The 115,679-nt window shown below is 47.3% G+C and overlaps 5 protein-coding genes across 22 annotated transcripts; 4 read left to right on the top strand and 1 right to left on the bottom strand.

Annotated features, from left to right (window-relative positions):
- The first annotated feature begins 11,408 nt into the window (after positions 1-11,408).
- On the top strand, positions 11,409-36,967 carry ASIC1 (acid sensing ion channel subunit 1). 3 transcript variants are annotated; one of them, XM_070789130.1, is made up of 12 exons: positions 11,409-12,069; positions 12,932-13,308; positions 13,911-14,106; positions 31,381-31,531; positions 32,152-32,279; positions 32,576-32,726; positions 33,080-33,136; positions 33,595-33,748; positions 34,147-34,238; positions 34,436-34,515; positions 34,600-34,704; positions 34,862-36,967. In XM_070789130.1, the coding sequence occupies exons 2-12, from the start codon at positions 12,947-12,949 to the stop codon at positions 34,964-34,966; spliced, it is 1,581 nt and encodes a 526-aa protein (XP_070645231.1). In that variant the 5' UTR covers positions 11,409-12,069; positions 12,932-12,946; the 3' UTR covers positions 34,967-36,967. The 3 variants fall into 3 exon arrangements, with proteins under 3 accessions (XP_070645231.1, XP_070645230.1, XP_019816157.2); XM_070789129.1 differs by lacking the exons at positions 11,409-12,069; positions 12,932-13,308; positions 13,911-14,106 and adding an exon at positions 27,732-28,824 and having other exon boundaries at positions 32,573-32,726; XM_019960598.2 differs by lacking the exons at positions 11,409-12,069; positions 12,932-13,308; positions 13,911-14,106 and adding an exon at positions 27,739-28,824.
- A 661-nt stretch (positions 36,968-37,628) lies between these two features.
- On the top strand, positions 37,629-50,138 carry SMARCD1 (SWI/SNF related BAF chromatin remodeling complex subunit D1). Its single transcript, XM_019960600.2, has 13 exons — positions 37,629-38,062; positions 38,737-38,924; positions 39,195-39,237; positions 39,333-39,455; positions 39,932-40,054; positions 41,112-41,228; positions 42,739-42,840; positions 43,137-43,298; positions 43,378-43,475; positions 44,861-44,996; positions 46,976-47,098; positions 48,204-48,305; positions 48,434-50,138. The coding sequence occupies exons 1-13, from the start codon at positions 37,886-37,888 to the stop codon at positions 48,485-48,487; spliced, it is 1,548 nt and encodes a 515-aa protein (XP_019816159.1). The 5' UTR covers positions 37,629-37,885; the 3' UTR covers positions 48,488-50,138.
- Positions 50,139-52,504: 2,366 nt separating this feature from the next.
- GPD1 (glycerol-3-phosphate dehydrogenase 1) lies at positions 52,505-58,850 on the top strand. The gene is made up of 8 exons (XM_019960601.2): positions 52,505-53,349; positions 53,857-54,034; positions 54,843-54,983; positions 55,548-55,686; positions 55,927-56,039; positions 56,712-56,945; positions 57,167-57,273; positions 58,212-58,850. The coding sequence occupies exons 1-8, from the start codon at positions 52,991-52,993 to the stop codon at positions 58,306-58,308; spliced, it is 1,368 nt and encodes a 455-aa protein (XP_019816160.2). The 5' UTR covers positions 52,505-52,990; the 3' UTR covers positions 58,309-58,850.
- Positions 58,851-58,999: 149 nt separating this feature from the next.
- COX14 (cytochrome c oxidase assembly factor COX14) lies at positions 59,000-83,535 on the top strand. Of its 13 annotated transcripts, none has more exons than XR_011566565.1 (5): positions 60,847-61,021; positions 64,442-64,601; positions 64,814-70,728; positions 79,980-80,143; positions 83,347-83,535. XR_011566565.1 is itself a non-coding variant. In XM_019960607.2 (4 exons), the coding sequence occupies exon 4, from the start codon at positions 64,822-64,824 to the stop codon at positions 64,993-64,995; it is 174 nt and encodes a 57-aa protein (XP_019816166.1). In that variant the 5' UTR covers positions 60,864-61,021; positions 61,530-61,624; positions 64,673-64,710; positions 64,814-64,821; the 3' UTR covers positions 64,996-65,222. The 13 variants fall into 13 exon arrangements, 10 of the variants coding, with proteins under 10 accessions (XP_019816168.1, XP_019816166.1, XP_070645236.1 ...); XR_011566564.1 differs by lacking the exon at positions 64,442-64,601 and adding an exon at positions 61,501-61,624; XR_011566563.1 differs by lacking the exon at positions 64,442-64,601.
- CERS5 (ceramide synthase 5) lies at positions 81,934-111,768 on the bottom strand. 4 transcript variants are annotated; one of them, XM_019960594.2, is made up of 11 exons: positions 111,440-111,768; positions 92,717-92,822; positions 91,831-91,961; positions 91,090-91,147; positions 89,291-89,341; positions 88,017-88,109; positions 86,267-86,395; positions 86,057-86,163; positions 85,087-85,243; positions 84,133-84,241; positions 82,705-82,846 (listed from the first exon to the last, which is right to left on the bottom strand). In XM_019960594.2, exons 1-11 carry the CDS (start codon positions 111,634-111,636, stop codon positions 82,839-82,841), a joined length of 1,146 nt encoding a protein of 381 aa, XP_019816153.1. In that variant the 5' UTR covers positions 111,637-111,768; the 3' UTR covers positions 82,705-82,838. The 4 variants fall into 4 exon arrangements, with proteins under 4 accessions (XP_019816152.1, XP_019816155.1, XP_070645232.1 ...); XM_019960593.2 differs by lacking the exon at positions 84,133-84,241 and having other exon boundaries at positions 81,934-82,846; positions 111,440-111,755; XM_019960596.2 differs by lacking the exons at positions 84,133-84,241; positions 111,440-111,768 and adding an exon at positions 111,254-111,433 and having other exon boundaries at positions 81,934-82,846.
- Positions 111,769-115,679: the final 3,911 nt, after the last annotated feature.

The raw sequence follows: 115,679 nt of genomic DNA, 5'->3' as shown, positions 1-115,679 counted from the left end.
GGTAGTAATGGTGGTTAATGATGGTGACAGAGGCTGTACTAATTATCAGTGCATAACAGATTACTCACAAAACTTAACAACTCAAACAACACACATTTATTATCTCATAGTTTCTGTGGGTCAGGAATCTGAGCATGGTTTTAGCTCAGTGCCTCTGGCTCCAAGTCTCTCACAAGAACACAGTCAAGGTGTTAGCATGGGTTGTGGTCTCATCTATGGTCTCCACCGGAGGAGAATCTGCTTCCAAGCTCAGTTCCTCTTGGGCTCCTGGATCTCACTGGGTATCGGCCTGGCTGGGCCTGGGAGGGGGGCAGGGTGGTTCCTTGCCACGTGGGCCTCTCCAGAGGGTTGATGGCTTTCCTCAGTGCAAGAAAGAAGCCACATCTTTTTTGTAGCCTCATGTTGAAATAACATTCCATCACCCCTGCTGAGTCCTGTCCACTAGAAGTGAGTCATTAAATACAGCCCACACTTGAGGGGTTAGGATTACACAGAGGCATGACCGCCAGGATGGAGGGGTCACTGAGAGTCACCTTAGGGACTGCCTACTATGATGGCCATGATGCTGATAACAGTGGAGGACACTGGCTGTTCTGATGATGGAGAATGTGAACGACTGGGGATGGTAGGGTATCTGAGAGCGAAAGTATCAATGTCCAGTCCATATTAGAGTGGAAAAGAGGTTCCTCCAAATGAGACCTGGGGCTTCCCAGGTGGCGCTAGTGTTTAGAGCCCACCTGCCAATGCAGGAGACATGAGAGACTCAGGTTCAATCCCTGGTTGGGAAGATCCCCTGGAGGAGGGCATGGCAACCCACTCCAGTATTCTTGCCTGGAGAATCCCATGGACAGAGGGGCCTGGTGGGCTACCGTCCATAGGGTCACGCAGAGTTGGACAGGACTGAAGTGACTTAGGATGCATGCAAACTAGAGCTGAGCAGAGGAGTCCACTTGACTAGAGCCAGTAATACAAGACTGTTCTCCTCCACCACACAGCAGTCCATTCTCTGTCCAAGTCCAGGTCCATTCCCCTAGAGTCCTCCTTCCCCATTACTTTCTTTGCCAATTTCCCCACCCTAGGCTGATGCCCTTCTTTAGGCAATTAATGAACTAAGTAATCGCCAAATGGAGAGCAATTACCACCAGCAATCGAAGGGAGGAGGGAAAAGAGAGTGGTCAGAGGCCCAAAGGAGACAGAGATTCTGCCGGTTTGGGGGCTGGGCTGTGGTTCTTTCAAGCTGGGTAAAGTGTCCACCCCATCCTGTACAGAGTCCTCATGTCCTTGGTCTCCAGCTCCACTTCCCACTAGGACACAGCCCACCACCACCACCACTACTGACCTCCCTTCTTGCGATCCTTCACATGGCTGAAGCTTTAGGCCACAGCTTCACTGAGCCCAGGAGAACCCAGCCCCATGCCTCTATCACTTGCCTCTAATCTTCTCTCCCTACTGCTGACTACCTGTTTCTTTCTTTTCTTTCTTTCTTTTAACCACGCTGTGCAGCATGCAGGATTTTAGTTCCATGACTAGGGATCAAACCCGAGCCCTCTGCAGTGGAAGTACAGAGTCTCAACCACTGGATTATCAGGGAATTCCTTTACCTGCTATTTCTTAAAATCCCCCCAACATCACTCCTGCTTCAGAAGGAGCTTACCTTTTCTGATGCTTCATACCTTCAACGACCACCACCAAGCCTCCTAATCCAATGCCATGGTTTTCAGGTCTAGCAAACCCAATAAAGCCTACTTCTCTGCAAAAGTCTCCTTAGGCAGCCAGATGATATTGGGTGTCAAGGGGCCAAGTTCTCTTGCAGTACATTTGCCAAGTTGAATGACAGGGATAAAATATATTAGCTTAAGAGGCAGGACGCTAGGGCTCTAATCTCAGCTTTGTCACTCATTAATCATGCCACTTATATTCTCTGGCCTCAGTGTCCTCATCTGTTAAATGGTGGGAGTTGAAGGTGGGGGCTAGATTAGGTGATCTCTAAAGACCCTGCTGAGGACTTCACTGGTGGCCCAATGGCTAAGACTTCCAACTCCCAAGGCAGGGGGCCTGGGTTCAATCTCTTGTCAGGAAATCCCACATCCCAGGGTTTGATCCCTTGTCAGGGAACTAGATCTACATGCCACAGCTGAAAATCCGGTGTGCTACAACCGAAAGATCCCACATGCCACAACTAAGACCTGGTACAGCCAAATAAACAATCAAATATTTAAAAAGAAATGTATCATTTTTTAAACTGTCTTCAAAAATTTTTTTTAATAAAATAAAGACCTTCCTGGAGGACTTCCCTGGTGGTCCAGCAGTTAAGACTCCATACTTCCACTGCAGGGGGCATAGGTTCAATCTGTGGTTGGGGACCTAAGATCCCACATACTGCACAGTGCAGCCAAAAAATAAAAGAAAAAGATCTTGCTGGTTCTAAACTTTGATTCTGAGTCCCATGAGGAGGGCGGAGGGTGGATGGAGGCTGCCAGCAATGCTGGAAAGCCGGGGGCCACATGGCTAAGGGAACAGTTTCTGTTTGCAAAGGCTCATCAAACTTGGTCACTGTGGGGAGCCTTCAACCTGCGCATTGTAAAAAACCCAGGGCCACTCCAGCCTTCCTTTTCTGCATCTTCCCAGGCCCCCCAGCCCCAGGTGCATGCCCTCAGCATCGCCAGCTTCCCCTGTGGACCCTCTGCAGCACGTCCAGGCAGTCACCATCTCCCAGCCCTGTCTCCAACACTCACTTCTTTCCCTTCCTTTCCTCCTTCCAGACACACCCATCCTGTCCCCACCTCACTCAGACCAGACTTTGCCTATTTCTTCTGTGCATGCTAAGTCACGTCAGTTGTGTCCAGCTCTTTGCCACCCTATGGACTGTAGCCCGCCAGGCTCCTCTGTCCATGGGATTCTGCAGGCAAGAATACTGGAGTGGGTTGCCATTCTCTTCTCCAGGGGATCTTCCCGCCCCAAGGATCGAACCCACATCTCCTGCAGCTCCTGCATTACAGGTGGATTCTTTACCATTGAACCACCGGGCTTCCCCAAAACACCCCTGCCTGTTCTGGGGCCTCCCACCCCCTTAGTCTATGTGACCTCTCTCCCTCCTGGTTCTTCTCTTTGACAGTGTCAGTTCCCTTTGCCTTTCAGCCCCCTTTCCTGCCTCCGCTCCTCCCATTTACCACTTAAACCTATGTGAATTCCCTAAGGCTTTGTCCTTGGCCATCTTAAAATGACAACACAATAACAAAAGCAAAAACAACCACGATTTAATGGTGCTTATACTGTACAAAAGAGCCTTCACATGTATTTTCATTTGATTCTTTGAGGTAAGCCATTCTCTCCTGTTTAATAGAAGTCAGTTCTGCCTTCATAGAGTCTCTGAAAACTGTCTTTTCTTTTTTATTTTCTTTGCCACTGCCCTAATTCAAGCCCTTAATGCCTCTTCTTAGACCCTTGCTTCAGCACCTAGCTGACAATAGCCTGGGTCTTAGCAGCTGCTGAGAAGGAAAAGGAGGTAGTTCCAGTTAACCAATTGACCAGGGGCTTTAGACTTAACTGAACCAGACCGGGCCCCACTCAGAACACAGCGGGCTGTACGGTAAAGATAAGGCCGTCAGAACCAGAATCATTCTAGGGAAGAGATTAGGGTCACACACGAAAATTCAGAATCTATGATTGGTCCAAGCGTCAAGAGGAGAGTTCCCGATGAAACAGGCCAAGGGCTGCATAATGAAGTCTAGGAGAATCTCCCTGGAAGCCCCACCTCACCAGGATCTTTGTGCCAGTCCCAAATCATCTCCAGTCAACCCAGTCTGCAGCCTTAGCCTGATGAAAGCAGGTCAACCTTGACTCTCTAGTTTAAGTCAGGAAAATCCTACCCCCGGCAGGGAAAAGAGTAAGAATAAAGAAAATAATCTTAGAAATACTAAACAAAGAAATTCAAATGCAGGATTTTTTTTTGTACTGGACTTTTGGGGGGCAATCATTGTAATACCATTTGTTTTGTCTGCTTTTAAAGATGTTTACGGAGAAGGCAATGGCACCCCACTCCAGTACTCTTGCCTGGAAAATCCCATGGGTGGAGGAGCCTGGTAGGCTGCAGTCCATGGGGTCGCTAAGAGTCGGACATGACTGAGCGACTTCACTTTCTCTTTTCACTTTCATGCATTGGAAAAGGAAATGGCAACCCACTCCAGTGTTCTTGCCTGGAGAATCCCAGGGATGGGGGAGCCTGGTGGGCTGCCGTCTATGGGGTTACACAGAGTTGGACACGACTGAAGTGACTTAGCATAGCAAAGATGTTTAAAGCTTTTAGGAAAACCTGATTTATGAAGAGTTTAATTGATTTCATTTGCAATCAAAGTTTAAATATTTGGGGGAATGTAATTTGCTAAATTCATAGGTTTTGGACATAGTGGTTGTATAAGTAGTATGAGAATATTGGGAGGGATGTTAATAATTGAATAAAGATTAATAAATTGGACATCAAAGTAGAAAAAATAATCAGTATTCCTTTCCATGCTCCAAAGTGCCCGAGACATTAAAGAACTTATCAGCCTAAACTTTCCATCAGTGATTTCTGCTGTCTTCAATTAATTTCCATCTATAACTAACACCTCTGTGACCCCATTTCCTCATCTATAAAATGGGATGATATCATTACCTACTAAAAGGATAGTTATGAGGATTTAATGAGAGAATTCCTTCCATTGCACTTAGAACAACACCCAGTATACAAACACTCAATAATGTTGGCTGTCTTTATCTTCCCCCAGTACCACTTTGATCATGTCAACGCCTGCTCAAAGGCATTTTTAAAAAATAATTTTATTTGTTTACTTTTGGCTGTGCTGGGTCTTCATTGCTGCGTGGGCTCTTCTCTAGTTGCGGTGAGCAGTGGCCACTCTTTGTTGCAGTGCTCGGACTTCTCATTGAAGTGGCTTCTCTTGTTGCAAAGCACAGGCTCTAAGGTGCACGGGCTTCAGTAGTTGTAGTGCTTGGGCTCAGTAGTTGTGGTTGCCAGGCTCTAAAGCACAGACTCAATAGTTGTGGCACATGGGCTTAGTTGCTCCGCAGCGCAGGGAATCTTCCTGGACCAGGGATCAAACCTGTATCTCCTGCATTGGCAGGCTGGTATCTTTACCACTGAGCCCCAGAGAAGCCCTCAAAACCCCTTAATTGCTCCCCAATCACCCCAGACAAATGCAAGCTCCTCCACATGATGTCAGGACCCTCTCTGTCCTTACTTCTCTCTGCTTCCCAGCCTTGGCTCTCACTATTGCCCCTCACCCACCAGACAAAGTTATTATCTCTTTGCTTCACCCTGGTCTCTGTATCATCACTTCTTCCATATTCTTCCTCTTCCCAAAACGCCATGCCTCCCTCCCTGCCATTAGGGCCAATCCCAACTCCTGCCCATCCTTCAAAACCTGTCTCAAATGCTACCTCCCACAAGACATGTTCCTGGTTACCATCAACTCTCTCCCTCCGTGGAGCACTTCATTAGTAGCTCTTTGCTGGCAAACAGCACATTCGGTCTCCGGCACCATAGCCAAGACTCACATCTGATTGATCTCGGGAACACACATCTACCCTGCCCTGGGCCTGGTATACAATAGGTGCTCAACTAACAGGCGGTGGCTTCCTCTAGCTCTGGGTAGTTGTGTCAGCTAAGCAGAAGCAGCAGGGGCCAGCAGGCTCCCCAGGCCAGTGTCCCTCTGCTCGCTGGCCTCCCTGGACCACGAGGGCACAGGAAACAGTGGCCAGGCCTGCGGGGGCACGTGGAAAGGTGTCAGGCACACGGGGAGCTGCATCTGCTTAGCTCATCAGTGATTCCCCAGAGTTCAGCCCCTCAACATTTTTTGAGACGCCTCTGTGCCAGGCTCTGTGGGGCAGACAGCAAGACCACTGCCACTTCCTGAAGAGGTATGCCCTTGTGCCCCAAGCTCCCGTGTGTGTGCACATACACGTGCCCCCGTGTGCACCCCACTCGGGCTGAGTACCTTTCTCAACAAAGCCAGCGTCGTCGGCAAGCCCAAGCTGAGGGCCGGCTTTCCCCCAGTTTCCAAACAACTCCCCTGTCCGTTCCAGCGCCCACCGTCTGCTTGCCCTGCGCCTCCTCCTCCCTCTGTTGGGGCTGCCGCTGATGATGAAATTTGGCTTGCAACACCCTTTCCTTCAGGCCTGGGAGAGGATTAAGCCGCTGGAGTCTGAAATCAGAAAGATCCCAGCTTCTGCTCCCCAGCACCTCCCCATGCCCCCTCCCCTCCCCGCCCATGCAAAACCAGAAAATTAATCTCCCCTTCTGCCTGTGATATGGCGGGCTGCATTACAAGCTGGGCGTCGAGATAAAGCGAGGAGCCGCGGGACGGCGGCCCAGCACTGGGGCCCCGGGTGGGGCCGGCCTGGGAGATAAGGGCTTCCCAGACCCATGAATTATTCACCCGCACTGCCTCCTCCGGCTCAGAGGCCGCCCAGGGCGCTGAGATTGCACCTGCCAGAAAGGCCTGGTGAAGGTGGGAGGAGGGTCCATGGGGAAGGTGTGGGCTGTAGAGGGGTCCCCAGTGGGAGCAAGAAGGGAGGACTGTCTTCAGCTGGGGAATAGCTCAGAGACACAAGCTCCTTGCAGAGCCAACTGATGTAGAGGAAGGAAAGTGTCCCCAGCCTAGGGGACCCCAGATCCAGCCATGACCCCCAGGCTGCACTATTGAGCAGCTGCAAGGGCCAGGCATGGCCCAGGTGCTGGTATTCTAGAGCTGAAGATGCAGACCACCCCACCCCCAAGGTGCCCAGGACCCCATACACCTACTGATGCGGGCAGAGCACAGGCCACCTTCCCCTCCTCCGGAGGTCCAAGTAGCCACTGCCCACTCTGGGGGAACACCCTGCTTTGGGAAGGGGTTGTCAGGGGAGGAGAGAGGACAGACCTACTCCCAGAGCAATCAGAGCCCACAAAACAGAGACGAGGGCCGCTGGAGCAGGAGTAAACTGGAGGTCAGGCTGCCAGCATGCTAAGTTGCTCAGTCGTGTCCGACTCTTAGCAACCCTGTGGACTGTAGCCCGTCAGGCTCCTCTGTCCACAGGATTATCCAGGCCATTTCCTCCTCCAGGGGATCTTTCCTGCGGGATTGATGCAGGATTGAACCTGCATTTCTTAGATCTCCTGCATTCGCAGGCCGATTCTTTACCACTAGCCTACCTGGGAAGCCAAGGAGGCCAGGGTTGGGTAAGGGATTAACCAGGGAAGTTTTCTGGAGAAAGAAAAGCTCCAGGTCCTCTACGGATCTTTTGTTTCTCCTTTGTTCACTCCTCTCAAAGACCCAGAATTTTAAAGCAATGAGGGACCTTAGTGGGCTCTTCCCTATTTCCAAGTCTCCATTGCTCCATCTCTAGTTACCCTCTCTCTCTCTGTCTCAGTCTCTCTCCTCCACCTCCCTCCCCACATCTGCCCTTTCAATCTGCCTTGGCCCCAGTTTCTCCTCCTGTCTCTTGCTCTCTGCCTTTCTCTGTCTCCCAATTTATGTTTTCTCTTTAATCATCCCTTCCTTCTGAAGCTGTGACCCGCCCCCGCCAAATGACAGGATGACACACAATTTGGGACTTGTGACGGGAGAAAGGTGGCCATCTGCCAGGCCCCCAGGGAGGAAAAGAGGAAAAAGAGGGCTCCAACGTGATCCTGGAAGTGCAGATGAACTGCCAAGACCCCGGGGAGGCAGCAGGGGCAGTATGGGGAGCCTCCCAAAGGTGTTCTGGTACAGGAAAGAGACTGAGTTACCTAGAGCGCCAGGAGAGAGAGGAGCTGGGAGCAGGTGAGGGTCAGAGGAGACTCCTTCCAGGCTGCAGTGCTGGGGACCCCACCCGGGAGGCAACCTTGAACCCACTGATTCCTGTAGCAGATACGGTGCCCAGTGAACAAGGCTCTGTTCTGAGACCCACATTCATGCTGGAGGGGGAGGGGTGATGTGCGGAGAAGGGGAGGAGCAGAGAGTGAAGAGGGACCAGAATGAGAGGTGAACATGGAAAGGAGAAAAGGGTGGGCCCTGCAAAGATGGAGAAAGCAGTGATTTGGCTGGGAGACAGAGGAACAGCCAAGTGGGGCAGGGGAGAGATTAGAGAGAGGAATGAGGAAGAGAGAAGACAGGACAGGCTTGGGGGAGGGGTGTAATCGGGGAGGAGTGAAGGGCAAGGGTAGAGGGAAATGAGGGAAGAGGCAAGAGGAGCATTTGGACCAGAAAAGAGAATGAAGCGGGAGAAGATGAAGGTCAAGAGACAGAGTGGAGTCTGGAGGGGTGGAGGAGAGGTGTGTTGATGGGGCTCGTCTGCCTCAGGTCCACAGCCCCTTCCCACTGTCTGCTAATTAACTCCTTAATTGTCTCCACATTTGCTGAGCTGGCAGATGAAGCGGTTGCAGACAGATTGGGGCGCCTGTGATTTCACGCACTGGGGAGCGGAGAAGAGCTGCCGGGAGTCCCAGGGGGCCTTGCCCTCCCCTGTCTCCCCCTTCTCTCCACTGTCTCTGAGAGCTGGAGGGCGCTTCTGCACCTAGAGCAGATGGGGCCATCTGCAAGGGAAGTGTCCGTGGGGAATTTGCCCCATCAACCTCTCAGGGATGAAAATAATACTTGCTACTGTTGATGGAACACCTACTGTTTACCAGGAAGACATTTTTTTTTATCCCTGTGGGCATTAGCCAGATTTTATGGTTTGTGGAGAAAAGGAGTCTCAGATGAGTTAAGGAACTTGTCTAGGATCACACAGCACTGGTGTGACCGAGGTGGGATTTGAATTCAGGTCAGTATGATGCCAAAGCCCTGGGTGGGTCCTAGCCAGATGCCTTGTGCAGGGGACAGAGGGATCCCTACAGGCCTATTTCTCTCTCAGCCCCAGAAGAGAAAGGCTATCGAGGTCGAGGGACTGCAGGCGCCAGAGAGGAGGAAAGTGTGGACAAGAACCTGGGAGAAAGCTAAAGGAGCTAGGATCTGTTAAGGCCTGAATAAGAGGGAGGTGGGCCCAGAGAAAGAAGAAATGTGACACTAATCACAGTCCTTAGATCCCTCATATGTCATCTTACTAAAGCCAGCTTCCCTTTTCTCTCATCCCTGCACCTGTCAGTAGGACTTGCCCTTCTGCCACTTGATGCTGGTCCATCCTTCAATTTCACTCTTGGTTTTTGCTAGACTGGAGTCAGTTGTCAGCGTGTTCATCTCTCCTTTGACACTGAGAGAATTTGGCCCATGACTCCAGGGCCAGTCCTGGGGCTGAACACAAGAAAAGCCACAGTGGAAGTTTGCTAAAATGTACAAGGATCCATCTCACCTCAAATGAGGAGGAAACAATAGCCGGGGTCTGATATACAGGAGTAAATAACCAAAGCTTTGATCCAGACCTGTGGATTCTGAAGATCTAGATTTCTCAAGACTGACTGGTATATATCACAGATCTCGAGAAGCTGGGAAATCTGGACCCCACCTCTGGAGATTCTGATTTAATTGGTCTAAAGTGGGGCCACAGCAGCAGCATTTGAAAAAGCTACCCAGGTGACTCAGATGTGTAGCCTGGGCTGAGAACCGCTGTCAGATTCTACCCTGATGTGGCTGCACTGGTGGTTTTATTACTCAATTCAAACAGTAATGCTAATAATAAGTTACTACTTATTGAGGATTTACTGAGTACAAGCTAATGTGCTGAGCTCTTTCTATGCATTAGTTCATGTAATTCTCAGAATCTCCTGTGAAATAAATATTATCCCCATCTTACAGATGAGGAAACTGAGCTCAGAGAGGTCAAGGACCTACTCATGCTAATGAATGGCAGAGCCAGGTCTGGGATGTGAGATTGCCCGATTCACACTCTTACTTTCCCCCAAACTCCTCCTGAGGCTGCTCCTTGGCCTCAATCAGTCCTTGCCTGCCTCCACCTCACCTCATCACCTTCCTTCCACCCCCGCTGCTCCCTCAGTAACATCCCAGGTGACTGAAGCAATTTGCAGCCATTTGAAGAAGCTTCCATGTGTCACTCAGCCTGCGAGGGTGGGGAGCTAGGGAAATTACAGATGCTTCAAAATGGCCCACCCCTCCTCCTGAAGTCATCTGGAATTCAGGAATCAGACTCTGCCCAAGATTTCCTCAGATTTCTGCTTGGGGCCCTCCCAGGCTGAAATCCCACTCCCAAATGCCCCTCTTCGTTGATTCTAAGTATCTGGGAGGGTGCTGCCACCCAGTGGCTGCCCGGGCACATGGCAGCTCTCTGGAACAGCCTGGTGCTGCTGGACAGCTCCCCAGTTCAAGAGGAGAATCTAAGATCCTCCCTTCCTCTTGGTAGCACCTTGACCAAGAATCTAGTAACTGGATCCCAGTCTCCCTTCTCCTCAGCCCTAAGCCTACACTCCCTCTTGGGATCTCCAGCGCCCTTCCCTGTAGTTCCATGTGCCCCCTGCCCCCAACCCCTCACAACTTCTCATCCAACTTCTTTTCTCCGTGCCAGCCCCTTCTCATTATACGTTCTCATTCTGACTTAAAGCCCTGGGAACACACCTCTCACCTCCCTCTCCCAGAGCTCCACCAGCCCACAAATGGAATGAAGGAGGGGCTAGAGATAGAATTCTTGTCCCCCACACTCCCCTCCTCATCATCTGACACCATCAGACCTCAACAGCCTTCGTGCTAAGAGCCCCTAATGAGCATCAGCAAATTAACAACTTCCTTTTGATTGCTCCTACTCTGTTAATTGGATAGGGAGGGCCCCCCAAGGCCTCTTAGAGAGGAGAAAGGAGGAAGAGGAGAGAGGTGAGCACTACAGGAAAATACCCCCCCCCCCCAGGCCTGGTGTCAGTGGCTCAGAATTTAGCTCCAAACCTGAGTACAGCTTCCCCCTCCATCCCTTCCTCTCCTGTCCACCTCCCCCAACCTCCCAACCTCCCACCTCTCCCCATCCCCTTCTCTTTCCCTGTTTCTTGATGTCTGTCTAAATTTCCTTGACCTCTGGCTATTTCTCCTTCCTTCTCTGCTCCTTCTTTAGCGGTTTGGCAATGAGAAGCTGCAAACCTGCCGCCGCCTTCCACCCCAAAGGCAAGGCCAGTGTTACCAGGATGGGGTTTCTGTGGCCAAGGCTCTGTTTGTTTATATATGTACATGTGTGTACGTGTCACTTGTAGGTGGGGAGCCAGGATAAGAGCAGGTGAATACTTGTAAGTTCATGAGTTCCTGCTCTGTGGGCCAGGCCTCCGGGGTGTGTGGGTGTCTGTGGGGGGTGCATGTAGCTGTGAGTGGCGTAATGTGACTCTGGTCTGTATATGTGTCTATGTCTCCGCACGGGCAAGTGCTTGAATCAGTCAAGTGTGACTCGGAGCTTGTGTGTGTGTGTGTGTGTGTGGGTACGCGCGCGCGCACACGCGCTTGTGTGCCACCAGAGGAAGCAGCAGCAAGAGGCAGGAGCATCGATCCGAAGGAGACAGCGCGGGGAGGGGGACGCTGGGGGCAGACACCTTCCCTCCCGTGCGCGCGCGCGCGCGCGCGCGCGCACTCAAACACACACACACACACACATACCACAGTCAGACACAAGCCACAGGGCCTCGCAAGCAGGGAGACGGCTCCGGGACCCGAGGGAGGCAGCGCCGCCGAGCGCGGCCAGGAGGAGGGGGCGAGGCAGCGGGGGGAACCCTCGATCCCGCTCCCCGGTCCGGGGTCCCCGCGCGCACACCGGCCCAGAGACACCCTCGCAGACACTCGTAGGCGCGCACGCGCACCCTCTCCCCTCCCCCGCCGCCTCCCCTCCCGCCGCCTCCCGGCCGGACGATGGATCCCTGCAGATCCCGGGGCTGAGAGCACCGCGCACCGCGCCGAGCCCGGGCGGACTGAGCCGAGGCGAGCGAGGGAGCGCGCTCGGCGGGCGGGCAGACGGAGCCGAGCCGAGCCGGGCCGGGCGGGCCGCTCCCTGCAGGGCTCTGCGCGGCGTGCCGCGGCGGCCGCCGGCTCCCGCTCCGGGCCATGAGCCCCTCCGCGGCTCGGCGCTGAGCCCACGTCCGGCCCCGCGCCCCAGGACCCGCCGCCGGTTGCCGGGTTCCCGAAGCCCCCTCAGGTGGGTCTCCGATTCCCCCGCCTTTGGCTGCGGGACTCCCCAGCGCCCGGAAGCCGGGACTTTCCTCCCCTGTAGCTTTCCCCAGCTTCTGGGGCGCCTCAGTGGCTGGGGAGGGGGGCGGGGGCCGAGCAGGGCATCTGGCTGCGTCGAGAAGCTAGACTGGGGTGGGGGGGTTGCGTCCGGGGCGGGGACAGCTCGCTGTCATAGGGAACCGCGCCCCCCCCCCCATTTCTGTGCAGCCACCTCGGGCTGCCCTCTACCCCCCACCCCCCACCCCAAACATGCACACCTACAGCCTGCGCCGTTCTGAGAACTGGAGACGCCTGCAGGTGTGGACACAGGCTGGGCCCCTCTCTGCCTCCCTGGGGGTTTCTGACTCAGGTTTAGCTCGTGGGGTCGGGGGCAGGGATGAAAACCCAGTCCTAGGGACACCCTTGACCAGAAACTCCTGAGGCCGGGTTCAGCCCATTTGGGGGAGTTTCCGTCTCCAGGATGGGGTGGACATTCCTGTCCCAGAATGACCCCACATCTGGAGGGAACTCCTGTGCCTGCCTGTGGGGATATGGGGACTTCCCTCTCGTCCTCGGATGACCACATCTGGGGTCACCCCTGGCCCAGGAGGCTTCCCTGGGAGGGCATTCTTTTGGCCTAAACTGACCTCCAAGTCCCTGCATTGGCAGGAACCCTCTTCTGGGAGGGTGTCCACGGGGCAGCCACCTTTGGGCTTGCCCACCAGAGAAGTCTTCTGCCCCCAGAGGCAGTGACCTCTGGAGGGGGGGACTCCGGATGGACCCAATTGGAGGGACACCATGTGCACTCTTAACCCAGGGCAGTGACTGACTCCCCACCCCTCTCCCCCTAGATCCCCTCGGCCAGGATGGAACTGAAGGCTGAGGAGGAGGAGGTGGGTGGCCTCCAGCCGGTGAGCATCCAGGCCTTCGCCAGCAGCTCCACCCTGCACGGCCTGGCCCACATCTTCTCCTACGAGCGGCTGTCTCTGAAGCGGGCGCTCTGGGCCCTCTGCTTCCTGGGCTCCCTGGCTGTGCTGCTGTGTGTGTGCACCGAGCGTGTGCAGTACTACTTCCACTACCACCACGTCACCAAGCTCGATGAGGTGGCTGCCTCCCAGCTCACCTTCCCTGCCGTCACGCTGTGCAACCTCAACGAGTTCCGCTTTAGCCAAGTCTCCAAGAATGACCTGTACCATGCCGGGGAGCTGCTGGCCCTGCTGAACAACAGGTGGGGGGCTCCCACCCATCCCCACTCCCAGACACCCCATCTGGGTGCTTCTTCTCTAGCCCACCATACAGCCTAGACAACCCTGCCCTCCAGCCCCCGAAACCTGCCACTCAGAGCAAAGGAATTGGGGTACTGCCAAGCACCCAGTTAAGGGCACCCAATCTCTGATCCTAGCGTGGTTCAAAACAGCTCCGCCCTTATCCAGCCTGAGCTGTGTGACATGGTCACACTCTCTGGAGTGACCTCTGCCCACCCTCTTGCTACTACGTCTCAATTTTCTCCTCTCTTGGGAGATCCGGGCATGCTGTCTTTAAAGGGTAGAAACCATGGTATGAAAGCCATAGTTCCTGCCTTGAGCTCTCTGCCCACCCACCCTTACCCCTGTGCTCAGATGCCCGACCCCTGGGCAGCCAGTGCAGATCCTCTGTCTTCTCAGACCCCAGGGGGCAGATCCTCTAGACACGCCCAGATCTTCTTTTGGGCCTCTGCCCAGGGCTGGATGCTGCCCTTCCCCCAGAGTTGGGCATGGGACACTGGAGGCAGAATGGAGGCAGGAACTGAAGATCCTGCCAATCCATGCACTGCTCACCCCTGGGCTCCAGGTATGAGATACCAGACACGCAGATGGCAGATGAAAAGCAGCTGGAGATACTGCAGGACAAGGCCAACTTTCGCAGCTTCAAGCCCAAGCCCTTCAACATGCGCGAGTTTTATGACCGCGCAGGGCACGACATCCGAGACATGCTGCTTTCCTGCCACTTCCGGGGGGAGGTCTGCAGCGCCGAGGACTTCAAGGTGGTGAGTGAGTCCCCCTGGCTGGCGGGTCGTGAGTCAGCCGGACCCCTGAGGAGGAGGAGACTAGGAGCCGCAGGGCCTCTGGGAGGATGTTGTATGTTCCTAGGGTTCACTCCTGGCAGAAGCGGGACTTTGTTTACTTCAGGGGGGCATTTGCTGTTAGTGAGGGCCTCAGCCTTGTGTCTGTGATGGCAGGAAAGAGAGCCTACAGTGCATAGATGGATGTGTGTGTGCGCGCGCACACACACACACACAGCCTAGCAGAGCCCCCCACCCCATCAAGCTTACCTTCTGGACCGCAGGTGTCAGAGCTGGGGGTGGCGGTGGGTAAGCTGCAGCCTTGTTACTCAAAATGAGATCCAAGGACCACCACCTGGGAGCTTGAACAAAAGGTAGAACTTTGCCACCCCATTTCTCAGACCTACTGAGTCAGAATCTGCAGTTTAACAAAATCCTCAGGTGGTTTGAGTTAAAGTCTGAGCTGCAGCATGAAACATGGGAAGTAAGGGAAGGAGCTTTCTCTTAAAAAATTGGACAGGTAATTCCCTCTGTGCCACCCCTGCCCCTGGCCACTACACACACACACACACACACACACAGTGTCTGGTTGGGTTCCCCCCTTGCCAGCCCATAGTCAGGGTCTGAGGAAGAAGAGATGATTTGGGGCTCATAGTATGGCTGAACTGGAGACTCCCTTTGCTTCTTGAAGTAGAGATGCCCCACAAATATTCATGCCCCCCGCCCGCCACCACAGATGGAGCTGACTGGCATCTCATGTGACAGGTGATTATGAGTAAGTCATACAGGTTGCTGGAGGGTTAAAGTCAGGCAGAGTGTGGAAAGGGGCCAGAGGAACTGGAGCCATGTGTGAAGAAGAGTACCAAATGTGAGGATGATGCCTGGAACTCTTCTGAACACTCTCTAGGCTCTCCTTCAATCCCCTGGATGAATAGTCATATTTATCTCTATTGAACGAGTGCATAAGCTGAGACAGAGAGGTAGAGTGTGTTACCCAGATCACAGAGCTGGTTAGTGAGAGACTCAGGATTAGAACTCATGTCTCATTCAGTCCTAACGCAGTGTGCTCTTTGCATTAATATTGCTGACCCTGGAGTCACCATGTTCACTTCCAATTCTGGCCGTTGCTCTTGAAAGCCCAGTCTCCTTAGGATTCTTTTTCTCTCTATGTGTGCGTGTGTTAGCCGCTCAGTCATGTCCGACTCTTTGCAACCCCACGAACTGTAGCCCCACCAGGCTCCTCTGTCCCTGGGATTTCCCAGGCAAGAATACTGAAGTGGGTTGCCAGTCCCTTCTCCAGTTTTCTCTCCATGTCTGCTCCTAGTTCTCCACTCTCAGATCCTCCTCCTTTGCTCCCTGCCCATTTTCTCCCACGCTTGCTCCTCTCTAGCATTAGGGGAGCATGAACTGCATTTGTGTAGAAAGGTTAGAACTATGGTCATGCTTGTTTTTTCCTCTGAAGTTATACAAGACTTCCCAATCTCTTTAAGCCTTGCTCTCAGACCAGTTTCATGGGCCTTTGTCAATCCTGCTGGACAAAGTTTACATGACCACAGTCCTTGCTGAGCCAAGCTCATAGGGAGCTTGCTGCTGCTGCTGCTGCTAAGTCGCTTCAGTCGTGTCCGACTCTGTGCGACCCCAGAGACGGCAGCCCACCAGGCTCCCCCGTCCCTGGGATTCTCCAGGCAAGAATACTGGAGTGGGGTGCCATTGCCTTCTCCAATAGGGAGCTTAGTGTGATGCAAGAACCATTTCCTTCCCACTTTTTCTTCCTCAAAGCAGGTGAGTGCTAGATTCCCCAAAGCCCAAGACCAAAGGGCTCCCAGACTCACCAACTATATTTCCAAGGGTAGTAGAACTGTAGATGAAGGTGGAAATGAAAGCCAGAGCCCTCCTCCTCTGCAGCATATTTCACACAAGCAAAAGGGACCATCAAGACAGACAGAGGGATGGCCCTGGGGGATGGGATGGGGAGGGAGGCGGGAGGGGGGTTCTGAATGGAGGGAACACAGGTGCGCCGTGGCTGATTCATGTCGATGTATGGCAAAACCCACTACAATATTGTAAAGTAATTAGCTTCCAATTAAATAAATTAATTTTTTTAAAAAGAGGAGACCTCTCTAGTGGTCCAGTGGTTAGGACTCCACACTTCCACTGGGTGGGGGGGTGGCGGCGGTGCAGGTTCAATCCCTGGTTGGGGAACTAAGATACCACATGCCACGCAGCCAAAACAATTAAAAAAAAAAAAAAAAAGAAAACCTATTAGATCGAATGGTTTGTAGTGTTTGGATAAGGACAGGAATTTGTTGGCTCGACCTGGGAAGGTGCTAAGGCAAAAAGTGGGGTTACCATTAGGTCATAGAAAGTGTATAGTTGAGGCTTCATTTGTCCTTTATATCCAGGAAGATTCCAAGTGGTGATGCTAACATATATTTTGTTTCATGGAAATTGAGATACTGAAATGTGATTGGTCCATGTTGTCTGAGGGGACAGCCCCACACAATTAGATGGAGATATGATTGGTCCACAGAGTTCCAGAGCAATGAGATTTCTTCCTCTTGCTGGGGAGAGATGCCTGGCTAGAATCCCACTGCTCCAACACTGGCACTTCTTGGTCCTGCGTTGTCAGGGAAGATTAGGTTTTTGCTGTTTCTAAGCCCATGTGAAAGACCTGACCTGAATCTCGCTGGATCCAAACTTCTCAGACCTTCCTTCTACCCTCTCAGGTTGCCCTCACCGCATCCCTTTCTACTCTGCCCAAAGGGATGTCCCTATATGGAGAAGGGTGCTGGCATTCTCCAGCTCTCTGGCCCTAAGGGGCAAAAACACTCATGCCTGATATTCTACCTTCTTCCTTCTTAATTAACATCTGCCTCTCCATCCTTGCTGGTCTCTGCTAAGCCAAGAGGCGTGTATCCAGCCCCTGGACAGATGAAGCACTGTCAGAAAACATCAGTCTGTCAGATCAGAGCTTAGGGAGACCATCCTGGCATCTTTTGCTCCCTTGAGAGTAGAGGTTCTTAACAGGGCATCCAATGCCAGCTCAACGTGTTCACAAAATAGAGCGTGTGTGGACACGTGTGAACTCTTCCGCAGGTTCCAAGGGCAACCTTCATCCAAAAACAGGACCCCTGAATCTGGAGGACAGTGCAGGGGGCATAGGAACGGCATCCTGTGGTCCACCAGCTCCCCCGGTGGGGTCTGCAGTCACAAGCGTTTTCCCCAGATCTGCTTCTGAATCCTGCTCAACCTCAGGGGATGACATGGTGATCGAAGAAGTGGTTTGGCCAGGTCCATCCCCCAGTGGTGGCAGAGTCAGCTCAGGAGAGTGAGGGGAACCTGGGCTAAATCTGGGAGAAGCTGGTTTGGAAACCTTTGGGGACTGAAAAGGCAGAGGGCCATGGGGAAGAGCTCTCCACAGCAGCCCAGTTGGGTTGACCTCAATAGCTTTCTCCTGAGCTACCAAAGACCCACCCACAGGCCCCCTCTTCCCTGGCCTCCTCTTCTCCTTCTTGATGGGGTGTTTGGTTGCCAGGGCAACACGGTCTGAGACTCCACTCACCCCCCCCCACTTTGAGGCCAGCCAGGCCAAGGCAGGGCAGGGGTTCCAAGAGGGGGCCGGGGGTGCAGCTGTCTGCTGGTGTCTGGGTGGGGGCCAGGGGGGAGCGAGCACAGTCGCAGCTGGTGCCAGCCTCCAGCTGCACCTTATCTGTCCCTGGCAGTGGGAGCGCCGATGTGGCTGGAATGCTGAACAGTTCCAAGGGGAGGGGGCTGGCAGATGGTGGCCTAGTGTGCCCTGTGCCACCCCCCTTCTCCAGCTGAGACCCAGATCCTTCGCCTGGGGGACAGAGAAGTGGGAATTCATCTCTGAACCCTGCAAGAGATGGAAGGGAGGGGAAGAGAATGGAAATCTCGGGGTGGGTGTGCAGGGGGGATAGTCTTCTTTCAGGAGGGGGTGGACCTGGGGACAAGGGATAGGGGACAAGAATCCCTGGGGGACCCTGGAGTGGCAGCAGAAGCCTCTCAGAGGAGAGGTGGAGTGAGGAGGTGGACAAATAAATCCCCTCAAGGCTCTGGACCTGGACAGGGAGCTTCTGGAGCACCTAGGGGAGGTGAGATGCTGATATGAGAGGGGTGATCCTGGGACCCAGAGCGTGGTGGCAGAGGTCATCTTAAAGCGAGCAGAGCCAGGCATGGTGGGTCCCAGGGAGAGCCAGGACTAGCAATGAGAGCTTCCTTATCTCCAGGGCTGGCCCTTCCGGTTCACTGACACCCCTCACTCCATACGACCCCACAGCAGCTCAGAACTTGGGTCCCTGGGGAGGGCCTGACCTCACTCCTGAGGTCTGTTCCCTCCAGCTGGGCAGGGAGTGGAGGGGCTGCGGTGGGGGGCTGCTCAGACTGCTACTCTCAAAGAGAGGAAGGAGGGTCATTGGGCTACCGTGTCCAGAAGCCTGGTGGTCTTTGTCTATCGGGGGAAGTGGGGGCAGATGGGGGAGCATGCAGGGATTGCAGAGGGACAGGAGGAGCTGGCGGGCAGAAGCTAGCTCTGGGGAAGGGGCACCCCACCCTCAGGCATTCTTGGGTGCCTCCTTCAGCCTTACCCTTCCCGTCTCTCGCTCCCGCTCTCAGAAGTGTCTGAGGTTGGAGGGGAGGCAACTGAATAGAGCCATTGCAAGAATCCAGGGGACCCTGCATTGGGGTCTCTCTCATAACACACACACACACACACACACACACACACACACACATTAACACTTGGGTGACTCAGTTTCCTCTCTCACCGCCTCCGTCTCCTCCCCGCCCCCCATCCCTTGCTGTTTCTGACTCCGCCCCTCTCCCAGACTGCTGTCAGCTAAGAGGTTACTCTAAGTTAATTGATCTCCGGCTGTTGGCTAAAGTAATAGGGAGTTGATGTAAGTAAGTGCCTCTGGGGGCAGAGCCGGAAATGGAGGGGTGCAGAGGAGCAGCTTCCAAGCCTTGGGCTTTCTTCTGCCCCAGCCAGCGGAGAACTACCTCTAAGGTAGGGCCACCTTGGCACCTGGTGTGCATCCAGAAAGCAAAGGGGAGGCCTGCTGAGAGGTCTGAATGTCTCTGCTGGCAGACTCTGGAGGTGGCTCGGAGCATGCTTTAACTTTGTGGAAGGCAATCTGAATTCCTGGGGATGGTGAGGGAGACTGGATGTTAGGCACGAGGGCTGGAGTTGGGAGAGTCAAGCTTCGCTGATATTCTTCCTGTGACCCTCGGAGCCCCTTAGAAATGCCAAGCCCTGCGCTGGGCACTAGGGGGCAGTGGTGAGCAGGCAGATGGTGTCCCTGCCCTCAGGGAGCTTAGAGCCACGTGCTGTAACCCCAGGAGGCACAGAGGGCAGGGGCAGGAAGGGAAGCCTAAGGGTTTCAGAGCAGAGAATCACATGCCAAGCATGAGAGGACCCTCATCATCTGGGTAGAGTCCTTCCAATCTCCCCAGCCCAGCTCAGCTATTCTGAAACTCCAGTTCTACAGAAAATATGGTGTCTCCCAACCCCAGACTCCTCCCACTGATGACCAGTCTAGTTCTCTCCCTCAAGGGTCCTTGTCTTTGGTCAGGCTCTGGAGGCAGGAGCTGTCCCTCACTGTCCATCTGAAGTGGCTCCAGGGGTCTGTACCCTCCAGCTGAGAAACTTGGGATCAGAACTCTGGCAAGGGGTTCTGGGAGGCAAAGCAGGGAAGGAGACAGCTCGAAGGAGAAGGGTGTCTGGTTTGGGTGGAGAGTGTGGCTGGGCACTGGCACTCCTGGGATCTCTTTTGGGCATAGTTTCATCTGGCTCCATTTCTCAATTTCCTGTGAGCCAAGGGGGCTCTGAATGGATTTTTAAATTTGCCAGGGGGCAGCTTCTCCTTCAGCTTCTGGGACTCTCTGGCTAGCCCCTGCTGGCCCATGGGTGGAATGGGTGTGCAGTACGTTTCCCAGATATATGCATCAGGCATCTTCTTTGTGGAGAATTTTGAAATGAACATGAAACTGCAGTGTACTTTCATTCACCTTGAGGGGAAGTTTCCTTAAGGAACTCTAAGGACAGAGACGCTCACCCCAGGCTCTCCAATGCCATTCCTGAGGGAGAAGGAGGGCAAGTTGTGTCTTTTCTGAGCTCCTATGAATTCTTGGAAAGATAACCCTTTCCCTAACCCCTCCATGTGGCCGACAGTCCTCGAAGCCTGGGAGGTTGGGCTTTATGGCTGAGTATCGAGTGTCTCTGGTATGTCGGCTCTTTCGTGCCTGGCTGGGAACATCCCTGGGGAGAGAAAATGCTGCAGTGGCCTTGACCCTGGACAGCAGCCAGCTCAGGCTTCCTCACCACACGCCACACATGTGCCCTAGGTGTACGAGAACCCGTGTGCACCTCTCTATGTATGTCTGAAAGTGGGAGTGTGTGGATGTGGATTAGGTTGTGATGTGGACAGGGATGGATGTGCGTGGGGGCACATGCAGCTCACTTCATGTGGCCGCGGGAGAGAGCATGTGTGCCCATGAACCTCGGCCCCATGCAGAGCACATACCAGCAAAATCAATCCTCTCTTTCAGTCATGCTTTGCAGCTTACAAATTCCCTTTAAATCCTGTGATCCTTATAATTCTGGGAGGCAGGAAGATGTTAATATCTTCACTTGAAAGATGAGGAAACTGAGGTCCAGAAGTGTTACATGACCTGCCTGAGGCCACAGAGCCAGTAAATGCCAGAGCGTAAGCTTGACTTCAGATCTTCTATGCCTGATTCTTTGTGGGTGACCACAGAAGTGGGGATGTGTGTAGTGGAAGAGGGTGCCCAGCTCCCCATCTGTAAAGAGACAGTGGGGGTGAGACAGGAAGGAGAAGCAAAAGGATGTAAAAGAGAAGATCCCCAGCCTCAGGATGACTGCACCATCTTGTGACTCCTGCTTCTTCGCTGCACCATTTGGCCAAGTCCCAACCTTAGAGGGGGCTTCCCAGGGCCCTAGTGGTAAAGAATCTGCATTCCAATGCAGGACACATGGGTTTGATCCCTGGGTCAGGAAGATCCCCTGGAAAGGGGCATGGCAACACTCCAGTATGTTGCCTGGAGAATCCCATGGACGGAGGAGTCTGACAGGCTACAGTCCATGGAGTTGCAAAGAGTCGGACACGACTGAAGCAACTTAGCACAGCATACAGAGCACAGCCTTAGATGGACCCACTACTGGCTTCCTCAGCCACGCTCTACCAGAGGAAGTCACATGACAGGCAGGCTCAGAATCACATTGTGCTCATGATCAACATCCTTATAAGGGCCTGCAGCGCTGCCCTGGCAACCCCAGTGTTTTCCTGGTCAACCTGCTCTCCTGTGATTACTGTAAATTGCTCCATGCTTCTCGAAGTGCCACCCTTCCTAGCCCTGCTGTCACCCTCAGCAGATGACCTCGCCTCCTGCTTCGCAGGGAAGATAGAAGCCTCAGACAAGATCTCTCTGCCTCTCTGGGTTCCTGCCCCCGGAGGGGAACATCCATCTTATCTAAGCTGAAATCTCAACCTATTCTTACCGTCTGATCTCCTTTGACTTTTGTGGGAATTTTACCTTAAAGATCCTGCCTCTCCCTTCTTTATAGTCAGTCTCTCTCCAGTGGAACCTCCCCATTGATAGTGAAACATGCTTGAGATTCTCCATCTTAAATGTATACCTATAATGACAGCTAATATTTATTGAGCACTTACTATGTACCAGGCTTTAGGTTAAAATAAAAACAAAACAAAAAATCTCTCAATTCCACTAAACCCCCCGCCCCTCCCAGCTCCCACAGTCTCTCTCTGCTTTCTTTCACAGACAATATCCTTAACATTGATGAATAGATTCCACTATCTCCATTTTCTCATCTCGATCTCACTCTCTGATCCACTCAGGCTGCCTTCTTCCCCTGTCCTCAGCACTCCTCCAAAACGGTTCTCGCGGAGGCCACTAGTGACTGCCATGTGTCCAAAATCCACAACCATTTTTTTATCCTTGATGTCTCGAAAATCATTCAAAATGGTTTACCACCACCTTTATTTTTTTTTAAGCAGGTTTGCTTTATTTATTTATTGTTATTATTTTTGGCTGTCTCGGGTCTTCACTGCGGCATATAGGCTCTTCATGGAGGTCTCCTGGCTTCCTCTGGTTGCAGCGCAGGGGGGTTTCTCTCCAGTTGGTGCGTGCAGGCTTAGTATTTCCCCCAAAGTGAAAGTGAAAGTCGCTCAGTCGGGTCCGACTCTTTGTGACACCATGGACTGTACAGTCCATGGAATTCTCCAGGCCAGAATACTGGAGTGGGTAGCCTTTCCCTTCTCCAGGGGATCTTCCCAACCCAGGAATTGAACCAGGGTCTCCTGTATTGCAGGTGGATTCTTTACCAATTAAGCTATCAGGGAAGCCCAGTATTTCCCTGACCAGGGATCAAACCCTCATCCCCTGCATTGGAAGGCAGATTCCTAACACTGAGCCATCAGGGGAGTCCCCCACAACCTCTTTTTCGCATGACTGTATTGCTTGATAACGGTATTCGCTTGATTCCCCTGCTTTGTCTCAGTGCTCCTGCGTCCTTGCCAGTTCATTCTCTTCCACTTGGCCATTAAATGTTGGCACTACCCAAATCTAAATCTCAAGCTTTCCTCTTCTTCTAAATTGTGATTTAATGGTACAGCTTGATGCATTTTTCATTCGTATATTTTTACACTGGTGTATTTATGTAATATTTTATATATTACATCAGTGTGTACTTACATTGATTTAAAATTGTAAAACATGTCTAGAGTCCCAGAAAGTTCCTTCAGACCCTTTCCTAGTCAATCCTACCCACAAGAGTTAACCACTGTTCTGGCTCCTGTCAGTGGAGGTAAGGTTCACCAGCTTTTTTTTTTTTTTCATTAGAGGATAATTACTTTACCATACTGTGATGGTTTCCCCAGTTCTTGAACTTCCTAGACTATGTAACCTTAATGCAATATATACATGATTGTGTTGGTCTTCTTTTGCTCATGACTACGTCTGGAAGATTCAGTCTCTGAGTTAATATATAGTTCTTTTTCAATGCTGTGTAGTACCTCATTATGTAAATAGCATAAAATTTATCCATTCTACTCTTGCTACACATGTGGGTTGTTACTAGTTTTTGGCTATTATACATAAATTTACTGTAAACATGCTGTTACTTGTCTTTAGGTTGCTATATGCACTCATTTCTCTTGGGTATATGACTAGGAGGGCTTCCCTGAAGGCTCAGTCAGTAAAGAATATGCTTGCAGGACAGGAGACTCGGGCTCGATCCCTGGGTTGAGAAGTTCCCCTGGAAAGGGACATGGCAACCCACTCCAGTCTTCTTGCCTGGAGAATCCCATGGACTGAGAAGCCTGGCGGGCTACACAGTCTATAGGGTCACAAAGAGCTGGACACGACTGAGGGACTGAGCATGCATGCGCAAGGACTAGGAGCTGTGGTTAAATCATAAGTTAAGATTCTGTTTAGCTTGAATGGATCCTACCAAATCAGGCCACTTTTCTGTCTTTTCTAAAAAACTTTATATTCTATTCCTGAGCGGTCTCGTCTTCACTCGTGACTTCAATCACCATGTACACACAGACAACTGCCAAATGTATATCTCAGCCCAGCTCTCTTCTCTTAGCATCAGCTCCAGTGGCCAATTTTTCACTTAACATCTCCACTTGGATCTCCCCAAGGCTCCAAGAACCCAGCATATGCAAAGCCAAATTCATCATCTTAGCTCCCAAACTTGTCCTGTACTTGTGTTGCTGATCTAGTGAGCCATTCACCCACTTATGCAAACTAGAAACCATCCCGGGCACTCCATCTCCCTCTCCTCCCTACCCAGGTCTCCCAGTGTTGCCTCCTGAATATCTCCACTCCATCTCCATGTTTGAGGCCACCCCATGGCTCCATGTCCCACCTAGACTGCTCCAATGGTTTCCTAACAGAACTTGTAGAACCCCTCAGTCTCTTCCAGAGTGGTCTCTTTAAAACACTGCTCTGATTGCTTGAAATCCTTCCATGGGGAAATGGACCAGAATCCTAACCCTGAGGGGTCTGGTCCTGCCTGCTCTCTGGCTACATCCTCCTCCTCTGAGCTGTCTCCTCTTGGGACTTTCCAGTGACTCTGTGCTCTGGAATTTCACCCCTACCCCCACCAACACTTACATAAGCAGACCTTTACCTAATTATTCCTCCTTATTCTGTAAGTATTTACCTGGCTGTGTTGGGTCTTAGTTGTGGCATTTGGGACCTTTCATGTGGCGCATGGACCCTCTAGTTGTGGCATACAGACTCAGTAGCTGAGGCACTTAGGCATAGTTGCTTTGTGGCATGTGAGATCTTAGTTCCCCAACCAGGGATCGAACCCCTGTCTCCTGCATTACAAGGTGGATTCTGAACCACTGGACCACCAGGGAAGTTGTCCTCCTTATTCTTTAGATTTCAGTCCAAACATCACTGTCTCAGAGAAGCCTTCCTCAGTTTCTAGTCTGGGTCAGATTCCCCTGGCACTCACTTCCACGGAATCATATTATTTTTTTCATAGCACCTATCATACTTTGCAATTAAGTATTTATTTTTGCAATTAAAAAAAACAAACAAACACTGTCTCCCCCACTAGATAATAAGCTCCATAAGGGCCCAGTCCTTTATCTTTTTCCCACAGTGCTCAGCACAAGCACACTCAGGAAAGATTTGATGAGTAAATGCAAAAATGGAGACGGAAGGGATTTAGTGAGGAATGACCTACTTATAGTGTCAAGCCCACTGCTTGCTCTCCATGAGACTTGAATGGGTCATTGTGCCTCAGTTTCCCCATTTATCAAATGGGGAGAGATTACTCAAACTTGCTTATTTTGCTGGGTTTTATATATGAATCCCCTGAAGCATCAACTGAAAAGCAGGAAATACTTCCATAGAGGTGAGGGGTGGGTGGAGTTAGAGGGAGATGTGGAGAAAGTCAGAGAGAGCTGGGTATCCAGGCTCGGCTTGAGAGAGGTCCTGGGAAGGCAGTGATGAGGGGAGGAGCTGTGTCTTTGGACGGAGAGTGCAGAATTGAGTGGTGTTCCCAGGGTGTTCCCAGGGTGTGTGCTGCCTGGGCACTTCTCCTGGGGTCCCCTGTGTGTGCTGGCGGGGGAGTCTGTGTGTTCGGCTTAACCCGTTCCTCATCTCCCTATTACTGTGACAAATGTGGATTATCTACCTACCGGAACAAGATAAGGAGGAGAGAATGTTAGAGGATGGAGGAGGGAGGAAGAGCAGTTGAGGGGTGTGTGTGTGTGTGTGTTTGTTCCCTGCCCACAAGAGGGCTGTGTAGGTGTGGGTGTGGGTCTTTGTGTTCAAGTGGGGGAAGAAGTGTACCGCCACAGCAGATTTGCTGCCCTCAGGAGCTGCTCCATGTGTGCTTGCCCTGCTCTCTGCGGAGGCCCAGCACAGGGAACTTCCCTGCCTTAGTTTCTTCCCTCTGGAAGTCCAATCTACTCCCTCTTCCAGGGAGGCTGCAGGAGGGGAACGATGCCCTCTAGTGGGCCTGGGGCGCAAGGGCAGCTGCAGCTTCCCCAGCCCAAGCCTCAGTTTAGGCTGGCCCACCCCCAACCGAGTCTGGAACTCACCTCTGAAACAACAGCATCCTGGGCATGTACAAAGCACTCCAAGAGCTGAGGTCTGGTAAGCGGGAAGAATTGCACAGGGGACGGGAACCAGAAAAAGAACCCGTAAATTCATACAGGAGAAGCCTGAGGACAGCAGCTAAATGCTGGAGGTCTCGCCTCATCTCTACAGTGACTTAGCTCTGGTTGGCCTGGATGTTCCTGGTCTTTTCCCTCCTGTTTCTCCACGTGGTCCCTGGGTCCTGCTCTTTCATCCTCATGGCCCCTTTCCTTAAGGAGCTACTAATGACTGTGCATGCCCAAAGGGACTTGAGCATCCCTGGATCCTTCAGTCTGTTCTGAGTAGGCACTCACTATGCCCTGGAATCAGGGGAGGCTTCTTGGAGGAGACAGCATGTGAGTAGGGTCTTGAAAAATTAGTAGAAAGTTTCCAGAGAGTCCAGGGAAGGCATGATACTGTGGATGAGCCTAGTGTGTCTGTGGAATGAAAGAGGGCCTGGTGGCTGGGCGCTGGTTGCTGGACTGGGGAGGGTGGGGAGGTGAGGCTGGAGGATAAACTGCCAAGGCCTTGTAGGTTTCGGGGTGTGGGGTAGGGGTTCAGGGGTGGGGAACTGAATTTTACCAAGAGGCCCTGGGGAGTGAGAGGTCTTGAAGCAGAAGAATGGTCAGAATTACATAGCATGGACTAAAGGTGGGGAGAAACTGCAGGGAGGCAGGGAGTGAGGGACACCAGCTGGGAGGCGTTTGTTTAGGGGAAAGAGGAGGTGGCCAGTCTGAGGGCAGTGGCTTAAGGGTGGAGAGGGACCAGATCTCGAAGGCTGCTCTTCTTCTGGGGCCTCTGTGTCCCTGGCAGCAAAGCTGAGGCCACAGGTCCCACATCAGTCAGTTCTGCTGGAGCCTGGCACCCTGCCTCCCATCCTTGACACACTCTAGGGTCTCTACATACAAATGGAGGAGGAGAGATGTGTGGGAACAAGGAGGGGCAAGGAGGAAAAGGAGGGGAGGGAGCCTGGGGCTGTGGGTTGGTTAAGGACTAGAAAGGCCCAAGGAGACTTGCCTGACCCCCTCTGTCCCTCCTCTGGCCCTGCCGAGGAAGGGTTAATTCGTTTCCCCTCCCCCGCCCCTCCTCAGGTCACTTTCTAGGCCCTGGAGACTTGGCTGATGGCTCAAGTTCCTCAACCAGTGGCCCTGAGTAATCAGAGCACAGAGGGGCCAGGGGCCTAGGGGTGGGGACTGATGAGAGCAAGAAGAGCATCAGAGACGCAGGGGCTGGCGGTACTTGCGAGGCTTAGGATTTGGGGGTACCCCAGGTTGATTCCCAGCACTCTCTCTACCTGACCCAGGACCCTGTGTCAGTGTCTCAGAAGGGGAGGCCTGCAACTGCTCTCCTGGACTGTTGGGGGTGGACAAGCTGGGAGGGGGAGTGGTGATCTGCCAGGAAGCTTTTGAGCTGCGAGAGACAGGGTCCCTCCCCCCATTGCCGGGAAATGGCTATAAATGAGTCTGTGGTCAGTGAGAGACCTCTGCTAATGGAACCTGGGCTGCCCCCCAAGCCACAGAAGGGAGTGCAGCTCAATGTGTGTGGCGGGGTGCTGACTGAAGCAGAGCAGGGGTCAGGGGAGGGCGGGGAGGATCCATGGTGTCAAGGATGGCTAGAAGGAACTGGAGGCTGAGGGAGCGATTAGGGGTTCAGGGAGTAACCAATGGTAAACTGTGGTCAGCTCAGTGATGAGAAGCGAGTTTAGAGTCAGGGGAAAAATTAGAGGGGACCTGGGGTGTAAGAGTGTATGGGGAGAAGTGGGGGATAAATTAGTTAATTGGGGAGATTATAAATCAGGGGGAGTTAGAGAAGAAGTAGAGCTTAATTAGAGGTACTGAGTGAGTATGGGGGCTCAGATAACTCAGAGGAAAGGCCAGATCAGGTGAGAATGAGGGTGAGAAGGCTGAGGGATGACTGGAGGGTGAGAGGGAGACTGAGGGGGTGTGTGTGTCTTGGGGGAGGGGCAGAGACTGTTGCTGGCTGAGCGAGAGCAGAGGACTCGGCTAGGTCTCATTTCACCTGGAGAGGTGGGTACCAGGAGCCCCAGGGCCTCTCCAGGGTTTCCAGTCTGTCCTTGACCCTGTCAGTCCTGCTGGAGCTGGCGACAGGAAAGGGGCTCCAGCCCCCCTTCCCTCCATCAGCCTCCCTTTTTCGCTGCCATCAATTATTCATGGGCTCAGACACCCGCCCTCCCTGGCAGGGCAGGCTGGCCCTCCTCTCCACGCCCCGCCCCACCTCAGCCACGCTGCCACAGAGGCCCTGGCGAGAGGGGGGACGGCCAGCCGGGCGGCAGAGACCTGATCAGAGGACCGGAGGACCCTGCCTAGGGTCACAGCCCCGTCCCCACTCTCCCGCCAACCTCCCGGGGCCAGGAAGCCCCCAGAGAAGATGCCCATCCAGATCTTCTGCTCCGTGTCATTCTCCTCTGGAGAGGAGGCCCCCGGGCCCTTGGGAGATGTATGGGGTTCCCGTCAGCAGCAACAACGGGACAGCTCAGACTCAGAAGAGGAGGAAGAAGAGAAGGAAAAGGAGGCAGAGAGGAAGGAGGCCAGAGAGGCGGACTCACCGATGGACCTGGTGGCCTTCGCCAACAGCTGTACCCTCCACGGCACCAACCACATCTTCGTGGAGGGGGGTCCTGGGCCGCGGCAGGCCCTGTGGGCAGTGGCCTTCGTCCTGGCACTGGGAGCCTTCCTGTGCCAGGTAGGGGATCGAGTTGCCTATTACCTCAGCTACCCACATGTGACTCTGCTAGACGAAGTGGCCACCACGGAGCTGGCCTTCCCAGCGGTCACCCTCTGCAACACCAATGCAGTGAGGCTGTCCCAACTCAGCTACCCCGACCTGCTGTACCTGGCCCCCATGCTGGGGCTGGACGAAAGCGACGACCCAGGGGTGCCGCTCGCCCCCCCAGGGCCCGAGGCCTTCTCGGGGGAGCCCTTTAACCTGCACCGCTTCTACAATCGCTCCTGTCATCGGCTGGAAGACATGTTGCTCTACTGCTCCTACTGCGGGGGGCCCTGTGGCCCTCACAACTTCTCGGTGGTGAGTGGAGCCCGCGGTGTCTGCCGTGTTCATGCTGACTGTGAGCGTGGCAACCGCACTGATGACCGTCCCGCCCCTCCTCCCCAGGCCACCCCGCTCCTGTGACATGCCTCAGAGAGCCCTCACCTGGGAGCCCCAGGGTCTGCAGCTGGGCTCCATTTCCAGGGCTGTGCCAGGACTGCCCTCCCTGTTAGAATCCTGGACACACAGCTGGTAACTAGTTGCTGCCGCAAAGCCTCCAGTGTCTTCCCGAATATCCTCCAGCGTGTCCAGCCCTTTCCCAAACCTCCCTGTGATCCAGCAGGGTCCAGACCTGACTCTGTCACTGAGGTCAGCCTTCGATCTGGTGGCCAGTGCCTATGTGTGGCCTTAACAATTTTGACTGTCACCCCCGGACTGGAGCTGGGACCAGTGCCACCTGGTCTCTGGAGGTGCAGGAGAAGGGTGTGGAAGGGAGGCAGGGGTAGGGGTACCCCCTGCACCCCAGCACCCCCGTCAGCAGCATCCTCACGTGGCCTTCCTGTGCTTCTCCTACCACCTGTGTGCATGTGTGTGTGTGCACATGCGTGTGTGTGTGCGTGTGTGTGCGGACGTGTGTCTGAGGGAGAATAACAGGTCTCCTCCAAATCCTCCCCTTCCGCTTCCAGTTCAAAGTGGCCAGGGACCCGATTCCTAGGGGAAGCCTAGGAACGGCTAGGGCCTTCCCTGGTGAAGGACCAAATGACACCCCATCCTCTTCCCCAGCTCAGCTTCCAGTTTCATCTGGCCTGACAGGTGCCCTCCTGTCCCCTACAAGTGCCAGATGCCAGGCCTCTCCTCCCCATACAGCCATCTCTCAGCCCCCAACCTCTTCCCTAGTACAGGGGCCGGTGGGTGTCATCATGTCGGTGCATCGTGGACTGACTACAGACAGACAGGGACCTGGAGGTTTCGGGCTCTGGACCTCAGACAGGCAGGGAGTTAGAGGAACACGGGACAAGGAAGGGGTCAATCTGGTTTCTGGGATCTAAGGGTAGAGGAGGCACTTCTCAAGCAGAACCACCAGGTGGCAGCAGAGTCCACTGGTCCTCAGCACAGCCCTCAAAGCCGGCGCTCGGGCTGCAGGTCCCAGCCCATCTCAGCCACCAGGAGTTCCTCACTCCCTGGGTGAGGGGGAGGCAGGGGTGCGTGTTCAGCCTGGACTCTGTGGCTAAATGCCACAAAGCCTGGTGGTGGGGCTGGGGGATCAGGAGTTCTCTACCTCATCTCTGGACCTCACCCACAAAATGGGGGAGTGCTTTTGTTATTTTTTTCCAGAGGGGAGAGGAGGAGGCTGTTCTAGGAAGGGAGCAAAGACTCTACTGCCTAGCAACCCACACGCCGTCCCCACCCCAGTCCAGCCTGACACTGTCTCTCCTTCTCTGGGCTGTGTCTGCACTCACCTTGTGACTTGCTTTGTGGACTCTGTCACAATGTCACAGGAGTGAAAACACACTCGCCTCACATAGGGGAACTTGGAGGCATTCTGGGATGCTGTGGGGAAAGGACCATGAAGAACTGGTTCACTTTTCTCTCTGTGGCTGTGTAATCAGAGCTGCAGTAAGGGCTGCTCTGTGACATGGAGTTGGGGGGGGGGTCCTGCCCCCAGGGCTGAGATCTCTTCTGTAGCCCTCACCATTCTGCACCAACATTAGCGAATATGCCAGGTCCTGGATAATTCTGGTGATAATGGGACAATGATGGCCATGAGGGGCTAATGGCAGAGGAAAGGAGCATGCTTAGCGTGGTCTCGGGCAGAGCAGGGTTTCAAATGCCTGGTTGGGGGGGGGGGGATTTAGGAGAAGAGAAGATATGTCTCAGAAGGCCCTGGGCCTGAGGAGAGGGTCCCAGGAGGGACCAGAGGTGTGGCAGGGATGGGGTCAAATGATGGAGCTATATATGCAGGGGTCCTGCAGGAAAAGGGTTACCCCTCGGATGGTTTAGTTGGAAAGACTAACAAAGGGACTGTTTACAGAGCTGCAGGAGAGTAAAGAAAAACAATGAGGGGGGCTGGGGCACCAGAAATAGTGGGAAATTATCAGAGTCAAGCTAAAGGAACACAAAGAGGCAACAGTGGTAGGCAGGGAGCCCCCCTGGCAGGATTTGTAGTCAGGAAGGGTCTAAGCCACCTTCAGAACCCTCGCAGATAAATGGCCCGGTCTTTCCCTCCTGTCCTGGTAGACTACAGTCCATGGGGTGGCAGAGAGTCAGACACGACTGAGCAAACGTCATGCAGCAGCTCCCTCGTCCCATCCTCTGATCCCTCACTGATACCTCTAATAGGTGGAACCCAACCTGAAGCCAGTCGGATAGCAAAGGCGCACAGGCAGTGCATCCTGCAGGGATCAGGCTTCCAGGGCACACAGCCGGCCAAAGGACTACGGAGTGGGTGGGAAGGAGGACAGATGGGGAATGGGCTGCTCAGGAGGGATCATTCCTAAAGAGATGAGACTCCACCAGCTGGAGGGTCCGGAGACAGTCCCCGGAGGGCAGAGCATATTGGCAGGACTCTCAGGCTCTCCACTCTGCCCTGGCCAGGTCTTCACACGGTATGGAAAGTGCTACACGTTCAACTCTGGCCGAGATGGGCGCCCACGGCTGAAGACCATGAAGGGTGGGACGGGCAACGGGCTGGAGATCATGCTGGACATTCAGCAGGACGAGTACCTGCCCGTGTGGGGGGAAACCGGTATGTCACTTCTCTCCGGGGGAGCCCCCTCCCTGTGGCTCCAGGCCTCAGCCTCTGGCAGGGGCTCTGAGGCAGGGCGTGGACTCTCTTCCCTTCCTCCCAGTATCTCCAGCTCCCACTCTACCTGACGGCCACACTCACATTTCCCTGGCTCCCCTTTCCTGGCTCAGTTACTCTCCAAGGTAACCAGCCATCATTTTCCACCCGTGGCCGCCACTCACTCTATAAATAACTCTGTCTCTTCTTGGGCTGCCTGCCGTCTGTCTGGTCTCAGGGGCCTTGGGACAGAGAGAGATGGGGGAGAAGGGAAAAAACAAGGGGGAGCAATGGAGAGCCTCTGAGACAGTGAGAAATAATCTGAAACAATGAGATACGTATGGAAGCCAAGTAAGAGAAGAAGTGTGTAGAATGCAGGGGTCACCAGGGCAGCATGAGGCTGGTGAATCCAGGAGCAAACGTCATGCAGCAGCTCCCTGGGGAAGGGCCAGGACTCCTTGGACTAACTATCCTCCCCTAGTCTCATCGTTGTCGTCTCAAGAGAGGGAGGAGGCCCCTAGCTCTGAAGAAGGTTAGGGAGGAAGAAGAAGCCCTCCCAACACACACCCCTCTCATTCCCATAGATGAGACGTCCTTCGAAGCAGGCATCAAAGTGCAGATCCACAGTCAGGATGAACCTCCCTTCATCGACCAGCTGGGCTTTGGCGTAGCCCCAGGGTTCCAGACCTTTGTGGCCTGCCAAGAGCAGCGGGTGAGAGGGCCACAGGAAGCTAGTCCCAAGGGTGGGGCCTGGGGGCTCAAGATGGAGGTGGAGTGGTGGGCAATCAATAATGGGAAGGACAGGTGAGTTAGAGCCTGGGTAGCCATCTGACTAGTCAGGAGCATGACTGGTCTAATGAATGGGATGCTCCGTAAACTCTGAGACCTTCAGAGGCTGCAGAGGGAGAGGGGGCAGGACTCCTGAGTTCTGCATCGTGTCAGAGGAGTCCATCAAGGTGACTCGGGGAGAAGTCCCCACACCCCCCAGCTCCCCGGCTCTCCCAGCAGCTCATCTACCTGCCCCCGCCCTGGGGCACCTGCAAAGCTGTTACCATGGACTTGGATTTCTTCGACTCCTACAGCATTACCGCCTGCCGCATCGACTGTGAGACGCGCTACCTGGTGGAGAACTGTAACTGCCGCATGGTGCATATGCCAGGTGAGGCCCCGGGCCCCTCAGCCTGCCGTGCCCCCCACCAGCTCCCCGTGCAGGCCAGCCTCCCGCCAACAGGCGAGTGAGACCAGCTGGCCTCTCCTCACCCCGGGTCCAGCACAGTCTATCCCATATGGCTCTTGCCTCTCTGACCTCAACTCCTGGCTGGACCCATAGGGATTGGTGAGAAGGGTCCAGGAGAGATGGACTGTAGCATGGGTCACCTCCAGTACAGACTAGGCACCGACTATTCCTGCCCTCCCACCCTCTCCCAGCTCCCAGCATTTAGGCCTCTGCTACCACCAGTCATAAGACCCCTTTCATCTCCATCCTGTACTGCTGTCTTTTCTCCTTTCCAGGGGACGCCCCATACTGCACTCCAGAGCAGTACAAGGAGTGTGCAGATCCTGCTCTGGGTGAGTGCCCCTGGCCCAAGGAAGTCAGGGGAGGGAAGGAGGTGCTGCCAGCTGTCTGCATAGGGATCTCAGAGCAAGCTCTCAGGAGCTTCTAATAACTCCTGGATCAGGCTTCGTGTGCACCCTCCTGTCTGACTCTGGCAAGGCTGGGCATAGCATCTCTAGAGGCCCTGTGAAAAATGGACAGGGGTCACCTGGTGGCCCTCACCAGCTCTCATCAGCACCTCAGCTGACTGACCCCGGAGTGCCCTGAGAGAAGGAGATATGAGGATTAAGAAATATCCATGGGGAGGCTGGGTGAGGGATCGGCACTGCTGGGCACATGGCTGTAATGAAGGACAAGTCAGAAAAAAAGAAGGGGGCTCAGGCTTCCTTTGGGCAGAGCAAGGTTGTGGGTGTTGGGAAGGTGCTGGCAGAAGGGCACCACTCAACTGGCACCTCTCACCTGGCTGGCACAGACTTCCTGGTGGAGAAGGACCAGGAATACTGTGTGTGTGAAATGCCCTGCAACCTGACCCGCTATGGCAAGGAGCTGTCCATGGTCAAGATCCCCAGCAAAGCGTCAGCCAAATACTTGGCCAAGAAGTTCAACAAGTCTGAGCAGTACATAGGGTAAGGGCTCTGGCTGTGAAGGGTAAGGGATGGGCCCTGTTGGGGTTGGCAGACAGGACCAAACTGACAACACAGGGAAGGCCACCAAAGAGTCTCAGATGGGCATGGAGGGAAGATCAAGTCAGAACACGTTAAGGAGGCACCCCTTTCTCATTCCTCCTCTCTTCATCCTTATGGCTATAACTGGGATCGCCTCACAATTGCCTGTGTGTGGAGCGGCTTTTCAATTACCCCATCATATTTAATCCTCACAACACCTCTAAAAGGCAGGCAGGTAGCCACATCAGCAAGTTTTATAGATACTGAGATTCGGTGAGGATAGCTTGCTGAGGTCACCCAGCTAGTAGGGGACAAAAATGCAATTTGAACCGAGGTCTCCTCTCCCACCCCCTCTGCAGGGAAAACATCCTGGTGCTGGACATTTTCTTTGAAGTCCTCAACTATGAGACCATTGAGCAGAAGAAGGCCTATGAGATTGCAGGGCTCCTGGGTGAGCTGCTGGTAGCACCTGTCCCCTTCCCACGACACGGGCATTGTGTGACACCCTACCACCCAAAGCGGGCTGCTCACCTCTGTCCCACAAGGCTTCCTCCCCTGCCTGCCCCAGGGGCCTTCTCCTGTCCCAGTGAGCTCCGCCGCTCCCACTGTGTCCTGACTCCCCTGACCTTCCTGTGGGCCCCCCTGCAGGTGACATTGGAGGCCAAATGGGGCTGTTCATCGGGGCCAGCATCCTCACGGTGCTGGAACTCTTTGACTACGCCTACGAGGTGAGTGGGGTGGGGTGTGGGCGGGGCACGGGAGGGGCGGGGTTCCAGACTGCCCACCCACCCGCCACCCTACTTCCGTCCCAGGTCATAAAACACAAGCTGTGCAGAAGAGGGAAGTGCCAGAAGGAGGCCAAACGGAGCAGCGCGGACAAGGGCGTGGCCCTCAGCCTGGATGACGTCAAAAGACACGTGAGGGAGCGAGAGAGGCGCGCCCTCCAGCCCCATCCCTTACCTGACCACCCCAGGACCACCCCCCTTGCCACCTCTTCTCCTTTGCCTCCCCCACGCCCCGGGGGCACCTGCGGCCCTTCCGATAACCAGTCCCTGTCCTGTGCCCTTCCCCCAGAACCCGTGCGAGAGCCTCCGGGGCCATCCTGCCGGGATGACGTATGCGGCCAACATCCTACCTCACCATCCGGCCCGAGGCACTTTTGAGGACTTTACCTGCTGAGCCCCGAAGGCCACTGTACCAAAGGCCTAGATGGGGAGGGCTAGGAGAGCAAGGGGGCCCCCAGTTGCCCCCCACATCTGCCCTGGGGACTCACTCCCCTCTCCCAAGGCAGCCCCCCACTCCTGGGCGGTCCTTTCCTCTTGAATGTGGTGAGGAAGGAGTCTGGAACCACAGAGTCCTCTCCCCGCCTCAATCCCTTTCTTTTTTTTTTTTTTTTTAACAAAACTAATCTAAAACAGAAACTTAAAAAGAGAGTATGGGGCAAGTGACCTCAGGCTGCCCCTCTCTGCTCCATGCTGCCTCCCACAGCTCCCAGCCTGAATTCTGTCTGTCCGGCTGTCTGTCATCTGAGTGTCCACCTACATTTTGCTGCCACCAGTCACCAAAGCCCCCTTCCAATGGGGGGTGGAGGGGATCCCTTGGGGTCTGGAGTTTGGCCCTAAACCAGAGAATGTACCTTGAAGGGGAGGGCTAGTAGGGGGGGCTTCCCCAGCCTTAAGAGACCCTCTGAGCCCAGTGGCCCCCCCCCAACCCCAAGTCTCCAGGCAGGAACCCTAGTCCTGTCTGTTCTCCCCCCACCACCTGGTAACCTGTGAAGTCTCTAGGGAGGTGGGGGTGGGGGATCCCCTGAAGAAGTGGAGCTGGGACACGATGTGGCCCTGGTGCTGTAGGCCACATTCTGATAACTGCAAGTTCACCCCCCACCCCAGAGCTGCTGGAGAGAAATCGCAAGAGGCAGCCCTCCTCTGCTGTCCCATAAGAGATCCAGCTGGTTGGCTTCCAGCTCAGGGAGCCGGGCACTGGTGCCTAACCTCACTGGTCCCTCTCCCCCAGGCCCCTGCAGAGGGCCACATCCATAAATTTTCTTATGGAATTCTCCTAAGTCCTCTTCTGAAACATTTGCTTCTCTCAACAACTTCATCTGCATTTTCTATTTCTATACGATACAGACTCTATATTGCTATATCTCTGTATATACTTTCCCCGACTCTGTCTCTATTTCATCCCCTTGTGTCTCTAAGAACAACCCTCTCCACCCCTCCTACAAGTTCCCCTTCTGTGTTTCCACCCCTTCCCTGGTCTCTGAATGCCTTCTCCTGTATAAAGAGTTGGACTCTCCCCTGGTGTCTGTACTGTGTACACACATCCCTCTAAGAAGCACAAGGAGACGACACGCGCATTGTAACCTTTGCACTGTCTCGGTGGCGACATAAAGGAAGCTGTGAATTACAAGCTCTGCCTCTTTCTGGCCTCACCCTGTCCCCCCAGCCTGGGTTTCCTTTGCCTTCCCTGCAGCCTTAACATTCCCTCCCCTGCTCCACCCACCCCACTGTCCTTTGCCTGGCTGACTGCAGCCTCCCCAGGGAAGGGGTTGCTACAGCGAGAGCCCCCACCCATGGGATGGAGATCTGCTCTGCACACTAAGGCAAGAGGGAGCTGTGAGCTGATGACTGCAGCAGAAGCAGCAGGGTGTGGACCGGCAGAGGCCTTCAGTCAGCGGCCTTTGTCTCCTTCTGGATGCCCAGGCCTCTTTGCTCACCTAATACCCAAGCCCACCCCTTATACTTTTCTGGTGAGGTACCGTTTGATAGTGGAATGAAAGAGACAGACCTAGAGGGGACATTGAAAGCTCTGCTATTCTGTTCCTCCTTTCCTCCCTTAATGAGAAACCAGCGAGATAGAGGACCTGCCATGCCCCCTCCATCAGGGCCCTCCTCCCAGGCCAGAGCCCTGCCCCTTCCCAGGCCTTCTCTGTCCAGCTGCCTCATAGCCTCCAACCCCAGAACAAGACCTGTGGCAGGTCATCTGTGCATTCGCCTGGAGCTGGAGAGTGAGGCCATAGGATCTTTGGCAACTCTTGGTTCCCAGGAGTTCCTTAGAGATCAAACCTCTCCAGAGGGAAGCAGGAGCAAGGCCAAAGGGTGTGCAGTGGATGGGGAACAGCAGGCAGGGCTATAGGTGACGCATGCCTCTGGTCTAATAAACTGGGTTTTAACCATCTCTTCTTCAATGTCGTTCTTCTCTTATTTGAATAGTATTTAGGCCTTCCCACTAAGTGTCTAGAGCTGATTTTGGCTTGGGGCCACACAATCAGGGGAGGAGTAAGGAGGCGGGAGCAGGGGTGCTCTGGTCCTCCTGGGATGGGACAGGCTGACCATCACACTAGGAATGGTTTGAACCACTGGGCAGGGAAAGAGGAAGAGGTCAAAGGCAACAAAGATCCCCAAAAGAAGTTCTAGCAGAAAGGATTCTTTGGCGAGGAGGAAGGGTCACACTTCGAAATAAGCTTAAAATCTGGTAGCAGTTTAGGTTAAAGGTCAGGGGCAAAGCTGGGTTGAAGTTCCTGTAGTTATTGAGGAACTTTATGGAATGAGCCCCGGACTATGAACCGGAAGATCTGGATCCTAGGTTTCGACTTTACTGCTAACTTGGTTGACTTCACCAAGTTATTTATTGAGTTCACCTCGCCTGTTTGTAAAATGGAATAAACAGTGCGTTCTCTTCAGCGTGCTGGGCTTAGAACCGGAAGAGAAAGGAAAAACGCACTGCGTTTGGAAAGTTAAACGCACTGCGCCAAGATAAAGCATTTACTCCATCACCCTCGCGTAGGGATGGTGCAGTGGTCCCCCTTTCCAGGTCCTTGTCTCCCTCCGTCGGCCTGGGGGCGCCCTTTCGCACGGCTTCTCTATCCCAGAGCTCTTCTCGATGGTTTTCCCTCCCGGATCGTGAAGGCTGGAGGGAGTGGTCACACGCCTTTTCCCCTAGTCGCCCCCCTCTAGCCCACAGTCTCGCTGCCCTGAGCCTCCCGGGCCGGCGGGCCGGCCGGGCGGACAGGAGGGCGCGCGAGGGGCGCGCGGGGGGGCGGGGGGAGTTCCGGTTCCGGTTCTTTGTGCAGCTGCAGCAGCGGCTCCGGGAAAGATGGCGGCCCGGGCGGGTTTCCAGTCTGTGGCTCCGAGCGGCGGCGCCGGAGCCTCAGGAGGGGCGGGTGCGGCGGCTGCCCTGGGCCCGGGCGGGACACCGGGGCCTCCGGTGCGAATGGGGCCGGCGCCGGGTCAAGGGCTATACCGCTCCCCGATGCCTGGAGCGGCCTATCCGGTGAGTGGGGCAGGAGGAGGGGCGCGCGGGCCGGGGGCGGGGCCGAGCGGGGGCCTGGGAGTGACAGGGGTGGGGGGAGGAGGAGGAGGAGGGACGCGCCCGGGAGGGATTCGGGCGCCGAGTTGGGGTCGGGGGAGACGCTGCGGGGAAGGGAAGGGAGGCTGTTAGCATCCCCACCTGCTCCTAGAGGCATTGTTTTCTTGGGGAGTCAGGATGTAAAACCAGGGTGGACGAAGTGAGGCCAAACGTGGGCCTGTGAGACCTTGAGTGCAAATGGCCTAGGCAGCTCCAGTGCCCAGGAGCACAGAAGGTGTAGCTGGCAAATTGAGGTCAGCTTCTGAGGAGATAGTGCCTGACAGTACTCTCTGAGTAAATATGGCACTAGAAGAGATGTCCAGTGTGCCAGACACAAAATAGACGGGGGAGAATTTGAGTATAGTCTCTCTGTCTTTGCTTTGGGGCTATATTCTCCTGTGGAGTCAGGGCTGGAGAGTGGAAGTTCCAACTACTTAGATGTCAGAGAGGTAGAGGGCTCTCCTCCCACCTCACCATTGTGCTCCACCCCACCCCACTGCCTTGTTTCATTCAAAGAACTCAGGCCTCCCCCACTTTCCCTTTCTTGGTGGGATTTGCAGGGGAAGCCATGACATCTCTAGGTCCTCTCCCCTCTGTAGAGACCAGGTATGCTACCAGGCAGCCGAATGACACCTCAGGGACCTTCCATGGGACCCCCTGGCTATGGGGGGAACCCTTCAGTCCGACCTGGCCTGGCCCAGTCAGGGATGGACCAGTCCCGCAAGAGACCTGCGCCTCAGCAGATCCAGCAGGTCCAGCAGCAGGCGGTCCAAAATCGGAACCACAAGTAAGATGATCCCAGGGTGGAGGGAGGGAGGGAGGAGGCCTGTGCAGATGCAGGTGCTGGGGTACCTGAGCAGAGAAGTGGCAGTGCTGTGTCAGCAGACGGTGCTCATTCTTGAAATAATTGCTTCGTGTTTGTTAGGGGCGGGGGTGTCTTTGATTTGAGACAAGCTTTGCAGTTCCTTCACTTTACTATAAATGGAGGTGCTGACAGCCTGTCTTCATGTTCTGGCTAGTTCCATCCCAACCTGATAACAGTATTTATTCCAAACAGTGCAAAAAAAAAGAAGATGGCTGACAAAATTCTACCTCAAAGGGTGAGTCCAGGCTATAGACCTTCTTGAGGGTGTGGTGAGTTGGAGAGTAGAGATGGTCAGCCTTAGATCCCAATGATATCTTTCTGTTCCCTAAGATTCGTGAACTGGTACCAGAATCCCAGGCCTATATGGATCTCTTGGCTTTTGAAAGGAAACTGGACCAGACTATCATGAGGAAACGGCTAGATATCCAGGAGGCCTTGAAACGTCCCATCAAGGTAACACAGGAGAGTACTAGGCAGAGAGCCAAAGGAGAGGACTCGGGAACCTTCAGCAGGCTTAGGATGAGAAATCAAAGGCATAGCACAGCTTTCCTTGGCATTTAAATTACATCTCTTCCGCCTACGAACTGAGAATTACATTAGAAGCATAAGAACGGAACAGCAAAGGGGGAGGGGCTTTTGATATTTCTTGCACCAGAAATATACCCTGTTGGTGTTTTTGCCGTAACTCCTCTGCCACCTTGGGAACCTGGCATCTTGCATGACTGTCTACCTGGCATCCCGGTGAATGCATTTGCACTCAGGCCAGTGGCCTGTGCTCCTCTTCTCATTGGAATCTCCATCCAACCACCCCAGGGACTGGGTAGACAGTAAGCCAGTCTGTTAGGAGTCATTGTCGGGTTTGGGGAGACCCTTGTCTTCAACATCAAACCACTGAAGCCTCCTGTCAATCCTGTTTCTGCCTTCCTCAGCAAAAACGGAAGCTGCGAATTTTCATTTCTAACACTTTCAATCCGGCTAAGTCAGATGCCGAGGATGGGGAAGGGACGGTGGCTTCCTGGGAACTTCGGGTAGAAGGACGGCTCCTGGAGGATGTGAGTTCAAGGTCCACTGTGGTCGGCGTCTAGGGTGGGAGCTTCTGGGAACAATCAGTATTGTCTGGTTGGCAGGAAGCCTGACTGGTGCTTACAGCTCCTGTTGGGAACAGCAGGGAGAGGGTCACTGTGTTCTCTGCACTAACAGACAATGGTTCTTTGTGTCTGGCTCCCACATATTGGCCCTCTCTGTGGTATCACATCGAGAACCTTATTGTCCTGGGATTTGATTTGTTGTTTACCTCTCTCCTGATGCTGCTAGCCATTGGATTTGGCAGTATCTGCAGATTTTTCAGTTATTTTTTTTCTTTTAAACCAAATGAATTTGCACTTAACATTTGGGCCATGCTTTCTTCCCTGAGTCCTTGAGGTCCTTGATTTCTGCTGTGCCCTCTCTGTCTTCCCAGCTCCTATTGGAAACAGCTTGCAGTTTATGTGGGATTGATTTCTCTGACAAGCTCTTTGTTGTTTCATGGGGAACATCAGCTGTCAGGTGATAGCCCCCAAACTTCCCACCCCAGAAGCTCCTTGGAGAAGCTCACCTGCCATTCCCTTATACTCTCTGGCTCTCTATTTTTAGCTGTTCACAGGCAAGCCAGTATGAAAGCATTTTTCAGAAGAACCAGGGGTCAATGTCAGCCTCCGTTTTCTTTGTATAGGTCCAGTCCATCTGCCAGTGGTGTCGTGTCATCCAAATAAAGCTGTTTTTGTTCTGGCTGCTTATTACCTGTGACTCATTTCTCCTCTAGAGTCAGAATTTTCTCTGTTCAGACTCGCTTTATTATGTGTAAATGTTTGGCTTAACTTGCATTGTTTCCCTTGGGAAAAAGAGGTGGGCAAGGCAATGACCCTATACACGTTATAGGCTGCTGCTTCAGGGTTCTGTTGCTACCGCAACTTGTTTAATAGACACCTACCTTGCCATCTCCTAAGATACACTCAGAAGACATTTTTGAGTTTTATTCCCATTGCTTTGTGGGTTCCTTGTTTACGGGACTATGTCTTAGGGAATTTCTTCTGGCTTTTTCTAACACGACGTCTCATCTCTCTTCTCCAGTCTGCCTTGTCCAAATATGATGCCACCAAACAAAAGAGGAAGTTTTCTTCTTTTTTTAAATCCTTGGTGATCGAACTGGACAAAGACCTGTATGGACCAGACAACCATCTGGTAGAAGTGAGTAGTTCTGTTCTCTAGACTTTGACTTTATCAGTAGAGGATGATGGACTTGGGAGCTAAACTTTAATGTCTAGGGAGGGAGTGGGGGTGGGTACCTCCAGTGCAGTTTGCACATTGGCCTCCAGGTGGCACTAGCTGTTTGGTTTTGGTACTGTTTGGACCCAAGAGTTCTTATAGTCTGACTTGTCCCGCCTTTTTAATTTAATTATCTTGATCGCTGCCCCCACTCTCAAGAGAAAGTTTAATGGAGGCTTTTTATACATGCCAGGAATGGTGAGATGTAGCTATCCACACGCCATTCATCTTTTTTCCTGGTAACAAGTGCTTTGTTTAAGGGGGTTAGGATTTAGTCCTTACCAAGGCTACTTTTCGGAGAAGGCAATGGCACCCCACTCCAGTACTCTTGCCTGGAAAGTCCCGTGGACGGAGGAGCCTGGTAGGCTGCAGTCCATGGGGTCGCTAAGCGTCGGACACGACTGAGCGATTTCACTTTCACTTTTCACTTTCATGCATTAGAGAACGAAATGGGAACCCACTCCAGTGTTCTTGCCTGGAGAATCCCAGGGACAGGGGAGCTTGGTGGGCTGCCGTCTATGGGGTCGCACGGAATCGGACACGACTGAAGCGACTTAGCAGCAGCAGCAGCAAGGCTACTTTTACAGCCTCTGCTGCTTGCTTTTGGTTCCTGCTTTGTTTAGATTCACATTCCAAATCATCAGAAATTCTTTATTATAATGCCTGATTACATAGTGTTCTAAAGACCATGCTAGCAACAGTGTTCTTTGTGATACAGTCAAAACCAGAATGAGATAGTCTAGCACTCCAAGTGAACTTAACCTGCTCCTTTCTTTGCCAGTGTAGCCGCAGCCCCTTAACCTCAACCACTAAGAAACATGGGAAGGTCTTTACCATCTAATAAGGGAAGTAAGTCATAGAATCAATAGAAATTTGTAAATATATTTAACTTTATAGCAGTAGAGCATAGTGCCTGAGAATGTGGACTGTGGACTCCAACACACCAGAGCTCAGATAACAGCTCCACCACTTATTGGCTGTTGACCTTGGGCAGCTTGCTTCATTCTTGTAAGCATTAGTTTTCTCATCTGTAAAATAGGTTTAATTGTGCCTCTCTCATGTGGATGTTGTGGGATTCAATGTGATAATCCAAGTACATGTCCTAGAATACTCTGGCACATAATAAGTACTCAGTAGATGATAGCTACGTTATTTTACTGTACATGTGTATATTATCCATGTTGTGGATAAAATTATCACTGAAAATACAGGCTAATTTAAATGTGACCCTGAGCAATCAGAATTAAAATGTCCGTCTACTTATAGACAGGAATCCCAAAGTCATATGCAGTGTTTTAAAATGTCTCATGCTGTTGCTCTTCTCCAGTAGCCTCATTAATCAAAGTTGAAAATTCAGTCATTACAGAAGCTCTTCCCTCCCACCCCAGCTCTTCCTCTGGGAGAGCACCCCCTGACATCTTCCTCTCTGTAGTGGCACAGGACCGCCACTACCCAGGAGACGGACGGCTTCCAGGTGAAACGGCCAGGAGACGTGAATGTGCGGTGCACTGTCCTGCTGATGCTGGACTACCAGGTATCTGTGCTGCCCTGAGGAGGCCCAGCTTTCAACCCCATCCCATCAGCAGTCTGACATTTCAAGGCAGTTTAAGTCTAGTTGCAGGTAATTTGCCATCAGACTGTTAGCTCCCTAAATATCTTTAAGGGATAGGGTCTTAGTCATTTCTGAGTTCCTCTTCTGTTTTTCTGCTCCAGAGAGAGCACAACATGAATGCCTGTTGAACGGCATGAATGTATGGCCACACCAGGTGCCCCATAATAGCACATAGACTCAGCTCACTAGCTTCACCTCTATACCCTCGTTCTCTCCAGCCTCCTCAGTTTAAATTAGACCCTCGTCTGGCTCGGCTCCTGGGCATCCACACCCAGACCCGTCCGGTGATCATTCAAGCACTGTGGCAATATATTAAGACACACAAGCTCCAGGACCCACATGAGCGGGAGTTTGTCATTTGTGACAAGTACCTCCAGCAGGTAAGAAAAGTTTCCATTCTTTTCTCAAGTCCACTGCAGCACTAGTTGTACTCTTAGCTGCTTCTCCTCTTTCCCATAGATCTTTGAGTCTCAGCGTATGAAGTTCTCAGAGATTCCCCAACGGCTCCATGCCTTGCTTATGCCACCTGAGCCCATTATCATAAATCATGTCATCAGGTAAGTGTGTGTGTGCAAGGCAGTGGTGTGCTGGAGCTGGCTTGCACCACCTGCACAAGTCAGTTCTCAGAGTTTAGGAAAATGATAAGCAGGTTGTTAAACACGGTCATTATTTAGGATTACATAAACTTGCGATTAAATACATTATATAAAAAATAAGTGTAAATGTACTCAGTCATCATCTCTTGAGTTATTATGTTGGTTTACTGGTGTTTGGGCTTCCCTGGTGGTTCAGAAGGTAAAGAATCTGCCTGCAGTGCAGGAGACCCAGGTTCAGTCCCGGAGTCAGGAAAATCACCTGGAGAAGAGAATGGCAACCCACTCCAGTATTCTTGCCTGGAGATTTCCATGGACAGAGGAGCCGGGCCAATTACAGTCCATGGAGTCTCAAAGAGTCAGACACGACTGAGCCACTGACATACACATCCTGGTGTGTGTGTTTTCGAAGTTACTTCTGTTGATTTTGTCTGTGTGGTGGAAATACTATCTAATGAGATGTTACTGCACATCCCTTCCCAGTTCCTCGATCAGTGATATAATAATGTTGGCATCTTGAAATCAACCATGTTGAGAATATTTAAAACACAGAAATTAGCAAATGCTCCAAGTCAGGCTTTTTCTTTTTGTTCTTTTTCTCTTTTGGAGAATCAGTTATTAGAATTTATCAGCTCATCACTGATGAACTCCTGTCTTTTCTCTGGGTGGTAGGACATTCCATTCTGAGACTCCAGCTCCATTACCTCTGTCTGCTTTTCTGTTCAGAAGATGGTGAACAAGGCATGTCTAGGCAGATACAGAGTGAAAGAAGGCACTTTCTCCTCAAAGCACCATGTCTTCTGGCTCTACATAGTCTTTGCCTTCTTTCCCTTACTCCATATTAACTCCAGGAAAGCCTTCCTTTCACTAGACCTGAACCATCATCACTCAGCTGATAGTAATTCCTACAACCCATACGCTGGGTCAGTAGAAGCTAGTTTGTCCTATATTCATGTGATTAAATTTAGGCCATGTTGTATTTTGTGTGGTGTGTATTTACTTGAATGTATTTTCAGAGTCAGTTTAATAAGTGAAGATACTGTAGCAGTGGTTTCTTTGTGGGGAAGGAGAAACTTACTTTTCATTGTCTGTCTTTTGTACCATTTGACTTTTTACCGTTATTACTGAGGCTTATATGCAATATATTGCACCCATTTAAAATCTGATGATTTTTGACAAATGTGCACGTCCTATAGCTACCACCACAGGGAGAGTATAGAGCATTTCTGTCACACCAACAAGGTCTCTGGTACCCTTTTGCAGTCAGCCCTTGCTCTTCAGTCTAAGACTTGTGTAATTAGGTCTTAGGGAACAAGTCCTTTACCAGGCCCCCTTGGTTTCCTCCTCAGTGTTGACCCGAATGATCAGAAAAAGACAGCTTGTTATGACATTGATGTGGAAGTGGATGATACCTTGAAGACCCAGATGAATTCTTTTCTGCTGTCTACTGCCAGCCAGCAGGAGATTGCTACTCTAGACAACAAGGTAGGGATCATGGCCTGGATAGTTGGGTGTCACCAGCCCTCTATCACAGCTTCTTGGCTTCTTTGATTTTTGATATTTGTTCAAAATATATTGACACTCAGTATATGCTGGGCACTCTGGTGCTGGTTGGAGCCAGACACACATAAGTTCTGATTCTTAACTATACCTCTTAATAGCTTTGAGCCTCAGTTTCTGATCTGTGAAACCATAATGCCTATTTTTCTAAAGTTGTTATGAGGATTAAATGAGACAGTGTATGTGAAGACATGACCTTGTATCTGGCACATAAAAGCAAATGGCAGCAGCTGCTTCTATTGTTATTACCATGAACATTATTAGACATAGTCCATGCAAGTAAAGCCAGAAAGGCTCTGGGAACACAAAGGAAGACAGGAAGGCTTTTTTGGAAGAGGTGATGCCCCAACCTAATCTTAAAGGACATGGGAGTCAACATGGGAGTTGGACTATAAAGAAAGCTGAGCACCAGAGAATTGATGCTTTTGAACTGTGATGTTGGAGAAGACTCTTGAGAGTCCCTTGGACTGCAAGGACATCAACCAGTCCATCCTAAAGGAAATTAGTCCTGAATATTCATTGGAAGGACTAATGCTGAAGCTGAAACTCCCAATACTTTGGCCACCTGATGCGAAGAACTGACTCATTGGAAAAGACCCTGATGCTGGGAAAGATTGAAGGCAGGAGGAGAAGGGGATGACAGAGGATGAGATGGCTGGATGGCATCACCAAGTCAATGGACATGAGTTTGAGCAAGCTCTAGGAGTTGGTGATGGACAGGGAGGCCTGGCTTGTTGCAGTCCATGGGGTCGCAAAGAGTTGGACACGACTGAGCAACTGAACTGAACTGATGGGAGTCAACAAAAGGGGAGAAAGGATGATGGTACTTAAGGGCGTGGGGGGCAGAGGGAGCCCAGAAAGAGGGAGCAGGGTATATGCAGGCCCAAAGGTGAGCAGAGAACCTGGCATAGTGAAGAAATACAAGCTCTTCACTGTGTTAGATAAAGCTCGGGGTGCCAGGGAGAAGAAACGAGAGGGAAACAGGAACCTAGTCCTGAAACCACTTTGAGGCAGGGTAAACTGGTTTATACTTTGTCCTGAAAATGGGAGGGCCTGGTGCTGTTTTATTTAGAACGCTCACTGGCAGGACGGTGGGAGGTGAACTGTAAGGGGGTCGGATCTGGGGGAAGGAAGCCTAGGTGGGGGCTGGTGCAATAATGCGCATGACATATGGTATGGGCCTAACTGTACAGCACTGATCGTGAGGACAGACGTGAGTAGCTAGGTTTGGAAGGTGTTGAGGTGGAACTGTAGGGGTCTGGACACTGGATGGAGAGGTGGGGTGAGGTGTGAGGGAGAAGAGTTGTTATGAAGACCTCCAGGTTTTCAGCTGGAGTGTGCAGTTGTACTCCTTCAGATTGGGAGCGGGAGAAGCAAGTCTTGGGAAAAGGTAGTGATTTTGTTTTGGGGAGTTTAAGGTCCCTTGAGGTGTCAAGCAGATGTATTAGTAGGAGCTTAGAAAATGGACTGTGATCTGCAGCCTGGGGACTCGTTACCCTGTCAGTGGTGCTGGAAGACATACAAGTAGATGAAATTGCCAGGAAGAGCATGGAGTATCAGTGAACAAAACCCACGGACCACAGCTACAGAGACAGCCCTGTGTACCACTCCTTTTCTGCCTGAGAGTTTCCAGGCCCATTTGTGCTGTGGATTAAAAATTTCCCATGTAGTGTCATCCACAGTGGACATGGTGCAGACTGTAAGGAAAACTTCACTCACGGGCGGTGGACAGACAGCGCCAAGCGCCAGAGCAGGTGGGGCCCTGGGCAGCAGTGCCATTCTTGGGCTGCATTCTGTTCCTTGGCTGGGAGAGGCACAAGGAGAAGTCATACACTGCCTGCCACTTAACTTTGCTTTTCCCCAACGTGGAAATGTTATGAACTTCCTTCCTTTCTTCCTTTCAGATCCATGAGACAATAGAGACTATCAATCAGCTGAAGACCCAGCGGGAGTTCATGCTGAGCTTTGCCAGAGACCCTCAGGGTTTCATCAATGACTGGCTTCAGTCGCAGTGTCGGGACCTCAAGGTAGAGAACCAGGGACAGGTCCAGAGAGACTTGGGCCTGAGAGGCACGCGTTTGCTCTGTGTCTGTGGCATGTGGCGGAGAGCCAGGGAGGTGAGGGGCCAGGCTTTCTTCAGCGTGTTCCAGTAGGGAAGTGGAAATGAAACCGTCAAGTGTTTATCTCATATTTACTGTGTGCTGTCACTGTGCACGTTGTAGGGGATACAGAGTGCAAAACTCGGCCTCTGCTTTCAAAGTAGCATCCATTCTGTTTGAGAAACCAAGCTAATGGGATTTTAAAAGTAGTAAATCATGTACGACATTATCAGAATTTCACCGGTACCAATAAGATAAAACAAAGGAGAAGGGAGACTGGTGAGACTAGGATAGCTTGGAAAGGCTTTCTGGAGAAGTTGGGATTTGAGGGAGGGGTGCTCTCTGAAAGGAGCTCCCAGAGCGAGGAGCACCGCAAGCTCAGCAGGAAGGTAGGAATGAGCACAGTACGTGAGGCGCGCCCTCAGTTCTCGCCTGTCCTGTGCTGACTGCAGTCAGCCTGACCAGAGGAGCAGGGGCCGGGGGTGCCAGGAAGGATCCCTGAACAAGGCAGGGACTTGTCCACAGCATGGGTGGCTTGGGGTGCTGTTTTAGTAGTTTGCTACGGCTGCCGTAGTAAAGTACCACAGCCCCGTGGCTTAAACAAGGGAAATGGATGGTCTCACAGTTCTGGAGGCTAGAGCCTGAAGTCACAGTGTCAGCAGGGTTTGGCTCCTCCCAAGGGTGGGGAGGGAGAGTCTGTTCCAGGCCTCTGTCCTGGCTTTTAGTCACTCAGGTGTTCCTTGGTTTGCAGATGGTGTTCTCCATGTGTGTTCACGTTGTCTTTCCTCTTTACGTGTCTGTCTGTGTCTGAGTTTCCCCTTTTTATAAAGATACCCATCATTGGATTAGGCCCACCCTAACGACCTTATCTTAACTTGATCATCTGCAGAGACCCTATTTCCAAAGAAGGTCACATTCACAGGTACCAGGGGGTTAGGATTTCAGTATCTTTTAGGGAACACTGTTCAGTCCATAACAGACGACAAGGAAGGAAACAAGCCTGTTCTCTCTCCTGCTTCCCATTCTCTCTCAGGTCATGACTGATGTGGTGGGTAACTCAGAGGAGGAGCGCCGAGCAGAGTTCTACTTCCAGCCTTGGGCCCAGGAGGCCGTGTGTCGATATTTCTACTCCAAGGTAGGCACCTAGGGTGCAGAGGAGAGACTGACAAAAGGCAAGAGGTCTGCACCTGGTGGGGGTCAGTGGCGTCAAGAACAACTTGTGGTTTGTCTCATCCTCCACTCCCTCCACTATTTTTTCCTTAGGTGCAGCAGAGACGACAAGAATTAGAGCAAGCCCTGGGGATCCGAAATACATAGGGCTTCTCCCACAGCCCTGATTTGGCTGCAACGATTTCTTTATTGGGCCCTGTGCTGCCTGCCTCGTGGCACCTGCCTTGGTCTTGCTTGGGGCTTTCCAGGGGATGCTGTCGGTTCTAAGACAACACCAGAATGAAGAGGGTCTCACGTGACACCGGCTCTCCTCTTCTCCCACCCCATCCCTTCCTATCCCCAGCTTCCCTTTGCCCCACAAAGTTCCCATGTGCCTCTCCCCTCCCCTGGTCTGCATAAGACCTCTAGATAGTATTAGAGAGAGAACCTGTAGTGGTAATCAGTGCATTGAATGGATTGGGCCTAAGGCCAAGTGGTCTTCAAGGGGACCAGCTACACTGATCCTGCCCTTCAGAGACCCAGGAGTTGGGAGCTGTAGCCCCTTCTCCACGACTCAGGCCTGGGGGCACTCTATGAGCTAGTTGATCTTGGCTCTCCTGATAACAGAATCCAGTTTCCTTCCTTCCCTCCACAGGTTTGGAGCAAACTCTCCCTTCACTTGTTGCTCTCTAGCACTAAAGGAACCCTGGCTCTCGGGCTCCACTGAGCCCCAGGTCAGTCCGCAGCCCTCCAGAGGGGCCTGCTGTCTCAGTGCTTCTCTCCTCCCTTACAGGGGGTCCACATCAGTATTAGAGTTTGTTCTAGTAGTATTGCTCCCTCCCAGCACACTCCCTGTAGCTGCTGTTGAGGATTCCCTCCTGTCTGTCCCAACTGAGGGCATTCGGGTGGGGGAATCTTGCCTTTCCGTGTCAGAGCCCCGGGGACCTCACCTAGGGTGCTGTCATTGCCAGCGGAGGCTGTTCCTTTCTGCTGTAGTGTGGAGGTGTGATTCATTCATTCACTCCGCCCTGCCTCCCCCATCCCTTCTTGGAGAAACAGGCCTGCAATCAAACGGGTAAAAGCCCTGGGCCACCCCTGTCTTCCTGTCCCTTGTCTGCCCAGTTGACACCCGCTGGTGACTGCTAGGGCACTGAGGAGTGAAAGCGCCTAGGGCTGGAGAGAGCTCTGACTCGGGTCTGTGACTCTTCCCCTCTCCCTGCCTCACAGGATTGTGACTCCCCAGCCCCTGCCCTCAAAGCTTCAGACCCCTCAGGTAGCAGCAGGACCTTGTTGTGTGATCTTGGCCCCTTGGAACTGAGATGGTTTTGCATCTTTCCAGGAGCGCCTCAAATTCTTCCAGGTTGTATCACCCCCCGAGTTAGCATATCCCAGGCTCGCAGACTCAACACAGCAGGGTGGGAGACAGCTGGGCACAGAGGGGGAATTCCGTTCGGCATGGGCTGTAAACCTGCAGAACTGACAAAGCCCCTGCTTCCCCACCCCCTCCTCAGGCTCCTGCGAGCACATCCCCCAGCCCTGTGTCCCTGCCTGTTCCACGCTGGGTACAGCAGGACTCGCTCCTCATCTTCTTCCACTTATTAATCCCCGCCTCCCTGAAAGGTTCTCCCCACAGTGACACTGGACAACCTCTGTCCCTGAGGCTGGAACCATGAGAAGGAAGCTCAGCACTCCTACAGTGTCCCTGTTGAAGATAACTGTTTTTATTAACTGAATTATTATGTTTTTTTCATGGACCAAAATTTTTTTTGTACTGCCCCCTTATCGATGTCACCCAGTTTTAATAAAAGAATCTTCTGAAGAGTGGGTCCCCCTCCGTACTGATGGAGAGCTCTTCCCTGAGTGTTCCCAGTGCCATTAGCCATGCTCATGGTGTTTGTTCATTTGACAAGTGTTTATTGAGCACCTGCTGTGCGCCATCTGTGGTTCCAGGCACTGGGGATGTGGTGGAAAATAAGGTTTCTACCCTATGGGTCTCAAAGTTTTACCTTAGAGCTTGTTCTGTCAGCCCCAGTGGTCCAAGCAGGGCAGATGCTGGCTGAGATTAGCAGGCTTCATCACTGCATCTGAGTCCTGCCCTCAGTTCCTGTTAAGGAACATTCTGACAAGACAGTGGCACTGCCATCCTCTTCCTTGCCCTTCTGCGCTCCCCAGGGCACCCGCTGGCTCAAATGCACTATCCTTGGGCACCTGTGATCCCTTACACTCGATGACCCTGAGCCTCTCGAGTGCTCAGGGCTCCCATCTGCACACGGGCCAGGGCTGTATCAGGGCTGGAGATGTTTGTCTTCTCTGTGCCTGTCACTCTAAGGGTCCACTTTCTCAACCCTGAGTAAGATTTTGGTTCTTAAGACTGGCATGGACGTGCTCTCCAATCATCCTTGTACTGTAGATGGCCAACCCCTCACTGGTAGAACTAACACTCTCCTCAGGATTGGTTCCCAGTAGCAGAAGCGGGAAATTCTGCCTCTGTCGCCGTCATAATAGGCTTGCTTCCCACCGGGTGGCTCTTTCCTTTCTTCCTCTGTGCCATTATCTAGCTTGGTTCTAACCAAGAAGGGAATTTAGGATTCAGGACGAAGGCAATCACATTTCAAAACTGTAACTAAAAAGTTAACCTTTGCCTCCGTGGATGTGAATACTCAAGTATTGCCTATGTGCAGTCAAACCCAGCAAGGATACAACCACTGTTCGCAGTCTGGAATGTGGGGGTTTATCAGACTTGAGTAGGAAAAGCAGAGAGAAGTGTGTGTGGGTGATAACTTGAAGTGGAAAAAATTGATGTCAAGGACATTGAAATGGCATCTGTTTTCACCCAGGCTAATTACATGTGTAATGAATGGCTGATGAACCATTATTAATTTCAAGCAAATACAGTTTGCTCTTGGGAAAAGAACTCTTGTGTAACAGATAAGTTCCTGTGACAAGCCAATTCTGAATCTCTGCACACTTCATTCCTATATAAATGAACAAATTCTTTGTCTCCATACTACTAAAAATGATGGTAGGGACAAAATGAGAGATGGAAGCAGTTAGGCAAAAACAGGAGGTTATTTTATGCATAAACATCCATTCTTTGGGGTTCTCATCCTATGTGCCAGGGACAGAAGCATTCTTTCTCTTCATCACCCGTAATCGGAGCTCCCAGCTGGCAGCCTGGCACTGGTGCCTTTTTCTCGATGCCAGTGCAATAACAGTAATCTGCAGGAAGCTGGCTCTGTAGTAGGCTTAATTTTCTTCCTAAGAGAAACAATCAGCTACTGATTTCATTTATGTCCCTGTAAGGGAACTCCCTGGCCATGGGAGCAGAGTATGGTGGGCTTTTCCAGGCAGTCCCTAGAACTTAGAAAACCATTTCTCCCCAGTCTTGCTCTCAGGGCCACTGACCCTGATTCAGTGGTTGCACACAGACTCCCCTCTGGCCCAGTGCTTATCACAGTTTGCGGCCAGCAACAGCCCAGGGGGACGGAAACACCCACTCAGCAGTCGGCCAAGCCAGGAGGTCGGCACGTGAGCACACAGTGGTGTCTGCCTTCCAGGCCAAGGTGCACAGACAGCTGGAGCGTTGGGGGCCTTTGCCCCGCTCTCCACATCAGCCTAGAAACCGAAGCTCCCGCTTAAACGTTGCTGTGGGCAACAAAGCGCCTCGAGCTACTCAGTGTGCCCCTTGCATTCTCCCTCCTCCCAAAAGCACACACCCCACTCAGTTACAGCATCTGAGACCACAAGGCTCTACAGAGGTCACAGCTGCCCCAGGTCCTGCCTCCCTCCCCTTTCTGGCTTCTGCAAAATAGCCACTAATCTGAAGGAGCCCCTGGCATGGTAGTAGCTGGGAAACCCAAGAGAGAAGTGAAGGAAGCTCAGTGCCTCTCAAGGACAGTGAACACTTGGGCTGCCTTCCTTCTCCTGTCCTCCTCAAGCCCAGAGTCTGCAAAAGACTTGTGGACCACTTTGCGTCCAACTTTAACCCTTCCTGCCCTCCTTTCTCTCCAGTACTCTTGCCTGGAAAATCCATGGACAGAGGAGTCAGGTGGGCTGCAGTCCATGGGGTCGCTGGGAGTCGGACACGACTGATCGACTTCACTTTCACTTTTCTCTTTCATGCAATGGAGAAGGAAATGGCAACCCACTCCAGTGTTCTTGCCTGGAGAAATCCCAGGGACGGGGGAGCCTGATGGGCTGCCGTCTATGGGGTCGCACAGAGTCGGACACGACTGAAGCGACTTAGCAGCAGCAGCAGCCCTCCTTTCTGGAAGGCATTCAGGTGAGGAGAGGCCCACTGATGGGTTCTGTTTCTCAGGCTAGCGGGGTCGTCTTATCCTTCGGCTGCCCCAAAGCAGGCCCTCCCCTCACCTTCTGTGTGGCCTCGCCTTGCATAAAGGGGCTCACACCCCCACCTTCCTCACGCCAGCGCTGCAGTGGAGCTGGAGTGGGACCAGTGACACATGACCCATCGCTGCCAGAGGATAAACCTGCAGAGCAGTTTTGGGGGTCCTGGGAGATCACATGGGACAATTCTACCTTGGAAAACCAAGCATGCCTGTGTCTGCTGCTAGGACTGAATACAGCTTATTCCAGGGCTAGGGGACAGAAGCGAGTGCAGGAGACTGGTCACTTGTTCCTTATCTGGGCTTGCTCTTGGCAGACCTCAAGATGAGCCCATTGTGGGGAGGGAGGGGGGTGAGGACCTGGGCTGGAGCCAAGGGAAGAAGCCTGCCAGCACCGTCAGCTGGCAAACCGAAGAGGAAAAGTGGGCCTGGTCTGTGCCCCATTCCTGTTCCCCACCTGTCTCTCTCCTTTCCCCCCCTTTCCCTGGCCCTGCCAGACTCTGTCTCCCTGGGTGCCCGCCTTCCCTCCCCTGGAGGGCGGGGCTTGGCTGCACCCACGTGTGTTGGAGTTATATGCTCCCAGCCAGCAGGGGAGCTGGGGAGAGTGGCACCCAGCTGGCGGCTCAGGCAGAGAAGCAGCACCATGACCGGCAAGAAAGTCTGCATTGTAGGCTCTGGCAACTGGTAAGCAGCTCTGTCAAGGAGTGTGTTGGAGGGCAGGGGGGCTCCCTCAAGTCTTCGGAAGTCAGGGAGGGAGGCTTGGTGAGCAGGAAGTGCTCCAGCTCCCGCTGCTGTCTCTTGCCTACCCCACCAGGACAGAGGGCACCCCGACCCCTCCTGGCCCTTGCCTCTCGGCAGTGGCACCTGTACCTTCCCCCACAGGAAGGGAGCCTCCAGAGGACTCCCTGCCTGAAAAGCTGCATGGGTGGCAGGGGTAGGGTTGGGGGTGGGGGGCAGTATTGGGAGATCAGAGAGCTGGCCCCCTTCTCAAGCAGCAGTGTCAGGGAGACTGAGTCTCCTTTCTATTGCCTGCTTATTAGAGACACGGTGTCATAGGGGAAGGGGTGACAAGGGAGGTGGCAAGTAAATAATCCAGTGGATACTGTGATATCCTGAGGTGGAGCACTGTCCCCTCCCCTGCCACTGTTCCTGCCTCACTCCTCCAATTTCTGTGCTCCCCGCTCCCGCCAGGGGCTCAGCCATCGCCAAGATTGTGGGTGGCAATGCAGCCCAGCTGGCACACTTTGACCCACGGGTGACCATGTGGGTGTTTGAGGAAGACATCGGGGGCAGAAAGCTGACAGAGATCATCAACACACAGCACGAGAATGTCAAATACCTGCCAGGGCACAAGCTGCCCCCCAATGTGGTGAGCCCCAACACCCCGTAGAAAGGGAGAGGGAAGCGGAGGGGGTGCTTCCTGCCAGGCGGGGGCCGTTTCATGTGCCACTGGACTTGAGAAGCATCTCAGGAGGGCTCCTCCGGGCACAGGGTACCCTCGTGCACAGCTCCCAGAGCACTCTGGGACTGAGGACAACCCGAGTGCATACCCCTGCATCTCCACTTTGCCCGGTGGGCTCCCAGGAGGAAAGGGAGGGGGAAAAGATGAGGAAGTTGGTCTCCATGACAACCAAAGGCAGGTTCTTTGGTTCCCAGACTTGGGGTTCGGGTAGTGCCTGCCTCGGGCTCTAATCCTGTTACTCATTCACTGGGTGATTAGCAGACATGGAGACTGCTCCTTGGACTTAAGGTCTTTGGTCAAATCCATGTGGCTTACTCCCCACCTAGAAAGGGCGAGCAGGGAAGAGAGCAGGAAGACTGGGGCTCTCCATTCCCAGCTGGGGGCCCTAAGGAGCAGGGTGATGAAATCTTACTTGTCCTCTTCCTCCTGCCAAGCCCAGATCTCACTGTCCCACAGCCAAGGGTTAGGAGAGGGCTGGGAGGAGGTTTCCAGGAGCTCTCAAGAGTCCAGGACAGCTGAAGTGTAGAAGAAATAATGGTGAGGGGGAGAGAATAGAGTGTCTTGCTCCTCCAGGTTCAGCCCTTCCAGATTCAACCCCCAAACTACCCGTCCTTCTTCCCCACCAGCCTCACTCTGGCTCCTAGATCTCCCGAATGGGGCTCCACAGGGGCTAGAAGCAGTCTGGCAGGCCCATGAGTACTGGTCACCCCCACAGGTGGCTGTCCCTGATGTGGTCCAGGCTGCAGCGGATGCCGACATCCTGATCTTTGTGGTGCCCCATCAGTTCATCGGCAAGATCTGTGATCAGCTCAAGGGCCACCTGAAGGCCGACACCATTGGCGTGTCTCTTATTAAGGTGCCAGAGACACCTTCCTGTGGAAGGGGGTACAGCCACCTGCTGTGGGGCTCAGGGTTGGTGAAGTGAGACAGAAAACTGCACAAGTAGGCCAGGGATTTTCTGAAGAGAAGAGTTCGCTTTGGGGAGGCTGGGGAAGCAGATGCCGGGGGCCACTGGGAAGAGGAAGTTGGTTGGGGAGTAGATAAAGTGTCAATCTGGAGGTAGGTGCCTTAGGGAATTTAGATGTACGAGGGATGCCTAGGGGATATGAGAAGCAGGCTGGTTTGAGGAGCTGAGAAGGGATGGAAGCTGGTTTGGAGTACTCGGGGGTGGGGTGTTCAGGGGTGTGGAGGGGTACATTACCTCGGAGAAGTAGGTTGCAGGAGGATTTGGGGATGCTTTCATTTTCACATGAAAATGCTACCTGCTCTCCTCACAGCAAGCTCTGGCTGCGCTGGACTAGGGGAGGACCTTTGGGGAGGGACACTGACGCACAGTGAATTTGGAAGGGGCAGGATTTCTGGGTGGGAAGCCCTCAGTTGGGGTAAAAGGCACCTGTCCTGAGCTCCATCCTGTGCCCAGGGGGTAGACGAAGGCCCCAAGGGGCTGAAGCTCATCTCTGAAGTGATTGGGGAGCGCCTTGGCATCCCCATGAGCGTGCTGATGGGGGCCAACATTGCCAACGAGGTGGCTGATGAGAAGTTCTGTGAGACAACCATTGGTGAGACCCCCACCCACCTACATACATAGTGCAACTCTAGTTATATCCCCTCCCCAGGCTTTATTTCCCACCCACCTAGCCATCTTCTCCCCAGAAGGCAGGCGAAGGAAGAAGACCCCAGCATTAGAGATGAGGGGGGTTGGACGCCCCTGTGGAAAGAGTTGTAGGTCCTGCTTCAGGCAGGTGCGGGAAGAAGAGTCAAGAGCCCTTTCTTAAAGCCCTACCCCCTCCTCAATTTAGGTAGCAAGAACCAGGCTCATGGACAGCTTCTGAAAGAGTTGATGCAGACACCCAATTTCCGCATCACGGTGGTGCAGGAGGTGGACACAGTAGAGATCTGTGGGGCCTTAAAGGTGAGAGGGGCACAGAGGCAGCTATGGGGTGGGGAGAAGGTCCTGAAAGAAGGCCTAGCTTAGCTGTACAACGTTGCTGGGACTCCAGGTGCTCACTCCCCATCCTCACTGAGTACAGGACACATGGGAAGCACTGCAGAAGCAAAGCCAGGATCACTCAGGCCTGCAATCGCTTAACTTCAGACACTGGGCTCCCTTCTTCCTTTCCTCTGTAGCCCCTTGTGGGACACCCTATCCCTGGCTCAAAGGGCTGGTCTGGTGGGAAAGAGGAGATGCCCTGGTAGAGCACCCAGGGTAACGGGAGATGAGATGTCCAGGACACCCAGACAGACTGATGACCAGAACTCTGGCTCCCAGACAGAGCTATGGATGACTATCAGGGACATAAAACAGCCATGGATGGGTGGGCCAGGTAGACTGGTTTTCAGGGAAAGTCCTCAAGGATGGAGTATAGGGCAGGGCTGGGGAGCCAGGAAGCACAAGTCCAGGCTAAAAGAAGGGAGTGGCAAGGGGGGAAACCAAGAGTGGAAGGAGTTGAGGAGCCCACCCACCTTCATTATGAAGGAAGGGGGCATGTCATGGCTGATGGAAGAAGCAGGAGGCAAGTGCTGAGGGTCCCAAGTGGGGCCTGCGGGAGGGATCCTTTCTCACCCATGACTCCACTCTTCAAAGAATATAGTGGCCGTTGGGGCTGGCTTCTGTGATGGCCTGGGCTTTGGCGACAACACCAAGGCAGCTGTGATCCGACTGGGACTCATGGAGATGATCGCCTTCGCCAAGCTCTTCTGCAGTGGCTCCGTGTCCTCTGCCACCTTCTTGGAGAGCTGCGGTGTTGCTGACCTCATCACTACCTGCTACGGAGGGCGGAACCGGAAGGTGGCCGAGGCCTTCGCCCGCACAGGAAAGGTGGGCCCTAGGGAGAATGGAGCAGGGAGGGTGGGCCCTGTAGGTGTTAAGGCAGAGGAACCTGGCTTGTGGCATCTCTTGAGCACAAACATTAAGATTGTTGTGAACATTCCCATTTCTTTCCTCTTAAGACCCACCTCCTGCCAGAGCCCCAGTCTCTCCATCTCACGCTGACAACTCCCTTCTCCCATTTCCATCTGCCCGTCCTATTTTTTTCACAGTCCATTGAGCAGCTGGAGAAAGAGATGCTGAATGGACAGAAGCTGCAGGGGCCCCAGACAGCCCGGGAACTGCACAGTATCCTCCAGCACAAAGGCATGGTGGACAAGTAAGTGTCGGGCCCAGCCTCACTCTTGAGGGAACCATGGCCAGAAGTGCTCTCCCCGTTCATCATCTTCCTGAACCCTCCTCACTGCCCAATGTGAAGTAGGCAGAGAGGGAAAGGTTTTCTTATGTTTGCAGACAGAGCCAAGAGCCTGGAGAGGGTCTAGTGGGCCCACTGTCCCCAGCTAGTGCATTGTCTTTGAATTCTTTCCAGTCTAGTGCTCTTTATACCACATTGCTAGGACCTTTTACATGGCCTTCTGCTGTCCTCTGCTATGTGAGTGGACAGGAATAAGCTTCTGTGACTGTCCTGCCTCTCTGTCCATCACCCTCAGTCTAAGCCACTTCTTTGAGGCCATCCCTTCTGTCTCCAAATACTGTCCTGGGTGGTGAGGTGTGCAGAAAAGGACAGTCTTCTTTTCAGGGAGCACAGCGACAGTGGGGGTGATGAACTGATCAGAGCAGAGCTCTGTTGATTTGAGAAAGAATCATAGAGCAAGAGAATTCGAAACAAGCTCAAAAGATCAGCTCATGACTGGTCAGGTAAAGCCTCCTGGTAAAAGGAGCAGCCTGGGAAGAAGGAAACTGGCATTTACTGAGCACCTTCACATAACTCATAATCACTTCTTCACTACTTTGTTATACTGACTCCCTTTTACAGCTGATGACAGTGAGGCTCAGAGAGGTTAAGTGGCTTGCCAAGTTGGAACAGAAAGTTGATGCCAGGAAATCATGCAGGCAAGTTCAATATGATAGGGAGACGGGCAATAAGAACCTGACCCTAAAACCCAGGGCTAGGAAATTCAAATTCTCAGCAGTTGGAAATTGAGAGCCAGGGTCTGCTTGAGCTTGAAGGCGGGAAAGCAGGGAGTACAGGGTTAGGGGCTGGAGGATTGGGGGCTTGTCTGGAGGCCAAGCTGGCTCTGTCCTTCCCCATTCTAGGTTCCCTCTGTTCACAGCTGTGTACAAGGTATGCTACGAGAACCAGCCAGTGGGGGAATTCATCCACTGCCTGCAGAATCATCCAGAACATGTGTGAGCAGGCCTGAGGCCCAGGCCAGGCAGCCTCTTTATCAATGGAGACAGGCAGAAGCTTGGGGTGCCTGGCCACCAGGAGCTCCGGGACTCCCCACGAGCAGCGTCTTTTCAGCTTTTCACTGAGTGACAGGAGGCTGAGGGCCCGGGTTCCTGCCTGGAGATCCTGAAGCAGCCCACAACCTCTCGGCCATCACATCTCACCAGAAATGGAGTTGCCTAGTCCCTCTCCAAATGGGGAGCTTTCTCCCTGTCCTGTGAGAGGGGCAGAATCAGCCCCAGAGTGGCCTGCTTTGGGCCTGTCGGGGGAGGAGGGGAGGGAAAGGGAGGCAAGGCAAGGGCTGCTTCGTGCTGCCTCACATAGACCAGAATTCTTGTCCCCATGCCTCAGCTACAAGAGGGATGAGGCAAGGGCTGCAGGGAGGGGTCTGGGCTTTTGAGCTGACATGGCGCCAGGGACCCCTTTGCTCTGACCTCTGCCAGGCCCCACAGGGCATCAATGGATCTCTCAGTGTTTGTTCACAAAATACAAAGATCTCAAACAACCGCCTTCTAGCTTCTCCTAGCAACATCTGCGTCCTCAGAAAGCTCTGGTCATCTCCCCTTTCCCCCTCCCCCAGGCTGCCCTGGCACCAGGGTTGCTGCCACGCTGGCATCTCTGGCCATGGGGCTTGTCATTCTCCCTCGGGACTTCCCGGTCCCTAGTTCTTTGCCAGCTTCTCCCTACCATGCGTGACCTTTCCAAGCCTCTCTCACCCTCCCCGCCAGTACCCTCTTTGGGGAGCAGGAACTTAATCTGCTGACAGAGCTACACCTTTTCATAGCAAACTCAGATCACCCTGCTCCCTTTGACCTTTGTAACTGCCCTGCCTCCCTTCTTGGGAGCTCTAGTGGGGGGAGGTGTCAGCTGGGTCCCTCCTGCTGCTGTCTCCCCAAGACATCTTGGATCCTTACCTCCTCCTAAACCCTATACCCAATTCTCAGCTACCCCTAGAACAGCCAGAGCAGCTAATCAGCACCTGTACTTGGAGGCCAAAGGGCCAAAGAGTGGGTAAGGGAGGACGAGCAGGTCCCCATCTTGGTGGTCCTGACACTCCAAGGTCAGCTCTCCTTTGTCACCGGAAGGCCTTCTCATGCAGTATTGACTTCCCTAGCACCTCAGGAGCTGGGAAATTCATGGAGGAGGAAAAACAGTCAAACCACACTACCCCCTGGGGTGAGAGGAGGAAGGAGAGGTCTGTGCTTGGCAGTGGCCTTGCTCCAGGCTGGAATGAGGCAGCAGGGGAATGTCACAGGTCAGCAGTTTGAGCCCCTGGCTATAAATAGAGCCCAAGGGCTCCTGTCACGTCCAGCAGAGGGTCTCAGCTTCCTGTGTGGCAGTGCCTGGCACACTGGCTCTGGCCAGCATTAAGTTAATCTTCCCTTACTCCTGGACAAACCAGGCAGGTGCTTGAGAAGAGGAGTCACCCTCACCAGTGAAGGGCAGAGCTTCCTGGGTCAGGCAGTGAGGCTGGGCCCAGGTCTGGTGCTGACTGGATCCAGAAACTGCCTCTCTAGGAGGTCAAAGTCAGGGCAAAATGACAGCTCCTTCCCTAGGCTGCAGCTGCGACCCTCTTGGAGAGTCAGAAACCTTTGCTTATTTTTGTTCACCATTAACTGAATCTGAGGCTTCTGAATCAGGCCTATTTGCCTATCCAAAAACCGATTTGGTTTTTCCAGAAACAAGTTGGGGAAGGACACTTAACTGCACGTGGCGGTGCATGTGCAGTGTGCATCACTACATGCGTATGTTTGCAATCATGCCACGGGAAAAAGGAAAAAAGAAATCTTTCCTCGATTGTCCTAGCCACTCCCGGCCCCTTGCTGGGGTGCCCACGCAGTCCCGCTTTCCCCAAGTGGCATCCCCCCCAATCCTTTCCAGGCGCTTTGGGGCTATATCACGCCGCCTGCAAGCGGGGAGGTCACATATGGGACAGAAACATTACGGAAATGCGACCTTTGCGCCCACTCCGTGCCCATGGCTACACCGGCCGCAGTCCTGGGCGGCCCAAGCCTCGCGGTGCGGGTCGGATTCCTACCTGAGCTGGGCTTAAGGGCCGGCGGCGGGGAAGAGGGCAGCTCCAATCTGTAGGGGGCGCACAGTCCCCTTCAGAGGGCTGACTCCGAGAGAACCTACCTAGCTACCGGAGACGTCACTGTGCCACAGGCTGAGGATTGGCTGGTTTCCTCAGAGTTGGAGAGAAAGATCGCCTTTTCTCTCGTGACTGATTATCCTAAAAGTTCTGGTTACAGAACTTGGGTCGCCAAAGACCTTTTTTCAGTGAAGAATGACTACAACCCCCAGAAATCAACAGGCCTCTCCGAGAGGAAGACTCGTCTGAGGATGCGTACTAAAGGCGCCTGACCCGGAAGTCGGAAGTTCAAAGGCGGCAACCAATCAGAGCTGCCACCGGCGCGGGCTCCCGCCTTCATGGGCGGGTTTATGCTGCGTCCGACGCGCAGGGCTCTACCCTCGTCGGGAGCCAAATTCTAGAGGGTAAGCGGGGCGAGGGGGCGGGAGAAAGGGTGGTGTTCGGCACCAATAGCGCCTCAGCATTCAGTGTTGTTCCTGGGCCACTCTTCTTACTCGTTCTGGTCCCGGGTGCCGCTTCCGTCTACGCTCTGAGGTCGCGCAGGCTGGAGGCCTCGGTCGGACGGTAGGGAGCGGCAGCATCCAGGTACGCCCTGAATCAGGCCGGAGCCCGGGCCTCCGGTGTGCTGAGGCGCTCCCGCTGGGGCCGGCCTTTGCTTACCGCATCCTCGCATGCCCAGTCTTCGGTGTCCTTGAGGTTTACCGCGTATCGTGCGCTGCTTCCAGCCCAGCATCCTCCTCGAGGCCGTAGGTTTCTGTCAGGCCTTGACTCCACCAAGCGTTTTGTCCTCCACGCTCTGACTCTAGTAACTCTGACCCTTTCTCATCTTGTAGTCCGCTGTGCCCTGAAATGCAGCTTTCCCGGGCACCCGTTCCTGTTTATCGATTAACTGGCTCCACTCCTTTGCTGCTTTCAATTCCTGGGATATCTCTCCCTCCCTCTTCACTGACGTAAATCCTCGCAATCCTTCTAACGACTGCTGCCCGCCCGTCTCCATCTTTCTGCTAACTTTTCTTGAGCCCTCGCTTTGTCACTGAAGTCTCAAAATGCCTCTTTTTTTCTAGTCACTGCTGTCTTCTACTTTGTCTAACAGAATTTGGGATGCACAGCTTATCCGCATCAAACCATAAACTCCTTTGGGACAGAAGCCACCTTCTCTGCAGCCTTCATACATAGCCCGAGTGAAAGGTAGATAAGTGAGTAGTAAATCTAAGCTAAGGTGCATGGACCCATTTGAGGAAATGAGTTTTCCAGAGGAGAGAGATCTGAGCTTTGAGGTTCTCCCGTGTTCAGGGGGCAGAAAAAGAAAAAAGAGCCACAATTTGAAAACGTTTTTATAGATTACACCCTTGTGTCATTTTTCATTATGGTTCTTGTTTTCTTTTTGTTGTTATTCTGAAACCAGTCTAACCCCATAACAGACCCTTGAGCTTTATTGAGAAACCCGATGCCCCATAGATGAGAAGGTTCTCCTGCTAACCTCAAAAATTTTCATTTTCAAGGTTAATCCTTCTACTTGGACTTCTAATTTCCTCTTTTTCTGGGCCATCCTAGATCTTATTCCATCCCACCCACCTCACTCAGTTTAGCCACCAGTTTCTTCTTTTCTTCTCTGGGAGTTGGTGATGGACAGGGAAGGCTGGCATGCAGCAGTCTGTGGGGTCGCAAAGAGTAGGATCCGACTGAGTGACTGAATTGAACTTCTTCTCTGAAAACATTCAAATCTCCTTATCAGTAAGCAAAACAAAACTAGAATTTACTTGACCTTGTGTTATTCTTATCATTGCCATTCCCTTAACCAGCAAATCACAACATCGGTTCTTATCTTTGGGGTGAAAGGGGGTTATGATCCTTCTAATCATCTGTTTCTATCCTAGAAAAATGCATAGACATGTTGGGGTTCATGGGCCTTTTTCCTTCTGGCCCAGTATACCCGAAAGATAAAGCATACCTCTGTTAGTGGCAGTAACTTGATAGAGCAGTGATTTTCAACCATTGTCACGGTTAAATGAAAGAGCATTCCACGTGTTTCTGGAATTTGCTACCTGTTTTCCTTCCCTAATTGTTTTCTTTCTTCAAACTGGTGTTCCCTTGACTTCACTCTCTTTGGTTTTATCCTCTAATTTGGTATCACTTGTTATTTCCATATGTATCTGTAGCCTAGCCTCTTTCCCAGGATTTGTTCCATATTTGTATATCCACGTGTCTGGCAGACATCATCATGTGAATTTTGCGTTAAGCATCTTAACTTGAACGTGTCCAATTCATGATCTTGGCTGACGCTTCCTGCCTCCACCACCATCCCCATACACACATATAGACACACCTGTTTCTTCTCTTTTAACGGTATCCCACTCCATAAAGTTTCCTCAGTTGTTAACTTGCAGATACATCAACCTTGCCCTAGCCCATCCAATTAATAAGCCTTGTTCTACTTCCAGAATAATTTCTTCATCTGTGTTCTCCTTTACTACTGCCCTGCTTTAGCTCAGGGTCTGAAGAGTTTTTGTTAATTTGAAAATAGAAATCTCAAGTTGGATTAGACAGGAGAAGAGATTCTAGAAAATTTTCATCAGTAGATCTTCTATCACTCTTCTAGGCAAGATCTACCATCCTATTTCCAGCCTTCTTCCTCCAGCTCTGAGAAGAGGTGGTTAGTGTCTGGCCAGGATAATGGGGGATAGGATGAGAAAGAATAAGTTTGGAGTTTGAAGGCTGCCAACTGGGAGCTTATTACCTTAGTGTCCTGCTGTGTGTGTGTGTGTGTGTGTGTGTGTGTGTATGTGTGTATCTGTCTATCTCACAGCTTAGAGGCCTTTCAAACTTCAAATAACCTGTGTGTGTGTGTGTGTGTGTGTGTGTGTTTCTGTCTCACAGCTTAGAGGCCTTTCAAACTTCAAATAACCTGTGTGTGTGTGTGTGTGTGTGTGTGTGTGTGTGTGTGTGTGTTTCTGTCTCACAGCTTAGAGGCCTTTCAAACTTCAAATAACCTGAAAACATCCCTTTCTTATCTTGCCCCTGTGCCATTTGGTTTTCTTCCTCTGACATTATTTAATGTTACTTTCAATAGCCACTTGGAATTATGATTCAAGGAAGCTGTGCCTCAGCTCAGCATTGGGATCCACCCTCAAGGACTGGCTCAAAGGCAGTATTCAACTCATGGGACTTACTTTGGAAAGTAATTAGACATCTTACCCTACTCGAGATCCCCTCAACCAGCTAATTCTGAACTTCTCTTCTTTCAAATTCTTTACTTTTAAGAAACCTATTCTCACTAACTGCAGTCAGAGTTTTAATTCTCTCAGCAGAGTCCCAGATTGAGGAACATTTTGTTCAAGATGAGAGATTCTTTCTCTTGTTCCCTAGCTCAGACTATCCAGGGAACACAAATTAGAAGTAATTTATCTGAAGCACATGTGAGTTAACATTTGCTGGGGCCTCAGTAAGTTTGTTTTTAGCCCTTGGGATAGGTTCTTGGTTTTATGTTTGAAACTTAGAATTAATGCTGTAGAAGGTTATGTCTAATTGAAACAATATAAACATACTATTGGCACTACTTCAAGGATACTATGGCTTTAACAGATGCTTGAAGACCAACCTGGGAATCTGAGCCATAAATAAGATGATTTTATGGGAAAACAAATTGGATATTGCCCAGAAGGCTCCTATGACAGAATAATATACTGCTAATATTTAATCTCTGGCTATTTCCATTAATTCCTTTCTGGCCAGAAAAACTGATGTGTGCCTAAAGTAATACACCAATTAAGAACATTTCTAGGTGGTCCATACCAGTCGCTTCATTCCATAAACATGGAGGGTCAAGTGTTAGCTGTGATGTCATTCATATACACCTGGTTTGAGCTATGTTTCTGTACCTTGTATGCAGACTTTGTTTGCCCTTTTGAATCTTAAGAGTTCCCAACAATATCTTCCAGTATGTGCTGTGCTTAATTGCTCAGTCGTGTCCTACTCTTTTTGACCCCATGGACTGTAACCCGTCAGGCTCCTCTGTCCATGGGGATTCTCCAGGCAAGGATATTGGAGTGGATTGTCATGCCCTCCTCCGTGGGATCTTCCCAACCCAAGGATTGAACCCAGGTCTCCCACATTGCAGGCAGATTCTTTACCAGCTGAGCCACCAGGGAAGCCCAAGAATACTGGAGTGAGTAGCCTATCCCTTCCCCAGGGGATCTTCCCAACCCAGGAATTGAACTGGGGTCTCCTGCATTGCAGGTGGATTCTTTACCAGCTGAGCTACCAAACTTTGCCATGTGAGTAGCAGCTATTCAGAATACAGTGCAGCCAGATAAGCAGGGGAGGGGGCTGGGCAGATGAGGCCTTATCCTTGGGTCTAAATCCAGTCTGTCTTTATAGGGGACAACATGCCAACTGCCAAGCAACTAGCTGACATTGGCTACAAGACCTTCTCCACCTCCATGATGCTCCTCACTGTGTACGGGGGTTACCTCTGCAGTGTCCGAGCCTACCACTATTTCCAGCGGCGCAGCTCCCGGCGCCAGGCTGCAGAAGAACAGAAGACCTCAGGAGCCCTATAGAACTGGGGGGCTTTTTTCCTTGAGCAGAGAGGCCTGAGGCATGCTGTGGAAAGACTGCACCTGCAATCGTTTCTGAGTCAAGAGGACCAGGGCCTTACTGGCTTTCAAACTCTGCTCTGTGGAAAATGCCCATGTTTTCTGTGGTGCAGCCAGTTTGGAGAGGCTATCAAATCAAAACAGGAATGGGAGGGTGAGGCACACCTATAGACATTAAATACTTTGCCATATCTGTGTCTTGGTGCTTTTGTTTACTTGAATAGGGTGTGGACCACAGAGGTGGGACCTTGACTACCCATTTTCTAGTCACGGATTAGAGTTCCATATCTTGGGCTCTGCCTATTAACTAGTTCTAGGAATAGTAATCTCAACTCTCATGATCTCAATGAAAAGACTGCCCCAGCACCTGTATAAATCCCCTGAGAAGACTCTGTAAAGACCAAAGCTCTTTTTCGGTCAGGGGCCATTTCTGGACCAGTTATTATGTCCAAGTAATGGGGTTCTGTGGTCAGCATGGCCACACGTGTCAAGGGAGGCAGAGGCTCTTGTTTAGTAGCTGTATCAAAATTGCATGAAGTAGAAGAGGGATAGTTCTTAAAAAATGTGAAGGACTTCTGGGCAGCCTATAGTAATGCAGTCTATCTCCTTAGGGACAGTGGGTATAAGCATCAGGTTCGGTTTCTCTTCTTGCAAAGAGGATATGAAAGAACAGCATTTGAGGTAAAACCCAACTATGAAGAGAGACTTACCATTTCATTTTGAGCTTTGAGACTTGCTTGTTCATGTCATTCTCGGTAATTGCCCAAATAACCCCCATTATTTGACACCTGTCCTCTCTTTGCTCTCGTGTACACACTGCTCTGACTTTTGTCTCTCTGTTCCTAAACCTATCACCTGAAAGCCCTGTTCCAGGATTTAGAAACTCAGCTTTCCTTTATCCTCAACCCTTTTCCTCTCATCCTTTCTGGACATGCTAATGAAGGACTTCACTGCCTTCTCAGCTCCCCAATGCCACTTCCAATAAAAGTAGTCCTTTCTGAGGAGCTTTCTTACATTCTCATTTTCACTGTTTTAAGACTTGAAGACTTTAGCTCTGTGGATTCCTTCTCTTTTCTTCCCATCTGTTCCTTTTTGGCCGAATCGGCTTCCCTGTCCAGCCTGTACCCAGAGCCAATCCTCTTAATAGCGCCCCTGCCTCCAGCCTTACCCTTAGCCCCAGACCTTGTTCCCTTAGTTATCTAATTCACCCTCTTCCTCCTCCTCAGTAGATACGCGTGCTTCAGTGGTAGTTCCTAATTTAAAAGACTGGTTTGAAGTTGAATGAGAGATTTCATATTAAGTTTAATACTCTGGTACATGACAAGAAGTGTCACCTATTCAAACCTGCTGCTGCCCTCCACACCTGCATCTTCCAGGCTTACCTTTTGAGCTTCAGATAACAACCAGCTGCTTGCTATATCCACTTGAATCTCTTACATAACATGTCTACAACTAAGCATTTCTTCGTATCGCCAGGACCTACTCGTGTTTTTTCCCCCTTATTTTCAACTATCATCTAAGTCAGGAATATAGGGGTTTTATTACATTATTCCCTGTATCCTACTGCCAACCAAGTAATTGTCTTACTAATTTTTACCATTTAAACATCCATTTGGTCAGTTCTACCCTTGTCATTTCTTGCTTACACTTTTGCAGATTTTTAGTTCATAGTTCCAATCTTTACCTCATCAGATTTGCTGCATTGTTATCTGATAATTAGATCTATATTGGCAACAAAGGGAGATCATGGCATTCTCCTGCTTCAGATCTCTTTGAAGCTCAACCATAGACATCAGGTTAAGAATCGCTGACTCGGGTACTTCCCTGGTGGTCCAGTGGCTAAGACGCCACGTTCCCAATGCAGAGGGCCCAGGTTCCATCCCTGGTCAGGGAACTAGATCCCTTATGCTACAACTAAAGATCCCACATACTGCAACAGAGATTGAAGATCTTGCATGCCACAACTGAGACCCATCACAGCCAAGTGAGTTAAAGAAGCCCTCACCTATATGGTCAAGTCCAAACTCCTTAGTATGGTGCATCCTCAGGTCCTTCAGATTTGACCCACCTTTACGTTCCTACCTCACCCTTTAGGTTCTCGTAACATCAAACCCCTTGTGTGGTTGCACGTTGTTTCTTGTCTCCATGCTTGTTCATGCTTTCTCTTTAAATGGAACCTCCTTTCCATCTTACAGTATCCTTTTTCCAAAAAGGTTTCTCTGACCCTTTACCCTCCCATGCTGGGCCAAATATCTATAGAATACACCACCTTTTCTCTTAAAAAAAAATCTTTAAAAGCACAGAGAGCTAAGACAATTTTGAAAAGAAAGAAGATGGGTTGGGGCTACCAGATACCAAGACACTATAGAAAGCTAATAGTAATTAAGTGTTGTGGTATTAGTACAGGAGCAGACAAACAGACCAATGGCATAGAAAAATAAACTCAGACACAGATCTATCTATCTATCTATCTATCTATATATACACACACACACACACATATATATATATGAGAAATTGAATATGAGAAGATATATCACAAACCCACGAGGAAACCCATAGTCTCTGTTGTTATGGATACATAAGTGGTTGTAAAGTATAAAAAATGGATTGTAAGGACAACAGTAGTCATTATATTGGGGGTGAGGTAATGTGGAACAGGGTAGAGGCTGAAGGAGGCCTTAGATGGAAACTGTTTCCTCTGTTCACAAAACTTTGAACACCAGATACGTTTTTCCCACACCAATCAATGTTCCAACTCACCAGACACTGTCCTTAGTTCAATTCTGCCACTAAGTTACCTGGAGTTAACACAGACACCACAGGTTAAGGGCCTCAATCCCAGAAGACTACCCCCAACTTGAGATATCATTCACAAGTAGTGGGTCTCCAGATTACCCACTTTTGCCTGACAGCTATAGATCCATTCCCATGACTCCTGCTCAGGCTTGACAGTTTGCTGCTGCTGCTGCTGCTAAGTCGCTTCAGTCGTGTCCGACTTTGTGCGACCCCATAGACGGCAGCCCACCAGGCTCCCCCGTCCCTGGGATTCTCCAGGCAAGAACACTGGAGTGGGTTGCCATTTCCTTCTCCAATGTGTGAAAGTAAAAAGTGAAAGTGAAGTCGCTCAGTCGTGCCTGACTCTTGGCGACCCCATGGACTGCAGCCCACCAGGCTCCTCCATCCATGGGATTTTCCAGGCAAGAGTACTGGAGTGGGGTGCCATTGCCTTCTCCGGACAGTTTGCTATGATGGCTTATATAACTGAACTCGGAGAAACTATTATTACCAGTTTATTATAAAAGATACCAGTCAGGAACAGCTAAATGGGAGAGATGCCTAGGGCACAACACGCTATCAGCACCTCAGTATGTTAAATCCAGGAGCTCTCTGAACCCCACTGTTAAAAGAGTTTTAATGGAGGTTCCATTATATAGGCATGATTGAATCATTAGTCATCTGATGATTAACTCAGTCTCTAGCAGCTCTCCCCTCCCAGGAGATCAAAAGAGTAGGGCTGAAAGTTCAAGCCTTCTAATCTGTCTTGTCTGTTTCCTCTGGCAACCAGCTTCCATCCTGAAATGATTTAGGGGCTCACCACGAGTACTCACTAGCAAATCAAGACACATCACTCTGCAGATTCCCAAAGGTCTTAGAGGCTCTGTGCCAAGAACCTGGGACTAAGACCAAATATATATTATATCATATCACAGGGCTATTAATTTTTTCTTTTACAAATAAGATTTGAAGTAAGACAAAATGTTAGCGGTATTGATTCTGGGGATTGGAAATATGAGAGCATGTAACATTACGCTTTTCTCTTTTTATTCCAGTTTCTCAAAGAGTTGAGGGGAGAAAAATACTTTTGATAGCTTCCTATTATTTACTGCAGAGGTTCTCAGCAGAAGTGGCACTCCCCCCCTCAAACACACACACACGACAAAGGTGAAAGTGTTTGATTGTCGCAATGACTGGGAAAAGGTGAAAGTGTTTGATTGTCGCAATGACTGGGAAAAGGTGAAAGTGTTTGATTGTCACAATGACTGGGAAAAGGTGAAAGTGATTGTCGCAATGACTGGGAAAAGGTGAAAGTGTTTGTCGAAATGACTGGGAAAAGGTGAAAGTGATTGTTGCAATGACTGGGAAAAGGTGAAAGTGTTTGATTGTTGCAATGACTGGGAAAAGGTGAAAGTGTTTGATTGTTGCAATGACTGGGAAAAGGTGAAAGTGTTTGATTGTCACAATGACTGGGAAGCATCTCTGGCATTTGGTAGGTGGAGGCCAAGGTTGCTAGACTTCTTACAGTGCCTGGGATAGTCTTGCACAACAAACTGTCCCAAGTCCTACACAGCTATCAAATGTCCTCATAAATATTTAAGTGAAAAAACAATTTATAATTAGCTGAGAATATAACCTCCCACAAAGTATTTTTGGTACAGTTTTTGGTATACTCTGAATTCTCTAGGTATGCAACTACTGTAGAAATGAAGGAGAGACTGTACAGTATTTGCTTTATTTAGAACTTTTGTTCACCATTTAAAAAAACCATTTCACTGATGGCAGAGTCTGTTCCTGGCATTTGGCTCTCTGACAAAACACAATAGTATCAGTCTCCATTTGTAGCCCTTATATTCATGGTGCATGTACAAAAGTGCAAGCATCGGAGTGCTAGTATAACTATGCCCAATATTTATGTATGGAAATAATTTTATTACAAATTCTTTTCAAAAAGTATCCTTTATATTACCATAGGATATTGTGCTGATTTTTAAAAATTCCATGTGCTAAGTTAAATGTTAATTGCATTTAAGGCTAGTAAAATGAGTGTTAACAAATATTTGTTTTACAAAGTAGATGGTTTAGAAATAATCCATTCATATTTGGTTGACATTTGCTATGGTACTGGGTGATGGTTGAATTTGTTTCAACTTGGCTAGGCTGGGGTGCCTAGTTGTTTTGTGAAACATCAATCTGGATGTTGTCATGAAGGTATTTTTTAGATGTAATTAAACTCCAACTTGGAGTAAAGCACATTGTCCTCCATAATCTGGATGGGCCTCACCCAATCAGCTGAGGCCCTAAGATCAAGGACAGAGTTCCTAAAGAAGGAATTCTGCATCAAGTCTGTAGGATATAAACCCTACCTGAATTTCCAGCCTGTGGATCTTACCTCACTCAATCAGCTCAGGCTCTAGAAGCAAAGACAGAGTTCTTAAAGAAGGAATTCTGCATCAAGTCTGTAGGATATAAACCCCACTTGAGTTTCCAGCCTGTGGATCTTAGACTGTAACATCAACTTTCACCTGTATTTTCAGCCTGCTGGCCTGCTCTACAGATCTCAAGGATTACCAGTCCCTACAGTTGTATTAGCAATTCCTTGAAATAAATCTTACTCTCACTCTTATTCTCTCTAATGTATTAGTTTTGTTTCTCTGGAGAATTCTAATAGAGTACCAATATATAGTATGCCAATATTTATCTGTCCAGTCTTATTTCCTGCCTAGGTTCAGTCCTCTCCTACCTCATTTTCACTTGGAGTACCTACTGTCTTTTCAAATACAGCTTGTCAAAACCTAAATTCAAGCAATTGTTTGGTATTTACTACCCTGCACCTGAGGTCAGGGGCGGTGGCCGAGAGGAGCTAACCCGAGCCCGAGGTCAGGGGCGGTGGCTGAGAGGAGCAACCCCATGTCCAAGGTAAGAAGCAGCAGTTGCGCTTTGCTGGAGCAGCCTTGAAGAGATACCTCACGTCCAAGGTAGGAGAAACCCAAGTAAGATGGTAGGTATTGCGAGAGGGCATCAGAGGGCAGACACAGTGAAACCATAATCACAGAAAACTAGTAAATCTGATCACACGGATCACAGCCTTGTCTAACTCAATGAAACTAAGCCATGCCGTGTGGGGCCACCCAAGATGGGTGGGTCATGGTGGAGAGGTCTGACAGAATGTGGTCCACTGGAGAAGGGAATGGCAAACCACTTCAGTATTCTTGCCTTGAGAACCCCATGAACTTGCAGCCATGAAATTAAAAGATGCTTACTCCTTGGAAGGAAAGTTATGACCAAACTAGATAGCATATTAAAAAGCAGAGACATGACTTTGCCAACAAAGGTCCATCTAGTCAAGACTATGGTTTTTTCAGTGGTCATGTATGGATGTGAGAGTTGGACTGTGAAGAAAGCTGAGTGCCAAAGAATTGATGCTTTTGAACTGTGGTGTTGGAGAAGACTCTTGAGAGTCCCTTGGACTGCAAGGAGATCCAACCAGTCCATTCTGAAGGAGATCAGCCCTGGGATTTCTTTGGAAGGACTGATACTAAAGCTGAAACTCCACCTCATGTGAAGAGTTGACTCATTGGAAAAGACTCTGATGCTGGGAGGGTTTGGGGGCAGGAGGAGAAGGAGACGACAGAGGATGAGATGGCTGGATGGCATTACTGGCTGGATGGCATTACCGACTCAATGGACATGAGTTTGAGTGAACGCCGGGAGCTGGTGATAGACAGGGAGGCCTGGCGTGCTGCAATTCATGGGGTGACAAAGAGTTGGATACAACTGAGTGACTGAACTGAACTAAACTGAGCATGAACTGTATGTATTTAATGAAAAAGAATTAAAAATATAGACTTATGTGCTGTCAAATTAAGATGAAGGAATATAATTAAGTTCATTGGTTATTACACTAAGTATCAATGGACTGGATTCTCTCATTAAAAGACAAAATCTAATAGATTTGGGCTAAAAAGGCAAATCCAAAATATATATAGTTTCCAATACACATACTCACTAATACAGAGAAGTTGAAAATAGATGGGTAAGACGTATCAGACAAATGCAAACCAATGTAAAGCAATAGTGGTAATATTAAGAAAAGTTAAAAAACACTAAATGGAATAAATAGATCATTTGGTAATATAAAAAGACAAATTATGGAGAAGGGTGGTTATCATAAATTTGTCTGCAACTAAGAAACTAAAGGAAAAATTCTTAGGAATTTTTAGGAAAATTTCTTAGGAAAAATTCTTAGGAATAGAGAGAGAACAGGATAAAAATACAATTATAGTGAGAGTCTGTATTATACTTTGTTCAGGACTGAACACCACTAGAGGAATAAAAACATTAGAAATGAATAATACAGACAACAAGCCTGATACACAAGTATGTGTATTTATAATAAATATAGAATAGATCATTTTCTGTATCTATAGAATACTTATAAACACTGATTATTTAACTACTCAAAAAATTTTAAAACAAACTTAAAAGTAGAAATTTTACAGATAGTATTCTCTGATCACATCCAATAAAATTATAAATAAATGATAACCTCAACTACTTGGAAATGAAATATTCCTGGGAAACCTTCAAATCAAAGGGAAAAAACAAAACTGAAGATTTTTACCTTCTTTAAAAGCAATAAAACAATATTTCATACAAAACTTCAGGATACAGCCCAAGGTCATGTCAGGAAACATGCCCTTAAATGCCTGTGCAAGGTAATGGGCTTTAAAAATAGAGACAAAAGCCACTGGCTACTGGGTCAAGGTCAGATTCCCTGTCATGACATTTAAGACCTCTTTTACACTCCCAAGCAACCAGCCCTTTCACAGCACTTTTAATATTTAAATAATACAAGGAAATCTTTTGTTAATGAATGGCAATACAAGTTTGTATACTCTTTTCCTATCAAAAAAAATTTTTAAGTGTCTATATCTTCTTACCTAGTTATTTCTGTGCTAGGACTCTAGCCACACAACTGTACGATATATTCATTCAAAGGTCTTATCTGCAGTATTATGTTAATAGTAAAGAAAAACTTAAATAAGTTCAGGAATTAGTTAACAGATAATGGTATACTCATAAAATGGAATGTTATCAGTCAAAACCAGCAGAATATGTATGGTATGATCTCTCATTTTTGTTTTAAAAGAAACACATTTGTATACATTTGGTTATCTGATAAGTGGTCCCAGAAGACTATATACCAAACTGTTAATAATGATTAGGGTGAATGGAGAGGTCAGGTACTTAATTAGTTGCATTTTTTACAATGAACATATCTGATTTTTATAATAAAAATATTTTTTGAGTTATATGAAAGCTGAGGGAACTTAGAAATAACACTTATATACTTATTTCTCAGTTTTAACTGACTTGAACATATTGCCAGACTTGCTTCAACAGGTTTTTTGTTTTGAAAAAAGTGTTCATTTGTATCATATCTACTAGTTTTTAAGTTTCTTAAGGTACATGAATATATCCTCAATGTAACATATTTTCAAATATAGACAAATAATTGTCCCTCCGCCCCCTACCCAACACCCTTCCTATTTCCCTACTCAGAAATTACCTGTGTTAACAGTTTGGTATGTTCCTATTACCATTTTCAATGTGTTTACATGTACATAAAGAAATATATGTTGATTGAATTATCTTTTATCTGGTCTCTTCAACTATTCAGAGGCCAAAGCCTCAGGAGAGAAGGACTAATGGGCAGACCTTGGGACCCCACAGCTCTCCCCACTCTGTGTTAGGATCAGCTTTGGTAGCAGAGCCACAGCTTGTCCTGGGAACCCTACTGTAGGGAGAGAACAGCCATACTACTAGCAGCCACAAGGAATACATCCACACCTGTGCGAGCCACAATTCCTTACAATAAATTATTACTAGCAAAGAAAGTCATGTTATTGCTAGAAAGTTTCATATTGTTTCCCAAACATCTTTCACAGAAGCCAGTTGAGTGAAGGTTGATTCCTAATCTACTATAGGCCTAGGGCTTATGGCTAAACTCTTCCTGATGAGGCCTGCCTTACAAGAGACCTTACTGAGCTAAAAGGAAAAACAGAATTGTATGCTGATGGCTGGGGTGAAGGTGGTACAGATAACCTTACTATGTATAGACCTAAGCCAATTCGTAGGCCCCCTTTTAAAAAAGCCATTTCCTTTACCTCTTTAAGGTCAGCACCTAAATCCTAGGATAACCCTTCTACAAGAGGAGTTTTAGAAAACTCCTCTTGCTACTTAAAACTTTGTGCCTCCCATGATCTACCAGCTAAAATTTAACTCTAGCCTGATGCCGGGAGCCGGCGAGAGACATTCCGCTCGTGACAAAGGTCATGAGGAAGGAGGCTCGGCATACGCAAAGGCGGGATCGAGCCTCGGGAGTCTCCCCGGATATTCTCGAGTATCTTCCCCCAAAAAACCAGAGTCTGCCTACTTTATTGCTTTGTGCTCTCACCTCTGACTTTACTGGGGGCTGTCCCCTACCACCATCTCGCTCTCTCTGTCAAAGAGTTAACTTACAGCTCCAATTAATAAAGTTCCTGGGCAATTAGGAGTGTTTAAATCCAAACCCCTCAGATGGCTCTCTAACTCGCCTGACAAGTTTACCCGGACTCCTGCAGCTATGCATACGATTGTTTACAGTCTCCCAGCCTCCAGAGGCACGGGAAGCTTAAGATATTCAAATAGCTTAGAGCCTCTCAGAGAGTTAGAAACTGTCAGAATAAGACTAGTAAAGGATTTCATTGATGAGTCAATGTTTGTTGCCAAGTTTTCACATCCCCTGAATTGTATCCTTGAATATGTATTAATTAATAGTTGGTATATAGAAAAAATAAGTAGTGGCCTTGGTGTTAGTAACTTTAGACCCTTAAGGTAATAAATTCTTTCCTTTGTTGTAAACCCATTACACATCCGACCTATAGGAATGCAATTTTATCTTCGGAAGATGGTGCCAAACCTTAAAATAATTACTCTTAGAGAAAATAAGTCTTTGTTGATAAGTCCTTGTCAAGAGTCATAAAATGTTAATAGGCCTTCTGGCCAGAAGATGATGTAAATCACCTAAACCATTTGTATACGATAAATTTGCAGGAAAGAAACCCTGGTTTTTGATAAGAATCAAAGACTGCTGACTTTGCATCCCCTATTATCCTCTATGTGTAACTTAGGGTATATAAGCCCCTGTTGAAAATAAAGCTACGGGCCTTGCTCACCAATGCTTGGTCTCCCCATGTCATTCTTCCCTTTAACTTCCAGCTGAGTCTCCATCTGGAGCGCGGAACCCACCACGCTTACTGATTATGCCTGGGCTTCTAAGACCCACTCGAGAAGGTGTCTAGGGTGAGGCACCTTCCGCTATTCGAGAGGGCGCCTGCGGCCTACGTAAGTGGTGCAAACTTCTTGTCTTGAAGTTTTATTGATCTCCCCCGTAAACCAAACTACTCAGCCTCTTTTCTCCACTGAATTTTCCTACTGAGCTATCCTCATTCTATTATTCTTTATATCTCTAATTAGCATATAAATAGTCGCCTAGGCCGTCTCTCCTTCGAATACCCTGGATCAGCTGGGGCTGGTCCCCGGCAGCCTGATAGTCAAGGTTCTTCACAATCTGGTCCTAAGCCACCTTCTTATTCTCATCTCTTGCTACTTTGGTCCAACTCCAACAGATTATAGAGTTCCCTGAAAATGCCACATACTTGTTTTTACATTGGAAAAACTTTTAAAAATTATGAATTATTCCAAACTTATTGAAGACCACCAAAAATAAAATTTCATATGAAATGCATACTCTCCCTCCATAAAGATAGGCAGTATCCATCCTTGTATGTTTCTGTATGTATGTTTCTATATTTAGGGTATTTCTACAGAAATACCCTAAATATATTTTTGGGTTAAACAAGTAATGTAACTTTGCATCAGATGGGACATATATATATATATATTTTTTTTTTTTGCAGCTTGCCTTTTCACTCAACATTATGCTTTTGATATTTATCCTTTGCAAAGGTTAATTTTACGTGTTGAGTTGGCCATAGAACACCCAGCCAGTTGGTTAGAGTATTCCTGGTGCATCTTAGAGGGTGTTTCTGGATGACATAGATATTTGAGTCTGTAGACTGAATAAAGCAACTGCCCTCCCCATTGTGGTTGGATCTTATCCAATCCATTGACAGCCTAAATAGAAAAGGTAAAGTAAGCTCATACAAGGCTTCCCTGGTGGCTCAGTGGTCAAGAATCTGCCTTCCAGTGCAGGAGACACAGGTTTGATCCCCAGTCCGGGAAGATCCACTGCGGAAGGAAATGGCAATTCACTCCCTATTCTTGCCTGGAGAATCCCATGGACAGAGGAGTTTGGCAGGCTACAGTCCATGGGGTCACAGAGTCAGACACAACTTAGCAACTGAACAACAACAAGCTCATACAACTGAACATAAAAAAACAACCCAATGGACAGAAGACCTGAATAGACATTTTTCCAAAGAAGATACACAGATGCCCAAAAGGCACATGATGCTCAACACTGCTAATCATCAGGGAAATGCAAATCAAAACTACAAAGAGATATTACCTCACACCTATCAGAATGGCTACTCTCAAAAAGACCACAAATAAATGCTGGCAAGGATGTGGAGAAAAGGGAACCCCAGCACATTGTTGGTGGGAATGTAAACTGGTGCAGCTACAGTATTGGAGGTTCCTCAATAAACTAAAAATGGAACTACCATATGATCCAGTGATTCCACTCTTCGGTATAAACCAGAGGAAAATGAAAACACTAATTTGAAAAGACAATATGCACCGCAATGTTCATAGCATTATTTGTAATAGGCAAGATATGGAAGCAATCAATGTGTCCATCAACAGATGAATAGATAAAGATGTATTATACACACATACACACAAAAAATGGACTACTACTCAGCCAAAGAGAAGAATGAAAATTTGCCATTTGCAACAGCACAGATGGACTTGGAGGGTATTATGCTTAGTGAAATAAGACAGATTCTATGTTATCACTTATATGTGGAATCTTTTAAAAATATATATATGTCAAACTATTATAAATCAATAACTTTAATTTTTTTAATTAAAAAATATTTGACTGACCAGGTCTTAGTTACAGCATGTGGGATCTTCGATCTTTAGTTGTGGCATATGGGATCTAGTTCCCTGACCAGGGATCAAACCCAGGTCCCCTGCATTGAGAGTGCCGAGTCTTGGCCACTGGATCACCAGGGCAGTCCCTTTAATTTTTCTTAAAAGGTAGAGTAAGAGGGCAGTCTTTCTACTTGACTGTCTTTGAGCTGGAACATTTGTCTTCCCCTGCCTATGGACTTGGACTGCAGCTTTCACCACCGGTTTTCCTAGTTTTCAGGCTTTTGGACTCAGATTGGAACTATACCATAAACTATAGCCTTCTTGGATCTCTAGCTTGCTGACTATAGATCCTGAGATTTCTCAGACTCCAAATCCACATGAAACAATTCCCTGTAACATATTTTAAAATTCATACATAAATATATATGTGTCCTACTGGTTTGGACTACACATCCATATTAACAGGAAAATTTAGCTCATGTTGTATAATATTCCAATTACATGAGTAGATTAATTTATTCCATTTCTCTAGTAGAAAGATCACTGATCTTTTTCCACTTTTCCCCCACTTATAAACAGCAATGCGATTAATTTCCTTGTTCTAGTTTCTACAAAAGATAGCTTTACTAGTTATTAAGTTGCTTTTCCAAAAGTTATGTCAATGTTACTCACACTGGCAACATTTCCTCATTCTGTTGGTGTAAAGTGGATTCTATTCATTTTACATATCATTGATTTATAGTAAGGTTGATCACCTTTTTATTGATTATCCATTGGCATATTCACTCTCTAGGAATTACCTATTCATATCCTTTGTTCCCTCCCCTCTCTCCTTTTCTTCCTATTGGGTTGTCCTTGTCATTTCTTTAATTATATACACTCTGGATACAAGTATGTGCTTGTATACTTATATGTGCTTATATGTGCTGCAGACTTGAGATAATCTTTTGGAACTTTTCTGTTTGGTGGGGGGTGTTGGTGGTAGTGTATTAGTAAGAACTCCAGCATTGTCTGCATTATTATGTACAGGTCTTCCCAAAACAGGCCCAGAGATAATTAATCTGAGATCAATTTTCCTTCAAGTTCTTACCTGGGGATGGGGTTGGGGGTTGTGATGTTTCCCAGACCACAAAGGAAGTATGCATTTAGGTTCTCAAATTCACATGAAGTATGGGCCCAGAATTTGAGAATATTCTCAAGAGCATCCTGACCTCACAAGCCCAAGCATTCAAACATCTTTGCTTTCTCCTTTTGCCAACTGCGTGTATTTTTCTTTGCTTTCTCCTTTTGCTGTGGCTTTAACTCGAGGTCTCAGTTCAGCTTCCTGCATGGGGCCACAGTCTTATCTCTTGTCAGCATTAAAACCCAAGTCTTTATTCCTTCAGTAACTGCATCAGGTGTTTTGGCTTCTGCTCTAGTTTTCAACTGCTTTGCATCTTTTGTGTCACTTTCTAGAAGCTCATTAAAGGGAAAAAAAGAAAAAAACCCACCTCATTTACCCACCATTTCTAGATGTTTGTCTCAAGTTATTTCATATCAACCAGAACTGATATCTTTCATATACTCCCATCTCTCCTAAACGTAATACCTTCCTATTCCTGTTTTCCTGGCAAAGTTCTACTCATCTTTAATGGTCCAGCTCCACTTTCAAGTTTTCTCCCACCTTGCCAAGAACAATTTAGAACAGTTGCTATCACATTGTATCTTTTTTTTTTTTTTCCTTTCCTTACTGGTGTCTGAGCTCTCTGAAAGTAGAAACCAGATCTTGTTCATCTTTGTGTCTCTAGCTTCTCTGCCACAGTGCCTATCATCAAGTAGGCACTTGATAAATATTTAATTGAAGTGAAATTATCTTCCTGCAGACATACTGGATCTAAAGTCTGAAGAACTTGGTTTAAAATAAGCATACTACCACCCACTAACTACACTCATGATTGTTTTTAGGACTGTGAAAGCTCATGATATGTAAGAGGCAATCTGTTTGTGTTTTTTGAACAACTTCTGAGACTGTTTTGTCACTGTGGCAAATTGAATTTTTCAAAGGTGAATGCAACCATTCTCCATGCTCTTTTAAAAAAAATTTTTGTCTGCACTGGGTCTTCATTTTTTGGCACGTGGGCTTTCTCTAGTTGTGGTGTGCAAGGGGCCGGAACATGAGCTCAGAGGAAGTGGGCTCAGTAGTTATGGCACTTGGGCTCTTTAATTGTGGCACATGGGCTTAGCTGACCCGCAGCATGTGGGATGTTAGGTCCCCAACCAGGGATTGAACCCACATTCTCTGTATTAGAAGATGCATTTTTAACCACTGGCCCACCAGGGAAGTCCTCTCCCATGCTCTTCTGCAGTGACTTCACCAATCCTTTACCAAGAGGTAGAATCTACCTCAGCACTCCCTGGTATCTAGGTGGTCCCTGTGACTGCTTCAATCAGTAGGATACAGTGGAAATAATGTGTGCCAGTTCCAGTCAACATTCTTTATTTTTGGCCACACTGCAAGGCTGTGGGATCTTAATTCCCCACCAGGGATTGAACCGGGGCCACCACAGTGAAAGCACCAAGTTCTAACCATTGAACCGCCAGAGAATTCCCTCAATCAACACTAACTGGCCTAGTGACGTCTGCTTCCTGCATTATGCTATGCAACCTTTTGAGCAAAGCTCAAGGCATGGAAAGATATGTTTAGGTGTATTAGTTGACAGCCCCGACAGTTCCTAGGGAATGGCCAGCATTAACTTCTAGCCAGACTATTAATCATCTTTGACATCCAGCTCAGTTGAGTTTCTAAACTACTCCATTCCCAGCTGCCATCTCACTGTAACCATATGAGGTATTTCTAACTGGGCTCATTCATCCAATCAAACCATGAGAAATAAACTGTTGTTTTACACCATTATATTTTAGGTGGACATAGTGAAAGTCACTCAGTTGTGTCTGACTCTTTGTGACCCAACGGACTATACAGTCCATGGAATTCTCCAGGCCAGAATACTGGAGTGGGTAGCCTTTCCCTTCTCCAGGGAGGTCTTCCCAATCCAGGGATCAAACTCAGATTTCTCGCATTGCAGGTGGATTCTTTACCAGCCCCAAGGGAAGCCATAAGTGAAGCCCAAGAATACTGGAGTGGGTAGCCTATCCCTTCTCCAGCAGATCTTCCCGACCCAGGAATTGAACCAGGGTTTCCTGCACTGCAGGCGGATTGTTTACCAACTGAGCTATCAGGGAATACCAGGTATGTCTTCCCCATTTATAGCAGCTTCCCACTTAGGGTCAAGGTACAATTCAAACACTCATTTATAGAATGCAGATAATAATCCCTACTTTTACAAAGTGTTCTGAAGTTCGCTTTTTGATGTTGTGAGATCATCTTCAAAGCAGTTAAGCACTATACAAACGTGTTATCTTTTCAGTAAATAATAACGTTAAAACTTCATGTGGGATCTAGTTCCCTGACCAGGGATCGAACCCACACGCCCTATAGCGGAAATGTGGAGTTTAATGGCTGGACCTCCAGGGGTCTCTCAAATTCTTTTATATTCAACAGTGGAGAGGTAATGCCTTGCTTCTCTTATAAATATTCCTAGTTCTCAGGTAGGGATGATGTGTTTGCATCTAACCTGCTCTCAGGCATGAAACCTTCCAAGGCCATCTGTAAATCTGGCCTCATGACAGTTCTGCCATCCCAGTTAACACTATTGTCTTCCAGTTCTGTATTCAAACCCTCTAGCACTCTCTCACTTCCCTCCAATTCCAACTCTGTGCTCAGAACAAGCCTTGTTCCTATAACCGACTCTAATCTCAATTCAGTCATCCAAAGTTAACTCTCATCAGTTTATGCCTCTGGCTAGATGTTTCTCCAACAACTATTCTTCCTTACATAAAGTCTTGAGAAGTGTTACAGTATAGTGATTAAGAATAGAGACTCTGAGTTTGATTCTTTACTGGGTGTTTGAATTTAGCAAAGCTAGCCTATTTTGCTGTATTTTAATCCTCTGTAAAGTGCTCAATACCATACCTGGTATGTAATAAAGAGCTATGTGTTAACTGTTATTATTTTAATTATACCACGTGTCAGATTAACTGGGCCAACTAATTCAATCGTATTTACAAAGCAATTGTTCCAACTTCAAAAGGCATACATATCTTGTCTGACTTTCCAAAGTATTTTCATATTTCACAATTACTATTCAACAATATGGTAAGTTGAGGAATTAAATGTAAGACCTTAGTCTTTTAGTCTTCCTGACTAGTTCTGACTAAATAACTACGTAAAATTTTTTAGAACTTAATTTGCCCTTGTGCTATATATATATAGTAAGTCTTTTTAAAATCCAGCCACTCAGTAAGGTAAATTTAGTAGGGTCAGTATCCCAGTAATGTCAATGAACATCAAATGAGTATCTGATTCTTAGAATAATAACCTACAATAACCTATTTCTTTCCATTTTTATCTGTCTCCTTAACAATGAAGCATTCCATATGTCTTAATGTACACAAGAACATCTGGAAATATTTTGATAATCTGAATATTCACTGAATGGAAAATATTCTAAGAGATAAATACTACTATTGGTAATTTTGCCTAAACCTCAACTACAGAAAAATCTAGATTAGGAAAATTGTTTCTCCATGGGCTAGAAGAGAAACCAGAATTAAAACAGAAAACACTGGTTTAGACTCACTTATCTCCATCTTAAGATATTAACTGGCAGTCTCTATACTCAATAAAATGGGACATACAGGAAATACTCAGGTATCTTAGCTCTTCAACCAGTCTTTGCTGCTTTGGCAATATACATGCTTTTATTTGCTCAGTATTTTTTCTTATGATCACTACACATGTTTATTTTTTGTTAAAATATAAAGCCTTAAAATGAAGGTGCTCTCTCTCTAGCATATATGCACAGAAAGGAAAAACTTGGGTGTCCAATGGCCTCTAGAATCAGACCTGAAAAAGTTATTAATCAGACTATGGATTCAGGGAACTGGGGATAGAGTCACTAAAGAGGTTGAGACAGCAGATGAGGGTTGAAGCACTTTTAATCACAGAAGAGTAAACAATAATATAAACCGTTAACAGCTCACCCAGTAGCTGTTGTCCTCCAGCCCTCAGATCACCCACTCCTCCCACCCGCCACCCCCACTTCCTGCGTACCATTGAATAAAGAGCAGGGTATCAGCAGCTGTCCCTGTCACTACCAGGTGGCAGGAAGGGGATCTAGCTAGGGGCCGCAGCAATCCTGGCCACCCATTTCATGGTTGTCTGTTTGCATACAACTTCATGGGAAATATTCCAGCTCCAAAGAAGAAACAGTGCAGAAACGTGGAGCTAAATTCAGCTGCTCCATTCAGATGGTCAGGGCTCAAGAGCCATGGGCAACCAGGGAGGGGACACTCTGGAAACAGCATAATTCAAGATGCAGCCAAATCTGGGACTGAGGTGGGTTCAGAGGAGACCAGGCAAGGCCTAATGGCCCTAGTCCAGAAATGTGCCCCAACCTAGGCAACAAGACTCACGCATATGCACAAATGCACATGCACAGGCGCGCACACACACACACGCACGTGCACACACAGAGCAAATAACATTACTGAAAGAACCTGGAGGCTATTAAATACGAAATGGCAGAGTTTTTTTTAAAAGTGAAAATATTTGCTTCTTGATTCTCCTCAGTGCCCTGCACACCCCCTAGACCCAGGAATGTAGATGTGGGGAGGCCCAAGAGGAGTAGGTTGCCAGTGGCCCTGCAAGTCCGTCTATGCTGAAGTCCCCATACCAACCACCTTACTCTTCAGCCCAGTAGCTGCCTCCCATGTGACCATTCACCCGATTGGCACCATTGCTGGAGCTGCGGCCACAGGGACCTTTTGTGCTGGTGGTTATATCTTCTTCCTCTGAGCTGCTCTCCACATCACTGCGATCATCCTTAGACACCTGGGAGGGATGGGGCCAAAGGTAGGAAAGGTAAGGACAGAACTCTTCTAGAATCATAAGACAGAGCCCACAGAGCCCATGTTTGGGCACGGTTTCCAATCTGGCCTACTTTCTGGTGGCACCTGACTCAAAATACTATCGGGACCATAGAGACTTATGAGTACCTGCCTGCTTTCTGTGTTTCTCTCTCATCATCCCTAATTCTGTTCTCAATGAAGTAAGTAGCCGTCTTGGTAGAGGAGTTTACCTTCCAGGACCAGCCTAAAAGAGCTAAAAACATTCACATACCCTTTCTCTTCTACCTCAAAAAGAGAAAAGGCCAGCACAACAATACAGGGCTGTCGTCATCACTTCCACTGTAGTTTTGGTGATCTAGAGTTTTGCTATATCCCCAAAGTTGATCCACAATTGGGTCTTTTTAGGTGTTCTACTCTTCCTGGGCCCAAATATTAACATCCAATGCACTTGTTTCTTCAATGTTTTCCTTTTTCTCCTAACAGGATTACCTCTCTAGTATCCTGAAGATACACAACATGGTAAAAAGAAAAGCAGACTGGCAGTCAGCAAGACAAGAATCCCAGTCCCAATCATGCTATTCCCTATGAATCTTCACCTTTCAAACTCAGCTTTTTATTCTGTATTTTCAAATGAAGGATTTGGATTAAAGCAGTGTTTTCTGATCTAAACTATCCTGCATACCAAGCAAAGTATTTCAAATTTTCTACCATGGACCATAAAAGTAAAAAGGAAAGACACCCAGTGAGACCTATGTCAGGCTTTTGCCCTCCAGAACTGAAGGATAATAAACGTGTGCTTTTTTTTTTTCTAAGTAAATAACAGAAGGAGGTGATAAGGAAACAATACAACAATTGCTGTTACCAGAGGGTGGGGTACTTGCTTTGGGTTAGCTCTAAGATTCTATGGCTTATTATAGATATTGACCTCTGAACCTCGTGAACTCTGATCACGAGTTGATTATCTGATCGTCAGGAAATTTCCACCAGAGGGCAGTGTGTTAGATTTGAGCTAAAGGGAAGCTCAAAAAGGAGGGATGCAGGCGGGATAGAAGGGAAAAACAGAAATGGAAAAAAAAAAAGCAGACTCTACTCTTGCCTCAATTTAGGAAAAAGAATCTGGCAACTTGAGCTCCATTCAGCAATGCCCCACAAGGTCAGGAGAGAAGGCATGCTCCATACAATGCAGGGAAACAGAAAGGAAAGCAGGAAGGAAGAGAAACATTCAGATAGACATGCTTCACTGAACACTAGAAGCACAGATACACTTACATGCAAGAGATGAAACTGTCCAGCTCCCACCAGGCATAGAAAAAAGGAAGGAGGTGAGAAAAGAGTGGAGAGTACAGAGTCTGGGTCTAATCCTTCCTGGATAGGTCACCTGGTCAGGGAAGAAAAGCAAGGGAAAAGAGAGATGTCCAATAGCTACACCAAGATGCACAGGCACACTAAGCAAGTTCTGAAACCAATTAAAGCCATAAGGAACAGTGTCACAAGAGATCATGTATTCCTGGGAAACATTCCATCCCTTTGTCCTAGAGTCTGTATCCACTACCAGAGCCCCTCCCCTTGGGATTGTATGTTACTGAAGGCTGAATCCCTCAGGCTAATCACAGTTTGACTGACTGCTTCAGAATTTGCAAAATTCAGTTATGAGTTTTATCACAGAATGATGCCTTTCTTTGTGCTTTTGGGCTCTTGAAGTAAAGTGGGTATTTGAAGCCCTAAAAACCTATCTCACTTAAGACCCTGCCTCATGCAACAGTAAGTGAGGCTGGTACTTAATTCCTTACATAAACTGTATCTTGAACACCACAGTGTGGCCATCTTGGGGTGGCTTGTGAATTACCATACCACTTCTAGGCAATCTAACATCTTGGCTTCTATACAGTTTATATCTTGGAACTCTGCATATGATTTCCTTACATCTTGGAGCTCTGCATATGATTTCCTTTGAAAAAAGACTTCCATGCTAAAAATAAAAATATGAAATCCATGATGTAGGTAGGTAAGGGGTAGGTTGAAATGGTCTCCAAAACCTAATCCTGTTTATTATTTAACAAAAGTCATTCCTATGGGACAGGAAGAAGGCAGATCCTGCCTCTGACATCTAAGTCATGTCTTAGATGGCTAAACATTCATACTTAAAGAAAAGATGAAAACCTTAGAGCTCTAGGCTTTTTGCTTGGTAATACCCCAAAGAAAGAAGCCATCTTTCACCCTTACCTTTCCTCGGATCAAGGCTTTGAAAGCAATTCGTGCAATTAGGTAGGACCAGATGACATGCAGAACCTGTAGGACCAGGAGAAGGCCATTGAAAAGCCACCAGGAGCGATAGGGCCCGATTATCTCCCAACTCTCAAAGAGGGTCGTGTTCAGGATCCTATAAGAGGAAGTTCAATGGTCAGATTCTAGAGTCAAAGCCAGACACATAAGGATGAAGTTGAATTTCCTGGAAAGCAGAACCTTGTGTTTTCACACCATACCTTCTATCAGTTGAAGTTCCAGGGATATTCATGCACAGTGAGAAGACAGTAAAGAAAGGGGCCCATGGAGTTTTCTATCTTTAGGAATAATGGAAGATATAGAATTCTTAGCAGCTGACAGAGTAAGCCAGATTACTAATCACTTCAAATAAGTCATATTACTAATCCAAATATGCAGAGTATCACCAATTTGGGACAACAGTTTTAACAATAACCCTAGGAATAATTCAGATTCTCATGCACATACAGGACAGCTGATGGCCAATTCCCTCAGACTAAGGAAAATCTCCAACCCACAGAGTCAATGACTTGTAATATAGTCGTGAGTGTAGAAGTGAGAGTGGTGTGGGAGTGGGAGTGGTCAGGGTGGGAGACAGTATAGAGCAGGAAAATAAGCAAAAGCCTGAGAAGTCCACAATTAGTGCAAAAGAAGGCAGAGGAGTTACTTAGGCATAAAATGAGGACTATTCCTCAGAGATGAATCAGGAGAGCCATAGCTAAGTGAGTTGGATGCTCTCGGTCTACATCATACTGTATTAGAAATACTGTACAGGGGAAATGAGGTCCTTCAAGAATCCATAAAAGGTCAGGTTAGGTCAAGCAAAAAGCAGAGCAATATTTAGGGTTAGGGAATCTTGATGTCTGTTCCCTAAACTGGTGACCAGTTTATTGTTACATATTTACCACAGCTCCACAGCCCTAACACTTACCAGAATGGATAGATTCCTAGGCGAGTCACCACAAAAACAGCACTGAAGATCACAAAAAGGGTGTCACAGAGACGCTGGTACTTGGCATAATTGGCTAGCTTGGCTGCCTGGAGAAAGAAAGATAAGAATTGAATTGGGGAGAAAGCCAGTTCTCAGATAGGAAGAAAAGTAAAGAGGACTAGTGAGGAAAGAGTCATTGAGGGGTCTTACCTCCAGCAAGAAGTCTGAGACATCATGTAGACACAAGACCAGCGTTCCCACTCGAACCATGTTGTTGATGTAGGAGAAGGTAATAAGCCCAATGGTGGCCAGGTGATGCAAAAACATGATCAGGAAGTCCTAGGAAGGAATGCAAATAGCAGACGCAGGTAAAGGCAAGGCCGAAGAACTGCTATGCAACTCAGTGCCCTGTACTGTTCTCAGAGGGCCTCATCCCACCCCTTCTGAGTTTCATTTTGTTTCAATTCTCCCCTAGGAAGCTGCCTAACATTTCACCCAAAACTATCTACATCAGTGACTGACCCATAATCTACACTCAATCTATAGCTCAAAACACAGAAAAGAGCAATTTTCTTTGGTAGCTGCAGAACATGTAGACTTCAGATGCTTAGCTGATACCTGGAGATAATTTCCCAGGTGGTAGTCAGGCATATAAGCCTTATACCTCTAGATTCCTTGAGTATCTAAGACTCTTCTGCATTGATGAAGGGAATTTCAACCAAAGGGACCTAAGAGAAAGGGGAGGTTTGTGGAGAGGAGAAGCTATTCCAAAACATTTCAGAGAAATGCTAAATAGTCCATCTTACTACAAGCACTTCCTGCTCTCAGATTTAAAGCTCTAATTTCCTCTTGGGTTCAAATAACAAGGTTAGACCCTGAGAAATCTCTAAATACCTGAGTTATTACATATATCTAATAAATACTTCTCAGCCCAGTGAAGGATAGAGGGTGGGAGGAGGCAGGTAAATTGCATCAGAGAAGCAAGGATATAAAGTCTATGCTCTCCATATGGATGGATACAATCACACGTTCTAGCTCTTGAGTTGGGGATGAGTTCACAAGTACACATTCTAGAAAGTTTTAAAACCTACATACATATTATAAACCTTTTTATATATGTCATGCATTAAAATGAAATTTTAATAAGGAGACCTATGTCTTCATAGGAGGGTGTGTAACTGTCCTGAGTAACCAAAAGAGGGTGAGAGGCATTTAAATTATATATCATGCTTCTAGGTTACACAACAACTAATATGCCAGATTAATGTCAATCCATTCCCACAAGTGCTAACCCTGATTTTCCTTACCAAAGATAACCATGAGTTAGTGACAGATTAGGGTTAGAGCTGCTGGAATTGCATTATGTCAGGTGGATGCCAATAAAAGGTGAAGATTCTGCCCTTTCTGTATACTTACAAAAAACTTAAGTCATTTGCAACTTTGCCATTCTGTAGGCAAGTCAACTCACTTCTCTGAATCTGTTTCCTAAACAACAGCAAGAAAAGGGTAAACTAAAACATCTAAAACCCCTTCCAACCGACATTCTTTTAAGTAAGTGGGGTCACCAAGAACAGAGAACAGAGAGGGAACAAGGGTCACTAATGGCAAAAGTTTTTCTGGAATCGAAGCTTTTCCTGGATCAGGCCTTGCTATCCCTAAGTTTAGACTAGTTTCTTGAGCTTTATATGTGTAAGAACCTTGGAGAAAAACAAAGAAAAGGGTATGCTTCTTAGCTGGTTAACTGTTTTCATCCTGGGCTGCCCTGAATGACTCAAATATACTTCACTAGTCAGGGCTCACTTCTGAGAACATTACAAAGAGCTAAAAGTCACACTGAACCTACTTTCACCCTCTTTTGTGGTCCTAATCAGGACAGAGAATCCATCACAATGACAATAATGGTAGCTGCCGGAAAGGAGGGTGCCATAAATCAGGGTGTTAAGGGAGCCAACGTCCTTACCTTTCTTTTAATGTCTGTAAACTGAGAAAACATAAGAGACCAATAGAAAGCCAATTCCATGATATAATAGTAATAAAGTCCACTTGTGAGAGGCTGGAAGAGAAAAAGTAGTGAGGATACCAGCTAGTCAAAGACTCATTCCATGTTCCCAGCTTTCTTTGTGTCAGCGAACTCATACCCCCGATTATTAAATACTCTTCCTCTCCATCATCTTCCAAGATGTGCAATAGCTAACAGACTTTGGACTGGTGTTGACACTTAAACTCTTCCCTTCCACATATACATCTTTGTGTGCTAAATCACTTCAGTCGTGTCCAACTCTTTGCAGCCCTATGGACTGTAGCCTGCCAGGCTCCTCTGTCCATGGGATTTTCTAGGCAAGGATACTGGAGTGGGTTGCCATGCCCTTCTCCAGGGGATCTTCCTGACCCAGGGATAGAACCCACATCTCATATCTCTTGCATTAGCAGGCAGGTTCTTTACCACTAGCGCCACCTGGGAAGCCCATACACATCTTTGGCTCATCTTTTAGAGATCAGATAGGCTTCCCTGGTAGCTCAGCTGGTAAAGAATCCGCCTGCAATGCAGGATACCCCAGTTCAATTCCTGGGTTGGGAAGATCTGCTGGAGAAGGGATAGGCTACTCACTCCAGTCTTCTTTGGGCTGGTAAAGAATCCACCTGCAATGTGGGAGATCTGGGTTTGATCCCTGGGTAAAGAGTTGGACAGGACTGAGTGACTTTCACGGTTAACAAGGACATGACTAAGCAACTAAGCGCGCGCACGCGCACGCACACACACACACACACACACACACACACACACACACACACACACAGCACAATCAAATCAGTATGTCTAGAATTCTGGGCAATTTTCAGGGGATTAAATACATCGAGGCCTTTCCTTCTTCCACCCTGTTAGCAACCCCCTGACATTTTTCTACTTTAGACTAGAACCAAGATGCTCTTATGGGATTCAAAAGGGACACCTGAACCAGAAAGCACCTCATTAAGTGCCAGGAAGCTGCTTTTCTTTCCAGCCCAATTAAGGTGAATATCTGGAACAAACAGATCACAAGATTTCACTGCTGTGGGGACCCCAAAAATACATACTGTGAACATATGACTCAAAGAGACTCAGTCCCTAATCCCTCAAGAATCTCAAGGGAATGTTCTATCTGCCCTGGGACTGGTGATGCACTCTCCCCAACCCCAGCCTACACACGCACACACACACACACAACGCCCCTGTCTTAAAGGCTCAGGTCTTACCTGATACGGGTAACTGTGCCAGCACTGTCGGGTGTCCCAGAACCAAGGTGACTAAGAGAAAACAAATAATCCAAGTCAGTTTTCAGAATTCCCTCCTGGCCCATCTACCTCTTTCTCTATACTTTGGGCAAAGAGATGGGAAAGAAAATGGAAGCCCCCTAGACAGAATTTAGGGATCCTTAAAGGCTAAATAAACAATTATACTTTTTTGCTAGAACAAGAAAGTGCTATTAAGATGAGAGAAACTGTACACAAGAGCAAAGAGAGTGCTAGGATAGCTTTTGGAAACATCACAACCTGGAATATATAGGAAATTGGGAGGCAGGAAGACAGTGATTTCATTTAATAATCAAAGGAGATCTCTCTGTGCCAAAGATTCAAAAGTCAAAAGCAATCATCTCCAATGGAGTTTCAATTATGTCCTTTAAGAGGGTTGTCCATTTGATCTAAGTTGTTGAATTTATTACTATTAAACTGTTCATAATGTGGTCTTACTATTCTTTCAATGTCTACAGGACCTATAGTGATAGCCTCTTTTTCTCCCTGATACTGATAATTTGTTTTCTTGTTTTTTTCTAAAGGTTTATCAATTTTAATTAAAACTTTCAAAGAACCAACCTTTGTAATTTTCTCTATTATTTTCTAATACCTATTTCATCAATTTTTGCTCTTCTTTTTTTCCTTTCTTTTAACTTACTTTGGGTTTACTTTGCTCTTCTTTTTCTGGATCTTAAAGTGAAAACTTAATCATTTATTTTAAAGTTTTCTTCTTTTCTAATATAAACAAATTAAAGTTATAAATTTCCTCAAAAGTATTCTTTAGCTGCATACCACAAACTTTGGTATGCTGTATTTTCAGCATCATTCAATTAAAAGTATTTTCTAATTCCCTTGTGATTTCTTATTTGCTCTTTGGGTTATTCAGAAGAGTTGTTTAACTTACAAATATTTTCTAGACATCTTATTATTATTGATTTGATTCCTGTTTTAATTCCATTATGGTCAGAGAACATATTTTATAAGATTTCAAAATTTTAAAATTTGCTGAGACTAATTTTATGGCTTAGCATATGGTCTATCTTAATGGATCCTTTACATGGACTTGAAAATAATATATATCCTTCAGCTGCTGGTGTGGTGTCCTATGAATGTCAATTAGGCCAAACTGGTTGGACTGTTATTTAAACCTTCTACATGCTCAGTGATAATTTTTTGTCTAGTGATTTAATCAATCATTAAGAGCGTTAAAATCTCCAAATATGATTGTGTAATTGTCTATTCCCTTCCTTCAGTTCTGCTTCCTTATGTTTCACGTATTTTGAAACTTTAATTATGCATTTAGAGGAAAATACTGTGGTACAGTAGGAAAGAAAAAAAAAGACTCATGAATCAAAAAGCCTGAAATTCTTCTTTGACTCTGATAATCAATTGCAAAGCAGGAATAATACCTACTTCAATGAGTTACTGATGTCATTTCTTTAACTGTCTCCTCCTTGCAAGAACAGGACTTTTGTCAAATGCCTTGTAAACCATCATGTACTATGTCAATTTAATTAATACTATTATTATTAGCATTATTTAAGGAGAAACTGTCATGAGGTTACTGATGTCAGGCCCCAGACAGAAGACAATTTATTTAGCTTATAAACCTGGGCTCTAGGCATCACAAAGAAAAAACAAAAAAAAAAGAAAAAACAAAAGAGAGTAGAGGACAAAGCTCTAAAGGTATTTAACTCTTATCTCTAGGGATGCATGAATGATTAGACCCCAACAGAGAACCAGAGAAAGTTCAGACTCACCGACCAGAGAAATCTAATTCCGTAGCAGAATATACATAAATAAAAAGTGAATCTCCACCTAGATGGGTGAAGAGTAGAAATTAGACAAACAATTACTCAAAAGAAAGTGAGCTAAAGAATTCAAGGTTGCACATTTGGGGATAACACAGTTTACTGGTAAGAAACTGATGATATACAGTTACCTAAAAAGCCAAAGAGATACAAATTTTCCAGCCTCTGTTTAAAAATAGATTTCTACAAATATATACTGGTTTCAGTGAACTTTTCTTTTATATCAGACTCCCCGATGATAGTGCCTATTTTTTTTTTTTGCATGACAATGAGATATAGTGCTTGGTGTCCAGAGGATAATCAGTAAAAAACCCAGTGAAATGAACTATAGCATGTCCAGAAAAGGGATGCTTCCTATTAAAATGTCAACCTATAGCAAGCTGGAACTATCTCTACCAAGGTATACAAGGGTGTGCATATCTACCTACGTAAGTGAAAGCAGAGAAATTCATTCCCAATTTCTTTGGGAAACGTGAACGAAATGCAACTACAGCTAGCTTAGAGACAAGCATGTCCAAGAAACTAAGGGTGACCAAGCTTTCAGTTCTCTTCTTTCCAGCCTATAACAGAGTTAGCCTTCTGCATCCATTGACTATTATCCTAAGAGGAGAAGTGATTTCCAAAAAGAAAACCTTAGTCCAGTCATACCCCACCCTTCTCCTCACTCCCCACCTCCTTCCATACACCTACATGCTTTCACAAAATTTAGTGAGCGTTGGGGGCTTGTCCTGATTCCTCCGATGGCGAAACCAGCATTGGATTTTCCGGACATCCCAGTCTAGTTGCTTTGACAGGCCCTCCAGCCTTTTCTCATCAGGATACTGTAGACGTATGACCAGAGTCAGAACATTGCTTTTTCTTCAAATCTACTCATTAAAGCCCTTTGACAAGCTGAGTGGCAGAGGGGTAATAACTACAGTGACTTAAGTAATGTTTTTCTTTCCAGGTTTCATCCCCAAAGTCATTTTTATGTAAGAAGTACTATTTTACACATCAAGAACCTTTACCATTCCCCTATACACATAGCTATTTGGTTTTCTCCCTCTAGCCCAAGTGAGTAAAAAAAAAAATATTAAAAACCCAACCTGGAAGGGAGGTTTAAGAGGGAAGGGACGTATGTATACCTATGGCTGATTCATGTTGATATTTGGCAGAAACCAACACAATTCTGTGAAGTATTTATCCTTCAATTAAAAAAAAAACACAAAAATCCAACCTGTAAAGGCTATCAGTACCATCTCTATCTTGATTATGCAACTAGGTAATGACAAGAGCTGAAGCAGGGAAAAACAAAATCAAAATATGATGTGTGTCTTGGGGAGTAGGGGTGGTGGTGACTGCTAGGCCTAAATCTCCAATGTATGTAATTTTGAATTATTTAAGGTATCCTAGCCCAAAGGTATTTCCTTGAGTGGATAAAGTTCTCCTAATAGCTCTATGGACTATCCAAATGTGAAAGATCATCCCATCCTATCCTTAGCCTTGGAAATACTTGCTCTCTATCCTCCCATGCCCTATGGGGGATGAACCCTAACAAAAATCTTCCTGTGTTTTTTTTTTTTTTTTGCCCACTTACCTTAGTAATAGACATGAACACCTTTTCAAGGATAGCATTAGGTTGTGCCTGATAAGGACCACTGTCCTGGATGCCAACATGGAGTGCACAGGGTTTGGCAATAAACCTGTAATGGAGAAAACCCAAAAGCCAATTCTAAAAATTGTTTGCTAAGCATTAAGCAAAAATTCTGATTAGGGGACTGATAAGAGGGAAAGGGGGAAACACTTGGCAAGGAGCCAGAACTTTTTGATTTAATCCTGAATTCTGCCATTGATTCACTTGAGAAGTGACCTGTTTAAGAAATATTAGAACATAAGCTCTCTCTCCATTTTTCCCTGGTTCCCTTTATCACATTTTGAGCTTTAGAGTAAGAAAGACCTAGATCAAATCATTAGTCTACCATTTACTGCCTGTATGAACCTGGGCAACTTATTTAATCTTGCTAAACCTCTGGACATGGAACAACAGACTGGTTCCAAATAGGAAAAGGACTACGTCAAGGCTGTATATTGTCACCCTGCTTATTTAACTTATATGCAGAGTACATCAAGCTGGGCTGGAGGAAGCACAAGCTGGAATCAAGATTGCTGGGAGAAATATCAGTAACCTCAGATATGCAGATGACACCACCCTTATGGCAGAAAGTGAAGAAGAACTAAAGAGCCTCTTGATGAAAGTGAAAGAGGAGAGTGAAAAAGTTAGCTTAAAGCTCAACATTCAGAAAACTAGGATCATGGCATCCGGTCCCATCACTTCATGGGAAATAGATGGGGAAACAGTGGAAACAGTGGCTGACTTTATTTTTTTGGGCTCCAAAATCACTGCAGATGGTGACTGCAGTCATGAAATTAAAAGACACTTACTCCTTGGAAGGAAAGTTATGACCAACCTAGACAGCATATTCAAAAGCAGAGACATTACTTTGTCAACAAAGGTCCATCTAGTCAAGGCTATGGTTTTTCCAGTGGTCATGTATGGGTGTGACAGTTGGATTATAAAGAAAGCTGAGGATAGAAGAATTGATGCTTTTGACCTGTGGTGTTGGAGAAGACTCTTGAGAGTCCCTTGGACTGCAAGGAGATCCAACCAGTCCATCCTAAAGGAGATCAGTCCTGGGTGTTCATTGGAAGGACAAATGTTGAAGCTGAAACTCCAATACTTTGGCCACCTGATGTGAAAAGTTGACTCACTGAAAAAGACCCTGATCCTGGGAAAGACTGAGGGCAGGAGGAGAAGGGGACGACAGAGGATGAGATGGTTGGATGGGATCACTGACTCAATGGACCTGGGTTTGGGTGGACTCCGGGAGCTGGTGATGGACAGGGAGGCCTGGCATGCTGTGGTTCGACTGAACTGAACTGAACCCTCAGTTTTTTTTCATTTGTAAGATGAAAATAATATCAACATTCTTGCTACTGAACATAAGGCCAACAGATAAATAGCATTACTGGCTTTTCCTAGCAGCTTTTTAGTGCAGAATTTCAAACCCCATCTCATACCAGCAAAATTAGGATCTGCACTAACAAGATTCCCAGGGGATTCATTCATATTCCCATTAGAAGCGGGTCTACTTTATTTGAATCTTGCAGGTACAATGATATAACATATATAAAGACCCTGACACAAGGAAGTGCTTAATAAATGATAGTTCTCCTTATATCAAACCATTAAGATCTTAATTGGAGGGAAAAGTAGAATTGAGGCTGACCTCTTCCTAAACAAATATCCTTGGTCATGGTCACCTTCCTGCCTAATCAAAAGACTATGGAAATAATTAGAACTTTAGAAGCTCTGAAGAAAAAAAATCCAGAAACTACAGAGAGTGGTAAGAAAGAAATTACTTATTAGTACTTAGTTCTAGTCCCAGATCTACCAATAAGACACATAAACTTGGTCAAATCACTTGATTATTGAGTTTTGGTTCTGTCATCTAAAGGAGATGACAAAGATTTTTCCTAAGATCCATGATGATATCATTGATTATAATTAATTTATAACTTTTAGATTTGAAAATTGAGGAATGATTCTCCTTGGCTCTTTAAGAAAGATCTCCCTCTTTTCCACAACCAAAGATTTCTATGAGCCTCAGCTCTAACAAAAGCTTTATGTAATCACTTTCAGAATAAGTCAAAACCAGTTCTAGCTCTCTTAGCATCTTAGGGAGTTGTATGATGAAAACACTAACTGGGAGGTGTAAGATGGAGGGCTCTTGACCTATTTTATTTAACTGCATTCAAATCCAGAATTTATCTCTAAGCGAGGGACTGAAAATAAGAAGCTCTGTTTACTATCTTTCTCTGTGAAAACTTCTTTTACCTTTATCACCAAAGTTCCTAAGACATGGGGAAACACTGATTCAGAGCACAAAGTAATCCACATCTGTAACCCATTCTTCTCTTTTACACAAGTAGTATAAAACTTTTATTCAACTACCAATACTAATAGAAACATTAGTTTATACTTCCTGGTATATAATTCTGTGTATAAATATTTTAAACTCCTGCCCATGTTTAAATTCCTTGAGAAGACAGAGAATACTGCTTTTGTATTTATCAAGGTTCTATGCTCAACAATTGCATACTGAGTGATAGGTGTAGCAAATTCCACCCTTGCTGTTGGAGCTCAGTTTGGACCCAGCACTGATCAGTACCCAAAAGGGTAATTACTTCAGGCAGCCATACTTGAGACTTCCCTGGCAGTCCAGTGCTTAGAACTTCACGTTTCCACTGCAAGAAGTGGAATTCCTTGGGTGGGTTCAATCCCTGGTTGGGGAACTAAGATCCCACAAGCTGCATGGTGTGGCCAAAAAAAAGGTAGCCATTCTTTGTTGTTGAGTTGGTGCTATATCATATCTGAGATAAAAGCACTGAATCATCTCTCTGAATGAAGAAGTAGACCTGAGAACAAAAAAACAGTCTTTCCAATTCCTATTCTTATTCCCTGAAGCAGGCCTCTTCCTTCAGTCAGGAGATTAAAGGCCCTGGGGCTAGGCAGATTTTACCAGCTAATAGACTTCATGAAAGTTACCTACAGAATGAGGATGATAATATCTGCTCCACAGGGTTATTTTAAAGATGAAATGACACAGTTACAGTAGAGCTCAGTCATATCTGATTCTTTGCGGCCCCATAGACTGCAGCACACCAGGATTCCCTGTCCATCACCAATTCCCAGAGCTTGCTCATACTCCTGTCCATCGAATTGGTGATGCTATCCAACCATCTCCCTCTGTCGTCCCCTTCTCCCACCTTCAATCTTTCCCAGGATCAGGGTCTTTTCCAATGAGTCGTCCCATTAGGTGGCCAAAGTATTGGAGCTTCAGCTTCAGCACCAGTCTTTTCAATGAATATTCAGGACTGATCTCCTTTAGGATTTATCTTGCAGTCCAAGGGACCCTCAAGAGTCTTTTCCAACACCACAGTTCAAAAGCATCAATTTTCAGTGTTCAGCTTTATGGTCCAACTCTCACACCCATACATGACTACTGGAAAAACCATAGCTTTGACTATACGGACCATCATGTATGCCTACCCAGTACCTGACACTTTGTAAACATTCATTAAAGGCAGCTATTATTATTTTTACTAAAAACAGTTTGGTCTGGGTACTCCCTGATGGTATCTCGAAAAAGTGAAAAGAGCAGGAAATCCTCTTTCACACAACAGGGACAGGTTTGTACCCTGATCACTTAGGCGAAGCCAAGATAACTGCTTTATTATCTAGACCTTGAAGCAGACTTACTATCCTAGAGCTGTCATAAGCTCACATCCTGTCCTCATTAGTTCAGAGTTCAATGAAAGACGCAGAGCTACTGGCATCAAGTCAGTGACAGCTGGACAGACTTTAAGAAAATCTACTTATTTGACAAAATATTTATTGGGCACTGATATTGTGCCAAAGCATGAAGCATAAAACCCACAATAAGGAATTATGATAGAAAAATAACTTTTCCTGTGTTAAAAAAAATTAAAAACAGGGGACTTCCCTGGTGGTTAAAACTCCACACTTTCACTGCAGAGGGTACGGGTTTGACCTCTGGTTGGGGAACTAAGATCCCACATGCTCCATGGCACAGCCAAAAACAAACAAACAAACAAAAAAACATTTCAAATCAGAAATTTGAACAAAACAAATACTAGTCATGCATTCATTCCGCATCACTTACCTGGCATTTAGAATAACAGAAAATAGGTATCTAGGTTGGTCTAATTCCAAAGAACCTAGAATTAGCATTCATCATTTCTGCTAGACCAGCACTTCTCAAAGTGTGCCTGGACACTTGCGACATTTTTCAGGAACTCTGCTCTGCAAGGTCAAAATTATTCTCATAATAATTCTATAGTTTCATAACAGTTCATTTCTCTCTCATTCTCTTATAAGTGTACAGTGAAAATTTCCACAGCTTACATGACACATAGCAAGAGACTGAAGGCAGAAGTGATGAGAATACAGCTGCTAGATGCCAAAGAGACTCAAAAATGTAAAATAATACTATTTTCACTTTTTTGTTGTTGTTTTGGGAAAGTGCTGAATAAGTTTTCATAAAGCATTAGTTAACATTACCAATACTATATATTGTTATTTATAAGCAAATGAGTAAATACTTAAAAATTTTTTAAAATTTCTAAAATGGTACATATTGATAGTTATTATCCATATAAATAAAAACTCTAGGGTTCTTGATCATTTTTAATAGTGTAAAGGAGTACTGATATACTAGTTGAAAACTACTGTCCTGGATAACATAGAGAACTCAAACTTATCTTGTGATTTTTTTTTGTTCAGTCCAAGATCAATCTGTTGCCCAAGTTTTAAATAATTTGAAGACTAGACTGCCCTTTGCCTGAAGATCTGAGTAAGTAGGCATTTAGTGGTCTACAGTGGCAAACTCCTCCTTTCCACCTGCCACACCAGGAACATGAGTCTAGTGATCCAAATCCTGATTGTAATATATCTATTCTGCTCCATAGAGATCATTTCATTCTGCCCCTTTCTTGCCCTCCAGATACATGGTAGCAGCTGACCTAAGCCTGGGTTAATTTAAGATGAAATTACTCACCACTTTGCTCTTACATACTAAAGACAAGAGCTAGACCAACAATTCTTTTTGACCCACTGCAACATCATTGACGAATATGAACTATATACAAATATATTTGAAAGTCTAGATTGAGTTTCTCAACTAATGTATCATGGCAGGTAACACAGATGGACTATACTTTTTTCTTTTTTAAGGCTCATTTACTTTTAAAAATATTTATTTATTTTATTTATAGCTGTGCTGGGTCTTTGCTGCTGCTTGGGCTTTTCTCTAGTTGTGGTGAGTGGGGGCTACTCTTTGTTGCAGTGCTCAGGCTTCTCACTGTGGTGGCTTCTCTTGTTGCAGAGCACAGATTCTAGAGTGCATGGGCTTCAGTAGTTGCAGCAGTGGGCTCAAGAGTTGTGGTTTCTGGGCTCTAGACCACAGGCTGAATACTTGTGCTACATGGGCTCAGCTGCTCCTCGGCATGTGGGGTCCTCCCAGATTAGAGATCCAACCTGTGTCTCCCGCACTGGCAGGCGGATTCTTTACCAGTGAGCCACCAGGAAAGCCCCTAGATGGGCTATGCTTATGTCAAGATGTTGCTCTCAGCTCTCAGGGTGGTCCATGGGTGGATGGTAGCCAGAAACCCTGTCTGTAGCCTTTGGTCTCGTGTACCCATTGTGCATGCACATATTATTTTCTATGTGTGCAGCAACATGATTGAGTTGGGAAGCACTGGCTTAGATCAATTCTGGAAAAATACAAAAATGTCAAAACTGATATATAAAAAAGAAAAATAACCATCAAAGAAACTGAAATAGACAACAAGATGAAGACAGGAAAAATACAATAAAAAGAGAAAGGTCTTATACAGACTGATGAAGATGGCATATCATTAAATGAAGAGTACTGAGTAAATATTTTGAACCTGAATGCTGCCCCCATCCATCTTACACACACACACACACACACACACACACACGGAGAGATGAAAACTGAGATATTTAAAGGTAAATGTATAGACCCATAGAAAACATTCAGAAAACAAAGATCATGGCATCCGGTCCCATCACTTCATGGGAAATAGATGGGGAAACAGTGGAAACAGTGTCAGACTTTATTTTTGGGGGCTCCAAAATCACTGCAGATGGTGACTGCAGCCATGAAATTAAAAGACGCTTATTCCTTGGAAGGAAAGTCATGTCCAATCTAGATAGCATATTCAAAAGCAGAGACATTACTTTGCCAACAAAGGTCCGTCTAGTCAAGGCTGTGGTTTTTCCTGTGGTCATGTATGGATGTGAGACTTGGACTGTGAAGAAGGCTGAGCACTGAAGAATTGATGCTTTTGAACTGTGGTGTTGGAGAAGACTCTTGAGAGTCCCTTGGACTGCAAGGAGATCCAACCAGTCCATTCTAAAGGAGATCAGCCCTGGGATTTCTTTGGAAGGACTGATGCTAAAGCTGAAACTCCAGTACTTTGGCCACCTCATGTGAAGAGTTGACTCATTGGAAAAGACTCTGATGCTGGGAGGGATTGGGGGCAGGAGGAGAAGGGGACGACAGAGGATGAGATGGCTGGATGGCATCACTGACTCAATGGACATGAGTCTGAGTGAACTCCGGGAGTTGGTGATGGACAGGGAGGCCTGGTGTGCTGCAATTCATGGGGTCACAAAGAGTTGGACACGACTGAGCAACTGAACTGAACTGAACTGAACTGATAGAAAACAAATTCAGAAAGTCCTTCCCCTTTACAACTGAATGCTTTTTCCTTCCTTCCATCTTTCCTTCCTCTCTTTCTGGCCACGCCACTTGGTTTGTGGGATTCTCTGATCAGGGACTAAACCCACACTCTCAGCTGTGAAAATACAGCAGAGTTCTAACCGCTGGACTGCCAGGGAATTCCCTACAATTGAATTCTTAATAAACCAATCACATAAAAAATTTGAGCAGCTTCTGTAGAGTTGAAAGGGAAGGAGAAAGTAAAAAAGATACTCAGGCAGAGGGAATAGCATGTGCTAAAGAAGAGATAAGAAAGGGCTTAGAAAACTATGCAGTGTGCAGATTGGGAGTGGGGGTGGTGACAGATAGGAGAAAAACTATACAAGCAGTTAGGGGCCAGATCACAGGTGCCTTACATGTTATGTGAAGCTTGAACAGTTGATGGAGAGTCACTGAAAAGATTTTAGGCTATTGTAAAAAATCCATGCTAGATGTAATGAAGCACTGAACTAAGGCTACAGAAATCGAAAGGCAAGGTTGGATTCAACCCAAGAGATGGCAAGAAAGTGAAACTGATAGAACTTGGTGACTGGGTAGATATAAGGATCAAAAGAAAAATGAAAAATCAAGGGTGCCTTCTATGTTTCCAGATTGGGAAACTAAGTTGATTATGATGCCTCAACCAAGTAGAGAATAAGATAAGAAAAGCAAATTTAGGAGTGAAAGATGAGTTGTCTGTATACTGAATTTGAAGTACTTGTGGAACACTGAAATGCAACAGTCTGGTAAGGCAAATAAACCTGGAAAAGGGGGCTTAAGATAACATATACACAAAGATATGAGAAAGAAGAGAGAGAATGAGAATACAGGTGGTAGCTAAAATTATGAGGGTGGATTGACTGCATAAGAAAGGAATATAAACTAAAAAGAGAACGAAGGTAAGAATACTAGGAAACACAACATAAAAGGTGAATTTAGGTGGTGGGAAGGTCAGAGGGGGAGTCGTGTCAAATGAGGCAGAGATCAAGTAAGACAAGAATTTCAGTATCCACTGGATTTGGCAATTTGGAGACCTGTGATAACCTTCACCAAATAAATTCCAGTGAAATGGAGACTCTAAAGGACAGGAGTGAGTTAGAGCAGTAAAAATATAAAGAAGAGAAAAAAAGAAGTGGAAATAGCTAGGGCTCTCTCACAAATCTTGACTAAGAAGAGAAAGGAATATCTTCCCTTAGTGCAACAGAACCACTTTATCTAAAACTAATATCCCTGTGCTTTAGATCCATTCTCTTCCTGATCAGAAATTTCATTCTATTTAGTCCTCTTTTTTTCCTATTATTTTCAGCTTTGTTCTCTACTTGTTTCTTCTCAGACCTTGAATATGCTCAAGTTTTCCCAACCTAAAACAGCTCTTCCTGTCCCTCACAGCCTTTGGCTCTCACCATCTCACAAAGAAAGTTCTTGAAAAAGTTCTCTCCTCATGACTTCTCTTCTAACTCCTACTCATTCCTGAACCCTCCTGTGTCTCTCATCTGGCTTCAGTCCATATTACTCCACTGAAGCTGCTCTTGCCAAAGTCATTAATGATCTTACTGTGAAATCAAACAGATACTTTTCAGGCCCGTATCTTACCTGACGACTCAGTGCCATTTGACGTTATTGAGCATGCTCTCCCCCTTGAAATGCTCTTTTCTCTTAGCTTCCTTTCTGTCACACTTTTCCCAGTAGAACTAGATTTTTTAGTATGCACTGCTAGTTTGGACAATGTGCTATGCACTTTGGAGAAGTTATTTACTTTTCTGGTTGTTTCAGTTTTTTCATCTGTAAATGAGGAATAACAACACTATCTAACTACTTCATAAAGTTACTATGAAGATTTAATGTTCAGTACTTAGAATGGTGGCTGGGACAAAGTGAGTACTTAGTAAATGCTAACTACTGATATTTTCAGGGGCTTCCCAGTTGGCTATGTGGTAAAGAATCCATCCACCTGCCAATGCAGGCAAATCGCCTCACCTTGCTGGCTCCTCACCGCCTGCATCTGGGCGGCTACCCCTCTTCCCAGGAGGTGATGTCCACATGTATGCACTGATACGATCAAATACTATATGGCTATCATACCTCATCTTCTTTTGGGTTTCTTCTTCCTTTTCGTTGTTTTTCAGTTGCTAAAGGTAGCTTGTGCTCAGCTGTGTCCAACTCTTTGTGACCATAGGCTGTAGCCCGCTAGGCTGCTCTGTCCATGGGATTTTTTCCAGGCAGGAATATTGGAATGTGTTGCCATTTCCTCTTCCAGAGATCTTCCCAACCCAGGGATCGAACTCACATCTCCTGCTTGGCACGTGAATTCTTTACTGCTGAGCCATAAGGGAAGCCCTTAGTTGCTAAGTCCTGTCCAGTTCTTCTACGACCCTGTGGACTATAGCCGGCCAGGCTCCTCTGTCTACAGGATTTCCCAAGCAAGAATACTGGAGTGGGTTGCCACTTCCTTCTCCAGGAAATCTTCCTGACCCGGGGATTGAAGCTGCATCTCCTGCTTGGCAGACAGATACTTTATCACACTGAGCCACCTGAGAAGCCTGCCTTTTCCAAAAACAGTTTCCTCAGGGTTCCATGCAGATTCTTACTTTATTCTATACACTCATCCTGGGTGATCTGAGTCAATTATGGCAGACAGTCTGTATGGTTCACAGAGCACCCCTGAGATACACTCTGGGGGCCCATAAAATCAAAACTGTTTTCCTAATACTATTAAGACATTATTCGCCTTTGTTATGGTGTTGACATTTGCAACGATCATGCAAAAAGAGCAATGGTGGATACACTTACAGAACCTGAACACAAATCAAAGCAGTGGCAGCCAACTGTAGGAGTAATTACTATATTCTTTCGTGCTATAGCCTCTTGGTTAACAACGATGCCAGTTTCACTAAAGCATGCCCTTGATGAAGCAATACAAATGATTAATTTTATTAAATGCCTACTCTTGGGACTTCCCTGGTGGTTCAGTGGCTAAGACTCCATGTTCCCAAAACATGGGGCCCAGGTTCAATCCCTGGTCAGGGAACTAGATCCCACATGCTGCATGGGATTTTTTTGCATGCCACAAGAAGATCAAAGACTCCACATACCACAACTAAAACTCAGAGTAGCCAAATAAATAAACAAAATTTTTTTTTTTTAAAGCCAATCCTTGGGTACATTTTAAAAAAAGTAGTCTGCGATAAGATGGGAAGTACACAGAAAGCACTTTTACTGCATACCGAGGGATATGGCTGTCTCAACGAAATGCACTTGTTTGACTGAATTGTATGTTCAACTAAATCACTTTTTTCAAAGAACACCATTTTTACCCACAAGAATGACTGACAGAAAAACTAAGGTTATTCAGGACCTGCGTACTTAAGATACATTTTCTTAAAAGTGAATGAAAAGAGCCTGTTACTTAAACAAAAACAAACATTCTTTCCATTGGTAAAATTCAAGCTTTTAAGTGACAGTTTGAATTTTAGAGAATTCATATCTGCCTTTGAGCTCGACAACATCCCAATACATACTTCAAGGCTTTTCTAATGAGACTGTTAGAATGAGATTAACTATATGATTTTTATTAGTACCATATTATGAAATGTACATTTAAAAGATTTGTATAACTTAGGGAACCAGTATTTTTTCACGTGACCAATACATGACATCCATACAAAGTGTATGACAGACTGGTGGATTTTAACCTGAATGAAAAGCTCAATGATATGGTTTCGGATTCCACAATGCAACCAACCTTTCTTGTGTTTTGGCATAACAGCAAAGATGAAATACTTTCCCTTTCCAATAACATCTGTGTAAAGTCAGCTTTTACTTATATACTTCAACCAAACCAACATATTACAAGGAATTGAATGTAGAAGCCAGAGAGGAAAATTCAGCTATCTTCTACTAAGCTAGACATCAAAGAGATCTGCAAAATTATAAAACCAATGTTCTTCTCACTGAATTTTTTTTGTCTGGAAAATTATCTTTCAAAAATATGTTATTTATGTTAATGTAATAGGCTTATCTTTGTTATTTTTAATGAAATAATAAGTATATCTCTTAAATTTCTCAATTTTGATTTCAAATATGAAAACATTGATAGGTATATGTAACCCACATTTAGAAAACCTTTTTGGGATCCTCAAACAGTTTTTAAGAGTAAAAAAAAAAAATAATGCTGAGAACAAAAGATTTACAAATTTCTAAATTATACTATTTATTCATTTACATGCAGTTGACTCCTAGCCATATATTATTTTGTATATTCCCTAAACATATGCATCCATATCAGTGTATTTTTCTGAGTAAATTCTTAAGAGGACAGGATTTGCTATGCAAGCACATATATGTGCTTGCTGTGTACGAGGTACTGCACTTCTCAGGGATGCCTATACCACCAAATCCAAAATTTCTTGCATGGTCCATGCACAAGTAATCTTTGCAGGTTTTTTAAGGACTTTTTTTTTTTTTTTAATTGGCCAATTTGCTCTTAAAACAAAGCAGAAACAAACTACAAAAAAGAAAACCTTTATGACATATACTATCCTAAGCCACCACAAGGCATATACTGGATTATACCAGACTATTCTTCACTCCCATTGCCATCAGTTAGCTTCACTTAGATCTATAAGAATTAAGATGATTAATAACTGTGCAATTGGATGAACCTACTTGGTACTGTCATGAGAAAAGAAGGATCAACATTCTACTTATACACCTTATTATGAAGGAAATAAGTCTCGAGATTAAGAATTACTTAGAGTATATATTAAAATGTTTCACTAACACAAACTAATTTAAGACTAAGTTGTAGTTTTATTATAGAGTAGCTAATGAATATTTTATAGAGCAGCAGTTCTCAAAATATTGCTGGAGAACTGCTGTGTGTCAGTGAGTGTGTTCTTGCTCAGCTATGTCCAACTCTGCGACCCCATGGACTGTAGCCCACAAGGCTACTCTGTCCATGGGATTTTCCTGACAAGAATACTGGAATGGATTGTCATTTCCTTCTCGAGGGGATCTTCCCGAACCAGGGATCAAACCCATGTCTCCTACTATACCACTTCATCATCTGGAGAACAGCTGCAGTTCCCTAAGACTCTCACTGTTTCATAACTCTTCCTTTTCCAACTATGTACATATGTTTTATTTCATTAAACATATTCACCTTTTTTAAGTGGATGAACGCTGGGCTGGAAGAAGCGCAAGCTGGAATCAACATTGCCGGGAGAAATATCAAAACCTCAGATATGCAGATGACACCACCCTTGTGGCAGAAAGTGAAGAGGAACTAAAAAGCCTCTTGGTGAAAGTGAAAGAGGAGAGTGAAAAAGTTGGTTTAAAGCTCAACATTCAGAAAACGAAGATCATGGCATCTGGTCCCATCACTTCATGGCAAATAGATGGGGAAACAGTGGAAATAGTGTCAGACTTTATTTTTTTGGGCTCCAAAATCACTGCAGATGGTGACTGCAGCCATGAAATTAAAAGACGCTTACTCCTTGGAAGAAAAGTTATGACTAACCTAGATAGCATATTCAAAAGCAGAGACATTACTTTGCCAACAAAGGTCCGTCTAGTCAAGGCTATGATTTTTCCAGTGGTCATGTATGGATGTAAGAGTTGGACTGTGAAGAAGGCTGAGCGCCGAAGAATTGATGCTTTTGAACTGTGGTGTTGGAGAAGACTCTTGAGAGTCCCTTGGACTGCAAGGAGATCCAACCAGTCCATTCTGAAGGAGATCAGCCCTGGGATTTCTTTGGAAGGACTGATGCTAAAGCTGAAACTCCAGTACTTTGGCCACCTCATGCGAGAGTTGACTCATTGGAAAAGACTCTCATGCTGGGAGGGATTGCGGGCAGGAGGAGAAGAGGGCGACAGAGGATGAGATGGCTGGATGGCATCACTTAATTCGATGGACATGAGTCTGGGTGAACTCTGGGAGTTGGTGATGGACAGGGAGGCCTGGCGTGCTGCGATTCATGGGGTCGCTAAGAGTCGGACACGACTGAGTGACTGAACTAAACTGAACTGAATTATACTACTTAATTTGCTTAAACCAGAAACACAAATGCATGCCAAATAATAGATAGATTAGTAGTATTAGTATTAGTTGCTCAATTGTGTCCAACTTTTTGTGACCCCATGGACTGTAGCCTGCCAGGCTCCTCTGTCCATGGGATTCTCTAGGCAAAAATACTGGAGTGGGTTAGATAACAGTTAACAAAAGGCTCTTTCTTAAGAAGTTTTTACCATCCTTCATAATTCAAGAAACAAGTGCTTGTGGGACATTAAGCCTATATTTCAGTTAATAATGTTAAAAGGAACCATGTCCACCTCTTCCAAACTCCCATGACTTAATCCTGTGCACACACTCATTACTCTATTTTAACCACTGTTTTTCTTGTTCTCTTCCTGCAGGCAGGCACTATGACTTACTTTTTCACTCTTGGCACACAGTTTGATATCTGATATACACTAAGTTCTCAATACATAATCATTGAAGAATGAACAGATGAACAAATGGGTAAAAATTTAATTCTCAACTAAAAAGGTAAAGTGTTTCAAGGAAATGTGCCACCTGTCCTCCTGAGTCATAAGATAACCTACCAGCTCCATGTCAGAGGTCACTGATTTCTGGAGAATCAGTAGAAATTGAAATTAACTAATTTCATTCTGTAACTGGAGACTTCCCCCAAGAAGTATTAAACACAACCACAATAATGTGATTTAGTTTGAGACCCTATGTGCCTATAATTGAGACTTCTTACAAATGCTGACACTAACCCAGAGCTACAGACTATAAGTAATACCCTTTTTAAGAAACTCCATAGTTTTGAGAAGAATATAATAGTGTGGTTATTCTTATTGCCTTATCAGGGCTGTGTAGCACTTCATGTACTTGACAAACTTGTTTGTTTACACATTAACTACTCTGATTGAGGTGATATATAAAAAACAACTCTAAAGCAATATTTGGCTAGAATGCAACAATGACTCAAAACAGACTATACCTATTTAACTCATTCAGAAGAAGATTTACATTCAAAAAAATCCATTACTATAAATTTTTTTTTTTTTTTTTAAGAAAGCCCCATTGTTTAAGTTTGGCCCAATAAACCCAGGACAAATCACGTTCTGGTGCTAGAAAATTGAATCAAATGTGAATCTATATTAAAATTCTCTTCTTGATTATTAATACTTGTTTGAATGACTATCATCAACACTGGTCAACAGAAATAATGTGTTGTCAGCAGAAATCACTGTGTCAACAGAAATAATTTAAAATCTTCTAACAGCCACTTTAAAAAAAGTAAAGAAACAGGTGAAATTAATTTTGAAAATATACTTTGTTTAACTCGATATATCCAAAAGATGATCATGTCAATATGCAATCAGTGCTAAAAATTGAGGTATTTTACATTCTTTTTTTTTTCTCCTGCACTAAGTCTTCAAAATTTGGTGTGTATTTTATAATTAGATCACATCTTAATGCTGACCAGTTGCATCTGAAACCCCTCAAAGCTAGTAGCTATTGTACTAGCTGGTGGCCACTATACTGGAAACCACAGCAGTAGGTAATTCACAGAGAATTCTTCATATCTAGGAAAACTGGTTTCAGATTTTTTTTTGTTAGTTAAAAGTGACTATGGTTAACTCCTTTCGCAGTAACATCCCAATTAACTTTCCCAAAGATAAAGTAGGAGTAGATTTAAGTACAAGAGCCCAAAACTCAGTGAATTCTTTAGAAGGCAGCTTTATCTGCCTAAAACTATCTCTGATGAGAAAGTCAAAATAGGTACAGCTCCCCTTCCCACTCTAGAGGAAAGGTACAGACTTCCCTTGATGCCGCCTCTTCATTAATTTCTTCTTTACCCATCTAGGAGACCCTAGTTTTCTGACTCAGGAAGTGGCTAAGGCAAAAATATCTGACGTGTTTCTTTTCTGTGATGAATATACTGTCACCAGGAACCTGACCTTAGTCGTGACAGTATTCAGGGTTGTCTGCAGAACTTCAACACCCACTGCACAGAAAGGGCTGGGGAAAGTCTTCCAAGAGAGAAAGGCTTCTGATTATCTGGAGCTTAATAGGAGGCAGATTCTCAGATAAGGGCAGAGTTACATAGGCTTTTTCAATCTCACTCTGCTGGATCTGTAAACCTGATTTACAATTCAATAAAGCCCAAAAGAATATCTTTAGGAATGCAGTGGAATGGGCAGTCTCCCTTACAACCTAGTCAGCAGCTGTATCCATTCTTCCCAAAGTACCTCTCCAGTCTGGAGGACCAATTCTGCGTCACAATGTTGGAACATGACATGGACCTAGAAGGAAGGCAGCAGGTCTGCTAGAAAGAGGAAAAGTTCTTCCTCCACTCAAAGGAAGTGGAGAAGAATGGGGGAAAGAAAAAAGAAAAGGCAGTATACAGCAGAGGCAGCCAGGCTTACAAGAGGAAGATGAAATGAGTGGCTAAAAAATGTGTATAAACACGCGCATGCGCGCACACACACACAAGAGTCACTGCTTTTGTTTCTAGTTACAAGACAGGACTATACATGAGTCTATTTAGTGCCCTGTGCCACAGAATGGTATTGAGAAAGCTCCTTTCTCAATATGCCAGTGAGGTTGCCTTGGAGGTAACAAGAGAAAAGGGGATTGGAATAATAAATGAGCAGCAAGGAGAGGTATAATCTATCTTCTGTATAATTTACAAAACAATTATCTCTGGCAACATAAAGCTCCTACTGCAATACCATATTCAAAATAAATGACCCCTATGTAGCTCTGATGATATCAATATTAAGTCTCAAGCTCATATTTGAACCCAAGGAACAAGTGCTCAGGGACTATGTAGACATTAAATTTCAAACAATTTTACCTTTAAGATCCAATTTATGAAAAAAAAAAAAAAAAAGATCCAATTTATGAACATGCCAGACCTAGCTTGGACTATTCATTCTCTCAAGTCTCAATCATTAACATAATATTATAACAAGTTTTAAAGAACAGGTGAAAGAGTTTATCTCTCTTTTGATAGGATAAAAGGGTGGCATGAGTGTGTGCATGGGTAGTGGGGAGAAAAAAGAAACCACAGAAAGGTGCCCAACATGCAAATATAGTATGGTGAAATTTAAGGAAAAAAGGAATTAGTTTCGTCTCTCTCAGTCAAGACAAACATCTATTGCATGCTGAAGATCTAGATTCTGTTTACTCCTCTGGGTATCTGAGTAGATGAGGGTGGATCCTTCTCAAACATTCAATCAGTATTTACTGACCACATGCCACATCTAAGGTATTTTACAAGGTGCAAGCCACCACAATACAACCACTCAGCAGAGGCCCACAAAGGAAAGCCTCTATTCTTGGGTAGGACATAATCTACCATCTGCAGTTCTTTAGTGAAATGGCTAGATACACTTTATTTATGGTCAGGTGGCTTTCAAATCATCCCTATCAGATGAGGCTGCAGCTCTCCAGGGAATGTGGGAACTTAAAAAAATAAACGCTCTGTGTAGCTGATGAGAAGAAAAAGTAAGAATAAACTATAAACTCTATTTATTCTTTAGGATATTCTTAAAACAGAGATAATTTATCAAAGTGCATAGTGTAAGACATTAAAATATGCCGGACAATTTGAAGCAACAAATGCAAAGTTCAAGTCAAACACATTATATTAACCAAGAATAAGATGAACATGGATCTGTTCTCCAAATCCTAGAATACTAGGAACAGCAGTATTAAATCTTAATTCTCGAAGGGAAGTTTAAAGTGGCCATATAGTACAGCGGAAGGAGAATGGGGCTGAGAAAAACAATCTGAATCTTGGTTCCACCTCCTCCTTCAGGTGAGTATGCAACATGTGAAAAGCTGAAAATGTTTCTAAGCCTTAAGTTTACTGTTTATATAAAAGGAAGCTGGAGTTCTAGCTCTTACAGCCTATGGTTATCATATGAATCATTTTTAGAAACTAAGTAGGACTTGAGAAAGAAGAAAACGTAGGAAAGAGACTGATCCAGTACTTTAGCTGTAAATTCTATTGCTAACTAAAGTGGTTAGATCTTAAAGAGAAACAAAATACCAAGAATGTGGCTAGGGTTAAACTTTCCTAAGATCAAACATGAGATGAACAAGGTACCTATTCTTACTATCCAAGAAATACCATACTAGAATGCTCTCACATCAGTATTCCCACCCATCCCTTCTCCCCTGACACTGGAGCACCATAGAAACATTCGGATAGAATTCCCGCAGGTAAAAAGGATCCTTTCCAGTGGCGGTGCCAGGGGATATGTAAGTCTTCACAGTCACCTGGGGAAACTCTTTGGAAATTTGAATATATATCCAAGTTTATATAAAATCAGTGTTTATAAGCAACAAGTTATCTCCTCTTACCACTAACTTGGGGAAAACTTCCATATTGTTAAACATTTATATGAAAAGCAGAGAATCTTTTGCCTAGGATGATGAACTTTTTTTTTTCTTTCCTGAACTGTGTATTTCCTTTTTGGTCATTATACTTTCTCTTTTTTTTTTCAGCTCTCATACACAGATGCTATGATGGAGGGTACCTGGACCTAGTTTACTCCTAAGAGGGACAAGTGGTTTGTGCCTCCACCTCAGGAACACTTAATATAATGACTATACTTAAAGAATTGTAATGCTAAGTTGCCGAGGACCCAGAAAAGGCATTTGGTTCTTTTGGCTTCAATTGCTTCAGTTAAAAGAATCTTTATTTTTACACTTAAACCTTTGGTAGAGCACTCTGATGAAAATACATAAACACTGTGAATAAACGGATGGATGGTGGGTAACACATAACACATTTTTTTTTTCACATAACACATTTTTGTGTCAGAAATAGTGGGCAAAAAAGTAATCCAAAACAGATTAATATTAATTTTTCAGACAGTAACAGAGTAGTCTATCTGCAATATATGCCCATCCTCGAAAGGGCATTATTGCTCTAGATACTGGCCAAAAGAAAGAAAGATGTCAAAGTTCCACCCTCATTACCTGAGACCTATGTAAAAAGTCACCTTTCCAGGCGGGGTGAGTAGGGTTGATCAAAATCACCCACAGCTACAAGTTCACACTGTAAAATCACCACCACATCAAGTCCTCAGTGAGTATCTTTATCTTAGCAGTCAGGAGCCGCTCAAAGAAAAGTGAAAACACTTCTGTCAAGAACACATGGTCGCTGAGAAGCTGGCTCAACACAGCAGGCTTACAAGCCCTAAGGCTGTCCATCCTTTCAGTGTGATCACTCCTCCTCCCATTTCAGGCCTCCAAGGCCCTTTCTGCAACTCATTTGACACCTTTTCGCGCTCTGGAAACCTCAGGCTCCACCACACCCTGCCAGATTTCTACTCCTACGAGCTCTGGTACAACTTTACTGAAACACACACACACAAACACACACACACGTCCATGAGCTGACGAACCAAGGCTTAGGGCCTAACTAATCCCGTGCCTCTCAATTCCCAGAAACTAAAGTGCCCTCACAAATCTTAGCTTCCCATGAACCCGCTCCTTTCAGCTTGGCTCTTGACGGCCCCAACTAGTTCTGGTTCCCTTAGCCCTTTCTTGTTTCCCGCCTCGGGTTCTCGGTCGCAGCTCACATTCAACCTGTTTCCTGGTCTGCAGAATCCTTGAAGGTTGGGGAGAGGCCTATGAGACACCCCCGCAAGTGACCTCCGGGCTCTACAACTAAATGGGTCCAGCGTCCCCTGCGACTCTCACACTTTTAATGACCAAGCCCCAAACTCCCTGTCTTTACCTAGGCTCCACGACCACCGCGGCCACCCTCCCGAGCATCTCCCGCGCGGCCCGGACTCTCCCAGGCCCCTGCTTCCGGGCTTTCCTGCAATTCGTCTTCCGGTCCCGGACCTCGGTCTTTCGCCTTGGACCGGCTTCACCAGCCCGCGCCCCCGGCCCTTCGCACCGCTCGCCCGCGGGCTCTCACCGCTCGAAGAGCAGCCTCACGGAGAACACTCCCGCCGCCAGTGGGAACACCGAGAGGATGTGCCGGGCCCGCGGGTAGCCGTAGCCGTCGCCCTGCCCCTCGAAGTTAGCCCAGCTCACGTTCTGGGGCAGCCAGAAGCGCTCGCTCCACAGCCAGCCCCACAGCAGGCCCAGGGCTCCCGCCGCCGCTGTCGCCATCTTACGCCCGCCCCGCGGCCCCAGCCGCCACAGCTTCAGCTGCCGCCACAGCCAACGGAACCCGCGGGGAGGCGGCCCCGGGGCGGGGCCGGACCGGCGGCCACCCCCTTCCGGCCCCTTCTCATCCACTCCACGTCTCAGCCCGCCTCCTCCGCGAGGCTGGGCCTCTTCACCGCCCATCCCGCCTCCCGGCCCACCTTCCTCTCTGTAGCTTCCCCCGCCGCCTCTTCTCGGGACTCCGCCCTCTAGTCCCAACCACTCCCCTCCCTTTCCCGCCCCGCCTCCACCCAGCCCTGGCCCCACCCCCGAGGCACTCAACTCTGGTCTCACCCTTTTCCTCCTCCCTCTCTCCCGTCATGCTATGGCTACACCCCTTATTTCAGGCATGGCTCCTTTATGGGGACATTTTTCTCAGTCCAGCCAGCTTAAAACGATATCTGCTCCTTGGAAGGCCATGTCTCTCTCTCTCCCTCCCGCTCCCAGCCCCATTTCTCACTAGGGTTTATCTCCATCTCAGCTGGTCCCGCCTATCAGCAGCGTTCTTTCTGCTTTCTCTCCCTTTTCTCTCCACACTTTCTCTCCCTTCTTGCCTCTCCACGATCTCAACCCACTTTCACTGTATATCGTTTAAAGTGGGCTTTCAAAAAAAAAATTCTTTTATTCTCATGGGAAAAGGAAATAGAAGGTATATAAAGGAAAAAGATGTTGATGACCAACGTTTAATGAAGTTTACTATATGCCAGGAACTGCACTAAACGTTTTACACACAGTATTTAACTTCCTCATTCTATGAAGTGGGTGTTTTATTCACTATTTTATGAATAAGTAAACTGAGGTCCAAAGAGTAGCTTGCCCGAGGTTATATAAACAAGTGGTAGAGGTGAGCTTCAGAACTGGAAAGTCTTTAGACTCCAAAACCCTGAGGCTTTATCCGACAAACTTCCTTAATTCTACATTTCCACATTGAACATTGACCTCTTTTGTGGATCTACATGAACAGTGAGGGGAGCCATAGGCAAGAAACCTTCAAAACACTGAACTCTAAATTGATCCTCAACTGCTGGAGAACCTGAACCCTGGGTGCCACCCATTCAAACCTAGCTACAAGGTTAATTACCACATGCTACCTAGAATGATCTGAAAAAAGATTATAGAACTAATCTTGTTTAAAGACAGAGTATCTTTATTCCAATAGGCATGCTTGCAGCAGGTAGAGTTTCAAAGGGAACAGAAGAAGAGAAATAAAAGGAGCCACTTTAAAGAACAGACTAAAAGATGTGCTTTAATTCCAGTGGTTCTCAAGCCTTAAGTGTGCTACAGCTTAGACATTAGCTTGTTCCATCTCCTACATCCAGTCCCATCACTTCATGGCAAACAGATGGGGGAAACAGTGGAAACAGTGAGAGACTTTATATTTTGGGGCTCCAGAATCACTGCAGATGATGACTGCAGCCATGAAATTAAAAGACACCTGCTTCTTGCAAGAAAAGCTATGACCAACCTAGATAGCATATTAAAAAGCAAAGACACAAAGTATATAGTGTCCTATATACTTTGTGCATTCATTACTTTGTAAAATAGGGAATTATGTCTTGGTAGGTTGCTGAAAGAATTTTCTGAGGATAATACCTGTGAGTCAGCCATATCTGATTTTCTGTAGTAGTTTTAAGAGATCCCTGTGGAGGACTATAGAGATGGATGGGACCACTCCACACCTTTGCTTAATCAGTGTCAGGGAAACACCCTGGGAAAAACATTTGTGAGGTTGGTCATCCGCCTCTATTTTTATCTGCCCCAGAATTAAGAGCTGCACTTTTAGCAGGGAAGATGAGTGCTAGGACAAGCATGGCCCTGGCATCTCAATAGCTATTTCTGGTCCTGAGATGGGGCACGTGGACAGGGAGATGTAGAGAGTGAGGAAGCCCCCTCGTGATCCAGGAAACTGTGAAGAGCATATGCTTATCTTCTTATCTCCTTTCTCTTTCACCCTTAAGCATCTTCTCATGACCTTTGACTTTTTTTTGTAGTCATCCTTGTTTTTTTGCTGTTGTTGACTTAACTAGATATTAAAAGGAGCAAAAGGATAAAAAATAAATAAATAAATAAAAAATAAAAAGCAGAGACATTACTTTGCCAACAAAGGTCCATCTAGTCAAAGCTGTGGTTTTTCCAGTAGTCATGTATGGATGTGAGAGTTGGACTATAAAGAAAGCTGAGCACCAAAGAATTTTTGCTTTTGAAATGTGGTGTTGGAGAAGACTCTTGAGAGTCCCTTGGACTGCAAGGAGATCCAACCTGTCAATCCTAAAGGAAATCAGCCCTGAATATTCATTGGAAAGACTGATGCTGAAGCTGAAACTCCAATACTTTGGCCACCTGATGCAAACAACTGACTCATTTGAAAAGACCCTGATGCTGGGAAAGATTGAAGGCGGAAAGAGAAGGGGACGACAGAGGATGAGATGGTTGGATGGCATCACAGACATGATGGACATAAGTTTGACTAAGGTCCAGGAGCTGGTGATGGACAGGGAAGCCTGGAGTGCTGCAGTCTATGAGTTTGCAAAGAGTTGGACATGACTGAGCGACTGAACTGATCTCCTACATAGAGAATTTGCTAAAAGTTTGCTAAAAGTTTCCTGGGCTCCATCCAAAGTTTTGATTCAGGAAGTTCAGGGTAGGCCCAGGAATGCGTATTTCTAACAAACTCAGAGGTCGTGCCACTGCTGCTAGTCTAAAACCATGCCTGAAACCGTTTTCATCCAAACTCAAATAGTTTTGATGGTAACTACCTTATATTCAAGATAAAACAAAAAACATACTAACTTCCTGTAGGCCTGTATAAGGCCACAGGAACTTATACACCATGATCTTGGTCTTAAGACCTATTCCCAGAAAAACACTTGTAACATTCCTCAACCTCTTGGTTGTAAGAAAACATATTGCTGACGAAATATGTGAGAACAAACTTAGTATAGGTCTCACTTAGGCCAGGGGTGATTTGACCTGCAAGCTGGCAGAACTAAGTTGGCCCTTGTAGCAAGTCATGAACAGAGTCTCCTTAATCATTTCAGGTCCCAAAGCAGGCCTTTTCCTGCTTCACCAACAGAAAAATTCACATCATTCTACTGTCAACCTTGACATAGTCCAAGAAGCTGCCTTCATTCAGAGAGCTAAGAGAATAAATGCTTTTTGTTTGGCTGTAGGTGCTTTTGTTTTCTAAGAATATTTAGTATCATCTGGACCATTCCAAAGGCTTTGACTGTGTGGATCACAATAAACTGTGGAAAATTCTGAAAGAGATGGGAATACTAGACCACCTGACCTGCCTCTTGAGAAACCTATATGCAGGTCAGGAAGCAACAGTCAGAACTGGACATGGAACAACAGACTGGTTCCAAATAGGGAAAGGACTACGTCAAGGCTGTATATTGTCACCCTGCTTATTTAACTTATATGCAGAGTACATCATGAGAAACGCTGGGCTGGAAGAAGCACAAGCTGGAATCAAGATTGCCAGGAGAAATATCAGTAGCCTCAGATATGCAGATGACACCACCCTTATGGCAGAAAGTGAAGAGGAACTCAAAAGCCTCTTGATGAAAGTGAAAGAGGAGAGTGAAAAAGTTGGCTTAAAGCTCAACATTCAGAAAACAAAGATCATGGCATCTGGTCCCATCACTTCATGGCAAATAGATGGGGAAACAGTGGAAACAGTGTCAGACTTTATTTTTTTGGGCTCCAAAATCACTGCAGATGGTGATTGTAGCCATGAAATTAAAAGACACTTACTCCTTGGAAGGAAAGTTATGACCAACCTAGATAGCGTATTGAAAAGCAGAGACATTTCTTTGCCAACAAAGGTCCGTCTAGTCAAGGCTATGGTTTTTCCAGTGGTCATGTATGGATGTAAGAGTTGGACTGTGAAGAAAGCTGAGCGCCAAAGAATTGATGCTTTTGAACTGTGGTATTGGAGAAGACTCTTGAGAGTCCCTTGGACTGTAAGGAGATCCAACAAATCCATCCTAAAGGAGATCAGCCCT

Source organism: Bos indicus, chromosome 5 (assembly GCF_029378745.1).
Source record: "Bos indicus isolate NIAB-ARS_2022 breed Sahiwal x Tharparkar chromosome 5, NIAB-ARS_B.indTharparkar_mat_pri_1.0, whole genome shotgun sequence".
Taxonomy (NCBI): domain Eukaryota; kingdom Metazoa; phylum Chordata; class Mammalia; order Artiodactyla; family Bovidae; genus Bos; species Bos indicus.
Note: the sequence above shows the minus strand (reverse complement) of the source record. Positions and strands in the feature narration are given on the sequence as shown.

What these genes read in the sequence shown, in the direction of transcription:
- CERS5 (XM_019960593.2), bottom strand. Translation starts at nt 111,636, where the DNA reads ATGGCGACAGCGGCGGCGGGAGCCCTGGGCCTGCTGTGGGGCTGGCTG. An exon ending in GTGAGGCTGCTCTTCGAGCG is followed by an intron (nt 92,823 to 111,439) that starts GTGAGAGCCCGC and finishes TCTCCATTACAG; the next exon opens with GTTTATTGCCAAACCCTGTG. An exon ending in CTAGGAATCTATCCATTCTG is followed by an intron (nt 85,244 to 86,056) that starts GTAAGTGTTAGG and finishes TTCCTCTTATAG; the next exon opens with GATCCTGAACACGACCCTCT.
- GPD1 (XM_019960601.2), top strand. Translation starts at nt 52,991, where the DNA reads ATGAGCCCATTGTGGGGAGGGAGGGGGGTGAGGACCTGGGCTGGAGCC. An exon ending in TTGGCGTGTCTCTTATTAAG is followed by an intron (nt 54,984 to 55,547) that starts GTGCCAGAGACA and finishes TCCTGTGCCCAG; the next exon opens with GGGGTAGACGAAGGCCCCAA. An exon ending in CCTTCGCCCGCACAGGAAAG is followed by an intron (nt 56,946 to 57,166) that starts GTGGGCCCTAGG and finishes TTTTTTTCACAG; the next exon opens with TCCATTGAGCAGCTGGAGAA.
- ASIC1 (XM_070789129.1), top strand. Translation starts at nt 28,168, where the DNA reads ATGCCCATCCAGATCTTCTGCTCCGTGTCATTCTCCTCTGGAGAGGAG. An exon ending in TGGCCTGCCAAGAGCAGCGG is followed by an intron (nt 32,280 to 32,572) that starts GTGAGAGGGCCA and finishes CGGCTCTCCCAG; the next exon opens with CAGCTCATCTACCTGCCCCC. An exon ending in TCTTTGACTACGCCTACGAG is followed by an intron (nt 34,516 to 34,599) that starts GTGAGTGGGGTG and finishes CTTCCGTCCCAG; the next exon opens with GTCATAAAACACAAGCTGTG.
- SMARCD1 (XM_019960600.2), top strand. Translation starts at nt 37,886, where the DNA reads ATGGCGGCCCGGGCGGGTTTCCAGTCTGTGGCTCCGAGCGGCGGCGCC. An exon ending in GTGACAAGTACCTCCAGCAG is followed by an intron (nt 43,299 to 43,377) that starts GTAAGAAAAGTT and finishes TCTTTCCCATAG; the next exon opens with ATCTTTGAGTCTCAGCGTAT. An exon ending in ATCATAAATCATGTCATCAG is followed by an intron (nt 43,476 to 44,860) that starts GTAAGTGTGTGT and finishes TTTCCTCCTCAG; the next exon opens with TGTTGACCCGAATGATCAGA.